General features: G+C 50.3%; 4 protein-coding genes and 1 pseudogene across 7 annotated transcripts; 4 read left to right on the top strand and 1 right to left on the bottom strand.

The window, feature by feature from the left end:
- Positions 1–573: 573 nt before the first annotated feature.
- Positions 574–16,591, bottom strand: LOC121461126 (DNA dC->dU-editing enzyme APOBEC-3-like). Of its 3 annotated transcripts, none has more exons than XM_041671927.1 (8): positions 16,315–16,444; positions 13,291–13,447; positions 11,900–12,179; positions 11,646–11,760; positions 3,111–3,276; positions 2,052–2,310; positions 1,687–1,799; positions 574–1,318 (listed from the first exon to the last, which is right to left on the bottom strand). In XM_041671927.1, exons 1-8 carry the CDS (start codon positions 16,398–16,400, stop codon positions 1,253–1,255), a joined length of 1,242 nt encoding a protein of 413 aa, XP_041527861.1. In that variant the 5' UTR covers positions 16,401–16,444; the 3' UTR covers positions 574–1,252. The 3 variants fall into 3 exon arrangements, with proteins under 3 accessions (XP_041527861.1, XP_041527862.1, XP_041527863.1); XM_041671928.1 differs by having other exon boundaries at positions 3,111–3,273; XM_041671929.1 differs by lacking the exon at positions 13,291–13,447 and having other exon boundaries at positions 16,315–16,591.
- A 21,448-nt stretch (positions 16,592–38,039) lies between these two features.
- On the top strand, positions 38,040–39,530 carry LOC121461463 (annotated as a pseudogene).
- A 29,403-nt stretch (positions 39,531–68,933) lies between these two features.
- Positions 68,934–78,988, top strand: Cbx6 (chromobox 6). Its single transcript, XM_041672331.1, has 5 exons — positions 68,934–69,134; positions 69,312–69,355; positions 69,503–69,568; positions 69,690–69,756; positions 73,943–78,988. The coding sequence occupies exons 1-5, from the start codon at positions 69,066–69,068 to the stop codon at positions 74,936–74,938; spliced, it is 1,242 nt and encodes a 413-aa protein (XP_041528265.1). The 5' UTR covers positions 68,934–69,065; the 3' UTR covers positions 74,939–78,988.
- Positions 78,989–100,154: 21,166 nt separating this feature from the next.
- On the top strand, positions 100,155–117,680 carry Nptxr (neuronal pentraxin receptor; the record flags this gene model as incomplete). Its single annotated transcript, XM_041672548.1, has 5 exons — positions 100,155–101,021; positions 109,693–109,912; positions 111,424–111,671; positions 113,488–113,667; positions 114,013–117,680. Coding segments are annotated over 5 exons (1,740 nt in total), but the record flags the coding sequence as incomplete, so codon positions are not given.
- Positions 117,681–124,674: 6,994 nt separating this feature from the next.
- Dnal4 (dynein axonemal light chain 4) lies at positions 124,675–139,449 on the top strand. Of its 2 annotated transcripts, XM_041672190.1 has the most exons (4): positions 124,876–124,990; positions 134,664–134,871; positions 136,146–136,229; positions 137,352–139,449. In XM_041672190.1, the coding sequence occupies exons 2-4, from the start codon at positions 134,803–134,805 to the stop codon at positions 137,514–137,516; spliced, it is 318 nt and encodes a 105-aa protein (XP_041528124.1). In that variant the 5' UTR covers positions 124,876–124,990; positions 134,664–134,802; the 3' UTR covers positions 137,517–139,449. The 2 variants fall into 2 exon arrangements, with proteins under 2 accessions (XP_041528122.1, XP_041528124.1); XM_041672188.1 differs by lacking the exon at positions 136,146–136,229 and having other exon boundaries at positions 124,675–124,990; positions 137,352–137,490.
- Positions 139,450–141,149: the final 1,700 nt, after the last annotated feature.

Genomic DNA, 141,149 nt, shown 5'->3' with positions numbered 1-141,149 from the left:
GGTCTGATTTGGTTTGATTGGAATTATTTGTGTCGGCATGATGGAGAGGTTCGGCTTAAGACAAAATACCTAGCACTCAGGAATTTGGATTTTAAAACTATTTGTTCTAGCCAGGTAGTGGTGCCACACACCTTTAATCCTAGCACCCAGGGGGCTTAAACTGTCTGTCTCTCTCTCTCTCTTTTTAAATTTATTTATTAAGTATACAGTGTTCTGCCTGCATGTAGGTGTTCATGCCAGAAGAGGGCACCAGATCTCATTACAGATGGTTGTGAGCCACCATGTGGTTGCTGGGAACTGAACTCAGGACCTTTGAAAGGGCAGCCAGTGCTCTTAACCTCTGAGCCATCTCTCCTGCCCCTTAAACTGTGTCTCAAAACAAACAAACAAACAAACAAAAACTCAACTGTTTCTTCTCTTGATTTTTTTTTTTTTTTTTTTTGGTTTTTCGAGACAGGGTTTCTCTGTGGTTTTGGAGCCTGTCCTGGAACTAGCTCTTGTAGACCAGGCTGGTCTCGAACTCACAGAGATCCGCCTGCTTCTGCCTCCCAAGTGCTGGGATTAAAGGCGTGCACCACCACCGCCTGGCTTTAAAAAATTTTTTAAGACAGGATTTCACTGTGTATCCAGGCTGACCTCAAACTTGTGGCAATCCTCTAGCCTCAGCCTCTCAAGTGTCGATTACAGAGATCACCCATCATGGCCAACTTAACTTTTCTTTCTTTTTCCTATTTATTTATTTATTTGTCTTTTTTGAGACAGGGTTTCCCCGTGTAGAAGTTCCTGATTGTTCTGGAGCTTGCTATGTAGCCCAGGCTGCCCTCCAACTTTCAGAGATCCTCCTGCCTTTGCCTCCCAGTTACTGGGATTAAGGGTGTGAGCCACCATGCCCAGTCCAATTTAAAATTTTCAATTACAAAATTAAGCACCTATCAATGAAAACTGAAGATAAAATGATAATATAAGAAAGGAAGGAAAGGTCTGGGATGGTGGGCAATCCCCAGAATGGTGGAGCATGCCTTAATCCTAGTACTCAGAAGGCAGAGGCAGGTGGATCTCCATGAGTTTCAGACAGGCCTGGTTTAGTAGTGAGTTCCAGAGTAGCAAACTACACAGTGAGACCCTGTCTCAAAAAACCAACCAAAACAAAACCAAAAACCAAAAACAGGAAGAGAACAAAGTCTTCTGGATCTGGTGTTGGGATGGAAGCCAAAAGACACGCTAGAGACTGTCTCGAATCTCTTCTTGCCATTCAGGACAATGGGGGTCCAAGTTGTAGATTTCCAAGGTCATTCATCAAGTCTTGCAGACCCCAGGACTGTTGAGAGAGAAATTAGGTTGTGCGAATGGGCTTGAAAAAGGGAGCAGAGTTGCCACAGGGACGTTCAAGGAAAGAACAGGGACAAAGAGGTGAGAAGAGCACCTGAGGGAGGCAGAGAAGCCAAGGACTGGGAGGCCCTGGTGGGAGAGAACAAAAGACGTCTAGAGAGGAGGATGTGGGGGCGGGGTGTGGACAGTAGGGGCTCCAAAACCCAGCTAAAGGAAAGAAAACCTGCAGTAAGCAGGGTGGCAGGAAGGCGCGTACTGCGGAAGGGGGTGGAGCCTGAAGCCGGAGGCGGTGTCTACAGTAGGAGGGGTCTAAAGTAAGAGGGCGGAGTCTGTAGCAAGGTGGATCTCTGATCTCACCTCCTTGATCCTCCAGAGCCGTCTCTGTATGCACCTGCTGTTTTTCTCCAGTTCCTTCCATGGCCTGAACGGCCCGTGGGGGTTTACAAAGTTTATCCAGCAGTCAGTAAATTCTGAGATGGAAAAGAGGGTAGCCAGCAAGGCCCTAGGCTTCCAGAGACCTTCCTCCATCCTCCTCCCACCTTCCCCTCCCAGGGTATTACTCTCCCCATAGAACCCGCCCTTCTGAGTGGAGGCAAATCTTTGGCCTCAGCAGAGCCAGCACCCTTCCTTCCTGCCCAGGGTCTCCCCCATCCTCCTGGGTATGACTAGTCCTCTTGGAGCTGGGAAACCTTTGCCCACTAGTGGCTGTGGTCCCTTCTTACGTGGGAGGTCCATGGTGTCCACCTGGATCCCTGATCGCCACAGAGAACACAACCCCTCCTGGTACTTCCTCCGCCAGTGGAAGTAGAGACGGGAGGCATAGATGCGCAGGACTAGGCCCGGGTGATCCCTTTTGAATGCAGCCAGTTCCTGGGCACAGTTCGGGCAGGGGCTCCATGTGAGGTAGCAGGTGATCCGCTCTTGATCCAGCTTCAAGGAACGCATCTCATCAATGAAGAGGATTTCTGCGTGTTTACCTTTCTGAGGGGAGTCCAGGCAGAGAGAAGGAAGAGTTGGAAGGCAGAAAGAATCCGGACATCATGTGGCTAGGGGCAAGCTTGGAGACCAGGGGCTCTTTCTTGTGAATATCCTAATGTCTTGCCTAGTGCGAGGAGAGCACGCACCCACTAACTCCACATTCCCAAAGCACCACAGCCTTTTCTAAACTTGACACGGATCTCAGAGGTGCCCAGAGAGAAGGGGTCAGCGAACAGTTGGTACTTTCAAGTTATGGTCCCCAGTGCTGTGACCTCACTTCAGGATACTGACTGGAGAGGTTTTCTTTTCTTCTTTTGATTTTTTTTTTTTTTTAAAAGACAGGGTCTCTCTGTAAAGCCCTGGCTATCCTGAAACTCACACAATATAGATAGAGCGGGGCTGGCCTTCAACTCACAGAGATCCACCCACCTCTGCCTCCCGAGCACTGGAATTAATGATGTGGGCCACTATGCAGGGCAAGAGCTTTTCAAAGATGTTTTAATAAGGACTCAGGCTGGGAGACAGCAGTGAAGAGGTCTCTGTGTGTTTCTTCAATGCAGTAAAAAGGCTAAGCTGGGAGGGTGCTCAAACACTGAGTGAGGGCACCTTGAAGGGCAGAAGTGTGAGCTATGCAAGGTTACAGCCTCGCAAGATCCAGGGCCAGCAAGAAAGACTGAGCCCCAGTGTGTGCAAAACAAAAAGAGAGGGAAGTGAAAGCTAGGACCCTCAAAGTGTGCATGATGTATTGGAGAGGGGAAGTCCCTGGCTGCCTCTCCGTCTGGCTCTGAGAACCCATGGGGCACCTTGTTTTGCAGGCAGCCTTTGAGTGGCCCTTGGTCACCGCACTGCTCCAGCTGGTAGCATAGATAGGTCTTCCTTCGGTAGTAGCGGTGCTGGACTGGTTGGACCCGGTGCCTGTTGTTAAATTGTAAGTAGAATGTGTCTTCTCTCAGCAGACTCTCTGGGCTTCTAGACAAGAAACGAACAAGGCAAGGTGTGAAAATATGAGCTCCGGGCTTAGCCAACTCAAGCCAACCCTGACCAAGGAGGAGGAAGGTGCAGGTGCACTGGGGAGTTCCCCCTCTCACCCTGTCCACTGCCCCACATTGCCCGTAGATGCCAGTTAGAAACGACGGTCACACCGAACCATTTCAGAAAATGCTTTACATGTATTTATCTGTTTTTAATTCTGGCTGTGTGTATGTGTGCCATTATTCATGAATAAATGTCATAGCACGTGTAGCGGTCAGAGGTTAGCTTGCAGGAACTGGTCCCCTCCCAGCGTGTGGCTCATCAGGTTGGCAGCACATTTACCCACTCAGACATCTTGCCAGCCCGAGACATCGTTTTGTTTTGTTTTTGAGACAGGGTTTCTCTATGTAGCCTTGGCTATCCTGAAACTTGCCCTACAGACCAGGCTGACCTCAGACTCAGAGATCTGCTTACCTCTGCTGGAATTAAAGGTATGTGCTACCACTGCCTGGCCTGAGACATTTTTTGACTCAAGGTCTGGCTCTTGCTGGCCATAAGTCCAAACTTGAGTTGACGTGGCTACATGACGTCACTGCCTGACTGCCAAAGTAGAACCTCCCCCCACAGAAGAGGCCCCACACTTCTTCCTACTGCCCTGCCTATGATCTAATGACTTATCCGCCTCTGCTTTTGATGTCTGCATCATCAATCTGTCACCTCCATCCCCACCTGCCTGGTTCTCCAGGAGAAAGTAACCCCATGTTCTCAGGGGGACCACATGCCTCGTGTGTGCAAAACTGCAAATACAAGTTAACGGATAACGGGTTTTTGCCCCTCTGCTTTGCCCCCTGCCCGGCCTAAGGTTAAGTTTATTGTGCAAGATCAATGAAACCTTTCTTTCATTTAAAAAGGATTTTAAGCTGGACAGTGGCGGCACACGCCTTTAATCCCCAGCACTTGGGAGGCAGAGGCAGGTGGATCTCTGTGAGTTCAAGGCCAGCCTGGTCTACAGAGCTAGTTCCAGGACAGCCAGGACTACACAGTGAAATCCTGCCTCAGAAAAACAAAAACAACAAAAAGATTTTAGTTTCCATCTTAGTTATGTGGGGGCGGGGTGGGGGTGGGGGTGCACATGTGTGCAGGTGCCCACAGAGGTCAGAAGAGTGTCCCACAGTCCTGAAACTGGGCTTAACGGCAATTATGAGCGACCTGGTGTGAGCGCCTCTGCAAGAGCACTTGGCACGCTTAACCAGAGCGCTCTCGCCAGTGCCCAAGCTTTGCTTATCTCGGCCAGATCTTGCTGGAAGGTAACATTCTGTGGCCCTCAGGCCCATGTGAAATCAAGTCCCTCGCTTCCCCAAGTGTGGGTGCGGGCATGGGCACAGGCACGCTCCAGCACACAGATAACGTTCAGGCGGCCATCCAATTAGCAACACACGGGAACGCTGAGGATTAGCAGCACATCAACAGCCAGGCGGAACTATCCTTCAGCGTAGTCCACAGCCTAAGCTTAGGAACCTAAACCAAGGATAAAGGGACCAAAAGGGCAGCCGGAACCCAGGGGAGGATGGGTGCTCTCTGATAGGGTCTTACAACATCCAAAGTCCTTTCTCCTCAAAATGACCCAAAACCTACTTATGCCCATCCATGCCTGTGCCCACCATGTTTTTTTTTTGAGATGGGGTTTCTCTGTGTAGCTTTAGAGTCTGTCCTGGAACTCGCTCTGTAGATCAGGCTGGCCTCGAATTCACAGAGATCACCACTGCCTGGCTAGATCTTTTGTTTTTAAACGCAAGGTCTTACTGTGTAGCTCTGGTAGACCTAAAACTCACCCTGTAGAGCAGGTTAGCCTGAGTTCATAGAGATCCACCCTATTGGTGCTAGGATTAAAGGTCTGTGCCAGGGACTGAAAGTTGGGGGAGGGGGGGCAGGTTGATCTCTGAGTTTAAGGCTAGCCTGGTTCCAGAGCTACACGAAGAGACTCTGTCTCAGAAAAACCAAACCAAGCCAACCAACCACCCACCACATCTGTGCCACCTCCCCTAGGGTTAGGCGGGTCCTTTGAAAACAATTCTATTTCGTCCTTATTTATGTGACTCTGTGTGCGCACACCGTCCCCATGTAGCAATTTAGCATCTGGTGACTATGTGGGGACTGGGGAATTTTGCCTCCAATTGTCCTTTTTGTTTCTCCAAACTTGGAGCCCTTGAGGAGCTGGGGGTTTTCCCAATGTACTCAAGGCATCTGTGTCTGGTGTGTGTGTGTGTGTGTGTGTGTGTGTGTGTGTGTACATGTGCCTTAGAGGGAAAGGCCACACACACACATGTGGGAGGGAACTAACTCTCCCAAGTTGGCCTCTGAGTTCACATGTGCCCCTTGCCACACATGCAACCCCTTATCCATACACAAACACAACACAAAAAGGGCTGAGGCTCTTTTATAGAATGGGAGAGAATCCTTGCCAGCCATACATCTAACAGGGAATTCATACATTGAAGATAAAGAGCTAAAAAAATAAAATAAAATAAACACCGAAACCCACTATCCAATTGGTAAATGAGAAATGAATCAAACAGACAGTTCTTAAAAGAAGTACAAAGGAAGCCGGGTGGCAGTGGCACACGCCTTTAATCCCAGCACTCGGGAGGCAGAGGCAAGGGGATCCCTGTGAGTTCGAGGCCAGCCTGATCTACAGAGCGAGTTCCAGAGCATTCAGGGCTACACAGAGAAACCCTGTCTTCAAAACAAAACAAAACAGAAGTACATGAGATCGACACATGATGAAAAAATGTTTAGCATCTTTGGCCAGGGGGAAATGCACTGCGGTGGTGAGACACTGGCCATGCGTGAGCGTGATGGTGAGACACTGGCCATGCTTGACTGCGGTGGTGAGACACTGGCCATGCGTGAGCGTGATGGTGAGACACTGGCCATGCGTGATCGTGATGGTGAGACACTGGCCATGCGTGATCGTGATGGTGAGACACTGGCCATGCGTGATCGTGATGGTGAGACACTGGCCATGCTTGACTGCGGTGGTGAGACACTGGCCATGCGTGATCGTGATGGTGAGACACTGGCCATGCGTGATCGTGATGGTGAGACACTGGCCATGCTTGACTGCGGTGGTGAGACACTGGCCATGTCTGAGCGTGATGGTGAGACACTGGCCATGCGTGATCGTGATGGTGAGACACTGGCATGCGTGATCGTGATGGTGAGACACTGGCCATGCGTGATCGTGATGGTGAGACACTGGCCATGCGTGATCGTGATGGTGAGACACTGGCCATGCTTGACTGCGGTGGTGAGACACTGGCCATGCGTGATCGTGATGGTGAGACACTGGCCATGCGTGATCGTGATGGTGAGACACTGGCCATGCGTGATCGTGATGGTGAGACACTGGCCATGCGTGATCGTGATGGTGAGACACTGGCCATGCTTGACTGCGGTGGTGAGACACTGGCCATGCGTGATCGTGATGGTGAGACACTGGCCATGCGTGATCGTGATGGTGAGACACTGGCCATGCTTGACTGTGGTGGTGAGACACTGGCCATGCGTGACTGCGGTGGTGAGACACTGGCCATGTGTGACTGCGGTGGTGAGACACTGGCCATGCAGGCAGGAGGACCTGGTTTGGATCCCAAGCACCCATGTAAAAAGCCAGCTATAGAGGTTTGGGCCTGTAATCCCAACACTGGCACGCTTAGTACAGGTTATCACTGGAGCCGGCCATCCATCCCGTGTGGCACTCGGTGAGAATACCCAGCATTCCTCTGACATTCCCAACATGCACACATACATGTGAACACATGCACACACCTCACACCACATAAGCTGTATTGAGTCTCATGCAGCAATACCTCATGCACTTGGGCGTCAGAGGCAGGAGGATTACAGCAAGCTATGGTCTACACAGCGAGCTTTAGGCCACCCAGGGCTCTGTGATGAGAGACCCTGTCTAATAAAAGTAAACAAAAACATTAAAAAAATAAGTAAGCGACCACAAATGTTGTTGAGGAACGGGTGTAGGGAAGAAGCCCCCGCACTGTGGCTGGGCACACGCTAGTGCACAGAGGTTCTGCAGACAGCCAAGCATTCACTATCACGCAACCCTCACACACCACTCCTCAGTGTACATGGGAAAGACTCCAAGTCACATGGCAGAGGCAACTGCACATCCGCGTTTATTCCGATACCCACAAAAGCCAAAATACGGGGCCAGCCTGGGTGTGTCCATCAGCAGAGGGATGGATGAAGAGAAGGGAGCCTGGTTACATGATGGGGTTCTCCTCAGCCACGACGGGGAAAGAATGTGTTTACTGGAGACCGTGTGTGCGTGTGTGCGCGCGTGTGCATGTGAGAAAGTAAAAGGGAGATTGTGGTGAGGAAGGGTCCAGTGGGAGAGGGAACAAGAACTCACTGGGGTGCATGTGTGTGAGAGCCAACTACGATATATATATTTGTGAAAAACCCACAATTAAACCCATTATTTTGTGCATTAGTTTTAAAATTATAAATTTACATTAATACATTGGAAACAAAGCTAAAAGCACAGAACTGGGGAAAGAGGGGGGGCTTCTGAAGAGGCAGGACCTGGAGTGGGAGGGAGGGAGGCAGATGAAACAGCTGGTACTGTTCCGCTCTCTGGGGCCATCTGTGGCCCTGGGAAAGTCCCTGGTTTGTGACTGGGTTCCTACAACACCTGCTCCTACCAGGGTCTCTAGGTGGGGTGACTCTCTTGTTTTTAATCTCCTTGGGCTCTGCCCATCAGTGTTCTCTGTTTTCAAGCCTCCCACATACCTGTCTTGGGGCATCCTGTGGGGTATCCTGGGCAGGTTGGTCCTAGTCCTGCTCTGGATCCTTGGGTCTGGGGCTCCACGTCCTACCAAGGAGGCTCTGTCTATGAGACCCTGATAGTGATCTACGGGCCCCACCCCGGAACAGGAGGGCCCAGAGCAGTTAGGTTGGCTCGGGCTCACTCTCCTTCCTGTTGTTCCTCTGACTTGGCAAAGCAGAGCCTAGGATGGAGACAGGTCTCCCCATGCAGTCTGAGCAGGGATCCAAAAGGAAAGAGGAAGTAAATGCCAGAAAGGGAGGTGGGTGCAGAGCTGGACCGCAAAGGGGGAAGGGCAGATGGCGCCTTCTTCACTCACTCCTAACTGGCACTTGGTGCACAGGATTTCCTCTCCAGCCTCAGAGAAGGTAACACTTCTGCCCTACCTGCTATCTCAGCAATACAGGAAGGGGGGTGGAGGGGTCGTGGCTCTGACATCTCAGAATAGGTCTCAAGCGCACAGAGAAACTGAGTCTCTAGAGGTCACACCGCAAATGAAGAACATGGCTGGACAATGGCCGGGTCTGCTTGGCTGTGTTCCCTCCTCCTCCAGCTGCTGCTTCTGTGGCCCTCATTGTTTTCAGGAAGCAGCAGAAGTAGGGGTTGGGGAAGAGGTGGCTCCCACCTAGGGCCTGCCAGGTCTAAGCTACAAGGACATGGACTTCAAGTTCACATTCCTGAAGCTGCCAGTCTGCTTTGGCAAGTCTCAACCAAGGATCCTCAGATTAGAGAACACAAAGAACATTCTGTAAAAGCTGTCACCTCAGGGCCTGGCTCTCACAAGACCCAGAGTCCCCAGCAGGTCTTTCCCTCACAGTTACCCTCTGTACCTCGTCCCCACTCTCAGCCTCCATCCTGCCCTGGCTCCACTCCTGACGTTAACAGAGGCTCAGGCAAGAGTTTAGAGACACCTCTTCCCTCCCCGCAACTTGTCCCAATGTCCGAGGAATATTCCGGGATGAGCCGGGTCCTTTTAGGAAGAGATCACATCTGTATCCTGGCAGCTTATCCAAGTCAGAGTGCTGAGGCACGTCCCACATCAAGAAGTGGAACCCTGGCTTCTCCCTCGAGAATATTCTCACGTCTCCAGACTTAAGAGGCACTGTGAGGGACAGAAAACACCAACTCTATGAGCCACGGGCAGAGAGGAGATTGCTGCCAAGGGAGCCATGCCGGGCTCAGGCAGCTATCAGACATTTGGGGGCAGCTCGCAAGGAAAAGCCTAAGCATCTCCCAACACAAGAAGCAGTCTTGCTCATGAGGGACAATGTTGGTGACTGGGACACTGGAGCTTGGGGCCACATCAGGGCCCCTATGATGTACCTCTCCCCTTGAGGAAGATTTGGAAGGCAGACATGCTGACCCAGCCAGAAGACCCCTGGATGCTGCCTTCAAATGTCATACCAACAGCCCAGAGGAAGATGGGACTCTGGCCATCACACAGTGAGCAAGTCTGTATGCCTGGAGTCATCCGGGTCTAGCAGAGCTCCCGCTTCTCGTGGTGTTATGAAATGGCCTACCAAGGGCTATGGTCCCTGGCCAATCCGCCAGCATGCTGCCTGAGCTCCCCTGAAACACCTGCCTCCTGGTCTCACTTCCCATCCTGCCTGGTGCCAGATGTGCAACCCCTGGCTGTCCCTCTTGAACTCACAGAGATCCTCCTGCCTCTGCCTCCCGAGGGCCGGGATTAAAGACATGCGCCACCACCACCTGGCTCAGCCTTCTACTCTTTTTTTTTTTAAATTTATTTATTTATTAAGGATTTCTGCCTCCTCCCCGCCACCGCCTCCCATTTCCCTTCCCCTCCACCGATCAAGTCCCTCTCCCTCATCAGCTCGAAGAGCAATCAGGGTTCCCTGACCTGTGGGAAGTCCAAGGACCGCCCACCTCCATCCAGGTTTAGTAAGGTGAGCATCCAAACTGCCTAGGCTCCCCCAAAGCCAGTACGTGCAGTAGGATCAAAAACCCATTGCCATTGTTCTTGAGTTCTCAGTAGTCCTCATTGTCCACTATGTTCAGCTAGTCCGGATTTATCCCATGCTTTTTCAGACCCCTATTTAATTGTATTATTTTATATTATTTTGAGTGTGTGCACATGTGTGTGTATGATGTAGGTGCATATCTTCCATGGCCTAAGTCTGGAGGTCAGAGGGCAACGATAGCATTGTTTCTCTCCTTCCTCCTTTATGTGGGTTCCAGGGATCAAATTCATGTCTCAAGGCTCGCATGCCGAGCACCTAGACCCACCAAGCCATCTTATCAGCCTGCTCCTACTCTTACCCGTCTTGTGTCTCCACCCTCCTCTCCCCAGCCTCTTATGGAAGTATATATCCCACCATTCCTTTTAGTTCAGGCCCCAGTCACTGAGGCTCACTGGCACCCCACCCAGAACTCCATGGCGGGGGTGGGGGGCTCCAGGATATAGAGGGTGTTGGGGCGTGGCCAGGGATTCTCCAGCATGCTGACAACCAAGCAAGGACACAAAGAAGCCTCCTACCGCCCAGGGTGGGGTAGTAGTGGTGCACACTAATCCCAGCACTCTGGAGGCAGGGGTAGGTGGACCAGCCTGGCTCTATAGCTACTGAGAAACCCTGTCTTGAAAAACAAACAACAACAACAACAAAAGGAACCCAAAGAACCCAAGTTTAAGGTCCTAAGCCCGACTCCGAGTACAACCATTTAGGCAGGTCTTAATCCAGGCCTTATGGGAAGAGGGAATTTGGACAGAGGGATACTAGGAAAGAAGGACCACATAGCACACAGTGACCCAACAAGAAGGGACCATCTATAAGGCAGTGAGAGCCTCAGAAAAGCTGCCTGTCAGCCTCTTGGACCTGGAGAGGGCACAGGCTGGCTTAGCAGTTTGTGGGTGACTGCACGGCAGCCTCTTCCTTCCTCTGAGCACTCAAAGCTGCTTTTTTTTTTAATTTTTAATTTTTTTTTTTTTGTTTTTTGAAATAGGGTTTCTCTACATAGCTCTGGCTGTCCCAGAATTCACTCTGTAGATCAGGCTGGCCTTTAAGTAAGTCACAGAGATCCGCCTGCTTCTGCCTCCCAAATGCTGGGATTAAAAACATGGGCCACGACTGCTCAGTGGCTGCCTTTAAAAAAACAAAACAAAAAAAACCCCCATATTTTCTATGTGCATTGGTGCTTTGCCTGAATGCATGTCTGTGTGAGGGGGCAGGATTCCCCTGGAACTGGAGTTACAGTTGGAGCTGCCATGTGCGTGGTGGGAATTGAACCCGGGTCCTCTGGAAGAGTAGCCAATGTTCTTAACTGCTGAGCCATCTCTTCATCACCTCACAGCTGCCTTGTTGGAATTTCTCTGCCTTCCAATCTCCATGCTTATACTCACACCAATTCACTTCCGTTTAGCAACTGGATTCAATCACGATGTCATGATGGGAGACACCAGGTTAAGGAGTGGGAAGGGCCTTGTGGGTAAAGATGCCCCAGAGAAAGAGGAGGTTTGGGAGGAGGAAGAAGAAGAGAGAAGGCCAGGCACGAGAAAGCCCCTCACCTGAGAATTTCACAAAGGTTTTTTTCATGGGACCGAAAATGTGTTTTAAGTTTCTTCCAAGGCCTGAATGACTTGCCATCATTGTCCACAAATTTGTCCCAACACTTTTCAAATTCTGAGATAGAAGAGGAGAGAAAGCAGTCAGGGGACATCAGGACTTTCCACAGTCCCTCCAGGCCGCCTCTCCGACTGATCCCCCTTCACCGTAGGTCACGCCCCCAGGCACTCCCGCAGCCCTGATGCCCGCCCCTCACCTGGAAAGTCCATGGCAGCCATCTGGGCTCCTGCCTGATGCAGCCGGCGAAGCTTGTCCTGGTAGTTCGGGTGCCAAAAATAGTAGAGGCGGGAGCTGAAGATGGCCAGGCTCAGGTTGCGGTGAGTGTCCAGGAACCTGGCCACCTGCTCCGCACAGTCGTCACAGGGGCTCCAAGAGGTATACCAGGTGATCTTGTACTTTTCATCGGGAGGCAACACTTCCAGTACGTGGGTGTGGAACCAGTACAGGAAGCATTCTTCAGCATGGAGGCCGCCATTCTGGGAAAGAAAGGGGAATCCATGATGGGAGGGGAGGAGCAAGTTGCGTGCAGGCAAATAATCCTGGCACTTGCCTGGTTCTGTGTCTCCGCCCCTTCCCCATCCTTCTTCCTTAATTTCGCATCCCTCACCATTCTTGGCTTAACTATCAACCTCACATCCATTCTACATCTCCCTGGCTTCTCTCAGTAGCACTCTGAGCCTTGCTGGTGGCCATGCCATTGGGGGCAACTAGATATCATCTGCCGAATCTGCTTGGGAGGGCATGGGCTAAGATGGTCCCTTAACCGGGCAAGGGTAGCTCCCGAGTCTTGAAATGTGGCTCATGCATCTGAGTTAACATTTACAGCATCTGCACAACACACACGTCATTTTGTCCCCTCTAAAATATCTATCTATCTGTCTGTCTGTCTATCTATTGGTTTTTCGAGACAGGGTTTCTCTGTATAGCCATGGCTGTCCTGAAACTAGCTCTGTAGACCAGGCTGGCCTTGAACTCAGAAATCCAGCTGCCTCTGAGGCCTCTGGAGTGTTGGGATTAAAGGTGTGCACTGCCGTGCCCGGCCATATTCTCAATGGACTGAGTTCCTGCCTCTTCTAAGAAGAGTCTGAACAATCTATTTAGGTATTTTTGTGTGTGTGTGTGTGTGTGTGTGTGTGTGTGTGTATGTGTGTGTTTTCCTGTGTGTTGGAACACACGTGTGCCACAGCATGTACATGAGGTGGCTAAAAATTGACACTAGATCTTTTTCTTGCTTCCTCTCCACATTGAGGCAGGTCCCCCACTGTACCCAGAGCTTGCTCTGGAGCGTCCTTGGCTCTGCCTCCCATTGGTTAGAATTTTAGCCGCCTTCTCTGTCTGCCTGGCTATCACAGGCTTTTGTGGCACCCCTCTGCAGCCTCTTGGCTTTTATTTATTTACTATTTATTGATTTGTTTGTTAAGACAAGATCTCACATATCCCAGGCTGGACTCAAACTCTATATAACCAAGGATACGCTTGAGCTTCTGGTCTTCCTGTCTTCATTTCCTGAGTGCTAGGATCACAGGTGTGAGCCACTATGCCTGGTTTTTCTGTGCTGCCAAGGATCAAACCCAGGACTCCATGTACCTCTTTTCTAAAGACCCCTTGGCAAAGGGGGACAGGTACACCACGCTCCATCCTATTCACTTCATAGCACAAGAAGGTGTTCTTCCGGCCGTTGGCATAGACTAGGTTCTTAAAGTGGAAGTAGTATGTTCCTTGATATAACATCTCTATCGGGTTTCTGCAGGCACAAGAGAGAAAAACAGAAATTTCAGAGTGTGCCTTGGAGTGACTCCAAGCAGAACAAGGCCCCTGGAGTTCTGAGACACCGCCTGCCCTTGACCTTTGACAAGCTCTAGAGTCTTTCCAAGCCGGAAGATGGGGAGAAAAGAGAAAAAGCTGCAGCCAAAGTGGTACCCTCCTACCCACGTCCCAGTGCTGCTCCCTCCAGTGGAGCCCCTAGCTGAGACCACAGAAGGCCCCAAACTCTTCCACCCATGAGTAATAACTTTTAGCATTTCACCCCAGCTCCTTCCTGACTTGACACCTCTGCAGGGTAGGGGGGTTCTTAGAATCAAGGAAATGGTACCGGAGCAATAACTCAGTCAGAAAAGCGCTGGCACACAAGACCTGAATCTCAGAGCAAATGTAAAAGTCAAGCATAGGGGTGTGCATATCTAACCCCAGAGTTGGGGTGCCAAGACAGGAGCTCATTGGCCAGCCAGCCAGAATCTGCAGCTTGTTTCAGTGAAAGACCCTAGCTCATTAAAAAAGAAAAAAAGAAAAAAGGCAGAAAGCACCTGAGGAAAACAGGCGACATCAGCCTCTGGCTCCCAGATGTGAGCACACATATACAACCCCTCACACACACAGATCCACTGTTGGGGAAATTCCTAACTTCACACAGATAGTCTACTCTCAGCATTTCTTGGGTCTGCTGAACTCCTCAAATCCTTCCAGGACCCTGAGGGAGATGTTCCCACTTAATAGACAGAGAAAACCCAAACCTATTCCTATAGCCTTTGGGGATCAGGAACAGGGGGATTATTCCAAGATTGAATCCTGCTTATTCTTTTTGTTTTTTGGTTTTTCGAGACAGGGTTTCTCTGTAGCTTTGGTGCCTGTCCCGAAACTAGCTCTTGTAGACCAGGCTGGCCGCTGGGATTAAAGGCGTGCGCCACCACCGCCCGGCGAGTCCTGCTTATTCTATATAGTGAGTGGCAGGCTAGCCAGGGCTTCATAGTAAAATCCTGTCTGAAAAAACAGACCAAAGCAGTCAAACTGCCACCACCACAAATTCCCATAACACAGTAACAACCAATCAACCAACAAACAAACAACAAAACCGAGGAGACAGAACTCCCCTACCATAGAGCTGGGAGGACAGAGCTAGGTCCGGTTAGGCCAGCTGATCCATTCTGTCATTAGGACAGAGGAGGGCATCAGGTAGGATCCTAGTCAGCAGCCTGTGTAATAAAGGCCCAGAAGACGCAGACTTCGAGGGTCTTATCTCTGTTGCTGGGAGGAGAGGTGGACTTCCAGGCCACACAAGGGCCAAGGCTAGTAACAGATAGGTGCCTGCCAGACAGTTGCAGGCGGATCTCTGTGAGTTCGAGACCAGCCTGGTCTACAAGAGCTAGTTCCAGGACAGGAACCAAAGCCACAGAGAAACCCTGTCTCGAAAAGCAAAACAACAACAACAAAAACCCAGGTAAGTGCTTATACCTGGCTTCGGGAGATCTAAGCCTGTAGAACACACTGGCTGGCAAGGGGCTTTCTGGTGAAGATTTAAAGACAAGCTTTTCTGTGCTGTGCCTTGCTGAGTCCCCTCCTGGGAGTCACTCTAGACAGGTCTATCCGTCACTAGACAGAATAAAGCTGTTCAGGGAAAGGTGACGTTTTAAAGACACAAGAAAAAGAAAAAAAAAAATAAAACCAGTATGGGCCAGGGAGATAGATGATTCAGCAGATAAAAGTACTAGCCTTAAAAGCCTGCACCCCTAACACACACACACACACACACACACACACACACACACACGGTTGTTTGGGGTGCCAGAGGGCCAGTGGTCTCTGGCTGCTGACCGCTCACTCCCACTCTGCTTTCTTGGCAATACACTGGGCCGTCCTCCTTCTTACACATGAGTTGTTCAAAGAATTCTTGAATCGAGATCAAAAGCGCCAGGAGAGGGGGTAGAAACCAGTGACAGTGTGGGAATAGGCAGGGTGGGGGCATAACTTTCATATATATATATATATATATATATATGAAAGCTATATATATATATAGTTTTAAAATACGCTCATGGCGCTTGACATTGCATATGTGTACATGCGTGTATGTGTTGTGTGTTGATGTGTGATGCTGAGCTGCCTGGAGGTTCAGAGATGGCCTTGGATCCCCTGAAGTTGGAAATCATGGTTGTGAGCCATACCATGTTTGCTGGGAATTGGACTTGGGTCCTCTGTAGAAGCGGCAAATGTTCTTAACTGCTGAGCCATCTCTACAGCCATCTCCCGCCCCTATTTTTTTTTTCTCAAATGTTATCTGAATGGTGTGGTTGAGAGCGGTCACAGTGACCATCCAGGCAGTGGGGGTGTTGGGAGACTTCTCACTCTTTCTTTCCCGGGGGGGACGGGGGAGGGCTACTTCTGAAAAGGTGATTCGCATAGTCTCAGAGAGTGGTCCCCTCTTCTCCCAGCGTCCCCCGAGGTTGGGTTAGAACAGCATGGACGTCCTAGGACATCCATCGAAAGTGCTCCAAACGTGATCGTCCAAGGTCTGCTTCCATGATTTGTCTTTAAATTCTGACGCCCAGCCTAGCCCAGGATCAGCAGGAAGACCTACAGGCGAGCAGCCCCAGTTTTAACAGGAAGAAATATGGACGGTGTGGAGAGGGGTGCAGAGGGGCCAGTGTAGAAGCAGCTATGAGGCAACTTAAGTGGCTTAGATCAAGGACCCTCGAGGGGAGTGGGAGCTACAGCGGATCGTGGAAGGGGGGCGGGGCGCAGGACTGGGGACCTGGGGGAGAGGCCCAGCACATAGTACAATGGGGGCCACCAGGAAGAAACTGCAGTGGAAATTTGGAGTAGCGGGGCCAGCCGTACCTGATCGGTGAATAGGGTCTGCGATAGCGGCATCCCAGGCAGGTTGGTCCCATCCCAGCTCTGGGCCCCACGCGCTGGGGTTGCATTTCCTGTGTACAGGCCCTGACTTTGGGAGACCCCAGAAGTGCGAGTGACCTCCTGGGCCATGTGAGTGAAGGCCCCACCCTCTTCCTGCTTCAGCTCCCGGAATGGGAGGGCTCTGGGCGATCGAGCCCAGCAGGCTCCTGCCTACCTTCCCCCCCCTACCCTCTTGCCCCCGGGCATGGCGGAGACCTGTTTCTCGGTACAGCGGCCCGAGGGGATCGCAAAGAGAAAGAGAAAGTAACTGATGGCAGAGGGAGGCGGGTGCCGAGTGCTTTGAGGAGCAGGACAGATGCCTCTAGGGTAGCCCCAGGCTTTTCCGTCCAACAGACCCAATCCAGGCTGTGCCAGAGTTTGCAGCAGTAACTGAAGCCAAACCAAGGGTTTGACTCTCCGGGTGCGGAGGAGGCGTGGATTCTGGGTGGGGACTCCTGGGTTTTCTTCTCTCGATTCAGGACGGGAGGGAACAGTCAAGCTTTGGGTTTCTAGTTGTGGGCTTGGATTTTGACATTCTTCATCTCTAATTTCCCAGCCGCTCCAGGTGAAGAGCCAGCCTGGGACCGACGGGAGCACAAGCTCAGATGGGTCATTGGTGGCTCAGGATCAGACATTAGCGTTCGTGATCCAAACTCGTTTCCTGTTTGTCCCTGCAGATAAGAGAGACCGATGCTAAAGAGGAGCGGTCGATCTTGCTGTCCCCATCGACCTGGCTCTCAAGGGTGCCAGTGCGGACCAAAAAAAGCTCGTGCACGCTGCTGGTTGTTGAAGTCCATCCAGAGTTCTGTGGAGGAATGAATACACACGGGGTCAAGTCATCTACGTGCCCTTGGATACCCGTCTGTGCCGGAGAATCCCGGCTCCCCGCAGAGACTCCGGGCTCAGTAGCCCGCTGTTCTGGAATGAGAATGTGTCACAGCGCCCCCACCTGGCGGCCGTCTGTTCTACCTTTGTGCAGAGCGGATTGACTGGTTGAATTTGGGATGAGGGATGAGGTGTTTTTCTATTACCGTGGAAAACAAATGAACACAATAGAATAGCCTTGATGGGAAATACTACTTCAATCAGAAGTAGACACATTTAAAAAGAAAATATAACAAAAAGGAACCCAGAAAACGCACCAAGCCCAGCTTCCAAGGAGTTAGAAGACAGAATGCTAAAAACTCCAGGTTTGCAGCCAAGGAATGAACTCTGTCCCTTTATTACTGTGTGATCTTAGGTGATTTATTTAACATTCCCTAGTCTAATATTCCCCATCTATGAATGGACATTTAAAAACAAAACAAAACAGCCAGGCAGTGGTGGCTCATGCCTTTAATTCCAGCACTTGGGAGGCATGGGCAACTGGATCCCTGAGTTCGAAGCCAGCCTAGTCTACAGAGTGAGTTCCAGGACAGCTAGAACTACACAGAGAAACCCTTTCTTGAACACTCCTCCCCAACCCTACTTTATGGGGCTACTAGCAAGAAAATATGGTTTATGAAAGAAACTTAATGGGTACCCAAACTGTTACAACAACAGCCAAAAGAATGATACCACCATTCACACTGCATTTATAACATAGTGTTTGTACAAACTTAGCAGGGGGTTTGCTTACACAAGTCTGTGGTTATCTTAACACATCTCTCGACACAGCTGGGGTCTTGTCTTCATTTTTAACCAACTGTTCCCCTGGTGATGGAGTACACAGGGGAAAGGCCAAGCAATGGAAGGAGCTAGGTAGGTGGACTACTGCTCAGACTTACTCTGGGCCCTTCAGTGTGGTCCCCACATGATTAGGGAGGGTCAGGGAGGGCAAGGGTATTCTTTAAAACAAGTCAAAGTCATGGGTTGGGGAAGGCCAGGTTCCAGGAAACAGAGCAGGTCAGCTCCTACAGTGGGCGAATAGAAACTTATTTTTAACAATACAGCATAATGGCTCCTGCCTTCAAATGGAGCCAGGCGGGTTCCTCAGAATCTCACCCAACTTGTGTTTCTGTGTCTTAGGGTTTCGATTGCTGTGACGAAACAACTTGGGGAGGAAGCCCGGATAGGAACTCAAACACAGCAGGAACCTGGAGGCAGGAGTTGGTATAGATGCCATGGAGAGACTCAATTTACTGGCTTGTCCCTTCTGATTTGCTCAACCTGCTTTCTTTTCTCTCTCTCTCTTTTTGTTTGTTTGTTTGTTTATTTGTTTTGTTTTTCGAGACAGGGTTTCTCTGTGGAACAGTCCTGCAATTCACTCTGTAGACCAGACTGGCCTCGATCCCACAAAGATCTGCCTACCTCTGCCTTCTGAGTGCTGGGATTAAAGGTGTGAACCACCACTGTCTGGACTCAGCCTGCTTTCTTACAGAATCCAGGACCACCAGCCCAGCCATGGCACGCCATGACTGGATCTTACAGAGGCATTCTCTCAGTGAGGGTCCCTCCTCTCAGGTAGCTCTAGGTATGTTAAACTTGCTAGTACTCTGTGACTGGCTTGTTTCAATATCCTCAGAGTCCATCCACACTGAAGAAAGTCTCTAATTTCCTTTCTTTCCTTTTTTCCTTCTTTTGCTTGTTTTTGAGACACAGTCACTGTGCCACCCTGGCTAGTCTAAAACTCAGAGACCTAACAGCCTCTTTCACCACATGGCTGGGGTTAATGGTGTATGCCATCATACTTCCCGCTCCCCCCCCTCCCCCCCGGCCTTCTCTGTTTTTTGTTTTTGATTTTTTGAGACAGGGTTTCTCTGTGTAGCCCTGGCTGTCCCGGTATTCTACACCCTGTAGATCAGGTTGGCCTCAAACCCACTTTGATCCACTTGCCTATGGCTTCTTAGTGCTTGAATTAAGGTGTGCACCACCACCACCCAGCCCAGTTTTATTTTTTAATGTCAAATACAGGCTGAGGCTGGAGCTGAGTTTTAGAACACTGTGTAGCACGCAGTGAGCCCTAATTTCACCCCCCAGCACAGAAAGGCAGCACTTAGGAGTGGAGGCAAGAGATCAAGAGTTAAAGGTCACTGTGGGTTGCTTTTGGAATGTGAGGACCATTGATTAATAGTGCACTGTGTGCTTGAGACACATTCTGCCTCTCCATCCATCCACTGATAGACATTTCATCTCCGCGTTTGCTCTGTCGTGACTAATGCAGTCATAAACACCAACAGACAAATCTCCCTTTGAAACCTTTCAGTTCTTTGGGGTGTATACTCAGCAGTGGAATCGAGGGTCATACGGTCATTTTATCTATTTATTTATTTAGGTTTTTCTTTTCTTTCTTTTTTTTTTGTTTTTGTTTTTGTTTTTTGTTTTTTTTTTCGAGACAGGGTTTCTCTGTAGCTTTGGAGCCTGTCCTAGAACTTGGTCTGTAGCCCAGGCTGGCATCAAACTCACAGAGATCCACCGGCCTCTGCCTCGTGGAGTGCTGGGATTAAAGGCGTGCGCCATCACCACCCAGCTGGTCATTTTATTTATTTTTTTAAATTGATATTTATTGAGCTCTACATTTTTCTCTGCTCCCCTCCCTGCCTCTACCCCCCCATCAACCCTCCCCCAAGGTCCCCATGCTCCCAATTTACTCAGGAGATCTTGTCTTTTTATACTTCCTACTTCCCATGTAGATTAGATCTATGTAAGTCTCTCTTAGTGTCCTCATTGTTGTCTAAATTCTCTGGGATTGTGATTTGTAGGCTGGCTTTCTTTGCTTTATGTTTAAAAACCACCTATGAAGCCAGGCGGTGGTGGCGCACGCCTTTAATCCCAGCACTCGGGAGGCAGAGGCAGGCGGATCTCTGTGAGTTCGAGACCAGCCTGGTCTACAAGAGCTAGTTCCAGGATAGGCTCCAAAACCACAGAGAAACCCTATCTCAAAAAACCAAAAAAAAAAAAAAAAAACCCACCTATGAGTGACTACATGTGATAAATGTCTTTCTGTGTCTGGGTTACCTCACTCAAAATAATGTTTTCTAGCTCCATCCATTTTCCTGCAAAATTCAAGCTGTCATTATTTTTTTTTTCTGTTGTGTAGTACTCCATTGTGTAAATGTACCACATTTGCCTTATCCATTCTTCAGTTGAGGGGCATTTAGCATGTTTTCAGGTTCTGGCTATGACAAAAAAAAGCTGCTATGAACATAGTTGAGCACATGTCCTTGTGGCACAATTGAGCATCCTTTGGATATATACCCAAAAGTGGTATTACTGGGTCTTGAGGAAGGTTGTTTCCTAATTTTCTGAGTAATTGCCACACTGACATCCAAAGGGGTTGTACCAGCTTGCACTCCCACCAGCAATGCAGAAGTGTTCCCTTTTCCCCACAACCTCTCCAGCTTAAGTTGTCATCAGTGTTTTTGAACTTGGTCATTCTTTTTTTTTTTAAACATTTATTTACTTTATTATGTATACAATATTCTGTCTGTGTGTATACCTGCAGGCCAGAAGAGGGCACCAGACCTCATTACAGATGGTTGTGAACCACCATGTGGTTGCTGGGAATTGAACTCAGGACCTTTGGAAGAGCAGTAAGTGCTCTTAACCACTGAGCCATCTCTCCAGCCCAGAACTTGATCATTCTTACAGGTGTAAGATGGGATCTCAGAGTTGTTTTGATTTGCATTTCTCTGATGTCTAAGGATGTTGAACATTTCCTTAAGTGTCTTTCAGCCATTTTAGATTCCTCTGTTGAGAGTTCTCTATTTAGGTCTGTCCATTTTCTTTTTATTGGATTATGTGTTCTTTTGGTGTCCAATTTCTTGAGTTGTTTGTATATTTTGGAGATCAGACCTCTGTCTGATGTGGGGTTAGTGAAGATCTTTTCCCCATCTGTAGGCTGTTGTTTGTCTTGTTGATTGTGTCCTTTGCTTTACAGAAGCTTTTCAGTTTCAGGAGGTCCCATTTATTAATTGTTTCTCTCAGTGTCTGTGCTGCTGGTTATATTTAGGAAGTGGTTCCCAGTGCCAATGTGTTCAAGTGTACTTCCCACTTTCTCTTCTATGAGGTTCAGTGTGGCTGGCTTTATGTTGAGGTCTTTGATACATTTGGACTTGAGTTTTGTGCATGGTGATAGATATGGGTCTATTTTCATTGTTCTATATGTTTATATCCAGTTATGCCAGCACCACTTGTTAAATATGCTTTTTTTTTCCATTTGATATTTTTTGCTTCTTTATCAAAGATCAGGTGTTCGAAGATGTGTGGATTGACATCCGGGTCTTCTATTCGGTTCCATTGGTCCTCCTGTCTGTTCTTGTACCAATACCAGGCTGTTTTCAGTACTGTAGCCCCAGGCTGGTCTTGAGTTCATTACATAGCTGAAGATGACCTTGAACTCCCATACCTCTGCCTTCATCCCTGAAGTGCTGGGGTTAGAGACTTGTGCCACCAAGGTTGCTTTTTGTGGTGCTGGGGATCAAACCCAGGACTTTGTGTCTGCTAGGCAAGCACTTTACTGAATGAACCACACATCCTCAGCTCTGTTTGTAACTTGGGGCCGGAGTAGTGAGGGGAGGGCACTGCCACACTGTCTTCTACTAACAGCAGGCGTCTGTTACCACTGAGTAGATATCTTCCTGGTGGCTCGAGCCTGTCCCTCACCTATCTGTTTGATTGCTCTGTTCACACTTTCTTCTTCTTCTTCTTCTTCTTCTTCTTCTTCTTCTTCTTCTTCTTCTTCCTCTTCCTCTTCCTCTTCTTCTTCTTCTCCTCCTCCTCCTCCTCCTCCTCCTCCTCCTCCTCCTCCTCTTCTTCCTCCTCCTCCTTCTAGGAAAGGGTCTCACTGTGCAGTGCTGGCTAGTTTGAAACTCACTAGGTGGACCGGAATGGCTTCAAACTCACTGAGCTCTACCTGCTTCTGCCTCTGGAATGCTGGGCTTAAAAGGCTTGTGGTACCAGACCCAGCTTGTTTTTTATTTTCCAAGACATTCTCTTAAGCACTGCCTTGGTTTTATTCCATAGTCTGATATATTGGTGCCCATGAAGGTCAAAGTCATCAGCTGGAGTTACAGGCAGTTGTGAGTGGCCCAACATGGGTCCTGGGAACCAACTTCAAGTTCTTTGCAAAAGCATTATGAGCTCTTAACTGCTGAGCCATCTCTCCCCTCCCTTTGTTAAATCAATGAGCTCTAGATGTGCAGAGTCCAGTAGAGTTTTGTCTTTAACATACAAATGACTCATGGGAGCTGAGTGCTGGTCTGGGTAAAAGCGAGAATGTTCCAGGGGCTACAGAGATGGCTCAGTGGTTAGCATCATATGTCACTCTTGCAGAGAACCCAAGTTCAGTTCTAAACACCCACCCATGTTAGGCAGCTCACAACTGCCTGTAGCTATAGCTCAGAAGGACCCAACCTCCCTGTCTCCCATGGCACCCACATTCATATTCACATAGAGACAAATGCACACACATAATCATGAGTAATAAAAATAAATATTAAAAGAAAGAGCTGGGTGGTGGTGGCACACACCTTTAATTCCAGCACTCGGGAGGCAGAGACAGGTAGATATCTTTGAGTTCAAGGCCAGCCTGGTCTACAGAGTGATTTCCAGGACAGCCAGAGCTGCATAGAGAAACCCTGTCTCAAAATAAACAAAGACCATAGAAGACTGCTGTGCTGGCTGTGAGCCCAGCATGCACTTACCGGACCCCAGTAGCTATTTGCCCCTAGGTACCTGAGTCCTGATTATCATTCTCCCCAGAAGCACAGTGTACGGTGCACAGCTACACTGTAACTCGGTGCTGTTAGACCAAATACAGCAACCGCTGTGAAATTCTTCCTCTATGGAGTGTGGTTTTATAGCACTGTGGAGCTCTTGAGGCAAACCTAGCTGTTATCTCCCTAGGTAATGTCAGAGCTTGATACATGCTGGGCGTGAAGGTTGGAGATGGATGGTAAACACAAGGCGTGCAAAGTGCAAAGACAAAATGGAACCTACAGGTGTGAGCATCAGGCCTCAAGGCCACACAGAGACCCACGTATAAGAATGTGATGTTGGAACTGGGTGGCGGTGGTTAGCATCATATATCACTTTGATTCCAGCACTCGAGAGGCAGAGACAGGCAGATCTCTGAGTCAGAGGCCAGCCTGGTCTACAGAGTGAGTTCCCAGACAGGCTACAAGGAGAAACCCTGTCTTGGGGGGCAGAGGTGGAAGAATTCAGCTTCTGCTCAGGCCTCCTCGATCAGATACTGATAGACATCTCTTGGGACATTCTCTGTGAATCACAACTAGCACACTTTTGGGAGAGGGACGTCTTACCTGGAAGGTGAGTTTGCATGGAAGAGGTGTCCACCCTACTTCCCAACCCCTTCCCTGCCTCTTGCCTGGGGGTCAGAGAGCCTGGCTGCAGGCTCTTGCTGAGAACCTCCCTTCACCCTAAGAGACTGCAAAAAAAGAGGGTCCCTTCTCTCAGCGGGCTCTGAGTCCCTCCAGAAACCCTGCCAAGCTGTTTCTCTCTGGTGCTGGGGTCTGAACTTTCCTTGGAGCCCCCTGCACCATGCTGTTGCCTCTCTGTCTGTCAATAAGTCTTCTAATAAACTTCTCAGTCCCCAGTGATCTGTCACAGTGTCTCTTGACCACCAGCCCTATTCAAAACCTAATAGCATGCATTGTTTTTGCCTCTGATTTTACCAGTGTCCTGCTGGAGCCTTTTTCAAGGGGCTAAGGATGCTTGCCTAGCTAAGGGTCAAAGATGCTCAAGGACCAGTCAGGGCACATTCTAGCAGTGATAGGCCAGACTGCTGCTTCATACCAACGACAGTCACCAGCATGCTAGAGCATAGCTGCTGCTGCTTCTCCTTCACCCCCTCCAACAGGCTGGGATAATAGTTCTTGCTGCCCACCCTGAATGGAAACTACTGGAAGGGGTGTTCTGCCAGGCCAACTGGTCATACTACAGAGCTAACACTAGGGGGCAGAAGAGCAGCTCCATGCACCCCAACTCCATTTGGATGGAGAGCTCACGGTATCAAGGGCATCCAAAAAGGCTTCCAGGCTATGTACATGGTCTACTTCTGTGGTTATTTAGAGCCTTTTTACTTTCTCTTAGTAACATTTAAAAATATGTTTATTTTATTTTGTGTATGTGGGGTTTTTTTGCCTGCATGTACAGATATGTATACCAAATGTATGCTTGGTGCCATGGATCCCCCTAGAATTGGAGTTACAGCCATGTGGTGCTGGAAATTGAACCCAGGTCCTCTAAAGGAGCAGCCAGTGCTCTTAATCATTCAACCATCTCTCTAGCCCCAAAATCCTTTTAGTCAGTGTTTACGTTTTCTTTCTTTTTCTTCTTTCTCTTTCTTTTCTTCTTTCTTTCTTTCTTTCTTTCTTTCTTTCTTTCTTTCTTTTCTCTGTTCCCTCTGTGTTGTAGGAGGCCAATTGTTTGATCCCAGCTGCCCAGACCAGAAATAATCACTCAGAAACTATATTAATTAAATCACTTTTAGTCTTTTAGCTCTAGCTTCTTATTGGCTAGCTCTTACATATTAATTTAACCCATTTCAATTAACCTGTGTATCTCCACGTTGCCACATGACTGTGGCTTACTGGCAAGGTTCCATCCAGCATCTGTCTCTGGTGGGACTACATGGCGGCTCTGTGACTCCGCCTACTCTCTCTCTCTCTCTCTCTCTCTCTCTCTCTCTCTCTCTATATATATATATATATATATGTGTGTGTGTGTGTGTGTGTGTCTTCCAGTCTGGCTATATTCCGTTAAGGCATATCCTCAAAGTAGCTTCTTTATTAACCAATAAAAGCAACACATATACAGAAGGACTTCCCACACCATCTCTGCCTCCCAAGTACTGGGATTGAATGCATGCACCACCCACCACCTCACTTCTTAGTAACATTTTTTATTTCTTGGTGTGTCTCATACCAATTTGCTATACATACATATTCTTTGAATTGTCTCACTGTATAGCACTGGCTGACCTGGAACTTGTTATATAGACTAGGAAAGTCTCATGGGTAGAACTCACATAAATCCACCTGCCTCTGTTTTCTGAGGGCTGGAATTAAAGGCATGCGCCACCATACCCAGCATACCCAGCTTGCAACGTAGATTTCCATGTACTATTTATTTCTCTGTGTACCCCTGGCTGTCCTGGAACTTGTTCCATAGACCAGGCTGGCCTCGAACTCACAGAGATCCACTTGCCTCTGCCTTCCAAGTGCTGGGATTAAAGGTGTATGCTACCACTGCCTGACTCTCAATGTCCTATTTTTAGGGACGGAGAGCAATCTGTTACAGGAGTCACACTGACTACTTATTTACTTGTGTACATCTGTGAGTGCATGCGTGGTGTGGTGTGTAACACGCATGTGGAGGTCAGAGGGCTGCTTTCAGGGCTGCTTTCAGTTCTTTCCTTCTGTGGATTCTGAATCTCCATCCAGCTGGTTCACCAGGCTTAGCAGCAGATGCTTTTGTCTGTGGAGCCATTTTGCTGGTTTTTTTTTGTTTGTTTGTTTTTTGTTTTTTGAGATAGGGTTTCATATAGCCCAAGCTGCCCTCAAATTCACTGTGGAGTAGAAGATGGCCTCAAACTCTTGATCCTCTGGCTTCCACCTCCCAAGTGCTGGTATGCTGGTACTTAGGCATGTGTCTTTACTCTTGACAATAGTAAATACTTCTCTAATACTCAGCGTGTGTGGGCCAAGCACTCTTCATATTTAGCTCTAAACCCCTCACAGCCAGCACTGAAGGAGTTCTGCTAACGCTGGCCTGGAGCAGCCTTTCTTTGGGCCATCAGTCAGCTCCCAAATCGTGACACGGAGACTTCATATTAGTTATGACTGCTCAGCCTTATCTTATGCTTGTCCCACTAGCTCTTATAAATTAGTTAATCCTGTTTCTCTTCATCTACATTTTTGCCTTGAGGCTTTTTGCCTTTTTTTCCTTCTTTCTTTCTTTTTGTTTTGTTCATTGCTGTTTTACCAGAAGTTACTGACAGGTGTGAGCTGCCATGTGGGGCTGGGAATTGAACCTGGGTCCTTTGGAAGAGCAATCTGTGCTCTTAGCCACTGAGCCATCTCTCCAGCCCTGGCTTTTTGCCTTTCTTTCCTTCTGTTTTTCTCACTTTTCCTGCTTCTTCCGTGTGACTGGCTGGCGGCTGCCTAACTGGCTGGCCACCGCAGGTGTCTCCTTCTCTTCCTCTCTTCTATCTTTTCTCTCATTCCTCAAGCCTAGATTTCTCCTCCTTATTCTCTCTGCCCACCAGCCCCACCCATCTTTCTACTGCCTAGCTATTCAGCTCTTTATTAGACAAATAAATGTATATATGCTGGGTAGATGATTCCATATGCTTCTGTGAAAGGTGGCACACACCTGTAATTCCAGCTCAGGCTGAGGCAGGGGGACCTCAAATTCAGAGTCAGCCTGAGTTACGTGTTCAGCTTTTTATCGGTGCCTTAGGCAGGCGAGGTAAAACAAATGCAACCCATCTTTATTGAGTTACACAAACACAGCATAAACCAATGTAGCACATCTTTGCCTAGTTAAAGTAATTTCCGCGACACTCTCACTTACACAATAGAACAGAATCACAGAGAGCTATGTGACTCACCAAACATCAGGGCCTACACCTATCACCGCCTTATCCTATTTGGTGATGCTATTCATGTTTACACGGGTCCGGGGTGCCGACTTGAACTAGTTCTCTGAACAGGTTCCATGTACGACATAGCAAGGCCATCCTTCCCCAGCTGCCCCAGAGGAGGAAGTCCATTTCGTCTCCAGCCCATAGTCCCATGAGTTTGTGAAGTTAAGCTGGCCACACTCAGTTTATATGATACTGGAGATCAAACCCAGGGCCTCGTGAACGCTAGGCAAGTGTTCTACCAATTTAGCCATACCCCCAGCGATCTTGCAATGGGTTCAGGTAGTGAAGCAAATGACGGCTTAGGTAAGCAGATCTGATTATTAGAAGCTGCCACTAACAAAACCCACTACACAGTAATGTGTAATGGGAGAGGGGTTGTGGGGAGGAGGTAATTTGCAAATGCACGGGGACATAGTGAGGAGATGGGAACGAGAGTACATAAAACAGACAAACCAGACAATGGCTTTTGCTGTGGTGTTTTTTCTTGTTTGTTTGTTCTTTGATTTTTTTGGTTTGTTTGTTTTTCGAGACGGGGTTTCTCTGTGTAACAGCCCTAGCTGTCCTGGAACAAGCTCTTGTAGACCAGGCTGACCTCGAATGCACAGAGATCCACCTGCCTCTGCCTCTCAAGTGCTGGGATTAAAGGTGTGCGCCACCACTGCCCGGCTTGCTGTAGTGTTTTAAGGCAGCTCAGGCTAACTTTGAATTTGAGGTCCTCCTGCCTCAACCTCAAACTGGAATTACAGGTGTCTGTCACCTTGCACAAAAGCATATGTATCTACCTAACATCTATACATTGATCTATCATTTATATATTATCTTTCATCCATTCATTCAGCTATACATCACCAATCACCATCTAGTTATCACCTATCTATAATAAACTATTTCTTGATCATCCATCTATCATCCACTTTATCTACTACCTATCATTAATTGATCTACAAGGATTTCAGCTTTCAGGATCATTCCGATGCTGACCACAGGCCTCCCAGCCGCTTCGCTTGTCCTGGATATTACCCGCCTCGCCATGTGGGAGTTCTGGGATGCATTCCTGGGAAACAACCTAGCTTGCTTGTTCTTTCTGTACAAGACGCACAGGATACGTGGGACCTTGTTTCTTCCTCCCATCCCACAGCTCCGAAGACTGGAAACACCCTCGAGATTGTAGGTTTGCTTTGTCTGCTCTACTCCGCCCAGGCCACCCCCTGATTTTCCGTTGGTTGCGCTGATGGGTCAACTCCCTCTCCGAGGTCAATCTAGCTTAGGATGCGGCCACTGCACCCTTCCTGCAGCTGCGCAGTCTCCAGCTGGGACGCCGGGGCGGGTCCTCTTGCCGCCCCGCCTCCGATGCTTCTCCAGCTGCCGCCTGCAGGGGGCGCCCGGGCATGGGGCACTGCATTCCCAGCCACCACCTTCGCCGGTCTGACAATTCTTGGACTCAGTTGTGCAGACTCAGACTTGGGGAGGCGCTATGCACCGCAGAGCTCTGAACAGCACCTGAATCTTGGCGTTTTAAACCACTTAGATCATTTGGCCAGCGATATCTCTAGTGTTAAAAGACTGCGATTGGATGGTTTTGCAAGCTACGAATCTATACCAAAACCGAGAATTTCCTTATACCTAGTGCGTGATTGATAAGGAGCAAAGGCAAGGCTGGCTCGAGAAAGGGGAGCGTCTAGATCCCGCGCGGGAACGATTGGAAGGGCCCGGGCTCGGGATGCGAGATTACAGGTGCAGGCAGAGAGAGAGAGAGAGAGAGAGAGAGAGAGAGAGAGAGAGAGAGAGATGTTACGTCATGCTGTAAGAAACCGAGCACGCTTAGATTTTAGGGGCTGGACTCTAGGAAACCCTTTCCTATTTATGCTTAGTATTCATTCCTGGGGCGGGGCGGGGAGTTCCATCCCGCTACTGCACTCAGGAAGGATGCTGTCTAGTGGGCTAGCAACACCTAGGGATGCCGATTGCTCTAGCTCTTAAAGCTTCTGCATGGAAGTAACGTCACCTACCCTCACATCTAATTGGTCAAAGTAAGTCACACGACCAGAGCGAACCTTAAAGATGGAAAATCTGACTCCATCCTGTACTCAAAAGAGGGAGTGGAGGGAGGGGTTCCTACGAGCAATCCTGAGCCGGTGCCTCTTTCAGCCTCCAGGTGCAGTCAAATTCTGAATGTTTGCCCTAATACATAAGGCAAGGAAAAGAGAGGGGATTCGCTGCTGTGCGTGTCTAGATCACTGTTACATCCTGAGCCTGGTAGAAGTTAGCATCAGGGTCTTAGCTCAGGCACAAAAAATCATTCGCCAAGTATCAGCTATCACCAGCCTCCCCCTAGCCAATGAAAATCTTCAGCTAAGAATGGAGGGGAAAGGGGGCTGGTCAGGTGACACAGGCCTTTAATCTGGGCACTAGGGGATCTTTGTGAGTTCGAGGCCAACCCACCATAGTGACTGAGGTCAGTCAGGGTTAAGTGAGACCCTGCCTCACAAAACAACAACGGAGGGAGGGGAACTAGAGAACAGAGCATCCAGGTCTAGAAATTCAGGAAGATTCCCCCCCCCCACACACACACACAAAGATTTGGTTGCTTTTACATCTGCCTCTACTTCTCCCCATCTCACACACTCAAACATATCTAAACATGTCATAGACCTGAAAAAGCAGAAAAAAACAGAGTCTTACTACGTAGCTCTGCTTGGTCTTGAACTCCAGAGATCTGCCTGTCTTCTGCTCCTTTCCCTCAGTGCTGAGCCACTATGCAAAAATAAAATCTTAAAGGCTAGCACTTAGAAGAGACACCTTGTCGAGAAAGGAATGAGGGAGATTCTGGTTGACAGAGGACTGCTCTCAGGTTACCACCCTGTTTTGCTTTTGAGTACGCCTGGTTGCCCTGTGTTACCTTGTATCTCTGATTTACAGAAGTGGGAAACAGTGTTACTAGAGAGTTCTTTAAATGTAACAATGAAACCACAGCCTAAGGCTCAGCGAGAGGGCTCAAAAGATAAAGGTGCTTGCGGCCAAGCTGGAGGGGTCAGCACCAGTCTCTCATACTCCCAGGATTAGACTGATTTCCGTGTGTCCCCTGACCTCTCTGTATGCCCAAGGGTGCATGCAGACACATACGACAATGGCATAAAATAAAAAGGGCTAATGAGAAAATGGCCCCACACAGGCCCAGAAGGGGACTGCAAACATAATGAACAAACAGTCCTCCAGGGTGAGTATAAGACTGGAAACGAGTGCTCTAACACAAGCAGGTCCTTCAGTAATGATTTTACGTATGCGGCCATCAGTCAGCATTGCAAGTTCAAGGAGGGCTCGCTGACCGTTTCATTTGCCGGACCAGCAATCCTTTCTCCCCTAGGCGTGAATATATGACTATTGAAGCCTTGAGGCATGACAGTCTGAAGCCTCGAAGACATTTTCTATTTAAGGGCTGGAGAGGTTAGCTGGTAAAGAGCTTGTCTTGCAAGCCTGAAGACCTGAGTTTGGATCCCCAGAGCCCGCATAAAATCCAGGGGTGGGAATTCCAGGAATTGGCAAGATGGGAGTTAGGGACGGAGAAGCATGGGGGCCAGCGGGCCTGTTCTTTGTGGTGAAGTTCCTGGCCCGCGAGCTTGTCTCAAGACAAAGGTAGGAGGCTCTGGAGGACCAACACTCAAGTTTGTCCTCTGCCTTCTACACACACACACAGACATAATGACACACATTAAAACAAACAAACAAACAAAAACCAACTTATTTCCCCAGAATAAGCATGGAAATAATGCCTTCTTCTTTGTTTTGTATTTTTGTGTTTTGTTTGGTTTGGTTTGGGTTTTTCTGAGACAGAGTTTCTCTGTGTAGCCCCGGCTATCTTGGAACTTGCTCAATAGACCAGGCTGGCCTTGAACTCACAGACATCCATCTGCCTCTGCCTCTCAAGTGCTGGGATTAAAGCATGCTCCATGAAGCAATGCCTGACCTGGATAAGGCCTTTTAAAACAGGACTGGTTAGTCTCTCTGGGAATGTGACCCAGTTAATAGTATTCTTGCCTAGCATGCAGGAAGCAGGGCTTGGTCCCTAGCACTGAATTAAACTTTGGTGATGAGGAAGGCTCAGCAGCTGCTCAGCTCCCTAAACAGTCCCAGCTGGCAGCACCAGCGCCCACCAGTATCCTGGACTCCTGCCAACACTCTGGAACACCAACTATGTCGGGGCCTGCACTCGATGTCAAGGAGGGTACCACCCCTGTGAGAGACGATGCTGGCTAGGAGATGAACTCTCTGATCTGCTCTAACCTGGGGGAGAACGATGGCAAAGCAGTGGCCATCCTGCACTATCCCGAAGTTGTCCTGCATGGGGCTGAAGCTGGCGGGTTTCACACTAGCTCCCCTGGTTCACCATCTCAAACAGCTTCCACCCCTGCTACCAACAGCCACCCTTCAGCCTGCACCCATCCCTCACCTTTTGGCCTTAATAGCCAGGATCTTGAGATGAACAACAGGGCTGGGGGCGGGGAGGCAAGCCCCTGCAAAACTGGGACTTTGGAGCCCAGGGAGGAGGGGAAGGACCAGGCTCTCCTGCTGCCTCCTCAGAGGCCTGCTGTCATTGACTCTGATGAGAAGGTGCTGGTGTTTCCTGTGGTAGAATTGCGGCCTGTGGCTGGGGCAGGGTGAGTCTGAACTCCTTCCGACTGCTGAGGCCAAGTGTTCCCAAAGGAAACAAGTGTGGTGACAAACGCCTGTAAGCCTGGCACTGGGGAAGCAGAGGCAGGCGGAGCTTTAAGTTCGAGGCTAGCCAGGTCTACAGAGTGAAAGTGAGTTCCAGGCCAGCCAGGGCTATTCAGGAAAACCCTGTCTCAAAGGGGGGGGGGGGGGGGGGCATGGTGGCGCATGCTTTTAATCCCTGAACTCCCTGAGCTTTGGAGGCTGAGGTAGGCCTGTGAGTTTGGGGCCAGCCAGCATGGACTACAGAGTGAGTTCCAGGATAAAAAGAGAAATCTTAAGCATGTTAATTTATCTTGTTTTTAAAGGTGCGCGGTGACAGAAGACAGAGCCCTCCCTCCATCCTTTGATATCACTGTCCTCTCAGCAAATGCACACAGTCATAGCCTCCCCAAGATGTTAGCCGATTAATCAGCCGCCAAGATAAGAAGGAAGACTGTGCTGGGAACCAGCCAGGACAGGGACAGTGCTCCGTGATCAGGTGGGGCTGTTGAACGCGGCTCTGTGTCCCATTGGGAGGGCACAGAATAGGAAACGGTTGGCGCACACACGAGCAAATGCGTGCAGCGTTTGAGCAAGCGGCCGACGTTGCTCATGCGCAGAGCAGCCCTTGGCACACAGATGCTCCCGCATGAAGAATGGTGCCTGGCTTGCCATCTTGTTTTTCCTGCCAAAGTTATGATAAGAGGTTTTTTACTTATAGGTGATTTACTTTGTGAGTCACGGGCCAGAAATGGAGCTTTGGGATCGGAGCCAGCATGAAAGCGGCGTGAGCAGGAAGACGGGCTCTGCTCTAGGAACAAAGGCCTGTGTTCCTCCCGTGGCTTTATTTACAGAAAGAAGTTAATGGGCACCAGTGACATCTCTGGACCTTGATTCTGGTCAAAGGAAGCAAGCAGCCGTTAAAAAAAAAAAAATTGGACAGTGTCTAAAGTTTAACGTGGGCTTCAGCAGGCTGCGTAGAAAAGCAGGTAGGGGCAGGTCAGTGTGTGTTCAGTCAGGGGTGACGGGAACCCAGCTCCAAGGGGATCAGATGATAACTGGAACTAATGAGGGCCTCTGGGATGTCAGGCTCTGGCTCCTGCAAGCTGCGGGTCCTTGGCTCTGCCCTTGGTGTGCTGGCCTCTTTTCAGACCAGCTTCTTACTGGAAGAAACCGGTTGCAGCAGCAGTGGGTGACAAGCCTTCCCACACCATCCCAGACCAAGGAAGAGGAGCTGCACCCCAGAATTCCCAGGGGAGAAAAAACACGAGTTTGATATTGATTGGACCAGTATAGGTCATGTGCCCACTTGTGACCCAATTACAGTGTCGCTGAGAGTGGCATTCATTAGTGTCCACAGTTGTCTGAGGGAGGGAGGGAGGGAGGGAAGGAGGGAGGGAGGAAGGAAGGGAGGGAGGGAGGAAGGGAGGAAGGAAGGGAGGGAGAGAGGGAGGGAGGAAGGGAGGGAGGGAGGAAGGGAGGGAGGGAGGGAGGGAGGGAGGAAGGGAGGGAGGAAGGGAGGGAGGAAGGGAGGAAGGGAGGGAGAGAGGGAGAGAGGGAGAGAGGGAGGAAGGGAGGGAGGGAGGGAGGAAGGGAGGAAGGGAGGGAGAGAGGGAGAGAGGGAGAGAGGGAGGAAGGGAGGGAGGGAGGGAGGAAGGGAGGGAGGAAGGGAGGGAGGAAGGGAGGGAGGGAGGGAGGAAGGGAGGGAGGGAGGAAGGGAGGGAGGGAGGGAAGGAGGAAGGAAGGAAGGGAGGAAGGGAGGGAGGAAGGGAGGGAGGGAGGGAGGGAGGGAGGAAGGAAGGAAGGGAGGGAGAGAGGGAGGGAGGAAGGGAGGGAGGGAGGGGAGGGAGGCCTATGAGTACAAAGCAATTATTAATTTCTGAAATGATGTTTTAGGGACTGGAAACATGATGGCTCAGTGGTTAAGAGCACATACTGCATTTGCAGAGGCCATGAGTTCGGTTCCCAGCACCCACAAGCAATCAGCTCACACATTAAGCCCACCAGACAGGAGTAAAAGACCACCAATCCAAATGTCCAAATTGGAGCAAACTTTTCTGTTGTGCACAGCAGAACAAAGTAGGCCTGGAGGCCATCTCCCTAGTGCAGGTTTTAGAGAGTGGCCTTGTAATGGGGAAGATAAGGTTTTTCTAGCTCAGAAGTAGGGGGTTCCCAAATGGGAGTTTGGTAGACAAATAAGTGGGGTTACAGAAGCCGATCATTAGGATAACAAGTTGGTTGTAATGCCCTCCTGAGTGGGACACGTGGCTCCGTTTTCTGGAACAGAATCATTTGTAGTTAGGGTTCTAGGTGGGGCATAGCTTAATCCTTGACAGTCAGAGATTTAGCCTGGCGGTGGGGACACACATCTTTAATCCCAGCACTCAGGAGGCAGAGGCAGGCCAGCCTGCTCTACAGAGCCAGTTCCAGGACAGCCAGGACAACACAGAGAAGCCCTGTCTCGAAAAGCAAGCAAACAAACAAAAACCCAAAGACAAAAAAACAGAGATTTAATCATAAATAGGAACAAAGCTAGTTTAACTTTGCTAATAGATGGCTTCCAGGCTCAAGATAGAGCCAGGCTGGTTCATCAACAACCACCTGTAACTCCAGTTCTAGCAGATCTGATGCCCCCTTCTGGCCTCCGTGGGCACTGCACTCATGTGGCAATAGTACCCTCCCCCCCCACATAAACACTCAATTGTTGTTTTTTTTTTAATGTGATGCTTTACTTTTTCCCTCCTATCCTTCTCTTGTTTTCTTTTGACAGTCTCTTTGTGTAGTCCAGGCTGGACTACAGCTTCTGATCCTCCTGCCTCAACTTCCCAAATGCTGGGATTATAGGTTTGTGTCATCATACCTCATCAGCTTCATCTTTTGTTCTGAGACGCGCAGGGTCTCACTTGTACAGTTCTGGTAGACGTGTAACTTGCTATGTAGACCAGGCTAGCCTCAAACTCACAAAGATCTGCTTTCCAAACGCTGGAGTTAATGGTGTACACCATCTCATCTTTTAATTTAGAAACATTACTGGGCCAGGTGGTGGTGGTGGCGCATGCCTTAAAGACCAGTACTGGGGAGGCAGAGGCAGGTGGCTCTCTGTGAGTCTGAGTCCAGGCTGGTCTATAGAGTGAGTTCCAGGACTGCCAAGGTTACACAGAGAAACCCTCTCTCAATAAACAAAACAAACAAATGAATGAATGAATGGGTAAGTGTGATATAAAAAAAACTAGAAATGGATGATCTGTGTGTGAGTGAAGTGCCCGAGAAATGATTGGTGGTGGAGCTGTGCTGAGGGGAAGCTTCGAGGATCTCACAGCTAAGATGACCCTTGCAGATGCACACTCCCCAAGACGATGCATGCTCTCCCGAGATGCATGCTTTCCCAAGACGCACACATCTAAGCCATCCCTACAGATTTCTGTCTCCTCATTCAACCATCCTTCCTCTGTTCTCTGCACTGCTCAGCAAGCATCCAGCTGTAAGCACTCTCCAGGTGTCACCTGACGGTCATTTTGCCTGACCCCTGCACCAGTCGGATGTCCAGCACTCACAGGGGTTTCCTCACGGAGCCATCTCCTCTGTCTGTCTATCTATCCAACTCTGTGTCAAGGTCTCTCTCTTCGAGTCTTTCAGTCTATCTGCCCCTCAGTCACTTTTCATTGCATGCAGAGGGATTCTGTTCCTGCCCCCGATTGTGCCCTCAACCTCAGGTCTCAGTGATCTTCTAGGTGTCCCTCTGTTGAGCATCTCCTCAAGAAGGAATCTGGAGCAGCTTGTGTGGGGTAGCTTGCCACTACTGCTCCAATCAGCGTGGAAGCATGCATTGCCCACCAGCGTGGGAAGCCTGTGGTTAAACCAAGGGATGTTGGCTCAGTAAATGCTTTTATTGGTCCATGACCTTTGAAGGCATCCTCTGAGTGCACGCTGGCTGCACCTCTGATCCCAATCGAAGGCTGGGTGGCTGCCAGGTTGATTCATCCATGGCCTGGAGGAAGCTGCTCTCTCTCGGCCCTCCTAGCACTGCACCTGAGCCGTTTCTTGTTCCTGCCAGACCTGTCACGTCTTTATTGGCCTCCCTAACGACTTCTGTTGTTGGAAGTCATCCATCACGTTTGCTGCCTGGAACCTAACCATGAATGGGGCTCTGAGACAGGGGAGAACCCTGGGCCCTGCTGGGGTTAGAGTCCACCCTCTTTCCCCTCCCCCACCCTGGCCCTATAGCTTCTGGTTCCATACCCCAATTAAAAATAGATCCTGACTGTGTGATCCTCTTTCTGACATTTTGACTTCTGACCAAGACATTTGTCAGTCCGAGGTCCATCTTCCTCTGTCACAGAAAGCAAATGCCCACTGAGATGCAGGGACGTAATGATGACTTTGTGACCTTAGAGACGAGAAAGACTTGGGTTTGAACCTCAGATGCACCAAACAGCAACAGGCTCTCACTCACTGGTTCATGTCCATGAGCTCCTCCCTCCCCTCCCCTCCCTTCCTCTTCCTCCCTCCTGTCTTCCTTCTTTCCTTTCTCCTTCCTCCCTTCCTTCCTCTCTCCTTGATGTGGGATTCCTTTCTGTATGCTGTGATTAATATTAATGAATAAAGAAACTGCTTTGAACCTATAGCAGGGCAGAACAGAGGTAGGTAGGAAAAACAAAATTAGCCAATAAGAAGCTGAAACTAATAGGCCAAGCAGTAATTTAATTAATACAGTTTCTGTGTGATTATATTGGGTCTGGGAAGCTGAGAACAACAAGCGGCCTCCTACAACAGATTGGCGTTCCAACGTGTGCTAGCTAAATCCACATAAAACCTGAGAGAGCTTGGAAAAGAATTCTAGACTCTAAAAACACAAAGTTTGGCTGTATTTTCAGCTGGTGGTGTGCAGCAGCTCTCTTAAGAGAGGTTTTTCCTGATTCGGCGGTAGCAGAAAAAAAGCCATGCAGTTTTGAAACAGTGGCTTTCTGGGGCGCGCTGCCAGCACAAACTCTGGCTCTTTCAGGAGGCTGGGCATTTAAATGGGGTTTGTGGGCGGGCGGCATGCTGCAAGTTATTTGGTGGCAGCATGGGTCAACTGGTTATCAGAGTTGAGGTGGTGAGGATGGCTCCCACCCGCAGTCTCAGAGGCAGTGAATGGACTTCTGCCATGTTGGACTGGGCAGAGCAAGCAGGAAAGGCCGTATTTGCCCTAGCAATGGTGCCACTTAGGTTCTTAAGAAGTGCTTAGCATAATTTAATATTGCCGGGCGGTGGTGGCGCACGCCTTTAATCCCAGCACTCGGGAGGCAGAGGCAGGTGGATCTCTGTGAGTTCGAGGCCAGCCTGGTCTACAGAGCTAGTTCCAGGATAGGCTCCAAAGCCACAGAGAAACCCTGTCTCGAAAAAACTAAAAAAAAAAAAAAAAAAAAAAAAAAAAAAAGAAGAAGTGCTTAGCATTTTAAGAAGCCATCCTGGGCCAGGTGGTGGTGGTGCACACCTTTAATCCCAGCACTTGGGAGGCAGAGGAAGGCAGATCTTTGTGAGTTTGAGGCCAGCCTGGTCTACAAGAGCTAGTTCCAGGATAGGCTCCAAAGCTACAGAGAAACCTGCCTCAAATAAATAAATAAATAAATACAAAAAACCCCCAAACAAACAAAAAAGAAGATTACAGATATGCAATAAGGACAGATTCAGGCATAAAAGACCTCCAAATGAGACACAGTGTATTTAAAAATGTGCGTAGGCTTGAGAGAGAGAAGTAAAGGAGTAAAGAGACAATAAAAGTAATATAAAAAGAGTACATACAGTCATAGGTTAAAGGGGTAAAGATAATAAAATAAATATTAAACTTGTAGAAAAAGTAATAGAGTAAGAAAAATAAGCCACATAAAGATGGAATATACACAGAGAGTCTGGGTTATGTATATTATTGTGTTTTCTTTGAATTTTTTGACTGTGCAGGAGCTAAGTACAGAGAGACATTTAATTGTATGGGCTACTAAGCTAAACCAACATATCTCTTGTCTTCGAAATTTGGGCTTTAGGATATGTTGCTTTGGAAAAGAGTTTCTTCTTTTATTTCCACAAAAGAAGAGAACCTGTGGATTAATTCCAGGCTAATGTGGCTTGATGGACCAAGAAGCCCCGAAAAGTTGCTGTGAACACCCTCAAAAATACTTTGCCCAACAAAAAGCAGAAAGCATTTTGGAAAAAACTATGCCAATATTCCAAAATATTGTTTATAAATGTTTGTTTACATTTAAAGGGGGTATGCTATAGAGATGTTCATTGGTATGGCTGTTGGTTTATTGATAAAAATTAAAGGTCAATTTTGTTATATGTATATTTCTGCTCTTGATTAAGGTTTTGTGTTTGTGCAGCTTATTTAAAAATGTATAATTAAGGTCTCACAATGGAGGTAAAACCACCGCCTGGTCACCCCCAGCCTCACTCTGGTTATTGCTGCTGCCGCCAGGAGGAAAAGGGTCATGATCCAAAGAAACAAGAGCAGTTGAGGAAACTGTTTATTGGTGGTCTGAGCTTTGAAACCACAGATGATAGCTTAAGAGAACATTTTGAGAAATGGGGCACACTTACAGACTGTGTGGTAATGAGAGATCCCCAAGCAAAACGTTCCAGGGGTCTTGGTTTCGTGACCTACTCTTGTGTTGAAGAGGAGGATGCTGCAATGTGTGCTTAGCCACACAAGGTTGATGGGCGGGTGATGGAACCAAAGAGAGCCATTTCCAGAGAGGATTCTGTAAAGCCTGGTCCCATTTAACGGTGAAGAAAATCTTCGTTGGCGGTGTTAAAGAGGATACAGAAAAGTATAACCTGAGAGACTACTTTGAAAAGTATGGCAAGAATGAAGCCATAGAAGTTGTGGAAGCCAGGCAGAATGGGAAAAAGAAAGAATTTGCTTTTATAACTTTTGATAATCATGACACAGTTGGTAAAATTGTTGTTCAGAAAACCACACTAGGCCAGGCGGTGGTGGCGCACGCCTTTAATCCCAGCACTCGGGAGGCAGAGGCAGGCGGATCTCTGTGAGTTCGAGACCAGCCTGGTCTACAAGAGCTAGTTCCAGGACAGGCTCCAAAACCACAGAGAAACCCTGTCTCGAAAAACCAAAAAAAAAAAAAAAGAAAAAAAAGAAAACCACACTATTAGCTGGGTGGGGTGGCGCATGCCTTTAATCCCAGCACTCGGGAGGCAGAGAGGCAAGCGGATCTCTGGGAGTTCGAGGCCAGTCTGGTTTACAAGAACTAGTTCCGGGACAGGCACCAAAGCTACAGAGAAACCCTGTCTCAAAAAACAAACAACAAAAAGAAGAAAACCACACTATTAATGGGCATAATTGTGAAGTGAAAAAGGCCCTTTCTAAACAAGAGATGCAGTCTGTTGGATCACAGAGGTGGATCTAGCAATTTTTTGGGTCATGGAGGGAACTTTGGAGGTGGTGGAGGTAATTTTGATTGTGGTAGAAACTTTGGTGGAAGAGTAGGCTATGGTGGTGGAGGTGGTGGCAGCAGAGGTAGTTATGGAGGTGGTGATGGTGGGTATAATGGATTCGGAGGTGATGGTGGCAACTGTGGTGGTGGTCCTGGTTATATCAGCAAAGGAGGCTATGGTGGTGGTGGACCAGGCTGTGGAAACCAAGGTGGTGGATATGGTGGAGGAGGAGGAGGAGGATATGACGGTTACAATGAAGGAGGAAATTTTGCTGGAGGTAACTATGGTGGTGGGAACTATAATGACTCTGGAAATTATAGTGGACAACAGCAATCAAATTATGGACCCATGAAAGGGGGGCAGTTTTGGTGGAAGAAGCTCAGGCAGTCCCTATGGTGGTGGCTATGGATCAGGTGGTGGAAGTGGTGGATGTGGTAGCAGACAGTTTTAAAAAAAAAAAAAACAGCCGGGCGGTGGTGGCGCACGCCTTTAATCCCAGCACTCGGGAGGCAGAGGCAGGTGGATCTCTGTGAGTTCGAGGCCAGCCTGGTCTACAAGAGCTAGTTCCAGGACAGGAACCAAAAGCGACGGAGAAACCCTGTCTCGAAAAATAAAAAAAAAAAAAAAAAAACAGAAAAAGTGCTACAGTTCTTAGCAGGAGAGAGAGCGGGGAGTTGCCAGGAATCTGCAGGTTACTTTGAGACAGTCGTCCTAAATGCATTAGAGGAATTGTAGAAATCTGCCACAGAAGGAGCGATGATCTACAGTCAGAAAAGTTACCGCAGCTTAAACAGGAGGCCCCTCTAGTCCAGGACAGCCACAGCCACCATCTGCAGAAGGTGCAGCTACTGATTAATGTGATGCAGACAATTAGATGTGCATACCTGAGGACTTGCATCTGTTGCAGCTTTGTCTTTTTCTTTTCGTTACATCAGGTATATTGCCCTGTAAATTGTGGTAGTGGTACCAGGAATAAAAAATTAAGAAATTTTTAACGTTTCGATATTTGTGTAGTTCAGTTTTTCTACATTTTAGTACAGAAACTTTAACGAAAATACAGTTTTGAAGGTGTTTCCTTGTGAGTTAACAAGTAAAGAAGATCATTGCTAATTACTATTTTGTATGAATTTTGCTAAAGTTAACTGTAAAGAAACACCCACTGACTAGCAATTTCAGGGGAATCTATTCTCCCCATTTCCAAAGCCATGATGAACATGTTGACCACGATGACATGTGGAGAGAATAGATATTTGTATGTTTGCAATGTGTGTTTTAGATCATTAGGACTGGGCAATAAAAATAGCATATTTGTGATTCAATCGCATTAAGATTACTTTCAAATGCAAAAGATCTCAAAAGTTCCTATTTGGTTCTGTGCATTTTCTCTCAAAATGTAATGGTTTTAGTATGTTAGATTTATTAAGTCCTAGCCGTGCTAAGAACATCTCCATTCCTCGTTTACCTTGATCATATTGAAAACTGCTGCCCACAGTTTGGGGTATAAAGTGTTTATACTGCCCTCTACTAAAGGGTGGTGAATGGACTTCATCTCCCAGTTCAACAGTTCTAATACAGGATCACTAAGTCTGCTGTGTCTGAGCAAACTGCTGGGTACCTGGTTTCTCCTGCTTTTCAAGTTTTGAACCCCAAAGCACACGGATCTAGTCACTCTCCTTGGTTTACTTTCTACCACACACAATTTTTCAGAACCGAGGAATAAAAATCTCTTGTTTGAACCCCTAACTGGCATGCTTTCCTGTTCATACCCTATACATGTTGCTGGGTAATGAAGCCAAGGACAGTTAAGGCATCCTTGTCCAAAACAAAGCAGCAGAAAATGTAGCACAGTTGCTTAGTGTGAGCCACCTTACTTCCCAAAGATCTTGAGTTCAAATCTGGAGAGTCCTGAATGCTTAAATCCCCAAAGAGCACATGGTTATTCTTTGTATATATTTCATCCCAAAACATGTTAGTGTTTGTTCAGAGACCCTGGCTGAGAAGAGTTCTAGATACTAAGGTTGTTTGGAAAATGTCTACTGTTGCGCCAGCTAGTGCTTAACTTCATCCAAGCCCTGAGTAAGTGCTCTGCTGCTGTCTTTGGCAGTTGAACGTGGAATTCAAAATTTTACTTGGTTTTTGAAGTACAAGCAAAACAAGCAATAAAAAGGGGAATGGGGCGGGCTGGTGTTCAGATACGCTCTCTGTGCTCTAATTCTGCGCCTCTGTGTATTATTAATATCTGGATGCATGCAATGCTAGCACGGAGCTTTGGTCTTCACAAATCCTGCAGTTTTTCCAGAAAACACTCACAAACCAATAGATGTAGCAGACAACATTCCAGTTGTTAATGGGCCTATGTGAATAAGTCGTGGAGAAAATAGGCTCATGTTAGAAAATGGTTACATCTTTCATAACAAAGTGTGGTTATATAAATGGGCACTGTCGTCAATGTTCAGAGTTTAAACCTGGGTACCTGGTCAAAATGCTTAGGAAATATTAAAACTGAGCTAAATTGTCTCGAGTCCTTTTATTCGTATAACGAAGATGGAAAGGATCGGGGAGCCACCTCACATTTCCTGGTTTTGTTTGTGAAATTGTTGACGCAACCTTGGCAGTATCCTTTAATGTCACAAGGTCGATTGTATTGTTAACCAACTTTTTATATTCCGGAACAAGTATAGTAGTGAAACATTTTAAGTAAGTTGATGTTTACAACCTGTAATCAGGTACAATCTGAGTGTGACCCGTTTATAAGTTGTGCAAGGTTAGCCTTTGTGAACAGTGTGGAAAAGTAAGCCACGAGAGCGACGTAACCAGCTTTACAGGACTTAAGTTGTGCTTTTTAAGCACTGGATCAAGGGAAACCCACTAAGACAGGACTTCAGCAGCCTTTGTGTTTGGACAAGTCAGCATAAGTAAAGAATGAGAAGGCAGCAGCAAGAACTTCAGCTACAGAGAAGTGAGGCATGAGATACTCTGGTGGTAGTGAGCAGCTTTCCAAAAGCTGCTTAAATCTGCTTATTGCAGCTGAAATGTCGAAGAAAGTAGCAGGAAGTAACCGCAAGGAGCAGATCCTTTTGGAACATCAATGAGATAGTTGCCACAGTCACTAGGTCTAGCATTTAGACCTGCACGGAAGGACAATAAGCATTAGGTAAGGCTTGAATTTGAATTCTTTCACTAATTAAAGAGTTCATTTTTGGCCAGGTAGTGGTGGCGCATGCCTTTAATCCCAGCACTCGGGAGGCAGAGGCAGGTGGATCTCTGTGAGTTCGAGGCCAGCCTGGTCTACAAGAACTAGTTCCAGGACAGGTTCCAAAGCCACAGAGAAACCCTGTCTCAAAAATAAAAAGAGTACATTTTTGTAATATATATATATATTACAAAATATATATATTATTAAGAAATATAGGTTAGGGCTGGAGAGATGGCTCAGAGGTTAAAAGAACTGACTGCTGTTCTGGAGGTCCTGAGTTTAATTCCCAGCAACCATATGATGGCTCACACCCATCTATAATGAGATTTGGTGCCCAGAACACTATATACATAATAAATTTTTTAAAAAGAAGTATAGGTTAGCAGATAGTCATCTATAATAGTCAAGCTTGTAGTCATGTTAGATTTTCTAGATGTACAGAGGTATATTTCAGGTGGATAGGGATTCTTCAAATCTTTCAAAGACCTTCATAATATGTCATTTAAGATGTTTAAGAACTTAAGACTTACTTTTCATTACAGTGAGACACATCTGCTCCTTGCAGTGGCAATCTACTTCAAGAGGAAGATGGGCATCCAAGAGGCTCATTATGGAGTTTGTTAGCCATTTGGGCAAGAAATCGCTCTTGCCTGGACTGCTTGATGTTATGCTGTGTGAGCTGGACATGCAGAGAAATGACTGCTGAACTTGCCTAAAGGTGAGACAGTCCTTTGGGGTTCCTGCTTCATGAAAGAGTCTGCCAGACATTCTGCAGGACACAGAAGAAAGTGACTGACAAATTGCCAATATAGGCAGAACTGTCTTTGAAATTTGCTGCTTCATAGAAAAATCTGCCAAATACTATGGACCTATAGGTTAAAGATGGATGCCCCAATGTTACAGAAGAACTTTGGGTGACAAATTGCCAATATAGGCAGAACTGTCTTTGAAATTTGCTGCTTCATAGAAAAATCTGCCAAATACTATGGACCTATAGGTTAAAGATGGATGCCCCAATGTTACAGAAGAACTTTGGGTGACTGTCCAGGCAGTGAGACGTCTCTGTCAATTCTAGAGTTTTAGAAGTTGCTTACAATGCACCTCCTGTTTATTTAGGTAATATTATATTCTTGTGGAGTCTTTGATGGAGTTGCAGAACATATAATTGTAGTTACAGTTTTCCTTAGTTATGATCAAATATAAAGTAGATATAAATGTTGTAACTGTAATTCTTGCTTGATACCTATTTTGTTATATGCAATTTTACTATGTTAAAAGTTAAAACCTTCCTTTCTATTTAAACAGAAAAGGGGAGGTGATGTGAGAGTCCCCTCTGTGTGCTGTGATTGCCATTAATGAATAGAGAAACTGCTTTGGACCTATAGCAGGGAAGAACAGAGGTAGGTGGGGAAAACTAAACTGAATGCTGGTAGGAAGAAGGCAGAGTCAGAGAGAAGCCATGGAGCCCCACTGGAGACAGATGCTGGAACTTTACCCGGTAAAGCCACAAACTTGTGGTGATACTCATTTTTTTTTTTTTTTTGGTTTTTCGAGACAGGGTTTCTCTGTAGCTTTGGAGCCTGTCCTGGAACTCCCTTTGTAGACCAGGCTGGCCTCGAACTCACAGAGATCCGCCTGCTTCTGCCTCCCTAGTGCTGGGATTAAAGGCGTGCGCCACCACCACCCGGCTGTGATACTCAAATTAATAGAAATGGGTTAAATTAAGATGTAAGAGCTAGCCAATAAGAAGCTAGAACTAATAGCTCAAGCAGTGATTTAATTAATACAGTTTCTGTGTGGTTATTTCGGGTCTGGGAAGCCGAGAACAACAAGCGGTCTCCTACAACACCTCCCTCCTTCTTCCTTCCTTCTTTGAAACAGGGGCCATGTATCCCAAGCTAGTTTCAAACTTGTGTATCCACAAGTGACCATGAATTCCTGACCTTCTTGCCTTTATCTCTGAAGTGCAGGGGTAACAGGCATGCACCCCATGCCTGTCTTGGACCTGATTCTTTTGCCCACAGAAGGTAGAAGGAGGGTATTTTGTTCCTTGGAACTAGACTTACAGGCAGTGCTGAGCCACCATGTGGGTGCTGAGAACTGAGCCTGGATCTTCTGCAAGAGCAGCAAGTGCTCTTAATCCACAAGTCATCTCTCCAACCTTCATTGAACATGATTCTTGACTGAGACATCTGTAATAAATCTTCCATAAGGATTAAGTAAAAAATACTACGAGCAAATTTTTGAAATGTCATAGACTGTGCCAGGCAGTTTTTCTACCTTTTCTACAGGCAGCAGCGAAGTTAAACCTTATTCTGAGGATTTAGTGGAGAGTCTTTGTCTTATGCACAATATCCTGTCCACACAGCTAACAAACACTCATTGAAACCCCTGTGTATCCCCTGTGTATATGATGGCAGCTAACACTCGCAGAATCTCTGGTGTATTCACAGGCAAGGCACTAAAGGAATCTCACATGAGCCCTGATGCCCATATATTTGAGATCCTGGGTCTCCACCCCCTTCCATGGCTTCTATTAACCTACCCAGAATGGGAATTGTATGGTGAAACCAAGAGCTTCCTAAATCATCAGAGGACTTGACAACTGTAAAATTTTGCAAATGGAGGCCAAAAGAAAAGCCCCACTTTTTTTTTTCCAAGAAAGGCCTAAGCAGTTTTCTCAAGGATGCAGACTGCTCTTTCTTCCCTTTCTTAAGATTTGTTTATTATATAACAATAATTATATAATATATAAATGTAATAAATTTATAAGTATATAATATATTAATATAAAATTATTATATATACAGTGTTCTGCCTTCATATATGCCTGCAGGCAAAAAGAGGACACCAGATCTTATTATGGATGGCTGTGAGCCAGTATGTACTTGCTTGGGAATTGAACTCAGGACCTCTGGAAGAGCAGCTAGTGCTCTTAACCACTAAGCCATCTCCCCAGCCCCACAGCCTAACTTTTCCTACTCTCTTGCTTCCTCCATGTCTGTCTGTCCCTTACTATCTTTTTCTTCCTTCACCAAGCCTAAATTCCTCCTCCTATTTATTCTCCCTGCCCAGAATTCCCACCTACACCTCCTCCCTCTCTATCAGCCATTTAGCATTTTATTAGACCAATCAGGTGCCTTAGGCAGGGTAGGTAAAACAGCAACACATCTTTACATAGTTAAATAAATGCTACACATCTTCAGATAGTTAAACAAATATTCTGCAACAGTCCAATGCATGTGCAGGTGTCCCAGACTTCATTACAACAAACAACATATTTTTCTTATTCCTTATATAATTAAACATTTTACACATTACAGGTGAAAAACAAATTATCTCCAAGGACCCACATACAGTTAAACATTTATCTTTTATATTTCTTATAGTCAGGAGCCATTTGGCCATAACCATTTACGTATGCAGTAATTTTTATAATTGCCAGAAAAACAAGTTACTTGTTTCACTTTTCATATTTTAAAGTCCAATCCAATTATCTTAACTAGCCATCCAATTCTTTGTTTTTTAGTTACCTGAAGTCAATTGTTTAAAGCTTTGTTCTAGCTATGATGCACACTGAAACCTGTGGACATTCTGGAGCTGAAGCCCTCAGGACCTTGCTTATCTGCGATTCATCCATTAGTGCCTGGCATTCTGGTGGGCTGATCTCCTGAAGTCATTGCCACCTGCTGCTCCTCTGACATGGTCACAGGCACAGAAGAGGGCATCAGATCCCTTGGAATTAGAGTTAAAGGCAGGCATGAGCCACCAGATATGAGTGTTGAGAGCTGAACTGGGTCCTCTGAAAAGTAGTAAGTGCCCTTCACCACTGAACTGTCTCTCTAGACCCCATAAATTCAATTTTTACAATTTAAAATATTTGAGGACGAGCGGTGGTGGCGCACACCTTTAATCCCAGCACTCAAGAGGCAGAGAGAGGCCAATATCTGTGAGTTTGAGACCAACCTGGTCTATATATTGATTCAATACAGCCAGATTACTTAGAAACCCTGCCTCAATAAAATAAAGTATTTGATTAAATATTTGAATTTTTAAAGTTAAAAAGTAAATAAATAAATAAATAAAAGAGGAATATTTGACTATTATGTAGGCTTTGGAAACATACAATTCTTAAAGTTCCACGACTTAAATAGCTTATGAGTGTGTGGCTTTTAAAACCAAACAATGGTGGCACACACCTTTAATCCCAGCACTCAGGAGGCAGAGTCAGGCGGATCATTGTGAGTTCAAGGACAGCCTGGTCTATAAGAGCTACTTCCAGGACAGGCTCCAAAGCTATAGAGGAAACCCTGTCTTGAACAACCTAAATAAATATATAAATAAATATATAGATAAATAGATAGATAGATAGATAGATATTTAAAAAAAAATAAAACCTAACAGTTAAGCAGAGTTGCCCCAGGCCTTTCGGAGAGCCCCAAGGCTGCAGCCTGTGTGAGTCATCACCCAGCTGGAGTGGGCTTCCACTGATGCAGTTGGATTTGTGTCTTCCTTACTCCTTTCAGTAACCCCTCACCTGCCAGTAATTCCAATAAACACTTTGTTTCACTCAAACAAACAGAAGTAATTCCCTGGGAGGAATGACAAAGAGGCTAAAGATCTGAGACTGAAATCAAGTCAAAGGGGAGGCTGAGCTCAGTGGGGAGTTGCTGTCCCAATGCTCTGGGCTCCAGAAGGGGAGCCAAGTGGTCAGAGTTCAAGGCCTGAGCTCTGTACCCTGCATTTCCGAAACAACAACAAAACAAAAGTCAAAGAAGAAAGTAAATGACAGCTGACAATTTGTGCCCAAGGGACAATCTGTGGGTCTGGAATAAATGAAAAAAAAAATACGAAAGATTTGTACTGTTGATCAGAGTGGGCCCATTTGTAGTTCTGACTTGGGAGGCTGAGGCAAGAGGATCTTCTGAGCCCAGGAATTCAAGACCAGTTTGGAAGCTGGGCGGTGGTGGCGCACGCCTTTAATCCCAGCACTCGGGAGGCAGAGGCAGGCGGATCTCTGTGAGTTCGAGACCAGCCTGGTCTACAAGAGCTAGTTCCAGGACAGGCTCCAAAACCACAGAGAAACCCTGTCTCAAAAAACCAAAAAAAAAAAAAAAAAAAAAAAAGACCAGTTTGGGCAACGTGGAGAAACTCCATCTTATCAGCAGCATTAAAGATTCACTAAGGATGTCCGAGCTAGACAGAAAGTGGGTTATCACAGACTGCTGGGATCAGGACATAAAGTCAAGCAAAGATGCTCCTTTTCCTGGGCAGTGATGACGCATGTCTTTAATCCCAGCACTTACTTAGAAGGCAGAGGTAAGCGGATTTCTGTGAGTTCAAGGCCAGCCTGGTCTACAGAGCAAGTTCCAGGACAGCTAGGACTGTTACACAGAGAAACCCTGTCTCAAAAAAACAAAACAAAACAAAAAAAGAAAGATGTTCCTTTTGGACTAAGATGCATTACTTAATAAGTGCCAAAAAAAAAAAAAAAAAATAGAGAGCCAGTGTTTTGCAAACCCCATGAAATCATGGGTCTAATTCATGACCATCAGAGGATGATAACCTGTGAAGTGTGAGTCTGGTAAGAGGAGACTCACACGGAATCAAAGAGGAGGAGGAGAAAGAGAGGCAGAGGAAGGGAGAACATAGTTTATGGTCTTTGGATCTCAATTGTGTCTGAGCTTGGTGACAAACACCTGTAATTTCAGTACTCAAAAAGCTGAGGCATAAAGATGGAGTGTTGTCGGCCAACCAGGGCTATATGGTGAGAATCGGTCTAAAAAAAAAATTAAGGTAGATCCTGAAAAGATAGCTCAGGGATTTCCTGCTGTTTTTGCAGAAGACCAGAGTTCGGTTCCCAGCTCTCACATGGCAGCTCACAACTACTTGTAACTCCAGTTCCAGGGGATCCAATGCCCTCCTCTGGCCTCTGCAGACAGCAGGCATGCATGCGGTGTGCAGACATACGCGCATCAAAGTACTTCTACAAAAAACCAAATTAAATATCTCCACAGTTTAGGGTTTCTGTGTTTATGTATTTTATGTAACAGTGTTTGATCTGCACATGTGTCTGCACACCAGAAGAGGGCATCAGATCCCACTAGAGATGGTTGTGGGCCACCATGTGGCTGCTGGAATTTCAACTCAGGACCTCTGGAAGAGCAGAGGAATCAGTGCTTTCAACCACTGAGCCATCTCTCCAGCCCCTATCTAAACAACCTTTAAAAACAAAAAAACAAATAACAGGAGTTGAACACATTGCCTAGGCACGGCAATCCCCCAGGGAGCACCTTTTAGAGAACTGAAAAAGGAAGAAACAAGAGACAGGTGGATTTCTGTGTGTTCAAGGCTAGCCAAGGCTACACAGTAAGACCTTGTCTCAGACCAGCGAAAATAAACAACCAAACAAAAAATTCACAAAAACAGGAATAGAAGGAAACTTTTTAAAGAAGGTCAAGGACATTCGGGTAAAAGCCACAGCTACCATTTTACTCAGTGGTAAAAAATCAAGTCTTCACTCCGTGAAATGGTCAAGACCCATGAATAGGGACAGCCTTTTAATTCTATAGCTCAACAGTTCACAGACATTCTTGCGGGAGCAATCAGGCTACAGAGAAATAAAACAGGCTCAGATGGGAAAGAAGGAAGGGATCTATCATCCCCAACACTCCAGATCTCAGACTCCACAAGACACTCACTACAGCTAATACGCAGCTTCAACAGAGCAGCAAGGTGGAAGATGGACATGCTGGGGAGGGAGATGGATGACTGAGCAGGGTGCTTACTGGGCTGGTGTTGGGATCTGGGGTTGGAACCTCAGTATCCGAGAAAGAGCCAGACCCAGAGGCATGAGTCTGTTACCCAGTCCTGGGGATCTGGTAGAAACGGGGACAGGATCCCCAGAGCTGGCCAATTGCCAGGTAATGTGTCAGCATGACACAGGGTCAGTGAGAGACCTTGTCTCAAAAAGGAGGATGGAAATTGATAGGGGAAAATGCCTGATGTTAGCCCATATCTGCCACATGCGTGCCGGCTTGCACATCTACACACATGTACACAATGCAATAAAATAATCAATAATAAATAAATGTATAAATAATCAATAATAAATCAATGTATAAAAAAGAGCGATATGTAAAAATTAGCTACATTTTTTACTTACCAGCAAGAAACAATCTGAAAGCCAAAATAAGAAATAATCCCAGGGGCTGTAGCGATGACTCAGTGATTATGAGACCTAATCGCTGTTGCAGAGGACTTGTGGTGGCTCACAACCATCTGTAAGTTCAGGTCCAGGGGACCAGAAGTCTCTTTTAACCCCCACGGGCTCCTGTACACATGTAATCCTCATATACACTCAGGCATACACACATACACATTAAATCAAATAAATAAATATTCAAAAAGAAAAAGAAGCCTGGCATGGTGGAGCGTGCCTTTAATCCCAGCACTCAGGAGACAGAGGCAGTCAGTTGTAAAACTACGCCGGTTCGGTTCTGCAGTCTACTCGTTATGTACTACGGGAACTAGGCTGAAAATTTAAAAACATACAGAGATGAGACAGACAGACGGGGCCAAGGGGACATCCTTGAAGCAAGAATGCCAAGAATGCTCACTTTATTGCTCAGAGGCCCAGAGGCTGCTTATATAGGGCTCTGGCCACACCCCAGCTCTTGGGATCTTTGAGCTGCAGACTCATCAGAACCCACTCCCCTGCCATCAGGGTTTCTGCTCAGAGCAGCTGCGGGCTGAAACTCAGGGTCTGCAGGCCTGCAGACCCCAACCGAGAGTCTCTGAGTTCAAGGCCAGCCTGGTCTACAGAGCTAGTTCCAGGATAGCCAGGGCTACACAGAGAAACCCTGTCTCAAAAAAGAAAAAGAAAAACAACTCCATGTACAACAGCATATGTTTAAAAACCTGGAATAAAGTTGAGAAAGGAGATGGAATATTTGCGCCTGGAAATTATGAGACATTACTGAAATAAATTAAAGGAACATTAAAGAGATTAAAAAAACTCTGTGCTCATGGGCTGGAATATTTAATATTGTTGACATGGCAACATACCTTGGAGCAAGCTACAGATTTGTAGTCTCTATCAGAGCAAACTTCATAAAAATTAATGGGCCATAGGGAAGCCTGTCTTCACATCACCATGAAAGAGCCAGAAACTCCAGCTAGCTGGAACACTCTGAAGGGCTGGGAATGTGGCTCAGTATGCAGATCACCTGTCTAGCAGGCACCAGACCCCAGGTATCACCTCTAGCTTCACACAAACTGGGCACAATGATGCACACTTGTAATCGCCAAACTTAGGAGGTTGAGGCAGGAGGATCAGGAGTTTAAGGTCATTTGGGGCTACATGTAAAGGTTGAGGCTAGCCTGGGCTACGTACATGTAAAGGTTGAGGCTAGCCTGGGCTATATACATGAACAGGTTGAGGCTAGCCTGAGCTACATACATGTAAAGGTTGAGGCTAGCCTGGGCTACATACATGTAAAGGTTGAGGCTAGCCTGGGCTACATACATGTAAAGGTTGAGGCTAGCCTGGACCTCAAAAGAAGAAATGTAAAGGCTGTAGTCTCCACTTTCAAGGTGGATGACAGAGCTCCATGAACACACTGACTACACAGCGTGATGTTGGCATGAGGGTGGTGGAAGACAGTTCGTCATGGGAGCAGACAAGGGAAACCATAGCCCATTGCAACCCATGTGGAAAACGTTTAGTAAAATTCAGCATTTGAACAATGCCCAGCCAGGTTCTATGACACAGGCCTGGAGCCCCAGCTGCTCAGGAAGCTGAGGTGGGAGTTTGAGATCAGCGTGAGGTGAGATAGCGAGACCCTGTCCCAGTCCAGAAATAAATAAGGCTGGGGACAAAGCTCAGCTGGCAGAGCGCTTGCCCACCATGCCCCGGGTTCTAACCCCACCACCAAAAATCCATGTGTGTAACGCCTATGGTTCCAGTACCAGGAGGATCAGGAACTGAAGGCCATTCTTGGCTACCTAGTGAGTTCCAGACCAGCCTGGAATACAGGAGAACTTGATTCCCACCCCGTGTGAAGAAGTTGATGTGGTTTGTATATATCTGGAATTCCGGCCCTCCGGTGATGAGATGGGACAAGAGACTCCCCTGGAAACTCAAGGGCTGGCTTCTGGGGCTCAAACACAGTGCAAACAGGGAGACTGTATCAGTGCGTGAGGTGGACGGTTAGAGCTGACCCTGAGAGTCTCTCTCTCTCTCTCTCTCTCTTTCTCTCTCTCTCTCTCTCTCTCTCTCTCTCTCTCTCACACACACACACACACACACACACACACATAGCACACACACACACATGAAAAAGATAAACTATTAAAGTAAGCTGCAGGAGGGGGTGCTGGAGAGATGACTCAGCAGATAAGAGCTGGCTGTTTCCGAGGACCCTGGCTTGGTTCTCAGCACCCACATAGGGGCTCACGGCCTCTGCTACTCTAGCTCCTGGGGATCAGATGACCTCTTCTGATCTGATGGACAGCTGCTATGGAGACGGTGCACAGACCTATCTGTGCAAACAAAGACTCTTATACCAAAGATAAAAATAAGCAGATTTTTTTTTAAATGTTTATTTATTTATTATGTATACAATATTCTGTCTGTATGCCTGAAGGCCTGAAGAGGGTGCCAGACCTCTTTACAGATGGTTGTGAGCCACCATGTGGTTGCTGGGAATTGAACTCAGGACCTTTGGAAGAGCAGCCAGTGCTCTTAACCACTGAGCCATCTCTCCAGCCCAATAAGCAGATCTTTAAGAAGAAAGGTTGGCGTGTGCTTTAAGAAGAAAGATTGTCACTGGGAAGATATAAAAATTCTAAGTCAGAACGCCAGGTTCCTGTTACACATGGCATGCAAATCAGATGGGACCAATACCAAACTGCCCTGAAGTTAGAAAGTCAGTTAGAAAAATAGGTTCGGTTCTAGAGTTGTTTGCTATGAAGATTTTTTTGCTTGTTTGTTTGTTTTTAGAGACAGGGTTTCTCTGTGTAGCCTTGGCTGTTCTAGAGCTCACTCTGTAGACCAGGCTGGCCTATGAACCCAGAGATCCGCCTGTCTCTGCCTCCCGAGTGCTGGGATTAAAGGCGTGCACCACCATCCCTTTCCATTTTGTTTACTTTTACATTTTTCCTGTAGAGCCCAGTTTCCTTCCTTGTCCACAGGTGCGCTTGACTTGACCATTCACATCCCTGGCCCAAGGCTGCTCACATTCTCCTAGTCTGGGACTCTTCTCATTTCTTCCCCTGACGACAGGCCACATTTAATTCTCAGTAAGTTGCTTTGTTCACAAACTGGTTCTGCCAGTCTGCCAGCTTTGATTTGTCTTTTTAAAACATTAGCACTCGGCTAGGTTCTATGCTTGCTCCCCACTTGTTTCTGCTTTTCTCTTCCCTTCCTCTGTCCTGCATTCTTAGCATTTACCCAGCTGCTCTCTGTCCCGCTTCTCCTATTAAATGTGTGGCTCCCTGGCCAGGGGAGATGGCAAAGTTGGTGAAGGGCTCGCTGTGCAAGCAAGAGGACCTGAATTCATCGTTAGATGCTACAGAAAGGGCTGGGTGTGACGGCACGTGTTTGTAACCCTGGATCTGGGGATGAGGAGAAGAAGAGATCCTAGGATTCACTGGCCATCCAGCATAGACGGCTGGTGACATTCCAGGACAAGAGAGAGACTTGTTTTAAGTTTTTTTTTTTGTTTTTTTTTTGAGACAAGGTTTCTCTGTGTAGTCCTGGCTGTCCTAGAACTCACTCTGTAGACCAGGCTGGCTTTGAACGCACAGAAATCTGCCTGCCTCTGCCTCTGGGATTAAAAGTATATGCCACCACCACCTGGCTTATATATATTCTGTTTGTTGCTAATTTTTCCTGAAGTCGTAAGAAACATGGTGGCGTTTTCGTTTGTTTCTGTTCTGTTGTTTCTCTGTCCTACCTTTTGTTCTTCGCTGCTTTGGTTTCTGGAGATAAGTTCTCACCGTATATCCCATGCTGCCTGAAACTAGCACTTACAGCAATCCTCCTGCAGATTCAATCCAGCCTTTCGACATGACAGGAGATGACTTTTTGGTGAGAAAAATGACCGGATTTTGTAGTGTTTCTGGTGTAACTGAAAAAGAATGTGATGGCTGAAGTGACTTGGGGGAATGTTCTGGAAGTTCCGAGGAAGGGAAACTCACACTTCTGTAAGTCTCATTTCCTCAAGCCTCTCTGCCTGGGGGCTGCTCCCTCCCTTTCTTCAGGGAAGACAAATGAATTGACTGAACTCACAGAGCACTGCGGGGCCAGACCTGAGCTCATGGGTTGCTGCCGCATCATCCATGGCTCATGGAGTCTGTGTGTGTGTGTGTGTGTGTGTGTGTGTGTGTGTGTGTGTGCGCGTGTGTGTATGCACTCGTCTGCTGTGTCACACCAGAAGGTGGAACATGACCCAGGCCAGTTGCTTAGTCCCTCTGATCCAGTGATGAAAACAGGTGGACCTGTCAGGGTTCTCTAGAGTGATAGACTCCCAATATGTCTAAAGAGTTTGAACGTCCTGCTGTGAACAGTCCACGTGCTGAGCTCAACTCTGGGTTCAGGGAGAGACCCTGCCTCAGAAAATACAATGGAGATACAATGTGCCGGGCTCAGTTCAAATGCTCTTCGTGTATTAAGTGACTCAGCTTTAACAAACCATTGCTTCTCAAGGGCCACTCTTCGACTCTACCATCTTTCTATCCATCTATTCCGAGATGAATTAGGGCGACTTGCCCAGGGAGCTCCTCCATGACTGCCAAAGGAATAACAGAGAGCTGTATTTATTGACAGGAGAGAGGACAAGGTTTCTCTGTGTAGCCCTGATTGTCCTGGAACTTGTTCCGTAGACCAGACTGGCCTGGAACTCACAGAGATCCACCTGCCTCTGCCTCCCAAGTGCTGGGATTAAAGGTGTGCGCCACCACTGCCTAGCAACAACTTTTACTTTTAAAAAGATGTATTTGTGGGCTGGAAAGATGGTTCAGAGGTTAAGGACACTGGCAGCTCTTCCAGAGGTCCTGAGTTCAATTCCCAGTAAACATCATGGCTCACAACCATCTGTAATGAGATCTGGCACCCTCTTCTGGCCTTCAGACATACACGCAGACAGGACACTGTATACATAATAAATAAATAAATCTTTTAAAAATGTATTTGTTTTTATTTTATGTGTATTCATGTTTTGCCTGCATGTATGTCTGTGCACCACATGCGTGCCTGGTGTATAAGGAGTCAGAAGAGAGGACTGGGTCCCTAGGACTGGGGTTAAGGACAGTTGGGAGTCCCAGTGTGGGTGCAGGGAAGTCAATAGTGGTCCTCTGAAAGAGCAGTGAGTTCTCTAACCACTGAAGCTCCTATGGGTCCAATTTTTAACGGTTGTTGAGTCAGTGCCCTGGACTCTCAGGTAGCTCATGTTAGCCTCCGGGTCTCTGTGCAGCTAAAGATGTTGCTGATGCTGAGCCCCTGACCTTTCTGTCGCTATCTTTCCAGCCTGGGATTGCAGGCCTGTACCACCATGTCCAGTTTATGCAGAGCTGGGACTCAATCCCAGGTTGCATGCATACCAGCACTCGAGTGACTGAACCATGGTCTGAGCCCCTGGGTTTAGTCCTTCACACAAAGCATTGTAATTGGACTTCAAGTTCATGTATTTATTAGCTGAATACATTAGAGTTATAAGACCTACTTGACCGGGTGAGGAGACCTGTTGGCCTAGCACTTGGGGAACTGAACAAACACAGAATGGATGGTACCTGATGGAAGGCTTAAAGGAATTAACATTTATAAACTGGACCAAAATAATCAAAGCCTCCTAAAAGGTAATTACTTGGAAAAAAAATAGTGGTTATTGAAATCATCTAGGCCCATAATTATAATAATACTTTTTAACATACTGAATTAAAAACTAAGCTAAATGATAAAGTAGGTTTTTCCTGTGGTGTTTAACTTTAATAAATTGAATATTAATTTTTCAAACCTAAGTAAACTAAGGAGTAATTCTTTTCTGCACACCAAAGCGACTTGTAGGACATTGGGAAACTCCACATCAGGGGTCGAGGTGCTCATGGGGCTGGGGTTCCCATTGGTGTGCGGCTAAGAGGGCACAAATCTGGACTGCCTTGAACTCGCGGGAAATGAGCTTTCTGCTCCACACAGCTGACAGGCGCAGGTCACACAGGACCCAGGGACACTGTCCCCAGCCCAGTCAGGTTTAGGTTGTGGCTCCCAGTGTCCCACGCTGTGGGATACCCTGGGGACTGTGGCTGTGATACATTGGTGTCACCACAAGGCTCAGCTCACCAACACTGTGATGCTGTTCCCTTGGGCAAGAGGCCTGCCCCAGCCACCTGGGAACTTCTGAAGTGGAGGAAAGGCTCCCTGGAAGACTCCCTAGTTGGAGGAGGTGTAGGAAGGCAGCAGCACACAGCCCCAGAGACACTCTGGGACAGCCCCTACGGATGGGCATGGTGATACTTATTGGTGGTGGCTGGAGGGCCAGTGTCCCAAAGTAGGGACTACACACAGCACTGCTTCTAAACTGATGTCATGAGCAGCTGGGCATAGCCTCTCGTCCCATGGCTCTGGCCTCTTCAGTCACCTGAAGGCAACACATACCTAGAGTCCTTCCTGGGGACTTCCAGGCTCATCCCCAGGTCCAGTCTGAGCTTTCCCGCTCTTCTTGGGGCCGTGTGCTCGGGATGCACACCTCACAGTATTTACTACACTCTTTGGAATGAACTCTCAGCAGTTTCTTTTTAAAACGGTCCCTTGGCCAGTGAGATGCCTCCCAGCCTGACAACTTGTTCAGTTCCCAGCACCCCACATCGTAGAAGGAGAGAACGGATTCCCCCAAGTTGTCCTTTGCCCGTCATGCATGTGCATGCAAAGAAACAAAAGTAAACAAAGCAAAACTTCTGCAGAGGTAGCGATGTTGCCCAGTGGTTAGCACGTTTGCTGAGCACATATATGCAGCTGTGGGTTCTACCCCAGCACTGAAGACACAGGTATGGTGGCATGTGCTATAATCTTAGTACTCAGAAGGTGGAGACAGGAGGATTGGAAGTTCAAGGCTATCCTTAGAAGAACATAGAGTGAGATCAACCTAGGCTATATCACAACCAGCCAACCAACCAAACAGACAAACAGAAAGACCAACAGACAAACTATCCCAAAGCTATTGTCTCTGCAAGAACGGAACCTCCCCAGCTGATAGGCTTAGATGTTGTCACTCACCCAAAGGGGCCCTGGAGACCCCAGAGAATGAGAAAGGGAAACCGCAGTAGCAGGTTATACTCATCCAGCCAGGCGTCATGGCCCCATCTGGGAGCAGGACCATGGGGATGCTAGCCAGAGCTGGTAGTGAGCGCCATGGAGCAGCAGCCTCTCCAATCCCACGCTGGGCCCTGAACTGGAGACTGAGTATGGAATGCTCAGTGGATTTGTAGATGGAGTCCAAGATGTGCCTGTTCCAGGAATCCCCTGCAGCCTCCTGCAATCCCCAGCATCTCTCAGCAATCCCCTGAAACTCCCTGCAGCCCCCAGCAGCCCCCAACAGCTCTCAGCAGCCCCCTGCAGCCCCCAGCAGCTCCCTGCAACCCCCAGCAGCTCTCAGCAGCCCCCAGCAGCTCCCTGCAGCCCCCAGCAGCTCTCAGCAGCCCCCAGCAGCTCCCTGCAGCCCCCAGCAGCTCTCAGCAGCCCCCTGCAGCCCCCAGCAGCTCTCAGCAGCCCCCTGCAACTCCCTGCAGCCCCCAGCAGCTCCCTGCAGCCCCCAGCAGCTCTCAGCAGACCCCTGCAGCCCCCAACAGCTCCCTGCAGCCCCCAGCAGCTCCTTGCAGCCCCCGGCAGCTCCTCAGCAGCCCCCTGCAACCCCCAGCAGCTCTCAGCAGCCCCCATGTTCCAAGTACTGCTTGGCCTTAATCTGAAATGAGAAATACCTCTGAGGAACAGCGTCCCCCAAACACAGGAAAGCAGCTGCAGAGGAAACTTTGCCAGTGATATGGAGAGCGCGGACAGGACAAGTTCACACAGAGCTGGGAAAGAGCAGGCCAAAGCAAGCAGCTTCTCACCTGGCCCACGTACCCTGGAGATAGGGGTGACTGGCGGGGGTAAGGGGCCCACTGGAATCAAAAGCCTTCCTGGAGGCTTTGAGCTTCTATCTGCACCCCCACCCCTCCACTGCCCCACCCCACCCCACCTCTGTGCCGGCCTCTGGCTTCCTTCCAGGTTGCATGGAAGAGAGAAAGTATTCTTTAAACCATGGTGGTGGTGTGGGGTACAGAAGTTCCACCGTTGTCCTACCTGGCAGGCAGAAAGGAAGTCACTATGTACACACATGTACACAAACACATGCACACTCACACACAAGCACACATACATGTGCTCACACACATACATATGCACACTTTTGTGCACACTGCTTGCTATCCCAGCTTGTGATTTCTGCAGGAACCATCTACACTGTCACCCTGTCTCCCAGAATACACACCAAGGGGGCCATGCTACAAGGAGATGTGATAAGCAACCATTTCTGGCCACTTGGAACCTCACCAGCTGCTCAGGCTTGGCCTTGGAATGGAATTCACGGGGCCAGAGCCCTCTTGTACTGGGTTCTGTCCCAGAGCCTCGTCACGGCTCTCTAATAAGAAACAAGCTCTCCGCCAGGGCCTGGAAGGCTCTGGGACAGACCTTGCCTCTCTCCAGCTCCACACTCCTGGTCCACTCAGCACTGGCCCCACTGACTCATGGGTTGGCTGGCCTCAGGGCCTTTGTACTCATTCTCCCTCTGCCTGGGATGCTCTTTCCCAGGTCTCAGCAGCTACATCCTTTCTCTCTCATAGACTCAGCTCAGATGTGGCTTCTCCAAGGTCCCCTTAACCACCCAGGAAGAAGGTCACAAGCACATACCTTGTCCCCCTCAACACATGAACCCATCCAGTTCCTTTACAACATATGGCCTGCCTGCATTGCCTGCGCTTGCTTAGCATGCCCAGTCTCTTTCTGCCACTCCATAAGAATCTAAGCTACACAAGGGCTGAGATGGTCTGTGCCCACCATGTCCCTCGCTTTTAGAATTGTATCGGTGCCTGGAGACCCAGCGCCAAGCATTGTCTGAGGAACTGGGGCTCTGGGGTTCCTGCATCCAAGGAGCTCATGGTTTATAGGAGGTGACAAGCAACCAGGAAGAATTGCTGGTACCCTGTAAGGAACCAAAACAGGGAGAAGACTGGCCAGTTTCAATTCTGAGGGTCAGATATGGCTTCCTGCAGAGGGTGACCCCAGAGCTAAGTCCTGGGAGGGGTTCCACATGTGATCAGGAAGACCTTGAAGATCTTACCCAGAGGGAAGGGGGAGCTGCATAGACCTGACAATATGAGCTCTTGGAGTTTGAACAGCAAACACAGGGACCACTCAGTGATGCCCCAGGGAATGGGAAGGCCGGTTAGAGAACATTCTGGCTTGTTTCAGAGACGCTGGTGATTCCCCACAGATGATACTTCGGTTTCTTTAATACGAAGACTTTTAAATCAAGGAAGGACGCAGAACTACATTTCCAAAAGGCCCCTTTGTCTAAATTGGTGTTTCCCATGTCCCTTGCCCGATTATGACCATATTCAGGCCCATTGCCAAACAACTCTAGTGCCGGCTTTCTAAAAATAGCCAGCTTTCTTTAGCAGTACACGCGATCATGGCAAAAATCATGTGGAAGATGCGACTTGTTTCAGACTCTCTGTGAATCCCATTGGTCACCTGGACTCCCGTCTGTAGCTTCATTGGTGGAGTTACCTGTTAGGGCGGGGCATGTCAAATGAGGAGGAGCCAGAGGAATGAGGGAGAGAACACTGGATGTAGAAGGGATGGAGAATGTGAGTGTCGACCAACCCCACATTAGGGCAGAAGCTAATGCCCTCCAGAGTGACTCCTTCTGGGGAAAGAATTAGTAAATACTGTCTGAAAATCAGGGAGCATGTGGGCTGTGAAAAGGGTTAGCTGTGACATGTTTCTTCTGTCTCTAGAGTGGATTCAACACACTGACTGTCACTGTAAAAAAACATGGAAGTGTGCATGCTTTTGTTAGTTGCTTTTGCAGGCCACAATCCTTGAGAGAAAGAAACAATTTATTTTGGCTCACAATTTCGGAGGGTTTTACTCCATTGTGATGAGGAAGGCAAAACCATATAGCTTAAATTATGGTCATGGAGTGTGTGGTGAGGGCCGTCACTTTCATTTATTTATTTATTCATTCATTTATTTATTTATTTATTCAGCCACCACCTACCCATCTATCTATTTATGTTTATGTGTATGACTGTTTAACCTATATGTATATCTGAGTACCACATGTGTGTCTGATACCCACAGAGACCAGGAAAGGACAATGGATCCCTTGGAACTTGAGTTACAGATCCCTTGGCACTAGAATTGAATTTGGGTCCTTTGGAAGAGCAGCCAGTGCTCTAAAGCATGGAGCCACCTCTCCAGCCCCCAGGCTATAACTTTCAAAGACCTGCTCCTAGTGACTAGCTCCAAAAGTGAGGTTCTATATCCTAAGGGTTCCATGGTCTCAGAAAGTGGCATACTACCAGCTGGGGGGAACATGAACATGTGGGGAACATAGCAAATTGAGACCAGGTCAATACAGTGTGTGTGTGTGTGTGTGTGTGTGTGTGTGTGTGTGTGTGTGTGTGTGTTGAGACCTGAGTAGGCCTGGCAGTTAGATACACACACATCCAGCATCAGAGACCCGCCACGTGCCTGACTGAATTCCAGAGGCCTAGAAGGCAAATGCCGTACCCTTACAACAGTTCTATAAGACAGGAGAGACTCTCCATGGTACAGAGGAGATGCCAGCTCCAGGCTTCACAGCTGGGTGCCCCTTAGTCTCCCACCCATAAGGCATCTTTCCACTCTGCACTTCCAGAGCCCAGTGCAGAGAGAAGGGGGTTTACAGCAAGGGTTTGCTCGGCTCCTAAAACTCTCCTAGGTGACCCATGCACACAGCCAATGAACATGAGCTCACCACTTGCTGCGTTCAAAGTCCTGTGCTGATGAAGGGGACGCCAGGCAGGCAAAGTCCCTGCTCAGGAGCTTGGGGCCTGGTGAAGGAGTTAGAGTTAAATGTGGGAGGCAGTATGAAGGGCTAGGAAGGGAATATAGTAAAGAAAGGGAACAGAGACTGCCAGCAGATGTGAGATAGAATCTTCTGGAAGTTGGAGAGCCAGCTACTTTGAATAACAGTATAGAAGCAGAAATAAAAGAGTCCTCACTTCAGCAAGGTGGAGAGGGAGACCAGCCTCTTGGAAGTTGACCCCTGACCTCCCCAAGGGTGCGACGCACCCGTGTATCCACACACATACACACAGAACAATAATAATATTTCAAATAAACGAGAAGGAAAAAGTGGTAACACTTGAAAAAAAGACTATGAGAGTGAAGGCAGCAGGTGAGACTTTAGCTCCTAGAAATGTCAGATGCTGTGCCCATGGAGCCCCACCAGTATGGCTGCCTAAAGGGGAGCTGAACAAGACTGCACCAACAGACGTGAGAATGTGGTGATGGGCACTCACGTGGCCTTAACCACAGGCAAAGAACTGCAGGCAGCAAAGGAATGTCCAGTGGAGAAATAGTTTGCCCCAGGAAAGAGCACATGGTTATCCAATGTCAAATGGTCAATGTAATGGTCTGTCCTGTCCCTTTAAGAGACAAACCCTACCCACTCCCCCTCCATTGCCCCCCCCCATTTTCCCCCTTCTCCCCTTCCATAACCCACTAAATAAATATCCAACTTCACACTGCATGGCATGCCTATGCATCTTGGTCTCTCACCCACTATGGCTGCTGGCTGAGGCTCCTCATGGGACTGGCTGCCCCGCTGAGGTCTCTCACCTGCCTCACGGCTCCCTGCCAGGGGCTCCCTGCCTCGTGACCCACAGTGTTCTCAGACCTGCTGCCCACTGCCACCACTCGGGGACCTGCAACAGTTTTAGGGACTTGCTGCTCTCGGTCTCCCACCCACCATGCAGCTCCCTGCCTAGAACCCGCTTGCCCTCAGGTTTTGTTGGTTTTAAAGGATAGCCTCACCAAACAAATTTCAGTAAAATACAAATACAAGTTATTAAGATGTGTACCTGAAAGTTATAAAAGTGTGAGAACAAATACAAGCTATCAAAATTCTCTCTCATGCTGCCTTTTATAGTCTTAAAGATACTTTTCATTATGCAAAAAATATCTGTCAGAGTCATTCTGATATAAATATGCTACTGTTTAAATTTTCACAACCCCCCCCCAATTCTTGTAAGTTCCAGAGAGCCAAATTGGAGGATATACCTTAAACAGGTCAGATACACCCCTCTCAATTCCCTGGTCCTAAGATTTTTTTCCCTAAACTTAAATTTGTCCTCTGTTCTGCCAATGCCTTAAACAGGTATAAGAGACATCAGACATTTCCATACCACAAACACCAGACAGGAGCAAAGTGACCAGCTATGCCAAGATGTGACCAGCACCCTGCTTTCTCAGGTTCCCCCCCCAAGACAATGCCCACAAATAAGCAGGAAGAAGTCGAGAATCTGCTACCCCAATTTCTTTAATCTGTTGTGCCTAACCCCCTGCCTTTTTATTATAAAAAAGAGATGGGAATGTAATGGTCTGTTCAGTCCCTTTAAGAGACAAGTCCCCCCCCCCCCCCCCACCAAGGCAGGCAGATCTTCCTTCTGCTTCCAGCCTGAGCTCTCTTCCTTTCAGTCTCTCTCCAAAAGAGGTCGCTGCTGTCATGGTCTCTCCCCACCCCCGTTTCTCTTTCTCTCTCTCTGCCTCTCTGCTCTTCTTCCTTCTCCCCTTTCCCCATTCCCCTTCCATAACCCATTAAATAAATATCCAACCTCACTCTGCATGGTGTGCCTATCCATCTCAGTCTCTCACCTACCATGCGGCTCTGAGCCTAGGACCCACTAGCTCTCATGGCCCACAGGCTATTGGGGGCTCTCTGCCTGGGACCCGCTGCCTGCCACTAAACCACAACTGTCTGCCCTGAAAACATACAGATGGGTAACCTAAGCAGACCAAGCAAGTTGTATATGTATATTTAGGAATACACATGTGCGTGCATGTGCGTGCACATGAGCACGCACATGCACACACACAAACATTCACAAAATATTCAAGAATTTGAAAGGAAACAGGGAGGAGTTGGTGGGTGGGGTGAGAGAGAGGAAATGATGTAATTATATTATAATCTCAGAGCCATGCATCCATCTGAAGGCAATGTCCATGGTGTCTCACTCAGCCAATAGAGGGAAGAGCACATGCCAAGGGCCTGGGGTGAGTACCAGTTTGGCATCTGCAGAGCCCATCAAAATGCATGAGCTGAGGTGTTCTCCAGAACCCCTCCAGATGACCCAGTAGTTAAGAGCATCCATTGGCTGCTCTTCCAGAGGACCCAGGTTCAATTCCTAACATCCAAATGGCAGCTCACAACCATCTGTAGCTCCAATCCCAAAGGATCCAATACTCTCTTCTGGTCTCTGCATACAATAGGCATACAGGTGGTACACAGACATACATGCAGGTAAAACACCCATATACATAATTTTTTTTTTTTTTTGGTTTTGTGAGACAGGGTTTCCTGTGTCGCTTTGGAGCCTGTCCTGGAACTCATTAGATCAGACTGGCTTTGAACTCACAAGAGATCTGCCAGCCTCTGCATCCCAAGTGCTGGGATTAGAGGTATGTGCCACCATCGCCTGGCTAAAATAGAATAATTTTTAAAAAGATGCATAGTATGTCTCATTGCTGCATCAGAACATGAGGACCCTGCCCAGATGCCCTGGATCATTTTAAACCCTCCTCCCCCTCCAACCCCTCCCCACCTCATGCTTGTGCTTCGCTGTCCCCATTGCCTTCCTCCGAAGGCCACACCCAGCATAATAGAGCTCACAAAGACAGAAGCAGGAATTTAGCATTCCTCTGCTGCAGTCTAGAGCCAGTGATAACTGGTGGGCATAATACTGATGAATAATCCAGGGACAAGGCCGGTGGAGGATCGAGCTAGGGCTGCGCACTGCTTGAACATGGACTGGGGGAGCCACAGCACTGTGTAGCTAACACGCAGATCAGACAGATCAGAAGCACAGCACCTTCCAGTTTGCAGTGAGGGTGATAAGGACAGAGTAGCAGGCTCGACTGAGTTGGCCGACTGGGTCACAGCCCCAAGACCTCATTTTGAATGTAGGCTCCATGCCCTGCAGTTTCCAAAGCACAAGGCTCTGCTTTCTGTCACTAGGAGGGAACATCTTACTCAGTGGTGAACTTGCCATGGAACGAACCTTCCAGGGGACAGACCTTCCATGGGTCCTGGAGAGATATAGATTCTTTTTTCCCCTTCTTCTTGTTCTTTCTTTCTTTTTCCTCTCTCTCTCTCTCTCTCTCTCTCTCTCTCTCTCTCTCTCTCTCTTTGGTTTCTTGAGACAGGGTTTCTCTTTGTAGCTTTGGAGCCTGTCCTGGAACTCAACTCTGTAGCCCCAGGCTGGCCTCAAACTCACAGAGATCTGCCTGCCTCTGCTTCCCAAGTGCTGGGATTAAAGGCATGTGCTACCACTGCCCTGCTTTTTTTATTTTTTAAAAAAATTTATTTACTTGTATTTTATGTATGAGTGCTCTGCAGGCCAGAAGGGGGCACTAGATCCTATTACAGATGGTTTTGAGCCACTATGTGGTTGCTGAGAACTGAACTCAGGTCCTCTGGAAGAGCAATTAGTGCTCTTAACCACTGAGCCATCTCTCCAGCTCCCCTCTTTCTTAATTTTAAAAATATTTACTTGGTTATTTTTCTGTGTGCACATGTGCCGCGACTTTCATGTGGAGGTCAGAAGACACATTATGGAAGTCAGTTCTCTCCTTCCGCCATTGGGTCCTGGGGACCAAACTCCGGGTGTCAGACTTGGTGCCTAGCACTTCCTGTGCTGTGCTGGCCACAGTCCACCTGCTGAACCGTCTTGCAGGTCCTCAGATCGTCTTTCTTTCCGATTTTGACCTTGCTCAAAGTCATCAGGTCCGAGGGCATCTGCCATTCCAGACTGATGTGGTAATGCCAGACAAAGCCCCTCCCACCTTCCCTATCCCAGGTGCCCCTCCCACCTCCCGCATGGGGTCTCCACACATCTGTTCCCTCACTTGCCTAGCAGGCTTTAATTAAAGCACTTACATGTACCAAAGGCTGCGGACGCAGCATCAGTAGCTGGAGATCACAGAGGAATTGTCCCTGAAATACCTCATTGTAAGGAGCACCTACCCCCAGAGACCTTACTAGTTGTAACAGGAGCTATGTCCCAAATTGAGACCTACTTTTTGTTATTATTGTTATTATTTATATATTATTTTGTTATTATAATAACCCCGAGTCCCTGTCTTAGTCCCTGTTCTATTGCTGTGAAGAGACCTAGGCCTTGACACTATAATCAAGGCACCTTATTAAAGAAAGCATTTAGGGGGCTGGAGAGATGGCTCAGTGGTTAAGAGCATTGCCTGCTCTTCCAAAGGTCCTGAGTTCAATTCCCAGCAACCACATGGTGGCTCACAACCATCTGTAATGACGTCTGGTGCCCTCTTCTGTCCTGTAGACATACACACAGACAGAATATTGTATACATAATAAATAAAAAAATATTTAAAAAAAAAAAGAAAGCATTTAATACAGTTTCAGAGGGCGAGTCCCTGGTCACCATGGCAGGCAGGCAGGCATGGTGCTGGAGCAGTATTGAGAGCTTACATCTTACCCACAAGAAGGAGGCAGAGAGAGAAGAGCCTGGCACCAGCTTTTAAAACTTCAAAGCCTACGCCCACTAAGACACCTCCTCCTACAAGGCCACACCTTCTAATCCACCAACTAGAGACTGAGCTTTCAAATCTAAAAGTCTATGGAGGGCCATTCACATTCAAACCACTAGGGTCCCCTTTGCAAGGTGGCTGTGGTTTGTCCCGTCCAGAGGCGGAGTCTATTGTCCCATCCTTGAGTGCTTAACATAGTAGTGAACACAATACCAGCTTACTGTATCTACACCTACAGGTCAGCAAACCCGAGTGTGTATTCTGGTCTCCTAGACTGCCATCAAGGTGACAGCATTGCTGTGTTCTCATCGGAAGACTCAGGGCCCTAGGACAAGCCCCAGAGCTGTTGACATGTTTCACTGCCTGGGATTGTAGGATGGAAGGCCTCTGTTTCTAGAAGCCATGCCCCTTTCCTGGCACTGTCTCTCTCTGAAGTGTGGCAGTTTGCTTCTTCAAGGCCAACTGGATGACAGCTCTGTTGGCCAGATCTTTCCCTTTGGGCAATCCAGGGTTAACTAATTAGGGACCTTAAACACATCCGTAAAATCACTCTACTTGTCCCAGAGAACCCAACTGTACCACAATCCTAGCCCATTCCACAAGCTCTCTCCACACTTGAGGGGAAACGGTGGCACCGAATGTGTGCACCAGGAACCCTGAGCTCGCATCCTGCATTGACAGAAGTGTTTTGTGACTTCCACAGTTGGTCCTTCAGGGCTTCTGCAGGTGTGAGGGACTCTGAGCTAGTGCAGGGTTAGAATAATGAGAGCTCATCAGGAGACAAGAGACCAATCCTCAGCTTCAGCCTTTCTCCTTGTAACCACAGTGATGACCCTGGGCAAGACCAGGAAAGAAAAAACCTTCAGCTGAGACTGTCAGCAAACAGAAGGAGAGGGAATACATTCTGAACCCTCACAGCTACACTTACGGGCTTTGGGCTCCAGGTAACGGGTCTCAACCTGCGGGTTGTGAGCCCTTTGGGGGCACATATCAGAGTTACATGATGATTCATAACAGTAGCAAAATTACAGTTATGAAGCAGCAACAAAACAATTTTTTGGTTGGGGGTCACCACCACATGAGGAGCTGTGTTAGGTCGCAGCCTCAGGAAGGTTGAGAACCATGAAATAAGAGGATCAATCCTCTAAGGATTGTTCACACAGACTGGGAGAGCAGTTCTGTCTGTGTGGTACTGAATAAAACATCAGAAGCTGTTGTGAGAAGGGGAGGAGACATTGCCCCCAGAATGAGAAGACCTTTTCTAGGCATCCACAACCAAGGGGCAGGCTTAAGAGGGGTGGGGGAGCTATAAAGGCCGCATTTTTTAAAATGAATCAAGACTTAACAATTCTCAGAGCAGTCAATGACCAAAAGGTGTTAGAAACCACTGAAAATTAAGGTGGGGGCTGGGAAGATGGCTTAGTCTGTAAAGTACTGGCCATAGATTTGAATTCAGAACACCCACATAAAGAGCCAGGCAGAGCAGTACAGGCTGTAATCTCAGCACTGGGGAGGGGCAAACACTGAGGATTTCTGGGGTTTGTGGGCCAGTCCAACCAGTCACTGAGCTACAGTTTAGTTGAAAGACCCAGTCTCAAAAAATAAGGTGGAGAATGACCAAGAAAAACTCCTGATATCAATCTCTGGCTTCCACAAGCGTGTGCACCCATATGCTTGTACACAAACTCACAGAGAGAGACACAGACAGACACACACAAAGATACACACATATACACACACAAATACAAAGAAGAAAGAAGTGAAACAGAGAAACTAAGGTCTTGAGAGGGGACCATGGACTGTGTGAGAAAGGAGAGCTGTGATTAGATTAAGACCACACCGCAGGGAGAGTACCTTGGGTCAGCATAACCACGGGGTCCTTTTGAAGAAGCAGAAGGTGTTAAGGAGATGAGCAACAAAGCCACGTACCAAGGAGAGGTAGCAGCTTCTAGAAGCCAGCTGAGGCCTGGAACTGGCTGTCTCTTTAAGCTCCTCAGCCTTGACTTCAGCTCAGTGACATTGACTTGGGACTTCTGCCGTCTTAAGCTGATGAATTTGGGGCTGCTTGTCAGAGCGGCAACATGAGGCTCGTCCACCCCGGTGGTGGAACTCCTTGCATGTGTGGTAGGCACCTTTCTCACTGGGCTCGCCTGCTTTCTGCAGCTTCCACAAAGGCTGCTGAATGATCTAATATGGGGACTGATTGGATCTTCATTCTGTGGCCTCCTCAGCCTTCAGGATCGGACCGACACCCACACATTCAGCCTACCTGTTCATCCACACCACCCCAGAAGATTAGCTCGCTATTCAGGGAAAGGTCACTTTGGGCTTGCCGACGTGCCAGCACTTTCTCAGTGGCGTAAATATCTTGAGGGGGGCAGAAGGATTTTAGTTGATCTAATTTCTCTATATATCTATACTGGTGCAGAGACGAAAAGCTGAGATTTTCATATGGTGGATTTGCACGTTGAAATGGCAGTACAACAGGGACAAGCACACACGCCTCCTAATAAGCCAATCATGGAATCAAGAGACAATCCTGACCCTTACCATCCCCCACCCAGGCCAGCCCTAGACAGCAAGTGAATGGAGCAAAATCTGTGTTAATGTTCAATCAATATCATGAAGGGAGGAAAATAACTCCAGAACAGTGTATATAATACAACCCTACGCGTGTAAACATTTAAATATACCGAATGTATATTCCTGTACTCTACTGGTGGGTGATGTGTGTGTGTGCATATTCATGCAGGCCTGGGTTTAGGGGAAGAACGGGGCTAGAAGATCCTAATGGTTTTATGCAGATTATGGACGGTTGACTTTTCGCTTCCCTATCCGTATGTGTTTAACATTTCTGTTTTGCAAAGAACAAGACCATGAGCCTAATGGAAAATAAGATTAAATAATTTCAAAACAAACGGAATGGAAGGTTTCGCGAGGCAGATTTCGGCGAGCTAAGCCCTTGGGGGACAGCTCCAGATCTCGCTTGCGCCTCCCCAAGTTCAGTGGCGGAGTCATCCTCGCATCTGTGGACTGTAGGATAGTGGTGTGGCCTGCGGCCTGAGAAACGAAAACAAATTTGATCAAGAGGGCGGGTTCTGCTGAGTGACCCAAAGAAAGCCCGCTTTGGACTCAGTCGGGGATGCCGGGCGGTTCTCTTCCGAGACCGCTCCCTCTTTGCTTTACAAACATACCGCCCTCGAGGTCTGCTTGCAGGTGCTGCTCACAACCCTGGTCTCAGCAGACCTGGGTCACCTCCGCCTCCAAGCCCAGCCCCCCTTTCCTGCGGTGGCCTTTTTGTTTTAACTCATCTGAACCGGTTACAAAACCACACTCCCACGAATACATAAATAATGGATGGGGTGATGTATTAAAGAAATCCCCACAAGGTCTGGCAAAGCTGCAGCGAATGCATTTCTGCTGTATCATATTTAACTATTTGCAAACGTCTGCAGGAGGATGCACTGCGCCTGCAAACTCGGGGATTCATCGCACCTCTCGGTCGAGGGCCTGGCAATTCAGGCATGGGGAGTTAGAAGGAGGGTAGGAGGTGGCAGGGATCCTGGTCCTTCAGGATGAAGCAGGACAAAGTAAAAATGCACTGCACCTCTCCCGGTTTGGCACCAGCCACGCATCCATCGGTCTCCTGCCAGGACTGCGGCGGAGAGGATAGGCCCCTTTAAGAGCCAGCGCGCGCCCCCGCCCCGCGAGCGCTCATTTTCCCTAGCAACCGCCCCGGGGGAGGGGGAGGTCCTGGCAACAGAGCTCAGGGCCCGAGCGTCACGTGACGGCCCGCAGCTGGAACGCGAGCACGCGCCCCGCTGAGCGCCCGCCCGCCGGGGGCCTGAGCGCTGGGGCGCGTGCGCGAGCGGTGCAGCACCGGCCGCGGGAGCAGGGAGTATTATGGGCTGTGGGTGCCTCTGAGCAAGATGGAGCTGTCTGCAGTGGGCGAGCGGGTCTTCGCGGCCGAATCCATCATCAAACGCCGGATCCGCAAGGTGAGCCCTCGGCCCGGACTGCCCTGCGCTCCCCGCAGCGGTGTCGGAGCCCGCGGGCCCTCGGGGCGCAGCGGTCCCGCTTGCCGGGCTCCCTCGGCCACCCCCGCGCCGCCGCCTCCTCGGGTCCCTGCATCCTCCCCACCCCCACCCCCTATTTTTTTTCTTTCTGTTTTTCAGGGACGTATCGAGTACCTGGTGAAATGGAAGGGGTGGGCAATCAAGTGAGTATCGTGGGGTCGGTGGCGTGGAGACCGGGGAGGCGGCAGAAGGCACTCGGGCCTGGGGTGGGGGTGCGTGCTGGCGTCCTCGAGGTGTGCCTCTGCCCCTTGGGTTTTCATTTTGCTTTTTCTGCACGCGTGACTCGGCAGGTACAGCACTTGGGAACCAGAGGAGAACATTCTGGATTCGAGGCTCATCGCAGCCTTCGAGCAGAAGTGAGTTGGGGAAGCTGTCCGGCGCGGTGGGGCGCCGTGCAGGGAAGCGGGAAAAGCGGGCTGGGCCGGGGAGTGGGGCCCGGGAAGGGACTCATATTTTTTTGGCGTTTCTTGACTGCAGGGAAAGGGAACGTGAGCTGTATGGGCCCAAGAAGAGAGGACCCAAACCCAAAACTTTCCTCCTAAAGGTAACCTGGCCCAGCCCCAGCAGCCCCCTCTTGGGCCCCCAGCTAGGGCGCAGCACAGGGCCTGCAAGGGAGGGACAGCTCCGCCGCTGCCTAGGCGGCAGGCTTTTCCAGAGGGGCCCCAGCTGGGCAGAGGGTGGTTGTAAGCCCCTGACAAAATCCCTGGCAGCAGGCCGCAGCCAGAGGGGCCTGGGAGTGGGATAATCAGGGATAAACCAGGGATTGGGGGTAGGGGGTGGGCTCCAGGAAGTGGGTGGGTGAGGCAGGTCGGGGCATACTCGGGAGAGGAGGTGAACAGGAAAGCTCTTTCTGCTAAGCGAGACCCTTCATCTCCAGCCTTGAATACACTGACCTGTACTGTGTGTTCTAGCCTTGGAGCTAGTCGGTATAGGCTGTCTCCTGGTAAGCAAGCCTCCCACCTTCCTGCCCTGTCGCTGCTCACCTCTCTTAGAGCGTATTCTGTGCCTTCCCCTTATACTTGGGAGCCCAATTTGAATTTGATCTTAAATTACTTCAGCTTGAGTTTGATCATCCACCCTGGACTATCAGCTTTCCGGTCCTGAGCCTGTCGACCTGATATTTCTGATATTTCTGGAGGTTCCAGTGAGGATGGGGTGGGGCGTGGTGAAACAGCCTGTTTGCATTGGCGAGGCAGCAAAGAACTTCAGAGGAAGCCATCTTGGAGAGTTAGGGGTGTTTTGTTTTATTTTTTATGAGGGAAGAAGAGAGCCTGGGAAGAGGAAAACAAGACTGACGTTTTGTACACTTAAGGCTGCAGGTGGCCTCACAAGGCTACCGTAGTTTCCCTAAAGGACTAAGGATGCCCCAGGTTTTCTTCCTAACAAATTTGACACCAGAAGAATAGAAAGGGCTCCTTGGAGAAGAGACTGCAAGCTGCAGAATCTCGAAATCTCCAGTTTGTCCAGAGCACTGAATGCTCAGTGGGGGCGGGGTGGAGCAGCCCCCCCGCTGACTCGGCCAGCACCTCCATTCAACGGTCTGGGCCTTAGGGCTAGCCTTAGACCAAAAGTGGAAAAAATGGTTTCCATAATTCTATAGTTTTGTATCTCATTCCCCGCCACCAATCACGGTGCATCATCTTCAGGCAGTAACGCAGCAACCTTAACCCTGATGCTTGCGGGTAGGGAGGGGTGGGCGGAGCAGCTGGAAGACTGGTGGGCTGTGTTGACAGCCTCTCAGCGCAGCTGGCGCGCCCTCTAGTGGCCATGGCGGTAATGAGCTTCAGTATCGATTCTCAAAATACCTTTTTCTTTAAAGTTGTAGTTTCTGGGTTTCCTAGGGGCACAACAGTGCTGAGTTCTCTGATCGAGTATCTCCTTTAATATCCTCAACATTCCGGTGGAGTTGGGAGTGCTATCCTCACTTCACAGATGGAAATAAGTTTCAAGAGTGAAGTTGAACACACGGGAAACATGGCTGAGAGTCGCTAGTGCAGGGGGTGGAGCTGCCTATGGTAGCATCTTAATCCAGAATTTAGGAAACAGCAGGACATCGAGAGATGTTTGTGAAGGGATGTAGAGGTAGCTTGGGCTGGACCTGTTGCTTTGTGACTGGGAGGCAGTTCAGAAAAATGCACTCAGCGTTTTCAGCCAGGAGCTGTACTCAGCAACATGGGAGCCGTTTTGAGGGCGCTGGTACATCCCCATTTCACACCGGGAGAAGAAAACAGGCCAAGAATTTGTCCACTGCCACAGAGAGCTAGCAGCAGTGTCTAGATGGTATCTGTAGTACATCCCAAACCCTGGAACCACTTGTCCCAGTACGGTGACTGTGTTATCTGTACTCAGTTTTGAAATTCACTAGGCAGACCCAGGTCCTACTGTCAAAACAGTCTCAACCTGAGGAAGATACATATTTTGTTAAATATGTAAGGGTTGGCATATATGTTTGTGTACCATGTTTATGCCTGGTGCCCATGGAGGCCAGAAGAGGATCCTCAGACTCAACTGGAGTTACAGGCTCCTCCTAGGTCCTCCGAAAGAACCGCCATTGCTCTTAACCTCTGAGCCACCTCTCCAGCCCACGAATTGTGCCTTATGCAATATTGTGTAGGCCTTGTTAAATAAGAGGTGTTTATAGACAGTTTGAAACCATACATAAGGAAGAGCTGGTTTCTCGCAAGCCTGGCATCCACAGGATTCTTTCAATAGCTGTCCTACCCTAGCTTGTCCTGAGTACTGACTGCGTCCAGATGTGTGGCCAGCAGGTGCTCTAATGCTGACCACAGGAAGATTAGGATAGCATGCAGAAGGAGAATGAGGTTTGCAGACGGTCGTCTTAGGTACAGTTTGCACACATTCTGCTACTCCATGGAGCATGTCACCCACCGTTAGACCTCTGTAGCACCCAGCCAGTCAATGTGGGGGCTGGAGAGATGTCTCAGTAGCTAAGAGTGCCTTGCTCTATGCAAGGGGCAGACCCCCACATACCTGGAACTCCAGCTCCAGGGGAGAGCCAATGACCCTTTTGGCTAATGTGGGCATCTGTGTACATATGCATTAAAACAAAAACAAAAAACAAACAGGTCAGGGAGTCGAGGCTGCTGAGTGAGTGAAGGCCACACCCTTATTTCTGAAGAGATTATTAGAATTCTTAGACTCCCTTGGAGGTGTGACTGGGAAAGGGTGTAAGGGGCCCCTGTGGAACTCAATTGACTGGAGAGAGGAAGGAGCCTTGGGAGCCAGCGGTACCCACCTGTGTGCTGCCACCTAGTGTCAGTGAGTGTTGACAGGGAGGCCCCAACCTTGGTGCAGAGCTGATTATCCTTAAGGTGTATTCCCCCTTGAGGGTGTGAGCTACCTGCCAAGATATTAGTTCACCATAATCCAGGACAGCCCTGACGGGTGACAGTCTAAGCTTGTTGGGATATACAGGTTGTCTCTTTGTACTGATTAAGCACCCAGTGTGTGGGACCTGGACGTGGAGAGCTTCCCCAAACACAGATTCCTCCAGGGGACCCTGACAGATTAACCAAGGGAATGAATTCCCCCCCCCCCCCCCCCCGCTCCTAAAGTCTACCCGCTAGATTAAGGCAGTCACAGGGCTAGCAGGTGCTGTGCTTCGCTGGAGCAGTGTTCACCTCAGAGCTCTGTCCTTCCCTACTCTGTCCCCAGGCCGTGTCCCACCCTGGCCTCAGGAACTGCTGGGGTTTTCTCCATATCTGGATGGGGTCTGGTCTCTGCTGTCATCAGGCGGCCTGGGTCTCCAGAGACAACAGCAGCTCTTGGAGGGGGATGTCATTCCTAGACCTGAGCAGCTGGCCTTTATCCGTCTCAGTGAAGGAAGGGCTGGCCAGGGAGGAGTCCCTGTCTGTTGTCCATTCTGAGTCTTTTGGCAAGGGGTGGTTCGAGTGGAACCAGGGCTTGAAGGGCCTTTCAGGGTTGGGGTTCCCATGAGGTAGCCGCTGAGCTGCTGTTGAACCTGCGGCTTTTCAGAGCTCACTCTTGTCTCTGATCAGTTGTCTTGGTACTGGCTTGGGGGTATATAGGTTTTGGGATCCACTGGTGTGGGTAGGATGAGGGCAGAGAGGAGGGCCTGTGGGCTGGGACAAGGGCCTCTCTGGAGGTGATGGTCATCTATCGAGTTAGGGATGGGGCTGGGAGGATCTACTTCTGTCACGAAGAATTAGCCATTGGAAGAGCCCCAGGCTTGGTTGAGATCCTTCACAGAGGGTTCCCTCACAGGCTCCCCCCGACCCTGTCATGGTTGCTGAGTCAGCAAAGAGTGGCCTTTGGAAAAAACCCTCCCCGCCCCCCCCCATGCACACTTAGTGGTAGTAAAAAAGACCAAGCTCTAGACGTTATGACATTTTTTTTTTTAGTGAGTATCATGTGATCTATGCTAGCCTCAAACTTGTTGTATAGCTGAGCATAATCTTGAACTTTGATCTACTGCCTCCTCTTATGGAGTGCTGCAATTACAAGGGTGCCCTGCCATGACAGGTGACAGGTTTATGTTATGCTGTGGAATCTAGCGCCCTGTGCATGCTAGGCAAGCACTCTACCATCTGAGCCGCGCCCCCCTCCTACCTGTCGTAAGGGTCATAAGTCACTGATTGTTTTGAGTAGTCTCCTGAATATATGCTGACGGAACTCAGGGCTGTCTGGCTTAGGGATGTCCAGGGGTTGCTGTAAGTCTTGAAGTCCCACCCACGCCCCTCTGCCCACAGGCCCGGGCCCAGGCCGAGGCCCTCCGCATCAGTGATGTGCATTTTTCCGTCAAACCGAGCGCCAGCGCCTCCTCACCCAAGCTGCACTCCAGTGCTGCGGTGCACCGGCTAAAGAAAGACATCCGCCGCTGCCACCGCATGTCCCGCCGCCCCCTGCCACGACCAGATCCACAAGGGGGCAGCTCTGGCCTGCGCCCACCCATCTCTCCCTTTTCTGAGACCGTGCGCATCATCAACCGCAAGGTGAAGCCCCGGGAGCCCAAGCGGAACCGCATCATCCTGAATCTGAAGGTGATTGACAAGGGTCCGGGAGGAGGCAGCACTGCACAGGGTGCAGGGGCGCTTGCCCGCCCCAAAGTCCCATCGCGGAACCGGGTCATTGGGAAGAGCAAGAAGTTCAGCGAAAGCATGCTGCGCACCCAGATCCGCCACATGAAGTTTGGCTCCTTTGCGCTGTACAAGCCCCCGCCCGCCCCTCTGGCGCCCTCTACTGCGGGCAAAGCCGAAGTGGCCTCTGGTCCTGGGCTGCTCCTGGCCACCCCAGCAGCTGCCCCCTATGACGCACACAGCTCCAGCTCTTCCGGTTGCCCCTCACCCACACTGCAGTCCTCTGACCCAGACGATGCACCACCCAAGCTACTCCCTGAGACCATGAGCCGATCTGCTCCCGACTGGCGAGAGCCAGAGGTGCTTGATCTGTCCATCCCTCCTGAGGCGGCTGTCACGGGCCAGAGGGCCCCTCCTGATATCACTGCTGCTGCGGGCCAGGCCCTCCACACAGCCCTGGAGCCCACAGGTGCCTGCTCCTCCGAGCCCGAGGCTGGGGACTGGCGCCCCGAGATGTCGCCATGTTCCAATGTAGTCGTCACAGATGTCACCAGCAACCTCCTGACGGTGACCATCAAGGAATTCTGCAGCCCTGAGGATTTTGAGAAGGTGGCTGCTGGGGTGGCAGGTGCTGCAGGGGGTGGTGGTAGCACTGGGCCAAGCAAGTGAGGAGCTTCCCCGAGGAGGGAGGCTTGGGGGGGGGGGTTTCTTCCTGGAGTCATACTTGTGCTCCCACCCTGTCCCTGCCCTTAGACCCGTCTGCCTGTGCTTTGCTTGCCTCCAATGGCTCAGTGTTGACCCAGGGATGGGGCTGAGTAGTCCTGCACATGGGTAGGGCCCTGGTAGGGCACAGGAAGGAAGGAATGCTCCCTGGTGTCCCCAGCTCTGTCCCTGATTGTGCAGGTGGGGCCCAGTAGGTGGCTTCTGGGGAAGCCCAAGAACTTGGGGTTCACCTGCCCTACCCACACCCCACCCTGCCTCTCCTAGCTTGCTTCTTGCTCTGTGTGCAGTGTCTGGTCTCGGTGCTATCTCAGCGGCTTCAGGGCCCTTAGGAGATTCCACCTAGAGTGGGTACAGTTTCTTAGTGCCACCTGGGACTGAGTGAAGGATGAGGCCAAAATGGGCCCTCTCTCAACACCGCTGAGGGTGGCAGAAGCTGGGCCAGAGGTCTCCTTCCCTGCTTGCCTACATCAGGACCAGGCCCACACAGATCTTGTGCCCCAAACACCCTGTGTCTATCCAAAACCCCCTTTGAAGGTGGAGGGGCTGGCAGATGTGGCACCCTGCCGCAGCCTCTGGGCATCTTAAAGCCCCCTCCGTTTTCTACCAAAGGTGCTGTAAGAACCTGCTGTGGAGACTTCTGGCTGTGCATGCGTGTTTGCCCCTTGGCTTGTTCTTGCGTGGATCCTTGTGTGTGTTGGGTGCAGGGCTTCAGGCTTTCCCGCAACACCCTTTATGGTTCCTCAGAACAGGGTCTCTGAAAGCGTGGCCTCCCTTGCCTTAGCCAGGCCTGGCACAGTCCGGTCTGTGTGGTTTGTCGTGGAAGCCACAGGCCTCTCCTCCAATTCCAGGTTCCTGGGGGATATGGACCCCTCAGGCCTTTCTTGGGATGGTCAGCTTGGGAGGCGGACCTTCACACTGCAGACATAGCATGGGGACTGTGATGGGGAGGGCCCAGCTCCAGTCTCTTCTGTTGCAGATGATGGAGGAAGGAGATGCCCAGGGACCTCCCAGGGATCTTCGGTTTCTCCCACCCCTTTGGTTTGCTTTTAGCTGCTGAGCTTCCTGGCAGTCTAGCCTGTGGGAAGACTTTGGGTGCCTTGGGCAGCTTCGGTTGCCCTCTGCTGCTAGGGAACCGAGGCGTCCATGCCAATGGCAGAGACCAAAGCCCCAGTTTCAGGGCAGGTCAGAGGGGAGAGGGCGGGTGCCTGTCCCCAGGCAGCACTAGGGACACCACCGCTTGGGGTGCACTTGAGTGTGGAGTGGTATGTTCCTGTGTGTAGCCTGAGCTGGCTCCTGGTGTACACAGTCTCGGTCCATGCTCAAAGCGTGGTAAGAGGCAGAACTAGCTGACCCGAGGACGAGTATTCTGGTCTTAGGGGAAGACGTTCTTCCTTCCCACCCCTGCCAGGGTCTGCAGCACAGCCCCAGCCCTCCTGGCCCCAGGGTATGAAACAGGGGTCCTCACAGGGTTTGAGGGGGCCACAGTCCAGGTCCCAGCTTGTCCTGTGTTAACCCCATACCGTCCAAGTGCCAATTGGCTTTTTCCCCAAATAAGGGCTGGTATTTCACCTCTGTCCCCAGAGGCGATTTCCCCCTCCCCTTTCCCCAGGTGAGTCACCACCTGGGTGCCAGTTACAGGTGTTTGCAGAGACCATAGAAATGTGTTTTCCTGAGAGTCTGTGTCATTTGTGACCTTTTTTTGTAAAGAAGTTGTGTTTTCAGAGGTGATTTTATGACAGGAAAGTGAAAGAGTTAGTTTTGCAAAAAATGAAAAAAAAAGGAAAAAAATTTTTAAAAAGTTAAAAAAAAACAAAGAAAAGAAAAAATAGAAAAAAAATTATTGTGAGATTCCTAAGAGTGTGGGGCGAAGGGAGACCATAGTAACGCAGCGATTGCACAGGTGAGGTGATAGTGTTGGGGTAAGATGGAGGCCCGAGCTAGCTGGTGGGGCCCCCAGGGTTGAAGGCACCATGGCCATGCTGCCCTCCTCCTGGCAGCAGGCAGGGCATGTCTTCTTTGGTGACCTAGGAACAGACTTCCACTCCAGTTCTTGTTTGAAAGGAAGGGTGACAGCCAGTCCCCAGGGAACCAGCAGGAAGCTCAGGGGACAGGTAGGTGGCAGTTGTGGGACTTCTTGGGGACTAGATTCACTGTGCTGAATTTTCTCCAGCTTGCTGGGACACGTGGTTCCCAGTAGCTCCACAGTCTCCCTAAAGACCCAGAACCTTCGAGTTGCCCTGGTTGGGAAAGGGATACAGGCTGGGGAAGCCACTGATGGGGTCACCCCCTCTGTGCATGCTCTGAGCTCAGGCACAAGGCCTCAAGGTGCGTGGATGCGGGGAGGCGCAGGGTTGCTGGAGAGCAGGACCCCTCTTCCCTCTGCCAGACAGCCTGGAGTGAGGCCTAGAGCTCCCCACACACCCCTGCACAGCCTGCCCCACCTGCCTACTGCAGGCCCCTCCTCCCTTGCTGCTTTTTTGTTTTCCTGATTACCAAGTTGCAGTCTGGTTTGCTTTATTTTTGTACGTGAAATGACCCCCTCCCCTGATGGTCATGCCCTGTAAATGTTCTCTTCCCACCCACTTGTCAGGAAATGAGAGTAGGCGAGTCCCCAGGGTCTTGGGTTTTGAGATGGAAGGTTGGGCCCCATCCCTGTTTAACCGGTCGGTCCCTCTGTGAAAGGGCTGGGCAGTGCAGCAAGGCCTCCGCACAAGCACTCTGGGACCTCCAGCTGCCCACAGCCCCTAAAGGAGCAAAGTGAGCCTCCTTCCTCTGGTCGAGCCATTCTTGCTCCAGTGGGAGGGCTGGAATGGGAGGCGTTGTCTCTTTCAGAGGAGGCTAAGTCACTTGACTGGAGTAACGGAGGGCTTAGAGCCCAGGCCACCCTGGCCTTTGACGGGAAAGAAGGGGACTTCCTCACTAGAGAGTGGATCTGGCAGAAACCGGGTCAGTCAAGGATGTGGGCTTAGGCCAACCCTCAGGCCTCTGGGACCTGAGAGGCCACACCCCTTTCCCTTTTCTGGTTTGTTTGGCTTTTTTTTTTCCTTTGTTTTGTTTTGCACTTCAATGGAAGGTGGAACCCAGTCTGGTCAGCTCTTCCTTGGGTTCCTGTGCACTAAGGCTAAGGTGGCCTCTGGGGGGGGGGGGGGGGGGTTCTGTGGTTCAAAGAATCACTTTTTAAAGGAAAAGAGAGAATTTAAGGGTTTTAGTTTTCTGTCTGCTTCTTTTCTTAGTTCAGAAAGCCCAGAGTGGGGTTTCCACACCCCTTCTGACAGCCACCACCGAGAAGAGGCAGCTGGTTAGGTGGGGGCTCAGGACTCCACTGCCCAGCCTATAGGTAACCTCTGCCCTTAAGGACTCCACTCCCACTGTATGTAGAGCATCAGTCAGGTGATGGAGCCAGAGGGCTGGAGAGGCCAGGTGGAAGGAGTCAAATGCTGGGCATTTGTGCCAAGGGCTGAAGCAGGCATCTTTTCGTTGGTTTTAACTTAAAAACACAAAGGCCTAAAGAAATATGTATCTTATAATTTTGTTTTAATTTTTAAGAAGCTCATTTGATGAACTGCACGAATGGATTCTATATATAAATATATATAATATACGTACATAGCTCTATATTTGGGGACGGGCACTGTCTCTTTTCTCTTGCGTTTTAAGGATGACGTGTCTTTGCCTTTGTCTGTGGTTCAACCATCCAGCTCCCAGCTGGCTAAACTTTGCCTCCAGTGGTTCATGGCAGGAATATGGTAAAGCTGGCCAATGGACGAAGGGGTGGGGCCCCAGTCTGCCCTGCCCCTTGGGGAGGACTTCCGGTGGGGAAGGGTAGCTTCTTTTGGATGTGGTGTTCGGTAGATTCTGGGCCAGGGGAGGGCGGGCTCGTGCTGATCACTCTGTCTCGTTCGTTTCGTTCTGCTGCTCTTCAATATTGTATCGATGCCAGGAAAAGGGGGTGAGGCCTCTTTCACCCCCAAATAAATTGTCACATTCCGAAGCTGATCCCAGCCCCCTGGAAGGGGTGTGTCTGCCTCATTTCTTCTGGTTCCCATGGCACTTGATTTCTTTCTTTGATGAGGTCTCTAACCCACACTGGCCTCGTACTCGTGGCAACCCTCCTGCCTCAGTCTCCTAAATTGGGATTATAGGCACAGCAGATAAAGGCACTTGCCATGAAACTTAGCAACCTGAGTTCAACCCCCTTAGAACCTAAAAGGGGAAGGTGAGTAACCAACTTCGCAAAGTTGTTATCTCGTCTCCACACTCAAGACATGACATGCTTTTCCCTTACGTGTATTTGTGCACACACATATACATACTACGCATATAAATTGCACACACATAAATTAAGGGGCTGGAGATGGCTTAGAGGTTAAGAGCACATAATGCTCTTGCAGAGGACCCAAGTTCGATTCCCAGCACCCATGTAGGGTGACTTGCAATCGTCTGTAATTCCAACCTCAGGGGTATGAGCTGCCTCTGTCTCCAAGGGCACCTGCATTCAGTCACATGCACACATACATGCACATACATGTACCTTCTTTAAAAAACTGAATGATGGTAGAAAATCATCCATGAGGATAGTGTCGGGGCTGGTCAGTCCTCCTACTCCCCAGCCAGCATGAACTGTAGGCCCGCAGGGCACTTGGCTGGGAACACAGGTCTGCTGTGTTTGGAACTAGGGTTTTGACTGGTAGGCACGTGGTGAGAATGGAGGGCTGGGGACCAGCACCCACAGAAAGGAAGGGCCCCCTGGGGCTGTCATGTCATTCTAGAGCCTGAGGGAACACATGGCTGCCTTTGCTGCTGGTCCCCACATTTTGGCCCCATATGATCTGAGAGTGGGGTGTGGTCTTCCGCACTTCTCAGTGCCGTGAGCAGGCAGCAACCTCGGACGGACGGACTCCAGCACTGTCCTTAGTAAGCATGACCCTCCTGTGGGCTCCTCCTGTGGGCTCCATCCGGCAGCACGTTCCATGAACATCTGTTGGTCAGGTGTGGGCACAGTGTCACTCCTTCTCCTCCCACCCCAACCCAGTGTCCGATCTCCATGTCCAGTCTCTCCCATGCCTCCCCACCGAGCAGTCCTATGCTTCCTGCCCCGGTCCCTCTAGGAGCACCTTAGCCATGGGCTGCAGGTCTCTATTCTTGCCTGCATCCCCACAGGGGTCTGGAAACCTCTCTTCAAACTGCCATGGAGCTCAGTACCCTCTCCCTACCTCTTGTCACCCATTGACCAAGAGCCTAGCCATTCTACTTGACCCTCAGGCTCTGTCTTCGCTGCTCCTGACATTGACCTAGGGTCTCTCCTGTCCCCTCCGGGGATGCTTGTCTTCTCCCATCTGCTGGCAGCTCTGAGAGCTCACCTGGTGCCCCGCAGACCCACCTCATCAAGCTCTGGAACTAACAGGACGGTATGTTCTGGAACAGCTGAGAGGCAGACCTGGGCTGGCTGTGTCTCCGTTTTGGTACTGCCAGTAACCTTGACTTGGGGCCAGCAAGACCAAGAGGACTGGCCCAAGACTGGCCGTGGAGGTGAGGGCTGCGGAAAGCAGGGTGATCACAGGAGTGTTGGCAGGAAGTAAGGGAGGAGTCCAGCCATGCAGGTGGTGCTGGGCCTTCATGGCATTTGCTGGGTATCACTAACACCTGGTCACCATCTTGAGAACTGGCCTCACTGTTTCACTTCTGGGAAGCTCTCGACAGTGGAGTTTTTTTTTTTTTTTTTTTTTGAAACAGTGTCATGCAGCCCAGGTTAGTCTAGACTCACTAGGTACCTGAGGCTAGCCTTGAACTCCTGATCCTCCTGCTTCTGCTTCCCAATTGCAGGCATGCACCACTGTGCCTAGCAGTGGAACTCTGTTTAGAGCAGGCTGCCTTGAACTTGGAGACCCACCTGCCTCTGTCTCCTGAGTGCTGGGATTAAGGCATGTGCCACACTGCACCTTTAACCTCAGTACTTAGGCTCTTTTGTAACTCTTAGGAATTGCCTTAGCCTGAATCCTTTACGAGTGCCAAGACGTGGGAGTTGTATGCAGGGGCACATGAAGGGGCCAGTCAGTCCCTTTGCCTAAAAATTCACACCTCTCTAGACCCATCCATTTGCACTGAGTTCCAAGCTGTCCTGGATAGAGGCCATAAAGCTGCCTTTTGGGGGAAGGGCAATAGTCAGTAGCTCTTGTCTCTTAACGCGCGCCTTGCCCCTGCTCAGAGGCTATGGTTGTTTATTGTTGGAGGATTAATGACTCCCTCATCTCTTGGGGAGGAAGGTCTGGTAGATCCCGGCACCATGAGCCAGCCGAGAGCAAGCCTACTCTAGGGCCTGATTTCCCGCCTTGTGTGCAGCAGGCGGGCAGTGTCTAGCCAGTCCCCATTCTCATTCCTAAGTGCAGGGCCGCATCCCCAGGGTAAGTGAGGTCAGCATGTAGGTGAAACTCAGATTTGGGCTGGTGAGGAGTGGGAGTGGCCTGGGCTGAGAGTGACTGTTTGTTTGCAAGCCTGATTGGTTGATTCTGAGAAGCTGCAACATGGATGGTTTTTCAGTCTTTGTTGACACGTGTGAAGCAGGTGGTTAGAGAAACTACATAGAAATGTCATGTCCCATGGGGCCATGGTGGCGCACGCCTTTAATCCCAGCACTCAGGAGGCAGAGGCAGACGGATCTCTGAATTAAAGGCCAGCCTGGTCTACAGAGTGAGTTCTAGGACAGCCAGGGCTACACAGAGAAACCCTGCCTAAAAAAAAAAAAAAAAAAAAAAAAAAAAAAAAAAAAAGGTGCATCTCTTCTCCCAGTCCAGGTGAGGACCCTATGAAGCAATTCTTTATCCAGATGCTGGCTTCTGAAAAGACACACTTCAGAAGGTCCTTAGCCTGCAGAGGAATGGCCCACAGGCACCTGCTCTTCAATCGTGTGCCATAGAGGAAGTGACAGGAGAAAGGCTGAGTCCTGGCCTCCAGAGATCCCAGAAGAGTCCTTGTGTGTGACCAGTCACTGTAGGATGAGATGTGGATGACCTCTGTGGAGGTGATGAGGCCTGGCATGTGTGGGTGTGACCACAGTCACTGTAAGGTGGGAGATATGAGGCCTGGCCACCTAAGGCAACAGGACAAGAGGTAGCTAGAGCCCAGGATGTTTGGAATGTGTGGAATTTGGTGCTATCTTTAGAGCTCTCTAGAAGGAACCTATAGAAAAGATCACTAGGTACACAAGGTATCGGTGACAAGGTAGGTGTTGGTGCTGCTCACAGGCAGAGAACCTGAGCCTACAGAAACCACTAGGTGCATGAGGTGTAGGCGAAGAAGTAGGTGTTGGCAATGCTCACAGGCGAAGAACCCAGTGAGGAGGGGCCTGGGGAGATAACTTGGTGGGTAAAGCACTTGTTGCACAAGCAGAAGGACCTGAGTTCAAATTCCAGCACCTAGGCAGAAAGCCAGGTGTGGTTCTGTGCACCTGTGCTCCCAGGACAAAGGAGATGGAGCTAGGAGATCCACGGGGCTTGCCGGGCGGTCTGTCTAGGCCAATTGGTGAATCTGCAGGGCTTGCCGGGCAGTCTGTCTAGGTCAGTCTCTGAGCTGGAGATTCAGTGAGACCCTGTCTCAAACACTAAGGTGGACGGTGGTAGGCAAACACATTTAGCCTCTACGAGGGGCATTTGGAGGAGATGGGTAGTATGGTTTGGAACACCTTGATAGGGAATGAGGCAGAGGGCTCAGGGGGAGATTTATGAATGGATTTGAAGCTGAGCCAGTTTCTGATGGCCCGAGCACCACTGAGAGGACCTTGAAGCCGTTCCTGATGCTCCTCAGCTCCGAGATGACGTCAGCTATCTTGCGAAGACCGCCGGGGATTTAGGCGTTTAATTCTAAAGGCTATGGGGAAACTACTTCAAGGGTAGTGTCAGCCCCTTGTCCTCCTTGTCCCCTTCCCAAGCTCACGCTTTCCATCACTGTGAACAGCCGGGTGAAGTGAGGTGTATCAGACAAGGTGTATTGAGGGGCTCCCGAAATTTGTCCAGAGTGGTCTGGGGATGATGACTAGACCCCTCTGCAATCATACAAAATATCAGAGACACTAGGTAAGAAGTCACAGTCACCTTTTTAAATACTCAGGCTTCTGAGAAAGTTTTTAAGAAAATCCCTGGAGATCAAAGAAAATAAAACATGCAAGCAGCAGGCAGACGCGGTCCTGCGGGCACGCTGTGGGGTGGCAGTTGCGGGGACAGAACTGAGGCAAGATGTTGGCCCCTGAGGACCTCGGCAGCTGAGGAACCTGAACTGTGCCTCTGTGTAGGGATGGGGCCCTGGGATGGGGCCAGGAGAGATTTGGAACCAGGACACCTGAGCAGAACTGGGCCCAAGCCAGGGATCCGCAACCCTGTGCAGAGAGAGGCAGTACCGGGGGACTCAGCTCATTCCTGGCTCTGCCAGAAACACACAAAAAGAACCATCTCTGGAGAAATGGTAACTCCAAACCTTTCCTGGCACAAAGTTAAAGTGCGAATTCGTGTTTCTCACACAGTCCCAGAACTCTCAAATTGAGAAATTAATTTAAAAAACCAAACAAACCCAGGATGGGTGACGCCATAGAACAAGTGGAATAGCAGACGAAAGTCTCTCTGTGCTGTGCCCACTGCACAGGCCAAATGGGGTTCTCTCTGAGGAAAGCCCCCGCCCGGAGCTATGAGGTCACAAGCCTAAATGACAATACATGGCAAAGGCACAAAGACAGACACAAAGGACAGTGGGTAAAGGGTTTGGGACCTAGTACTTCTGTGTGCAGGGCAGGGCAGGGGGCTCCTGAGAGTCTGGGAAGTGCTCCATCACTGAGTCACAGCCCTGGCCCAGTTTTGACACAGGGTCTCACAAAGATGCCCAGACCAGCCTTGAACTCACTCCGTAATGCTGGTAGGCTTTGACGATGCTCCTCCCACCTCCCTGCCTGAATTTGAGACTATAGAGTCTACACTGCCATGCCTGGCTCCCAACATATTTTTAAGTATTCATTGAGAATTTCAAAAATTAGTATGTCTGTACCAAACAGAACATAAGGCAAATGCTGTGGGATAATCCTTCTGCACACTGTGAATATGTATTGTTCTCCTTGGTTAATAAAGAAGCTGCTTTGGCCCATAGTAAGACAGAATAAGGCCAGGCAGTAAAGTCAAACTGAAAATACAGAGAGGAGAGAGGTGGGGTGAGAGAGAGATGCAAGCCAGCCACCAGAGGAACAAGATGTGCTAGAGAACAGGTAAAGCCACAAAGTCATGTGGCAAAATACAGATTAATAGAAATGGATTAATTTAGTTGTAAGGGCTAGTTAATAATAGGCCTGTGCTAGAGACCAAATATTCTGTAATTGATATAAGCTTTTGTGTGTTTATTTGGGACTGGGCAGTTGGAAAAGAAAAGCTCCACCTTCGTTTAAAAGCAAATCTGTTGTAATAGGAGCGGCGGGGCTGTGTCCCCAGCACCCTGGCCGCCTGCTAGCTTATGCCCCGAAATAACAACACACAAATTGTATTCTTTTAAACACTGCCTGGCCCATTAGTTTTAACCTCTTAACCCATTTCTAATAATCTATGTAGCACCACGAGGTGTGCTTACCAGGAAGATTCTAGCCTACGTCCATCCTGGGTCAGAGTTCATTGCGTCTGCCCGGGAGAGGGGAGCATGGCGTCTACTCCAGAGAGCAGAGCTGTCGAGTCTGAGCTCACTTCCTCTTCCTCCCAGCATTCTGTTCTGTTTACTCCACCCACCTATGTTTTAACCTATGAGAGCCAAGCAGTTTCTTTATTATAATTAACCAATGACCTTCCTCCATCACAAATCTCCATAAAAATTTTAAGAATTGGCATCACAGATAATATTATTGGATTAAAAGTCAATAGAAGTCAGTACCCAGGGCACTGTGGTATGAAGAGAGCCCAGACATAAGTGTTCATTTATAAGGTAAAATTATTTGTTTACAATTGTTTATTTATTGTGTGCCATGGGTGCATGTGGAGGTCAGAGGACAACCTTTGGGAGTCAGTTCTCTCCTTCTGCCATGTGAGCCCTGGGGAACAAACAGGTCCTCAGACTTGCAAGACAAACACCTCTACTTCCTGAGCCACCGGTGAATCCTAGTCAAATGATTTCTTACCAAGGTGCCAAAACCAGTAAATGGCAAAAGAGCATTGTTTTCTCCTTTGAGACGGGCTGGCCTCAAACTTGCTGTGGAGCCAAAGATGACTGTGACCTCCTGCACCCACCACATCTGGTTTATGTGGTTCTGGGGATTGAACCCAAGGCTTCCTGCAAGGCAAGTGCTCTATCAGCTGAGCCACACCCCCAACCTTCTCAATGAATGAAACCGTGTGTTTGCAAAAGGATGAAATTGGATTTTTAAGAGGTAGACACATGGCACAGCAGGAAAGATTTTAGGGAGCTCCAGTGGTGCAGTCAGCTAGTGCAGTGTTTAGATGAAATATTTAAAATCCTGGGAGCTGGAGAAATGGCTCAGCTGTTAAGGGTACTGGCTGCTTTTGAAGAGGACCTAGGTTCGGTTCCTAGTACCCACACGGTGGATCACAACCATCCAGAACTCTAGTTCCAGGGGATATGACACCCTCTTCTGGCCTCTCAGAGCACTGCACACACATGGTTCACAGGCACACATGAAAGTAAAGCACTCTAACACATGGGCCTAAAAACTTAAAGTACTGTTGACAGTAAAATATCAACCCACATATGGGCAATAAAAGGGGGGGGGAACCAAATATCTGATAAAAAAATTAATACCCAGAACACACAGAAATGTCCTTTTTTAAAAATAATTCTTTTATTTTTATTTTATGTGCATTGGTGTTTTGCCCTCATGGATGTCTGTGTGAGGGTGTCGGATCCCCTGGAACTGGAGTTACAGATAATTGTGAGCTGCCATGTGGGTGCTGGGAACTGAACTCAGGACCTCTGGAAGAGCAGATAGTGCTCTTAACTTCTGAGCCATCCCTCCAGGCCCCCCCGCTCAAATTCTTAAAACTTAATGACAAAACAAAATAATAATAAAATCTTGAATCAAAACTGGTCAAAAGTCAAGGTATGGTAGAATACAGCTGTAATCTCAATATTCCAGAGACTGAAGCAGAAGACGGAGAGCTGCAGACCAGCCTGGGCTGTTTAGATATATTGTCTCCACAAAACAAACACAGATGAACAACAATATGGGCAAGGGACTTGAGCAGACAGTTCTCCAAAGAGTAAAAACTATGCAGAGGTCCATGAATCCCAGGATGGTCTGCACCGGGAGCCATTTAGGGAGATGCCAGGCACACCTGCAGCGAGGGATGGGCCCGTGGTGCAGTGGGTAGAGTGCTTTCCCAGTATAAATGACCCTGACATTGATCCCAGCACTCAGGATGGAGGCAGGAGGACCAGAAGTTTCAGATCTTCCTAGGTTACCTATCAAGTTCCAGGCCAAGCCTGGGCTACAGGACACTCTGTCGAAAAAAGAGTATGTGTGTGTGCGGGGGAACCTCACTGAGACAAGTCCCAGAAAGCAAAGCCCACATTTAGGCACTATGGGGCAGGAATATTAAATAGTGCAGTCACTTTAGAAAACACTATGAAGGATGCTTAAAAAGTTAAAACTAGCCCTGTGGTGGCGCACAGACCTTTAATCCCAGCACTGGAGAGGCAGAGGCAGGCAGATCTTTGGGAGTTGGAGGCCAACCTGGTCTACAGAGTGAGTTCCAGGACAGCAAGGGCTACACCATGAAACCCTGTCTCAAAAAACAAACAAAAACTTAAAACTAGAATTACCATAGGATCTGCAATCCCACTTCTGATTAACCTTAAAGCAAGATCTTCAAGAGGTAAGTGTTTCCGACAGAGAGTGGCACAAATAGCCACAAGGGGCCATCAGTGGGTGGATGAAAATGTAAAATGTGATGTTACCTGCTACAGTAGATGGCTGTTCAGCCTTGATAAGGACAATTCTAACAGGAGCTACAACAGGGATGAAACCTTGAGGACCGGTTGCTACGGAAAGCAGGCTGGTTACAGGGCAAAGTCTGTGTGGTTTCGCTTCTAATGAGATAACTTTTGTAGTGTGGGGCCTGGCGGTCTTCAGCAGGGAATGGAGGCAGTGTGAGAGCTCTGAAGGTGGTGGTGATAGGGCGTTATAAAAGCAGCCAAGTATGGTGTGTACGCTAGGATCCCAGCACTTGGGAGGTAGCAGCAGGGGGAAATCAGGAGTTCAAGGTCAGCCTTGGCTACTTAGAGAGTTCTAGGACAGCCTGAGCTACTAAGGCCTCTAAGGCCTTGTCTTAAAGAAAACAAACAAAATCAAACCGGGGGCCTGAGGAGGTGGCTTAGGCAGGAAAGTGGGTGGTGTTTGAGCTTGAGAATCTGTTTCCACCCTCAGCAGCTAGGTCAGAGCACAATGCAGTGACCCGGCACTTGCAACTTCAGCTCTGGGAGTTGGAGACAGGAGGATTCCTGGAGTTCACTAAGTCAGTGAGCTCCCAGCTCAGTGGGAGACCTGTCTCAAAAGAACTGGCAGAGAACACAGCTGGAGAGATGACTCAGAACCATCCTTCCTGCTCTTCCAGGACCTGAGGACCTGAGCTTGGTGTCCAGCACCCATATCAGGTGGCTCACACCACTTGTGACTCCAGAATACTCCTCTGGTCTCCACAGGTACCCACACACCTGTGACATACAAACACACACAGTGTTGGCAGAGGCTGCTTGTTTGTTTCCCGGCTGCCTAGATCCCAAATAATTACACAGAAACTGTATTAATTAAATCACTACTTGGCCAATAGCTTGGCCAACAGCTATTATCTTGTATTTTACCATGAGGCTCGTGGTTTACTGGTACTGGTGCACAGGTATCTTTCTTCTCCGGTGGATACATGGTGTCTCTTTGACTCCTCCTACTCTCTCTTTATATCTTTTTCAGCCTGGCTATATTCTGTTATGCCATTGGCCAAAAGCAGCTTCTTTATTAACTAATGACAATAAAACATATTTATAGTATACAGAGGGGAGCCCCACATCACACACATAAATAAAACAAACAAAATCTTTTCTAAAGGTTAAATAAGGTGAAGCGCCAGTGAGATGACGCAGAGGGGAGGCGCTTGCTGGGCAAACCTGACCTCTTCTGAACCGCGTGAAGGGGAAGGAGAGAAGCCGTCCCTCAAAGTTGCCTTCTGACCACGCCATGGCGCTCGTGGCCCATCATGCATATATCATACACACATACACAAAATGGGTGAAATATGGTATTTTAAAAATAAGGTATCTGACTGGACAGTGAAGGGACATACCTTTGGTCCCAGCCCTCGGGAAGCAGAGGCAGGAGGATCCCTGTGAGTTCGAGGCCAGCCTGGTAAAAAGAGTGAGTTCCAGGATGGCCAGAGCTGTTACACAGAGAAACCCTGTCTTGGAGAGGGGGCGAAGGTAACAAATCATGGAAGAAGATGCCAAGTGTCAACCTTTGGCCTCCACACATGCACACTCTCTAACATGTGTACACATACATAGGACACCAAATAGAAAACCCTCACAAAAGTCCTTCATACGGCTGAATCGCATTAGCGTAAGCAATATGGCCAATTTGTGTTGTGTATTTCCTACATTGGACCATTGGAAACAAAATCAATTCAAAAAGAGGACTGACAAGCACAGCTTCATCTATGCAGCCAGCCTGTCCCTGCTGTCCCTCACAGCCCTTGCTGCTTCCCCAGGTGTCTGTAATCTCGGTGGGGCAGTGAGATCTAAGGAGAGCCGAGACAAAGCCTGCCAGAAGGCAGTCACCCAGGAGGCCCACATCTGATTTGAGAGTTGAAGCTGGATAGGATCTGGTCCCCTCCTGTCCCTCAGCTGGAATGGAGCCTTCATTAGAGACACTTGGGACCAAAGTCTTTTCTGCCCTTTCTAAAGGCTTCGTGAGCTCAGAGAATGATAAAGGCCCGTGAGGGTCGGCAGTGGCCTTTATGAGTAAGTGGACCTGGGGTGCCATCTACAAACCAGAGGATCGGTGGAAGCAGGACAGGCTGGGTGGCAGGGGTTCTGTGTTCTGGGAAATAATGACATCCCCTGCCATGTCCTTTGGTCATCCTTGCTTTGTGGTCTAAGATGGAGCCATGAGCAACAGCCTTTGGGGGTGGACTTGGTGTCCCAGGCATTCTCTAGCACAGCAGAGGCTCCCGACTATTCTCAGGGAGCCAAGATGTACTCTGGAAAAGGCAAGCGAGCCTCTGTCTGATGGAGAGTCATAAGCTCCCTTGGAGACCTCTGTCGCACTCGGCTTGCCTTCTAGACAGTGGCCCCCCAGCAGGTGGCTTGCTGCTGTGAGTGCCTCTCGCTCATCACCGCCTGCTTTTTAAGCTTAGGGGCCATGAAGAGCTCTGTCCAAAACTCATGTGGCCTGGTGGGCAGCTGCTTGTCACCTCTCACCAGGCCTCTGTATTCCTTTACCTTGGAGGAGAACAGGTCGCCCTGGTAAGCTGGGTTGTCTGGGAGTGTGGGAAGGAGGTGGTAGCTAAAGAGGAGACATCTTCCAGGTCTGTGGTCAGATGTGGCAGCTCCTGGCATCTGGCTCAGTGTCCCAGCTGCTTGGGACCAGCTGACATTGCCCAACACCACCACAAACAGCTTGAAGACAGTAAAAAGACAGGCTGGAGTCTCTGCCCTCAATCAGGCCAGTTACCCAGTCTGGGCTTCGTGCTTCACCCAGAAAACAGGGACAGGACTTGCTCTCATTAAAGCTGGTGAGCATGTGAGGAGTGGGGTCTGTGAGGGACGGCTCACTATGAACTGCCCAGCACACAGCTCCTTTAATGCCCAGAGAAGTACCAGGCCCTGCCAAGCAGGTTTCTGAGAGATAGCCCCAAGCCTGGGCCCCAAGCAATCCTGCTAACATTCACACCATCTTGGTACAACAGCATCATTGGAGCCAGACTGCCCAGCTGTACGGAACCCATGGAACGCTGTTGTGGGTTGTTGTTTTGGTTGTTTGGTCTGTTTGTTTGCTCTTTACTCTTTGGGAGGCACACCACCCAGCCCCCAAATAAACACACGAAGACTTATTAATACTTATAAATGCCTGGCCTTAGCTTGGCTTATTTCTTGCCCACTTTTCTTAAATTAGATGATTCCATCTACCTTTTGCCTCTGTGTTTTTACCTTTTTCTATGTCTGTGTGTCTTTTTCTTTCGTTATCTGTGTCTTGATGTGTTGCTGGGTCCTGGCCCCCTTGCTTCCTCCTCTCCTTTTCTCGCCCCTCCTTGAGCCTGGATTTTTCCTCCCATTTAGTCTCTCTGCCTGCCAGTCCCACCTATCCCTCTCCTGCCTAACTATTGCCTGTTCAGCTCTTTATTAGACCAATCAGGTGTTTTCGGCAGGCAAAGTAACACAGCTTCACAGAGTTAAACAAATGCAACATAAAAGAATACAACACATCTGTGCACCACTAAACAAATATTTCACAGCATAAAGGAATGTAATACATCTTAAATTAATATTGCTTGTCCTTTGACTATGCAAACAGCCCAGCTCTTGCCCGTCCAGTGCCTTGGTTTCCCTGTCTATATAAAAAGGGGAAAGGGTCTGGAGAGATAGCTCGGTCTATAAAGTGCCTGCCTTGAAAGCATGTTGATCCCCACACTCACAAAAGGGCAGCCATGGTGACACATGACTGTAACCCCAGGGTTGACCTGGAGCAATGGCAGAGAGAGATAGGCCCTTGCAGATTATTGGTCAGCCAGCCTAGATGATTTCACAAGCTCCAAGGTCAGTGAGAGATCCTGCATCAAAAAATAAAAGTGGAGCAAGATGTCTCCGTGGGTTTGCATTTGTAGTCAACCCGAACTCCCTGAGTTCGATCCCCAGGGGGCTCCTGGCAGAAGAGAACCAACTCCTCCAGCTTGTCCTTTGTCTATGCAAACATGAACACACACAAATAAATAGGTGTAACTTATAAACTAATAAATAAAAGTGGAGAGTGATTGAGGAGACGCCGACAGATGACATTTGGCCTCCGCATAATACACATACCTGACGCGTGTACCACACACACTAACATATATACACCCCCATTCCCACATACAACCAAACAGGAAAGGATAGTGAGGGTCCATTCTTCACAGGGTTGCTGGGAGCCAGGCTCTGACTCTGCATTTGCGTCTTCCAGTAATCCCCAGGGTGTGGCCATTGAAGCTGAGAGAAAGAGAAAGGTGGAGCCACCTGCTCCGGCGACAGCGTTAGTAAGTTGTACAGCTGGGACTGAAGCCAAAACACTTGACTTCAGGGTCCTCGCTCTCAAATTCCCCATTTTACCTCAATCACTCCTTAGGTCCCACATTCAAAACAGCTCCTGACCACATGCGGCCTCCCGAGGCTTTCTGACTCAGCCCCTTTCCCTAGGAAACCCAAATGCTATTCCTGCCTCTGACTCATTCTTTGCCAGCCAGACAGCAGTGTCTGTGACTGAGCAGACCCCTGTATGGAAATGTCACTCTGATCTATCTCTTCCTCCGCAACCTGCTGTCCCAGTCCAGACCTCGCTGTACCCACTTCAAAGTGTGGACTTGCACAGGGTCAGGGCAAAATGTGTTTACTTCTTATCCCTTGACCTCACGTGACCCCAGAGCTAGGGTGTCGTGCATGAGGTGGGAGGCTAGAGACCTGGGGTCTTCTTAGGGACAGTTGATGCCACTGTTTCCCACCCCTCTCACGTATAGCATCCTAGGAAGAACCGAGTGCATGGCAGGTGTCGCAGGTGTGGATGCGAATTTGGAAGTGAGGAAGTTGGGGCCAGAGCTCAGGATCTGCCCCATGTCTGAAACATCCCATGAAGCAGGGATGGGAGCTCTTATGGGCTCAACCTAGACTCCCAGTGTTTAGGGGTCGGTAAGGAACATGTTTTTCAGGCCCCTGGATGAACCTTGGAAAATGTGGCTGATTTGAGGGCTATTTTTTTTTTTTAAGATTGGAGGCTGGAGAGATAACTGAGTGGTTAAGAGGTTTACTGCTCTTGCAGAGGACCTGGGTTCAGTTCCCAGCACCTACAGTGTGACTCAGAAAGGTCTATACCTTCCATTGTGGAGGCTCTGATGCCCTCTTCTGGTCTCCAAGGATACTGCATGCTTGTACTTCACATACATTCACAAAGGCGCACATGTATACATACATAAAGACATTAAAAACTTTTAAATGTTTATTATAGCTGTGTGTATGTGTCATGTGTGGGTCACTGAAGGCTTGTGCATGCCATGGCATGCATGTGGAGGTCAGAGGTCAGCTTTGTGGCATCAGGTTCCCTTCTTCCACTGTGAGCTCTGGGAACCCAGTTCAGGTCATCAGGCTTGTGTGGCAGGCACTTCTACCTGCTGAGCCACCTCTCCAGTGACAAGAGCTATTTTGAAGTATGATCTGAGCTAGATGCTCCAGAGGATTGGGGGACCAGGAAAGGGACACATGTTCCCATTGAAGGAACTAAAATTAGATGGACTGTGTACACACACACACACACACACACACCCAAGCCCCCTCTGGAGGCCAGTTGTGATGGGAATTCACTGTAAGCAGGCCGCAGCCAGAGGAAGTTTTGCCCAGCAGGGACTGCTGGCAGTATCCTCTCTGAAGACTCTACAGAAGCACCATAATGAGGAGCCAGCTTCTGGCACCTTCTGGGACATCTAAACTCTGGAGAACCAAGCCAGGTGGGACTCCCCATCCACCCTCCCCAAACCCAAACTCCTGTGCTTGAGAGTGCAGTGGCATCTGGTGAAGGAAGGGCAGATTGGGTTGCAGTCTTTCTGCTTGCTTTGTTTTGCTTTGTTTTTCAAGACAAGGTTTCTCTGTGTACCCCTGGCTGTTCTGGAACTCTCAAAGTAGACCATGCTGTAGAGCAGCCCTGAGCTCACACAAGACTCTCTCTCTCTCTCTCTCTCTCTCTCTCTCTCTCTCTCATCCACACTGTAGCCAAGGACGACTAACCTGATACTCTTGCCTCAACCTCCCACGTGGCTTACAGCCAGGCACCACCATGCCCCTCTTATTCTGCGCTGGAGACCAAACCCAGTCCTCATGCATGCTAAATGAGTGCTCTACCAAATGAGCTACTCGGCCTGCTTCAGCATCTGAAGATTCCGGTAAAGGAGCCTGGAGAGATGTCAGTTGGTAGCGTGCCTGCCACACAAGCCTGAAGGCCTGAGTTTGGATTATAAAAACCCAGGCACTTGCCACTAACCCCCATGCTGGGGGCAGGGGAGCGGTTGGGCAGAGACAGGCAGATCCCTGAAACTCATTGGCCAACAAGCCCAGCCAAATCTACGAGTTTCACAGTCTGCGAGAATCTGTCTCCAAAGAAGGTGGGGGAGAGTCAGAAGACACTTTACAGTTGACCTCTGGCCTCTCTGTGGATACATGGATGTACACACGCACCCCACACATGAGAGAGCCTAGTAAAACCCAGAGGTGACTGAACACATTAAGATGACATCAGAGGAGGGAAAGATGGGCGAACTGACTGGCTTAAAGGAGCAGCCGCTGGGCAAGAGTGAATCCTTTGCTGCCTGAAGTGAGCCCAACACAGCTCTTCCTGAATCTCCGTGGACACCCTTGTTTCGTCTTGTGTTTTAGAGAAAAGATCTCACTAATGTAGCTCTGGCTCTGCTGGAACTCACTATGTAGACCAGGCTGGCCTCGAACTCAAAGAGATCCACCTGCTTGTGTCTCCCAAGTGCTGGCATTGAAGGCGTGTACCACTATGCCAGGCTTCTAAGGATATTTTTAACAGGCCTTTCATCCATGTCCTCAGATTCGGCCCCAGGTACTGGATTCAGGAGGACCAGATAAGACACAGCATATTCCAGGAACTTGAGTTCCAGTGTGGGGATTTGAGCGAAAGCTCCTCAGATTAGCCATGGAGCAACCTGGAGCCCCTTGCATAAGCTCTCTGCACTTCGTTATCAATGTCCGCAACACTGGAATGGTGGTGGCCACACTGGGTCCCCTTGGGGTTTTGTGAGGCCCTAATGAAGCACCTCAGAGCAGTTCCTAGTCCGGCAGTGCCATCTCACAAGGGCGTCCCTCCTTGTCACATGCCTCCTCCTGTTAGTCCTGCAGAAGTCCCTTCCCTCCATGATGCTTCCTGTTTTCAAGTTTGGAGGGAATAGCATCTGGGTGCATCTGGCTAGTGGCTGAAGTTACGGTGGGGATAAGTGGAGTTTAGATAGGAGATACCCACGGCTGGAGTCACTTGACTTGCTAGCTCAGGGACAGAAGCAGGAAGGGCCTGGCTCACAGGGCTTCTCACTTGCCCTGCCCTCCTGTGCTGTCTTATTTTCCTGCCAGAGAGCTTCCCTAACCTGGCTCCCGCTTTCAGATTCGCCCTGGATACAGGAGAAACCAGATGGCGTTGGGAGCTGCTGCCAGGCACATATGAAGGGCCACGCAGGCAAAGTCCCGGGGCCCTCCCTTGCTGTCACCAAACCAGGACTGTTCAGACCCATTTCACAGACAAGAAGGAACGTCCCCAAAGCCCTAGGCTCTAAAGGCAGCATCTGAAGAACCCCAGGGTCCCCCCCCCCAAATTCCCTTTGAGTGGAAAGGAGATGTACCTGGAGCTGCCCAGGGACAAAAGACCCACATGTGGGAAACCAGCTCCTGGACCTCAAAAGTACATGCAGGGCTCAGTGGGTAAAGATCCTGCCATGAAGGAGGATGGTCTGAATTCAATCCCTGAGACCCACTGGCAGGGAGAGAGCCGATTCCTGCATCTTGTTCTCTGCCCCCCACATATGTTTACACTTCTGTCTCCCTCACCCTGAAATAATTTAAACAAATTAAATGTCCACATAAAGCATAGATTAGTGCAAGAGATGCTGCAGTGGGGCCACTAGCAGGAAGAGAGGGGCTCGGGATGAAGGAAGAGGCTCTTTCTCAGGACATCCACGTAGGACGGGGGGAGGGGGACAGGTGGTAGAGAGAGATAAAGAATGACAACTCCTTAACTCAAACGCCAGCGTGGGCACCCATTGGCCATGGGGCCCCAGGACAAACCCTGAGCCTGAGTTCAGCTTCCCCAGGTGTGGAATAACCACTGGATAGCATGTACCTGCAGTCTGGCCTTGGATGAGACCCCACGAGGCAAGACTCAGGAGGAGGAAGAGCCAGTGTCTTGGGGCTGCCGGGAACCCAGCCTGTCCCTCAGAGCAACAGATGGTAATCTTGCTGGCCTTGGTCCCACTGGCCTGTACTCTGCACAACTTGAATGGCCCTGCCAGCAGGATACACTCTTCCTCCTGCATTGGGGCTCCTCCAGAGCCTGCAGGAACAGATGTCCCCTTTCTGCCCAAGCCTGTGGCTTGGTTAGCTTTCTAGATGCTTCCAGGAAGCAGAGAATCTGGGTGGAGATCTCTTGGCTTCCTCGGGAGGCATGCTGGCACCCCCACTGGCTTCTATCCGCCTCTCTATTGATTGGCTCTCCTCATTCCAGCACCCACTACAAATGTACAAACATTTGTTGGCCCCAGCAGGGTCTTGCTTCCCTCTGAAGAGGCTGGATTGTGTGGAGCCAAATTTATAAATGAGTTCTGGACTCAAGTCTTACAGTGGGCAAGAGAGCACCAAGGAAAGTAACACTGAGCATCTAATCCATGCTTAGGAACACACAAGGAAGCAGGGAACTTTTACCAGTCACCTTCTGAATGTCAGGCATTGTCTTGTGCCCTGGAAATTCAAAGCAGTGTGGTAAGAAATGGAGCCTGGAAGCTGGAAGATTGCTCAGTGGTTTGAGGTGCTTGCTACCAAGCCTGACCTGAGTTCAATATCCAGTACCCACATGGTAGAGGAAAAAGAGAACCAATTCCTGAAAATTGTTCTCTGATCTCTGTACATGTATGTGTGCAGGCATAAACACATGAGATAGATGATAGATGGATATATAATAGATAGATAGATGATAGATAGATATAAATAGATAGAGATAGATGATTGATAGATGATAGATAGAGATAGATGATAGAGATAGATAGATAGATAGATAGATAGATAGATAGATAGATAGAATAAAACAGTAAACAGTAAAGAGAAAAGAAATGGTGCCTGCACCTACCCCTGGGGGAGAAGTCTATGCAATGTCTTTTACTCCTCATCCATCCTGTCTGTAGGTATCACTGACTCCACAGCTCTGATGAGGGAGATGAGATTGCCGAGCAGAGACCAGACAATGCACGGTCCTTTCAATGGAAAGGCGACCTCTTTCCCCATGTCCTGGGAGGAAGGGGCTGATTTGTTCACAGACACACCCTCTGAGGGAACATTGGCTCCAGTCACTGGGAGTGTGAGCACCCCGTGTAGCCGTGCTGGAGATAGGAGATGAGGCTGTGAGAGCTGGTCCCAGCCTGTGTGCAGGAAGAAGGTACCATGACGGTGCTGCAAGGGAGGGCACCCGGGGCTGAAGGGACAGCACCCAGGGCGCAAGGGAGGGCACCCAGAGCTGAAGGGAGGGTACCCGGGGCTGAAGGGAGGGCACCCAGAGCTGAAGGGAGGGTACCTGGGGCTGCAAGGGAGGGCACCCGGGGCTGAAGGGAAGGCAGCTGGGGCTGAAGGAAGGGCACCAAGATGGACCGTGACAGACCACTCCCTGCCAACATGGAGGGAGCATGGCAGAATGGCTTGGCTTTGGGGACCGAGGGGGTGCCACATTCATGGTTTGTCCAGGGCTGAGAGATTCCCGGGGTTTCAGGACACTCACCCCTAAAACTGGGGAAAAGCTCAGGCCATCTGGTGAGAGTCAGTGGCAGCCCTAAGCCCCACATTCAAATCCTGCCTCTGCTCTGTGCCTGCTGTGGAGACAACCGGTAACCTATCTAGCAACTGTTCATGTTTAAAATTTATTTATTGGAGGGGGCGCTTGTGTGGAGGTCAGAGACAACTTCCCAGAGTCCATTCTCTCCTTTTATCACATGGGTCCCAGGGATTGAACCCAGACTGCCAGGCTTGGCAGCAAGCACCTGTACCTGCTACGCCAGCCCTGTATCCTGTGTTTTAAAAGCCATGGAATTACATTTCTTGCACTCATTCCATCCTTTCCATGCCCACTCCTTTTAAATTAACCATAGTGTGATAATAAAAATAATTGAGCAGAACTTTTATTTGTCTATTTACTTTATTGTATTTGTGGCATAGGTGTGTGTAAGTGTTCATGCATGTTCAGGTGCACATGTATGTGTATGCTCACATGTGCAGAGACCAGAAGTCAGCATTGGTTTCTTCTCATTTGCTCTCCATCTTTGAGATGGGATATCTCACTGCTCCCACCATTTTGGCTAGGCTAGCCAGCGAGCCCTTAGAGCTGCCCAGACCCCTATGGCAGACAGGTGCTACCACACCCAGATTTCTGTCCTTAGATGGGGGTCTCACTATGTAGCTCTAGCTGGCCTGAGACTCACTGCGTAGACCAGGTTGGTGTGGCAGTCACAGAGATTCCCCTGTCTCTGCTTCTCAAGTGCTAGGATTAAAGGTGTGTACTACCACATCCAGAAAAAAAAAATCCTAAAAAATGTTATTTTAAAAAAAATTGTTATTTAAAAAAATTTGTTATTTATAACAAAATTTCCTTATCCTAGGGATGGAATGAAAATGAAGAAATAAAAGCCAAGGCTTTCTGGGGTGTATTCCAGTATAGAGCTCTTGCCTAACACGCACAGGGCCTGCATTCTGTGTCCAGCACCAGAAGAAGAGAAAACAAAAGAGATGTAAGACTTGTGATGGAAAATGGGGGTGCTATGACAGAAGGTTCCCCGAGAACACCCCTGACCATCCCTGCGGGAATTCATTGTTAGGAGAAAGGAAGTATGTCCCCAGAAGAGACAGGTCCAGCCTCAGCTCCTTGCCCATTGCATTTAGGGGAGCTACGAAGGCAAGTACTCTCTAAGAAGCAACTGAGCTTGGGGAAGGGGGCTTGTGCTGAGTGCCCCGGCTAGAGAGGAATGGAGGCGGTGACATTGCAGGCTGGGCTTCCATGGACCAGTGCAGAGATGGGAGGCATTGTGGTGCCTGGGGCATTTGCAGTTTGAGATTGTTGCAGGCAGCTGGCACAAGGATGGAGAGCCAAGTTATGCTCAGAGTAGCAACTCTGTCTGCCTCTCTCTCTCTCTCTCTCTCTCTCTCTCTCTCACACACACACACACACACACACACACACACACTAAGCTCTCATGAAGCTCACGATGACCTGGTACCACACCTTGGCGTTACCTGGTACTGGGGCTTCATGCCTGCTAGCCAAGCCCTCTGCCAGCTGAACTACATCCCCAGCCCATTCAGGAGGGTTTTTTTTTTTTTTTTGTATATTCTCACAATTCCTTTTATAGAGGGGCAACACAGAGGATGTCAAGAATGGTGAAAGGCCTGGGCTTCATCTCACCTGCAAACTGGCAAGCTAGGGCCAGCTGTGATGGTGCTCATCTCTGTGAGTTTGAGGCCAACCTGGTCTATGTAGAAAGTTCCAAGTTAGTGAGGGCTACATAGGAGGACCTTGTCTCAAAAACAAAAGAGCAAAATAAATGTGACTCCTACCATTGCCTTAATAGTCATGCTAAGCCATTAACAGACCAGATTAAACAAGATTCAACACCAGCCCCTGTACTCATCTGTTTGACTGTCTCCAAACTCTTGGGGTGGCTAATGACACCCAGTCACAGGTGACTGTGCCTCTCTTCGTAGTGGCTTCCTCTAGGCCTCTCCTGGCTTTCCTTCCATCTGGAAGAACATTTTCCCCTGGGGCTATTGCCTACCTGTCTGTCTTCATGGACACATTAGATTCGCTGGGGTGTTGTCTTCTGCCTCCCGTAAGGCTGAAGGGGGCCCAAACTGTTGCCCTCAGAGATCTGAGGCTAGCTCTCCAGTTGAAGGAGCTTCCTCTAAGCCATCCTGCTTGGGCTGATTTTTAGGTTACTAACTTGCATGCACTCATACCCGGCTCTGGAGGTTCGGCATTGGCTGGGTTCCCGTGCTTCTTACCACTCAGGTCTGGACAACAATCCCTGACTCTAGGAGGTGGGTGAGCAGAGGGGACATAATCCGCATTAGCGTGGAGGGGAGGGAGTTAGAACACATGCCCATGGACCACCCACGGGGTGCCAGAAGTCAGGGAGGGACCCCCAGGTTCATGAAGGCTAATGCCTCCTCAGGAACATCCTGGTTCCCTCCCAGTCATGCCCACACTGGCATTTGTGGGGCAGAGACTTTGAGATGGCCTTCCCATCAGGTCAAGACTTGGCTCAGGTCTTAGTGAGCAATTCCCACCAGCCCCAGGCTGCAACAGAAACGATCATGGCCTCCCAGAGTTCTTTCAGCCCAGAAATCCACCCCAGACAGAGCCAGCCTGCAGAAGGATGGCACTGGGACTGGACTGGAAAGGGTGGCAAGGTTTTTAAAATATTTAGTTGCGAAGTTAATTTTCAACAGAGTATATATAGACATTTTAGACACGATCAAATAAAACCTACACGCACACACAGCCCACTCCTGCCTGGTCTTAGCGCCCACCAGCTTGCTTTCCACCTGCCATGCTGATGGAGGCTGCAGCGAATTAGGGGCTTCTTTTCTGGGAACCTTGAATCTTGCAGGCCCAAGGACTCAGATGGGGGTGCTTCTGATAGTTCCTGCCATCCCAGAGATGAAGAAAAGTGAACCCTCTTCTGCTAGGAAGTTTGAAGGTGGCAGGTGACACAAATCGCCTCGCTTCCTTACCCCAGGGCTGTCTCTTTTCTCCCCCAACTTTCACCCTTCTAGTTTTGACCAGGTAGACGTGGCTGGCCTCAAATGCTGCTCCAAATGACCCACTAGCTGTGTGACCTTGGGTTGCCACCTGGGCTCCAGGGTCTCAGTTTCCTCTTTGTATCAAGAGCTTGTTCACTCTGCGGCTGAACTACAACGGAGCCTGCATCATGCCGAGCCCAGAGCCCTCAGTTTCCTCATTCGTCTGATGAGAATGTTCACGCTGAGTGTTAACTGCAACCGAGTCTGCAGAGCCCAGAGCTCCGCAGGGGCTCAAATGTCCGCATTCTGGGGGACCCAGAGAAGACCAGAGCCCAGACAAGCAGGGTCGCCCTGGAACCCAGCCGCCAGCTGCCGCACAGCCACCCAGTCACCACCCTCCGTGTGAAATGAAGTCCTGGGCGTGGCGCACACACCCCGGCTCCCGGCACGGAACGGGTGCGGGGCTGGGCCTCGGCCGGCCCCGGGGGAGCGAGTGGGGCGGGGCCGCCGCGCCCGCCTTCTCCTCCTCCCGCCGCGCGGGCTCAGAGCGGCGGCAGCAGCGGCCGCGGCGACGTCTCCGGCTCCCGCTCCGGCTCCCACGCTCCCGGGCCCCGCGCCCCGACCCCGCCGCCGCTCCTGCCGGGGGCCTCGCGCGCCCCCTCCGCGCTTCACGCTGAAGTTCCTGGCCGTGCTGCTGGCCGCGGGCATGCTGGCGTTCCTCGGTGCCGTCATCTGCATCATCGCCAGCGTGCCCCTGGCGGCCAGCCCCGCTCGCGCGCTGCCCGGCGGCACCGACAACGCCTCGGCCGCCGGCGCCCCGGGCCCGCACCGCAGCCTGAGCGCCCTGCACGGCGCTGGCGGCTCGGCCGGGCCCTCGGCATTGCCCGGGGAGCCTGCTGCCAGCGTCTTCCCGCCGCCACCCGGGCCGCTGCTCAGCCGCTTCCTCTGCACGCCGCTAGCCGCTGCCTGCCCGTCGGGGGCCGAACAGGGGGACGCGGCGGGCGAGCGCGCGGAGCTGCTGCTACTGCAGAGCACGGCGGAGCAGCTGCGCCAGACGGCGCTGCAGCAGGAGGCGCGCATCCGCGCAGATCGGGACACCATCCGCGAGCTCACCGGCAAGCTGGGCCGCTGCGAGAGCGGCCTGCCGCGCGGCCTCCAGGACGCCGAGCCGCGCCGCGACACCATGGCCGACGGCGCCTGGGACTCACCAGCGTTGCTCCTGGAGCTGGAGGACGCGGTGCGCGCGCTGCGGGACCGCATCGAGCGCATCGAGGTGAGCAGCGCGCCGTCGGGGCCACGGGGTGTGGGAGGCGCTGCCCTGCCAGCGACGCGCGGGTCCCGGATCCCCAGGGCAGTCACCCGGAGCACGCTCCTGGCTGGCACCACGGGAGAGTCCTGGTTCGGATCCCAGGTGGGAGCCTGACATGGTGACCGAGACACGCGAGTGGGAGAACGTGTCCACTTGTAGTGGAAATTGATTGAGAGGCAGGTGTGGCATGTTTGGCACATAGGAGGCTCTCCTTAGATGTCCTTGTACAGGAACTCGGAGCAGCACCCGCCCCACACTCACTACCGTTAGGAAGTATGCCCCTCATGCCCAAGAGTGCCCTATTAACACCAACCTACGCTCTTGCACCACCTCCCACCCTCCGGCCACGCCCAGCTTTATATACCTGAAGCTCTGGACTCCTGGGGAGTCAGCGGATGACTCTCCAATAGGGACCAACTTAGCTCCCTCCTCCTGCTTTTCCAGGTCAGATACAGGAAGCCTGGGCAGTAGGGACCCTACTCTTGAGTTGTGTGTGATGCTAAGCCCATTGGTTGATTATACTTATGGTCCCCTTTCTCCCTGTTACAAATTCCCAGCCTGGGGATGTAGAGGTGAAACAAACAGATTGGGCAGTCCAAACAGCCAGGAAGTCTTGGCCATTCCCAGACATGGACTGATTCCCAGACACAATAGGCAGTTAGATCGGGGACAAATGCATATGGCTCCATGCTCACTCTGGGGGTGCAAGAGGAGAAACCTGTGGGAAAGTTGTAGGCCCTATTCCAGAAGACCACCAGGAAGTCAGCTGCTCACACCCCCACTTCAAGGCGTCTGGACCACAGCCTCCCCACATCATCCCCAAGGCTTCTACTCCCCTTGTGGAAGTGAGAAAATCCAGCTCAAACCTCCTGAGCTGAGTGGCAGAGGGGGAGGCCAGCCAGGCCAGCACCTTCTTCCCTGCCCAGGGGTGAAGTTCCAAAAATCAAGAGTAGGAAAAAGACTAAGTCTGCAGGGAAGGGCAGCCTCAGTCTCCTTACCTGTACAATGGGCATCGTGACATCTATATCCCACCAAAGACTCCAAGTCCAAAGACACAAACATAATTGGGAGCAGACTCTCCCCTTACAAAGATTGTCCTAATGTGAAAATCATTTGTTTGGTTTTTTTTCCCTTCTGCCCCAGCCCGGGCATCACAGATGGCACAGGTGGCTCCTCCCACGTCTGTGACTGGTGGAGCTGGGATGACCCTGGCCCTGCTCCCTGGCATCTGCCTCTTGGCAAGGTGGGCTTCCCTATGGTGGGCCTGCTGAGGCAGAGGGATCCTGGCGCCTGGGATTTGGCAGCGGGTCAGCCTCCCAGGCTTGGGGAGCCCCGGCTTCCCCACATTCTCCTTCCTGTGTTTGCTGACTGCAGCGGACATGGGTCTGGTTTCCGAGCCTGGCAGCAGCTAGAGTCAGTCTCCTGGGGTCCACGCTGCCACTCTCCGTGGGGACTCATGCATCCCTAGGCCACTGACATCCGGATTTACAGGGTCTGCCGTCACCAAGGGTAGTCCTCCCGAATCCACTCTAGCTAATGTCCCCCAGAGGTCATGACCTGAAGGGGCTTTCCAATCTCTGCCTACTGACTCCTTTTAGACCCATGACTCCTTCCCTTTCTGGCTCCCCACCCCCTCTCACTGGACCACGGCATCTGTCTGCTTCAAGACTCTCCTTGGCTCTCCTCTCACGTCCCCTGGGTGGTTGAGCCACACCCAGGGGCTCCCAGTGCTCACTCCACAGGATCCACAGATCCTGCCTGCATCTGTGTATCCACTCCCAGCAGCCTCTTGACTGGTCCCTTGCCTCCAGGCACATCTGGGAGTGTTCCTACCTTGGGGTTCCTCCGTGGGGAGCACACTTCTCAGCCTGAAGCCACCTGCTTGAATCTCATCTGGCTTCTCAGCTTTCTCTTGGGTCACCCCCCCCGCCCCCCCCCCACAAGCACCAGCTCTGGACTCCTTCCTCCCAGAGGCTTTCCCTGGCCACACCATGACCATCCCCCTCTCCCATCACCACCCACCTCTGCACCTTTGGGTCACCCCTGCACCTTCCAGCCAGACCTGACTCCAATAGGTGGAGACATCAGACTGACCTCCTCCTCTTATCCACCTCAGGTGGGGGCCAGCCGAGCCTGAGGACTTTAGAAAGAGCATTGGTTTGATGGTTTGTTTTAGTTTTTCTTGTTCACTGGGAAAAGCCCACATGTTTGGGGAGAAATTTCTCAGTCTGACGGTTCTCTTCCCCTTTCGCAGCTCCCTGATACTACTCCAGCAGCAGGTATCCTCACAGGCCAGGGCAGAGTTCCCATTTCCCCATCATCCCTAGCCTCTGTGCCTGGGGAGGAGCACAAGTTGCCTCTGATTTTCTCCCTTCTGCAAGCTGTGGCAAGGTTGTTTGCTTCCTCTTTAGTTTGTTGAATGGAGCCTTTAGCTGAAGTCCCTGGGGTGCCATTCCCAGATCAGAGGATGTGGCCTTCTCCTGACTATGGCCAAAAACCACCTTTCAATGGAGCTGGTCCACTTAGGCGGCATCCGGCCATGCCGGTGTGTCCCAGAGTTCCACTTTTGTGCTAACATATGTGTAGGGTGAAGGTTCAGGATTGGTTTAGGCAGAATTTCCTTGTCATACGCCCCATCCTCTACTGCCCTGTCCCCATTCTGGAGCAGAGCCATGATGAGGAGCATCCTGAGGAGAGAGAGTCCCAGCGGGTGCTGGGTTCAGGGAAGCCACGCTTTCTGATATACTAACAGTGATCGTCCGTATTACTAAGCACTTACTCTGCTTCCGGAACTTCATATCAACCCATTTAACCCTCCCTCCACTCTATGGAGGAGACCTTATGCCTCTTTCCCAAACAAACCAGACTCAGAGTTTAAAACACTGGCCCTAGGTCGCCCAGCATGAGAGCCTGGATCTGCCCTCTCAGTATCTAGCTCCAGGGTCCTGTCTGGTTCTTCATGGACCCTACACTCAGGAATCAGACAGTGAGAGAATACCAGGGAGGGCAGTGCTCACCTTCGGTGTGATGGTGCTGGACAAGTCTCAGAGGTTGACCCTGCCAGTGTGGAGGTTCCCCTGGACTGCCAGGAGCAGCTGGCCCCTGTTAGGTATGTATTATACATTGACTCTTTCAGCCTCTGTGACGTGAAATAGGCCATGTACATTTCTGTCCTGGGGGGAGGGGACCCGAAGGCTCAGAGTCTGAGGGATGCAACCCGGCAGACCTCTGCCCCTTGCCCCTGTCAGGGTTTCCATTTGCAAAGAGTCTGTAGGGAGGGCCTGGGATGGCGTTCCATCGGTAGAACGCTTGCCAAGCATGCGCAGAGCCCTGGGTGCAATGCCTAGCACAAACTAAGTGGGGCTTACGGTACAGGTACACCTGTAATCCTAACCTTACGGTACACACCTGAAATCCTAACTTTTAGAAACAAAAGGATGAGACTTTGAAAGTCACCCTCAGCTACATGGAGAGTTCAAGGCCAGCCTGGCTACATGCAACTCCATCTCAAAACACCTAACACGCCTACAGCAGACCAGATGTTTCCTAGATACCCTACCAGCTCTAAATGGCCCCAGATGGGCCAATTATATGGGACTTACTGCTTGGAATGCTCTTTTCAGACCTCAGTTTTCATGTCTGTAAAATGGGTGAGCTGGGCTGTGACAAGCCCTTCACTGAGCCTGTAAGTGGTAGACCTTCATCCTAGCAAGAAGCCTGGCTTTGTAAACCCTGGATCTGCTACCATCATGCTGTAACCTCAGACCCTCCTGTGTCTGATCCTCAATGATACCATCTGTTCAATGGGAAGGGACACCCCAAGTCCTTTGAAGAAGTCTCTTGTCCTCCCAGAAAGAGAGGCCCTTTTTTATTTCTGTGGCTTACCATACATCCATGGTCTGTCAGGGTTCACACCTCATTTGTAAAGGGTCCAAATTCCGAGTGAACAGGTCTGGTCAGGATATGTGGGCACTCCCAAGATAATAATTGCAGCCTTCTCAGGTCCTGAAGGCTCCCTTGGGACTCCCAAAGTCACTGGGGTCCCCCCATTCTGACTATGGTCACTATTAATGAGGTTTGTGTGTGTGTGTTCTTGGTTTTTTGAGACAGGGTTTCTTGTGTAGCCCTGGCTGTCCTAGAACTCACAGTTGGAGATCCACCTGCCGTGGCCTCCCCGTGCTGGGGTTAATGGTGTGTGCTACCATACCCGACCCAGTAATGAGTTTTGCTTGTATTTGAACCTTGCACGGCTTTGTGCCAGTGCCATTACGTCAGGTGCCTGCGGCGGTGGCCACTTGTCACTGTTTGGAGGCACCATCACACGCTAGCCTGTTCAAGGATGGACCTTCGAGTTCTGTTTAATTCTAGCTTGAAGCTGCTGCAAACACTCTGTGGTCTCTTCGGGTGGCCGTCAGCCCTCCTTTCTGCTGGCCCTGTCCCCGGCAGTGGGCTGCCTGGGTGCCGGCAGGGACGTATATTTAGCATATGTAGGTACTGTGACACATTTTCCCAAAGTGGCTGTAAGCAGCTCCACACCCACCCGGGAGCAAGCCTCGCCTCCAGGCTTGGTCAACTGCAAGCTTCCCTGAGCTGGTGGGTGTAAAGGACTCAGGACTCTCATGGTTTAGATGTGTATGTTTCTGCTAATCCATGGCATCAGGCACTGCGCCACCCCAGAAATCTTTGCCCATGGTGGGATGAGGTCAATGGTTAGGCTGCTCACAAAGGAATGAACTTAACAGGGCGACCCCAGGATGGTTTGAGTGTCTTATCTCTGTTGAACTCCGAGGACAACTGGTGAGTGTATGCGTCCTCCATAGCTCTACCTAAGGGGAATAGGATCAGAGAGGGCAAGGCACTTGTCCAAGGCCCACAGCATGGTGGAGCTGAGCGAAGACTATTGCCGGGATTTCTAAGTAAAATGATCTGGGATAGGGAGTCCCTGTCTTTGCGGAGGACACCAGGGGAGGCTCAGCATGATCAGGACCGTGCACGGCTGTCTCCACTGGCTTTTTGATCAAGTCACCCAGCTCCATTTTTCCCTCAGTAAAGATAATAGTAACAGTAACAACTGCTTGCGGGCCACACGGGACACGCCACCTTAGGTCCCGCCTTACATCTGATCGCTTGCACCCCAAATGCAGGAAGTATTAACATACAGTCTGACTTTCATAGATGACCACCACGAGGGTCAGAGTGGTCAGGCAGCTTGCTCGAGGCCACAGATCCCGTACGTGAGGAATCCAACAGCTGTGCAAACCGCTCGGCTAAGAGTTGGTGACAGTCAGTCAGGCACGGCGTTGCCAGGGCACACCGTGGCTGAACAAGTGAATGAGGGCTCAGAAGCGATGACAGCACTTGGAACCCCAATCTCTTCTCAGAGCATCTTGGCTTGGGCTTGAGGGAAGCTGCCATCTGGGAGAGCAGGAGCTCTCTCGGGCGAGGGTGGGGAGGGCCGGGAAGAGTATTCCTGGCAGAAGGAACAGCAGGTGCTGGAGTCTCAGGGTGAGATGGATTTAGGGTGTTGGGGCACGGGCACCTCATGCTGAATCAACCATCTCACCCTTGCCTTCTGCCTGAGCCGCCTCCTCCCGCAGGCGCCTGACGTCTGGCGGTGCTGACTGCTGACCGTCCTGTGCCTAGTTTTCTCTCAATGTAATAATTTGACAAATGATTTCAGGGTTGGGTATGGAAAATGTGGATCCTTTCAAAGCATTTATTTACTTATTTTTGAGATGTGTTCTCAGGTAGCCCAGGCTGGCCTTGAACTCATTGTGTAGCCAAGGATAACCTTAAACTTCTCACCCTCCTGATTTCATCTCCTGAGGGCTGGGGTCCCAGGGTGTTCACCCTCACACGGTTTGTGCAGTGCTGGGGGCCTCTGCCAACTGAGCTGAGTCTCCAGCCCCTTTAAGACGTAGTGAGGTAGTGTTGGTGGCAGTGACCATAGCCAGCACTCCACCCAGCTCCCAGGCCTGCTCGGAGATAATACTGCCCTTGTACCAACAAACAACATTTTTTTTTTTGAGACAGGGTTTCTCTGTAGCTTTGGAGTCTGTTGTAGACCATGCTGGCCTCGAACTCACAGAGATCCACCTGCCTCTGCCTCCCGAGTGTTGGGATTAAAGGCGTGTGCCGCCACCACCACCTGGCAAGGCGCAGCATCTTTTGATAACCAGCTCCTCAGCTGATGGAGTAGGGGGGGGGGTGAGCTGGCAGGACTCACAAGATATTGGCACAGCTGAGTGGAGGGTTCTGCACCACTGTTCCCAGAACCAGCCTGAGCAGGCAGGGGTGGGCTGCAAGGACCCTGATGTCAGGCCTTTCCTCTACTCCTGTCACAGAGGAAGTAGCCATTTGCATGAAGCCAAGGCTTCTTTCCCAGTTCTTTCGACACCTCAGCCGTGTCTCACTAGCAGGATTATCCTGTGGGGCCCTCTATGAGCCTGACTTTCTCATGTCCACTGAGACCATTCCTAGCAGCCAGGGCAATGTTACATACCCACTTTGCAGAAGAACAAACTGAGACTCAGATGTGAGGGTTGGTACCAGGAGTGGGCACAGGATTGCTGTGTGACATTAGGCAGGTAGCCCACCCTCTCTGAGCCTCAACACCCTGGTCTCTAACTTGGAGCAACTGAGAAGTGTTTGTCTCATGTCTGGTATTAGCAATGCTGCTGCCCTTGGCATTCCCTGTTGAGTACTAAGGAGCCTCCCACCCCACCTCCATCCCCATTAGCTCATAATGGCTGGGCTGGGCCTAGAACCCTGAGATTTGGCTCTAGGCCCAGATAGAATAAAGTTTACCACAGACTCTCAGCATCCCACCTGGAGTCCGGCCCTCTCTTCCTGCCCTATCAGGCACTGAGTGGGGGATAGTGTGACATCATCTCCGCTTGTCCCCCTACCATCTCAGGCTGGGGCCCACTTGGCACGAGGCCCGGAGCCCACGCCGCACAGCCTGCGCCTGTGGCAGATGGAAGCAGGGTGGGGGCGTCATGTTTCTCTGATTCACATGCTGGGGTGGGAGAGATGCTGCCTCCTAGCCTCTGAGCCCCCTCCTCCCTGGCCTCCTGGTGCCACCATACAGGAGCTTCGACAGAGGACAGTTTGTACGCTTACCCCAGCCACCTGTGTGTCCCCCTCTAAGGAAACAGCAAACCCTGCAGTGTCCTGGTCACTCGGGAGGGGAAGGAGGAGGGAGGGAGGACACCACCCAGCTAGAGATAGGACAGTGTCTCTCAGCATCCCTTGAGCACCTTCAAGGCACTGGCCCTGCTCCTGAGGACAACTTAGGGACCCTTTCAGCCTAGGTGACCCAGCCCTGGCCTTGGTGGTCATTAAGAGTCATTGAACATGCCTCTTAGCCTTTCCTGTGATAGGGCACAGGTGTGTTCCCTGTGTGGATGTGCTCTGTGGCACAGGAGCTGCTGTGGTCACCAGTGGTGTGACCTCCAGGCTGAGGAGGTGCAGGGCCCCACCCTCACCACAGCCGCTGTCCCTCAGGAACAGAGTAGTAGGATGATGGTCCCCACGTGAGGACTGTGGTCAGGACTGTGGTACACAGAGAGAGAGGCCTGTAGCCTGGCTGGGGTGGGTGTCAGCCACAGGGTTTGGGGTGCAGTGGGACACAAGCCACACCCATCCTGTGGATCTGTCACAGCAGGGAAGCTCGGTGGGAGTCACCTATGTGGCCATAGTCACAGGGAGCCTGCATTCAGGCTCAAACAACTCTCCATCCTGCTCACCACCAGCTGCAGGCTCCTGTCAGCATCATGTCATGAATCCCCCTGGGGAGCCCTGCACCCTCCGTGTCCTGTCTGTTCCCAGCTCTGACGCGTGGCTCCCAATCTGGTCATTGGTCAGTCGCGAATGAGGACCTGGTATACCCCACAAGCACCCACTGTGTGCGTGAGCGCCTACTGTGTGCACCAGAGAGTGAATGTCCTTTTCGGTCCAAACCTGTGGCCTGGCCTGCCTGCCTCAATTCTGCCCACCAGGGTGTGAGACAGGACAAAGAGGGACCGTGCACACTGTCCTCATCCTGCGGTTGGATAGTGTCAGAGCCTGCCTTGGGATACCCTGAGCGAGATGGACTTTGGTGCCAGCTCTGTTTATTGGCATTGGCCACATAATCCTCCCCAGGACAGTTCCAAGATGACAGTACAATTGTCTCGTGAGGAAATAAGTCCAGAACAGGCAATAGGTTTTCCTTCATCATACAGGCAGTTAGTTCCCAAGCTGGGTTTGAGTCCTTAACTGTCACTTGAGTCTGGGATTCTTACCACAATTCCAAGATGATGATACCAGAGTCTCATCCAGAGGACCAGGCTGCAGGCATGTCCTGGAAGGTCACAAATGCCCTCCCTCCACTGCGTCCCAGCCCTTGCAGGGGGATTCGTGTCATAGGTCCCAACCACAGGGGGCTCTAGAAGCTTCCAGTGTGGTCCTTTTCCGCTATGAAACTGTGCTTGTTTGAGTTCACTCCTGCTGCCTACGGGCTCTGTGCGTAGGCTGCCCGCCTTTGCCTCACTCTCTCAGCTTTGCTCACTGGAAGCCAGGCTCACCTGTGGTGGCCGGCAGAGTGGTGGCATCTCCGTGTGACTTCACCATCCTTTCTTTTCCTCTGGAGCAGCAGGAGCTCCCAGCCCGTGGGAACCTCTCCTCGGCATCGGCCCCAGCCGTGCCCAACTCCCTGCACTCCAAGATGGACGAGCTAGAAGGGCAGCTGCTGGCAAAGGTGCTGGCACTGGAGAAGGAACGCGCTGCCCTCAGTCACGGCAGCCACCAGCAGCGACAGGAGGTGGAGAAAGAGCTGGATGCCCTGCAGGGCCGCGTGGCAGAGCTGGAGCATGGTAGGTCCTAGAGTGCGGATAACTGAGCTGCGGAGCCCTGGTTTCTGGCCATGACTTCCAGAGGCTGTGGAGCGGGAGAGAAAGGGCCTGCTTGGGGGATCGTTGTCACTCTCAAAGCCACTGCTAACAGATGATTGTTATCTTCTGGTTCTGCTGGGTCCAGGAGCTGGCTGTTCAGTGACACGCTGGCTAACTTAATCGCCACAACTGCAGGGTTTTTCACAGGTAATGACGGTGAGTTTGAGAGAGGTCAAGGGACTTGTCAAAGGTCACACAGCCAGGGAGCAGGTGTCTAGACCCATGACTGGATCCTTTAGACTCCTGACCATGTGTTTAGCCGTCCACAATTCACACCTTTTGCTAATCTGCCAGCCTTCTGGCATTCATTTAACCCCCAGGCCTGGTGCTGCCGGGGGTCCAAGAATTGTAACAGACAGTGTGTAGGTGCCAGTTACCAGGACTCCTGGATTCCAAGGCTGTCACAGACTCGCTCTGTGACCTTTCAAGGTCATTTTCTTTCCTCAGGCCTCAAGGTTTTCACTTGAGAGATGGAGAGTGAGATTAGGGATGTATGAGCTCCCATGGCCCTTGTGAGGGGAAGTTGGGGAGACAGGGGAAGCTGGGGGTGGCACACGTGTCTTCCTGGAAGAGGGGTCTTAAGTCAAGTGGCCATGCTGGGTTCAGGTGTAGGGGAACAGTGGGCCTGGGGGGGGGGGCTCCAGGGAGGCACCCAGTTGAGTACTTGAACTGTGGCAGTAGCCTCTGTCCCTACTCAATCCAGCTCCTACCACCCACATACCAACACCCTGAGGACCAGGGGAAGTGCCTCCTTCTAACTTCTAAAGTCCTGGTGGCTCCCCTCCCCACTCCTCCTACCCAGCCCCCAGCCACACATCACCTCCCGTCCTGGGGCTCTATGCCTATTTCTCTCTATACTGAGTTGAGTCTTTGACTCTTTGTTCAAATCCCAGCCCTGCCGCTTTCTTTCTGTGTGACCTTGAGAAAATGACCTCTGTGTGCCAAGGTATACCTGAAAAATGAGGGCTGTGGCAGTGCCTGCCTTGAGCGCTTGTGAGGAAGTGACGTGCGGAAGGCACTTAGACTCTGCCTGTCACAGAGCACCACATAATGCTTAAGTTAGCAACAACTCTAAATAGCCATTATTATAGCTGGTATTTGATAAGCCTACCATGGGCCCACCAACCCTCACTGTGGAATGAAGAACGTGTCATTAGCCCATTTCACTGAAGAAATGGAGGCCAGAGGAGCTTGCATTTATCTCGTTGAGACTCATAGGTCAGAAAGTAGTAAAGGCGAGATTTGAACTCAGGACATCTGAAGTCCAGAGCCCCTAGGCCTAGTTTAGTCACACCTCTCAGCCCAGAGGCAAAAGTAGAGGAGTTGGGATCCCTTGGCACTCCCACCCCAGTGCGCACACCTGCGCCCTAGTGGCCTGGAGCCATCATTCATTGTCGTTGCGCAGTGTCCAGACCTTGCCCTGTCCCTTCCAGGGTCCTCGGCCTACAGTCCCCCAGATGCCTTCAAGGTCAGCATTCCCATCCGCAACAACTACATGTATGCCCGCATTCGCAAGGCGCTCCCGGAACTCTACGCCTTCACTGCCTGCATGTGGCTACGCTCCCGGTCGGGTGGCACCGGCCAGGGCACCCCTTTCTCCTACTCGGTGCCTGGGCAAGCCAATGAGATCGTGCTGCTAGAGGCCGGCCCTGAGCCAATGGAACTGCTGATCAATGACAAGGTGGGCGGAGTCTAGGGCATGGGCGGGGCTTAGGGCTCAGGGGCTGGGGACGGGTGGGCTCTGCTTCCCAAAAAAATTTCCCCCCACTACCTCGGTGCTAAATGTGGGTTGACACTTTCCTTCTCCTGTTCACCATACTCAGCACACATTAAATACCTACTGTGTGCCAAATTCGGTTCTGGCAATACAGACAATCCAGCTGCGGGCGGGGCTGACTAACGAAGGGGAAACAGGCTGACTTCCAGGTCATGTGGCTAGAGCCCAGCTTACAGGCATCTGCACCCCGAGCCCTGTGCATTCTCCTGAATAGAGAGAGAGAGGAAACGAACTATTAAAGGGCTTGTCTGGCGAGAGGCGGGGGCTGCTGGTGATCCCCAAAGCATATACCACAGGTCACACTCGCCTGGCATCAGCCCACAAGCTATACATCTGGAAGGTCCACTGAGCGTCCAGGAGACTGGATATAGTGACCCAGGAGGTCATTGTGTTGCCTTGAGGTCCTGAGATCGCAGGGGTGACCAGACTCCACTTGAGAGGGCTGTCCTGACCCCTTCATCTTGGCCTGCCTCTACCACTTGGTACCACTTGGTAGAGGGCAGCACTAGGCTCCGGAGATGGAGAATTCAGCACCTTGGACAGGGCACAGAGCAGTCCTCTTTCTTCCTGGCTGCGGCTCTTCCCTCCTCTAGCCTGTTTCTTTATTCTGCTGGAAGCGCTAGATTTGCAGTCCCATAGCCGAGTCCATGTCTTTCCATGGGACTTTTGTCTTGGCCCACAGTATGGGGTATACAGTCGGCCTTGGGAAGTCAGGACAGCAGGAGCAGCGCTAGCTGTGAGGGCCCCAGTGTGAGGTGGCTGATCACATTACATCCACAGTCCGGAAGCAGAGGAAGATGAATGGGGTTCTCTGCTGGCTTCTTCCCTTTTATTCAGTCTGGGAACTGCGGCCCAGCAGCCACATTTGGCCTTCCTCCTACCAGATCCCTCTAGAAACACTCCCTCATGAGCGGTAATGCCCAGAGGCGCGTCTCCTGGGTGATTCCAAATCCAGCCAAGCTGAGAGTGGAGGTGAACAGTCATGGGCAATGTTGTCCCTGAAGCCCGGCTGTCCCGTGCAGGCACGCTTTGTTCAAGGCCATGCCCAGATCCACCCTCAGAGTCTGGAATGGGGCCTGGCACCCAGCAGGCACCAGAGACTGCCTTATGAAGTCGTGATAACGGAGCTTTTGTGAGACAAAGCCACAGATAAGTGGCGTTCACCTCACAGACCAGCACCAAGCCATCAACAGAGGCTTCCAAAGCACCATGAGCAAGAGACCCAGGCTGCTTCTAGGCTCATGATTGAACCATGTCTGCCTTGGGGGCAGGAAGAGGCAGCAACTGTGTATGCTGTCTTCCACTTTATAGATGAGGCATTGGAAGAAAAGAACAGCCTCCTCGAGGTCACATAGGGGCTGGTGGCAGATCCAGGGCCAGACACTGGGACCCAGCCTCTGAGTCCAAGGCTCATTCTGGCATAATGGGCCCCACTGTGTGCTAGGCACTGATTTAGGTGTATAAGGGAAATGGGTTTGTGGACACTGTCCCTACCATGTGTGACCTCGAGGCCCTGAAAACCACAAAGATAGTCCCTGTGACCTGAAGGAAACTGCTTAGCGGTGTCATTGGAAGAGGGGGAGCTGGGACAAGAAAGACAATGGGTAGAACCCAAGTCAAGCCTTGGGTTCTGTCCCTAGAGCAAAGCTGAGGCTAGCTGCAGAGCCATGCCACTTCTCCAGCCTTGGGCCTCTCACCTGGGTTTGCATCCTGTATCCAGGTGGCCCAGCTTCCTCTGAGCCTGAAGGACAGCAATTGGCACCATATCTGTATTGCCTGGACTACCAGGGATGGCCTGTGGTCTGCATACCAGGATGGTGAACTGCGGGGCTCTGGTGAGAACCTGGCAGCCTGGCACCCCATCAAGCCACATGGTATCCTTATCCTGGGCCAAGAACAGGTAAGGCTCAGGTGGCGTGCACCCCCAAGTCTCTATGCACCCACTCTGGGGCCCCTGCCAAGGAAACGAGAGGAACTGAAGCAGAAGCTAGCATCTTGTCTGACCCACCAGTTTGCAGATGGATAGCAGATAGCTAAAGAAACAGGCGGAGCTGAAACCTGGGAGGAGGCTGGAACCTTGGAGTGGTGCTAGGGAAGGGCATGAACCTTGGGAGTGAGGCTGGAGCCTTGGGAGGTGGCTTCCTTGGGAACCTAGCTTTGGCAGGTACGGGCCAGGTTGGATTGCCTCTGCCCTTCTTCTCTCATCCCATGTCTCTCTCCTTTCTTTGTTTCTCTCTTGGCCCAGGATACCTTGGGGGGCCGATTTGATGCCACCCAGGCCTTCGTTGGTGACATTGCACAGTTCAACCTGTGGGACCATGCCCTGACACCTGCCCAGGTCCTAGGCATGGCCAACTGCACTGGACCACTGATGGGCAATGTCCTCCCCTGGGAGGATAAGCTGGTGGAGGCCTTTGGAGGTGCGAAGAAGGCCTCCTTTGATGTCTGCAAGGGGAGGGCCAAGGCATGAGGGGCCTCCTTGCTCAGGGCCCCTCCCTTCCTGTCACTTTGGGGACCTCCTCAGCCTGTCCATGTGCTGGCCTTCCCTCCTACCACATTCCTGGCCATACCTTCCTCTTCCCATCACTTCCCACACCTCCCAAATGCCCTGCCCTGGATGGATGACCCCTCAGCCACCTGGGTAGGGACCAGTATCTCAAGTCATTTGATCTAGCCCAGGGGAGTCGAGGCAGTACCACCTCCTGGCAATGTTTTGGCTCTGTCTCTCCGCTTACACCCTCAGCCTCCCACCAGTAACATCAGACCCCACTAATTCCAACATTCCCTGAGGGGTTATGGGTAGGGGTGGCCTTTGACCCTCTCAACTCACGCTTCAGGCCTACACCAGGCCATAGAAGAGATGCCAAGATGTATGAGATCAGACCCTCCTCGTCTGTCTTCCTCAGTTGCCCACCCACAGGGGCTATGGGATCATCGCCTCCACAGCCCCCTCCCCCGCCCTCTTTGCATCCGTTCCTTTGTGTGTTGTGGTTTGAATGTTGGTTTCATGTCAGTTCAAACCCCACCTCAATTTCCAGGATGTTCTCTTCCCAGCTCCCACCTAACAGCCAGGGACCAAGACCTTGGAGGCCAAAGGGCTGTAATTACTCCCTGTACCTCCTGGCAACTTTGCCTACCAGCATGGTTGACCACCCCACCCCCATGCCTATGACAGGACCTGGGTCACTCTAGCCTAGCCTGAGAGCATCCAAAGCAGAGGCACTGTAACCCAGGAGACATTTTCCTGCCAGAGCCCAATGGCTTAGCCACCATATGAACTCCTTCTGCCTGGCCCTGGAAAGACCGGCGGATACTGAGAGGGCGGACCTTGCTGCTGACTTGCTGTGTGACCTTCTGTAAGAACCTACCCTTTCTGGTCCTGGCTTTTCTCCTTTGTGAGCTGAGGCCATAATGTTGGTCGCATCTGAGAAGGCTGCATTTAGAACATGCGGTGAGCCGTGATACCTGGTGGACAGAGCAGGCAAAGACAGCACTGAAGGCCCAGTGGCTTTAGCACAGAAGGTTCTGGACCTAGATAGCAGATGGGATCAAGCTAGGCTGGGGTTAGGATCACAGCGGGCTCAAAGGGTCAGGATCAAGGATAAGGTTCAAGGCAGACCAGACACACATAAGCATTAGCTCCCATTGGCTCCTTCATCCTTGCTCTTCTGAGAGCGTCTCAGCTAGTGGCTTCCTGGTCTCTGTCTATAAGCGAGTCCTTCTCAGCTCCCCCAGGAGCCCAGAAGAATGTCAGTGCTGAGAAAGGCCACCAAATGTGAGCTCCTGCTTGTGAAAGATGCGGAAGAACAGAGAGGGCAATGAACTTGTCCACGATCATACGGCCCAGGACTTCTGAATCCTCCTCAGTGTTCCTCACTGTGTACCATACTGCCTGTCCTTAAGGGTCTTTGAGCCCAGCTTATTCCTGTGCAGGGAGGCATTTGAGAGGACACCAAATGCTTTTCAGAAGGTCACTGGGACATCTCAATGCGCCAGCCATCCAGCCTCAGGAGGTGAGGGAAAGAGCCAGGACAGACAGATGCCTGAGGATACAGTGCCCTCCTGGTCTTCTCCCAGGCACTGAAGCAGTAGCAGGCTGACTGAATCGGTGGGCACTGGTGCCCCCCACCTCTGCCTCTGCCAACTTTTGTCCCTGTCTGTGCTCCCCATGGCCATTCAGCCTGAGATATGACTCAGGAGTGGGAGGTTGCAGTCTATGCCCGGGAAGTGTGTCCAAGACTTGCCTCTGGCCTGCAGATCTGTTTCCATTTTGAGAGCAACTACATGGCTCAGTACCTCCATCCCCATCCCCTGAAGATAGTTGCAGCTGCTTCACCCAGACCTGCTGAGATCCCCGTTGCCCAGTAACAGCCAATGACATCAGCCCCAGTGCTGGGTCAAGTGTCTGTCGTTCAAGTTGTTGCTGGGTGACAGCTGGATTCAGAACTTAGACCTCAGGGACTCTGAGCCTCATCTGGCTTTTGCTATTGTTCTAGAAGAGGTAGCTTTAAGGGGGCCTTGGGAGGACAGAGTCTTAGGAAGAATGTGACAGAAACTGCCGGGTCATTTGAGCCCACCAGACACACCATCCTGATCCTTTCTGCTTTGTCACAGTGGCAATGAGAAATGACACCTCAGCCACATTCCCGTGCTGGGTTGCCCTGGTTCAACTCCAACCACCCCCCCCCACGCCAGGAGAAAGAAATGGAGGCATTAGGGCATGTCTCTGAGTGTGGATCACTAGGGAAAGGGCCGGCTCTCTATTTCCAGAGCCCCCACCTGCCCTCGCCTATTGTGTTAGAAACATTCCCTGAGCATGTAGACCCCTGTTTTGATGCCTTCTGCTGCTCCCGACAAGACAGCTATGACCCTGAACTGCCCCTGGGTCTGATGAAGATGGAGCTGGGCTTGTTAGGTAGCCTTAGACACTGGAAATCCAATCGGGCACTGTGTCTGCACTATCTGGTTTGTCCTCAAAGCACAGTTATGAGGTAAGGCTGGTCTTAGCCCATGATGCAGGAGAGAAGGGCGCACTCTGAGGGTAAAGTAACTTGCCCAGACTCGGCCAACTGGTAACAGTGCAGTTTCTATTTGGAGGCAGGTTGTGTGCTCAGAGGACAGTGCCACCTCCTTTAGGGTACAGGAGCAGCAGAGATGGGGTGTGAAGGGTCTCTCACGCTCAGGCCTCAGCCTCTACCTGGGCTGCAGTTTGCAGGGTGGGAAAGGAGGAAGGCAGGGCGAAGGTGGCTCCTCCTCAGCCTCCTGTTCTGGACAAGGCCTGTACCAGGTGCTCTAAGCTGATCCCTGCCAGCTTCCCCACCTCTGAGGCATGTAGTGCCATTTCCCACGACCTAAGACATCATCTCGCTATGGTTAAACATGATTGGGGACCACAAACAGGGGCTGAAGATCTGTCGGAAGGAACTCAACCCTTGGCTTGCAGATGGGGAAGCCAAATCCTGGCTGGGGAGCTCACATGACCCTTGACCCCTCTGACTGAGCTTCATTTTCTCCATTTTCCCCCAAACTGGGTCCCACCTACCCATAAGTCCCAGCACCCTTGACCTGAAAAAATTGGAGAAGTGTCTCCTCCCAGGTAAGGGCCTCCTCTCCTCACCCTTTCACTCCAGCTATCTGCCACCCCCAGGCCCCGCCTCCCAGTCTATCCCCTGCCCCTGCTGGGTGGGGAACCAGCTCCTTCCCAGACTGAGCAGCTAGCATGTGAAGTTGTCGTCAGACACTGAGATGAGTGCCCTCCACTGCCCTCTCTCCTCACTCTGCTCTATTTTGTATATAAATGACATGAGATATTTTGTGTGTGTGAGTGTGTGTATGTGATTTGTGTCATGGTTTTGTTACCATTTTTGTTTTTGTAAATTTGAACGTTCTAAATAAACATGTGGTTTACTCGGAGGAGGCTCTTCTGTAATGTGGGAGTTGGGGGTACCCTGACCCCCCAACAGAGCAACAGCTGCCCCAAAGCCTCACCCATCTGTATCTGCCCCACACCTGGCCTGGCTAGTTCGGCTGAGCTAGGCTCAGACATGCAATTTCCCAGGATTTCTAAGAAAGGCTGCATAGAAGCGAGTCCCACGTGGAAAGTGCCCCAGTTCTAAGTCGGCTTTGGCCTCATTCCCAACACCCCTTCCCCACCTGTGCCCCAGTTCCAGAATCCGGGTCCCTGGTGTTGCTTAGGACCCAATCTTCCTAAGTCACATGCCCAGACCCCAGAGATCTGCATCTCTTTGGGGGCCGTGGGAGGTGGTACAAGAAGGAAAAGACTATGGTGTCACAGCCCCTCTGCTTCCCCCTTGCCCCTTTCCTTCCCTCCCCAGGTTTTGTCTAGGCTTGACTGGTGCCTCTGATCTCTAGATTGGACTCAGACTAGCACTAGGTAGGATCCAGACCATCTTAGGTGGAACTTACCAGCATGGCATTATTCCCTGATGAACTTGACCTCAAGTGGTGACCTTTAGAAAATCAGGGTAGAGGGACAGGGTTGACAGAGCTTCCCAAACTCCCAAGAGTGCATTTAGCCTTGGCAGACACACCTCACACGGGAAAACCACGTTTGGCACTGCTGAGGCCTCTGAGCATCTCTGAGATTCCAGGTTTGTATTTAAAATACAATCCCGGGGAGCTGTAGACAGATACACCTGAAGACTGAGCTGCCGGCCAACGCGCCTTGTTTATCCCATCTTACACCACTTTCCTTGTGGACACCCTCTCTCCCTTTGTCCCACTGAGCTGGCAATGTCCTGCCCACCCGGGAAAATCCCCTTCCACCTGTTCCACACCTGCTCAGACAAATGTAGCAGGCAAACCTGGGGCCCTGTGAACATTAACCACACAAATCCACAGCCAGAAATGGCCCAGGAACACCCATTCATCCCCTCCTGCCTCTGCTCGAGGTCTCGCTTTCCCAAACAGCAATATTATATCCTTTCTGTCCTCAGCCTACAACCCTTCTCCCCAGCCCTGCATGCCGGAGGGATCGAATGATGGGCCAGTCTTCCCTGGGTACCATCCCCAGGCCTGACGATGAACTGTGTCAGCCTTGTTCTCAGCTCCCTCCTGCCACTCCAAATGAACTATGTCTGCTTCTCTCAAGATCTGGATCCATCATCTGACCTTCCCAAGAACCTGCCTCCTGGATTACCAACTCCTTCCTCGTCATTGGCTCTGTCATTCCTGTGGGCGTGCAGGTGACCAAGTGTCTCCTCCCTTAAATAGGCCTTGTTTGGGCTTTTAGTTGCTGAGGTTTCCAATCCGTGGTCAGCTGGCTTCGTCATTTCTGGGTGGTGGCTGAAGCAGAGCATCATGGTAGAAAGGTGTAGAGGAACAAAGTTGCTCCCCCTTGGGGGCCAGGAAGCACACCAATACATCATTCAGAAAAACATCCCCACGGCTAACTCCTCCAAACAGGTCCCACCCCCAATAGTCCTAAATGCAGTGAATGGTGGAGTCAGAGTCCTCCGAGCCAATCACCTCTCAAGAGCATCATCCGCGAGAGATCACCCATGAATCTCTCAGGAGGATACTTCAGACACCCACAACATCCGCTTGAGCCAATACCCTCTTTGGGTCATTCCTTGTGTTTCTGTTCCTTCTGTTACCAAACTTCCTGGAAAAGCAGGCATGTCACTGGAGTGCCTGCCTAGCGTTTGCAAAGCCCCGGGTTCCGTCCCCAACTATAAACCAAGGGTGGTATTAGATCTGCAGGCCCTGGAGGAGCAGGGAGCTGGCCTTGGCTCTAGGAGTATCATCTGTGGGACCCAGGTATGCAGCAGGTGTTGGGCGGCACTAGCCCCAGCTGTCTGCTCCCACTCAACAGAGCTGGTTCAGCCAGCTTAGCTAGTCCAAGGTCAAGGGGCTCGCTGTCAGCCTCAGAGCTGCAGTGAGGGGCAGTGTCCCCTCTTCTGAGAAGCCTAGGACAAGGACTTGACCTCTGACCTCCCATTTCTCACCTGTAGGACAGAACACCTGCCATGCTGCCGAAAAGGAGCAGAAGGCAAAGCTGGAGACAGGGAGGGTTTAGAGGTGTCTGTCTCGGCACAGTCTCCAGGATGCCGTGCATAGGTTGTGCTGCTGAAGGTGATGTTTTAGCCTCTCTCTCTCTCTCTCTCTCTCTCTCTCTCTCTCTCTCTCTCTCTCTCTGTGTGTGTGTGTGTGTGTGTGTGTGTGTGTGTTATGTTTTAGACAGGGTCTCTCTATGTAGCCCTAGCTGTCCTGGAACTCACTTTGTAGATCAGGTTAGCTTCAAACTCACAGAGATCCACCTGCCTCTGCCTCCCAAGTGTTGGGATTAAAAGCGTGTGCCACCACTGCCTGACTTGTGTTCCTTTTTAAGAATCGGTTTCACTGTGTAATTCTGGCTGAAACTCTCTGTGATTAAAGGCATATTCCTTGGGGCTCAGCTGCCACAGTATATTTAGCCTGCAGTCCAGACTTCCTCCATCTTCCCACCCCTACAACTTCTCAGGCCTCACTCAGTGTCTCCCTTTGCTCATCACAATCTGGACATGCTGGGCATCCCGCTGGTCCCCAACATGTGCCAGACAGGAAATGCACACATGCATCTCTTTGGGTCTGAACTGCTCCTTCTCCTCGTTTCCCCACAGACTCACCTTAGCTTGCCACTTAAATCTCATTTGTTACACAACACTCACAGAAATCTTGCTGACCACTGGGCTGATTGGTTACTTGGCCATTCTGTCTTTGGCCTGCCATTTCATGTATCAGATCTAGGAACTTTCCACTCAGCCTGGAGCTAAATGTGCACCTGCTCAGGGGTCCTCTTTCCTGGTGGCCTCGTCATGTACCTCTCTTTGTAAACACCTTATTGTGGGCCACCCAGAGTGCCCTACTGAATGTGCATCTCCACCAGAGCAAAGAAGCTGGATTTACCTTTTTCGCTATTATATATACACCTCACTTGGAGCAGACGAGGTGCTTACTAACACACATTAACTGGACACTAGCAACTGATAAACGCCGAGTGCTCGCTCTGTGCCAAGCGCTCACTGCTCTCAGCACTTGGCGTATACTAGCTTATTCTACCCAACAAGGTAGAATTCTAGACGGGACACACCCTTTAGTCAACCTCTGACACTGGAATTAACCACCTGAGATAATCCACTTCCAAAAAGATAGGGTTTGTTTTGCCTCGCGGAAGTCCTAGTCCATGGATTGGCTCCACTGTTTCAAACCCAGGGTGGCACATGATGGCAGGAGTGTGTGAGAAATAAAACCACTCACCTCATGGCCAGGCTGTTTTAGAACTCACTTTGTAGACCAGGCTGGCCTGGAACTTGCAGAGATCCACCTGTCTCTGCCTTCTGAGTGCTGGGATTAAAGGTGTGCACCCCCATGCCCAGCATGTTGTTTTTTACAACTGATTGGGAAAAGGAAGGGAAACAGCCTCCCCTGAGACCTAAAAGGAATGCAGCCCTAGGGACACCTTGGTTTTAACCCCGTGAGAACCATTTCGGACCTCCAGAGCTAGCGATGATAGATTTGTGCTCTCAAGTCCCCAAACTCGTCGTAATTTGTTACAGTGGCAGCAGAAAAGTAATTAATATACTAATTCATAATATGCTCAGACAAAAAGCCAGTCTCAAAGACTCCAGAAACTCATACTGAGAATGAAAGTAGAGCTATAAATGATTACAAATGCTTGTAAACGATGCGTTACACTTTTTGATTTCTTTTTTTATATTTGAGTCAGGGTCTTACTTTGTAGCTGCTGATGGGTTTTCTGTACCCTGATAACAGGAGGTTTCTCTGCCAGTGCAGTAAATCAGATCAAGTCAAATTTTAAAAAGTATAAGAATAGGTTTAGTTGAGTAAAGTAACTCCCAGGTGAGTTCTCCAGTCCCAGAGATCAAGACTGGAGAAGCCACAAGCCTGAACTAAAAGCAGGGAGATTATATAGCCTGTAGGTGAGGGGTGGTGACGTGTCTGCCACAAGCTAGGTGTGTGCCCAAGTGTGGTCAAACACTGGAATACTTAGGCAGGGGCGTGGGCTGCTGGCGCTGACAGGGGAGGAAAGTAAAAGATAAGAACAATCAGGAGCTAGGACAAGGATGAAGGAAACTGTGGGCGTGGCTAAGAGCCTCTCAGACAGTCCTAAAAGAGCCCTTCTCAACGGAGCTCATATCAGGAGCGCTGCTTCCTGGAAGGACATTTTCAGGGTACACATCGCCCACTTACAACCCCAGGAAGTACTGGAACTACAACCCCAGGAAGTACTGGAAGTCTGCTCAATGTGGAAGCAGTGAGAGAGCATCGATGTGTGATTGTTGTCAGTGTGACTAAATACAGGCAGAAGCAGTTTAAGGAAGGAAGTGCAGCCCAGCACTGTGGCCCACATCGTCTTTAATCCCAGCACTCGGGAGGCAGAGACACAGAAAAACCCTGTCTCACTGGGCAGTGGGTGTTGTATTTGGAGCGGCGGGCCTGCGTCCCCGGCACCCTGCCGACCGCACGGCTAGCTTTACCCGAAATAATTATACGGAAACTGTATTCTTTTAAACACTGCTTGGCCCATTTCTATCTAGCCTCTTCTAGGCTAGCTCTCACACCTGGACTAGCCCATTTCTAATAATCTGCTGTAGCCCACAAGCTGGCTTACCAGGAATGATCTTAACCTGCGTCTGCCTGGAGTGGGAGAATCATGGTGACTCCTGACTCAGCTTCTTTCTCCCAGCCTTCTGTTCTGTTTACTCCTCCCACCTATGTTTTAACCTATGAGGGCCAAGCAGTTTCTTTATTGCTTAACCAATGAAATCAACAGATTGATATATGACACTCCCACATCAAGTGGGGGTGCAAGTTTTTAATCCCAGCATTAGGGAGACAGAGACAGGAGGATCTCTGCAAGTTCGAGGTCAGCCTGGTCTACAGAGCTAGTTCCAGGAAAACCAGGGCTGTTACATAGAGAAATCCTGTCTCACCCCGCCCCCCCCCAAAAAAAAAGAGAAAAAGGAAAAAAGAAAAGAAAAACCCTGACTCCAAAAGAAAGGAAGGGAGGGAGGGAGGGAGGGAGGGAGGGAGGAAGGAGTGTCTCTTCTAGCTCATCATCTGGAAGTATAGTCCATTATGATAGGGAAAACATGGTTCCCTTACATCTTGGTGGCTCCTATAGCGGAGAGGAGAACCGGAAGCAGGGCAGGGCTATAACCCTCAGGCCTGCTCCCCAGCTGCCTGCCAGCTAGGTCTGATATCCCAAAATTCTACAACCAAACAGTGCTACCATCTGGAGATCAAGGGCAAAAGCCACAAGCCTACGGGGGCATTTCACATCCAAACCGTAACAGCTTGTCAGAAGCACAGTTAAGTTAAGGAGCAAGGCAAGAGCCTAAGACAGAAGCCAAATTAATTGGAGACCTGGGGGACACAAGAGTGTGAGGTGCCCTGGTAGCCAGTGGCTCTCACTGTTAATGTGCACAGGGCACACTAAGCAATGCTCCTGCCTCTCCCCATTCCATTGCAGGAGACCCTGGAGCCTGCATTGCAAAGCGATCTTCTGTGGTGGATTGTGTGAGGATTCTTGTGGTTGGTGCGGCCAGCAGGGAAGATGGGTCCCTGTGAAACAGAGACTAAGAAAGTCTACCGGTTTCCGCTTCTCAGAAGGTCACTGCTAACCACAAGAGAGGAAATTTCCGCGGCATTGTGGGAGTGGAAGCCAGATTGCGGTGGGCAGAAGAATGAAAGGGAGGTGAGAGAGAGAAGATGGCAAACACAGACCCCTTTTGGGAGACGTTTGTATGGGAGACAGAAAGAGCATCCTCCCCCTCAAAGGCTGCCCGTCGTCTCAAGAGAAAGTTGGAAAAGAGAATGAAGGAAATTTGGAGGCTGAGTAAGACTTTCCACAGACCCTCAGAACTTTTCAGGAAGACAAGCTGGGGCTGGCACGAGCAGCAGAATCCACGCTGTCAAGTCTCAAAACAGTCCTGGTGTGTCTGCTCTCAGCCTACACAGTCAGGCTAGGGTTAGTGCAGCGTTCCAGATCAAAACTTGCTATCGCCTTCCTGGAAGCTTCCCACCAATGACGGTGCTCCATGTTAACCTCACACCAGGGGGCGGTTATGTATCAAACCCCTCCGTCTACTACCCTACTTCCCTCTGTGTCTTCACCCCTACCCACACTACATTGGCTCTGCACCCAGGCCTTCTAGAGCCACTGCCTATTCCCAGGCAACTTATTGTCCCACTCTCATGAGCCTTCTGGTCATCTTGAGCTCTGCCCACTTAGGTGCCACACTTAGAAGGGCCAGTATCCTGCCCTCCATCTATGCTATAGAAGCGTGTGGAATAGAAGATTCTATATCCATTTCTTCTCATGGTTCTCTTCCTGCTGGACTGTGGCTTCTCCGGAATCAGCACCTTCTAGCCAGGGCTGAGCCTCCTATAAATGACCGGAGACCGGCCAGTGGAGCTTCACTAATGAGGACGTTAAAGTGTAGAGTAAATGTTTAAATTATGGGGTATCCCGCTGACCCTTTGATCCATTCTTCTTCCTCGTCACCTTCCTCTCATCCAGCTGCACTAACACTTTTTGGTCATTTCCTCCCTAGAAGAATCAGAAGCAGGTTTGTCACAGCTGCATCTGATGGTACAGACCCTAGGGCAAGATGACTCTGGAGGGTGTGCCCAAGGGAAGGAAAGAGGACCTGGGATCCTTCTTCGGGGCTATTCCTTGATTCTCTCCTTCCGTTTCTCAAGTTCTACTATCAGTTCAGACAGGATTACGGATGCTGTTACCTGAAACTACTTTGTTGAGCCTCAATGAGACAGTTCCTGAAAAGCATTATATAAATTCTGGTTGTTATCAGGTTCTTGAGGTCCTTGTAAAATAGAAGATCAGCGTCACGACACCAACAAACTGCATTTGTCATTTCCAATGACGAAAACTCACAGGGCAATATAGCTTTGCGAAACCCGTTTCTTTCCAAGGATAGCTCCGGCATACTTAAGACGACTATAAGCGAGGCCCCGCCTCCCCGGCCTCTAAGCCACGCCCCTCGAGTGAGCGCCGGTCTCCTAGGGCCCTCCGGAGTTAATTGGCACTTCTCTACACCAATAATAAGTGAAATTACTGTCAACGTCCGGCGAGGGGATGGGACTTCCGTGCTGGTTGCTAAGACACTCTTGTTCGCTCCTTGACAACCCTGGCGGGGGTGCGCTGGCAGCGGCCTCGGCTCCGGCCCCCGCGGGAGCAGGTGAGGCCGCCGGAGTGCGACGGGCAGCGCGGTGGGGAGGGCTGGCCCGGAGGGATGGAGGGAGGACGCGCCGGACGGACGAGGCCTGGCCCAGCGCGAGGCCCTGCCTTGATCCCCAGCCTGTGGTTCCCGGCCCAGGACCTCCCCTTGTCCCACGTAGAGGATCGCGGAGCTCGACAGTGACATTGTGCCCTCCCACCCTCACTGTGCAGGCCGCTTCTGCTCACCCACCCTGGGCCCTGTCTAGCTCCGTGCCCTCGTATCCTTCCTGTTCTGGCTCCCGTAGCGCCTTGTCCTCGCGCCACCCCGCTGCTGGCTGGTGGTCACAAGCTCCTTGTCCTAGACCACTTGGTTTGGAGATTTGGCGACGTCCTGGGACTCTGGGCTGACTATTGCCCGTTGGTGGGCGGGACTCAGTTTCCCCATCTATGAAAGAGACCTTAGGTTGAATCGTCGCAAAGGCCTTTTGGACTCGGACTTCCTGGGATGATGTTCTTGGACTCAAGTGTCAACTCCCCGGAGGATGTTTTCTCCCCTTTTGTGTAATGCAAAGAACTTGGCAAACCGAAGTTGGATTCTCACTTGTACGAATCCTGGCAAGTTACCTGAGATCACTCTGGGCGCCAGTCGATAGATCTGTAATCTAAAGCTGTTATTCCAAAGCCCATCTCCTTTGTACAAAGGGCCCAGTCAGTGCAGATTCAGTACTTGCTAGCTTTCTTTTCTTCTGTGTTCCTGTGTGTACACATTCATGTGAAGGCCAGGGGTGAACATTTGGTGTCTTACTCAGTCACTCTCCACCTTATATAATTTTTTTCTTTCTTTTTGTTTGTTTGTTTTCGGGATTGGGTTTCTCTGTGTAACAGCCCTGGCTGTTCTGGAACTCACTCTGTAGACCAGGCTGGCCTTGAACTCACAGAGATCTGCCTGCCTGCAGTGCTGGAATTAAAGGTGTGAACCACAGCCACCCGCCTCTCTCCACCTTATTTTTTTAAGGCAGGGTCTCTCATTGATACTCACTATTGGGCTAGACAGCTAATGGTCTCTAAGGATCCTTCCAGTTGCCTCTCCAATGCTGGGATCATAGGCACGGTTGCCACACACAGCTTTTACACAGTGCTGGGAAGAGAACCCAGGCATTCCTGTAGCAAGCGTTTTACAAACGGACCCATCTTCCCAGCCCCCGTTTCCTTCCTTTGTCTCTTACTATCTCACACTTTCCCTCCTGGGAGGAACCCAGAGATTTCCTGGGGAACCACTGAGTATCCACGGTCTGCAAATGAACTTCACATATGCTCTCCAGCTTTGATCTCTGTCCTGCACATTGTGGCTGGGGATTCTTGGCAGGGGCGGAGAAAACTGGAAGAGGTTGATATGGCGATGTGAGAGTTGGACTCATCGCTTCCCTTTCCCAACCATCCTTGATTCCGTCAGCTCGTACTCCTGATCAGATGTCTCCATTTGCATTTTGCCAGCTGCTAAAATCAAGCTGGTCTGCTTCTCTGCCTGTCCATCTGGTCTACCTGGCTTTCTCCATGCTCTGCCAGGCCTGCTCAACTTAGTTGAACTGAGTTATCAAATTGTCTTGATTCTGTCTCCATGGGGATTTCACATCCTTTCTGTTCCCGAGGCTGCCATCCTGGTCTAGGTCTTTAATACCTGTCATAGAGGTTATCGCTGTAGCTTCCTAACTGCTGCCCCTAACAACCCAAGTCACCACTGTGCTACCAGCCTCCAGGAAAGCTCCACAAAGCTAGTCACTACAGTGGTGCATCCTGCAGTCCTAGTGTTTGGGAGGCCTCAGCAGTTCAAGGTCATCTTCGGTTGCTCAGTGAGTTCAAAGCCAGCCTGTGTTACGTGAAAGCCCATCTCAAAAAACAAAACCCACACTTTTTATGCCTGGGTTTTAGGGCCCTCTGCACTTCCACAGCCCAGACCAGCCCTTTTGTTCCCTTCTCAACTGTGCTCTGTCACCAGTCCCAGGAAACCTTGAACTTTCTCTTGAAACCTGTGCATTGCCTCTCTGCCTGGAGAGCCGCCCCATGCCTGCTTGGCCGGATTCTCTCTCACCAGTGCTAATGTCTGTGCTCCCCTTCACTCTGAGCTCCTCTGTGCTCCCCTTCACTCTGAGCTACTCTCAATGCCCTCCCTTCCCCCTCCCAGTTCTCTTCCTCCTCTTTCATGTCTTTCTGCCGTGGATCATAACTCCTGGGTCAGTTTTCACATGTGCTGGAAACCCATGATGGCCGTGCTGCTTCTTGCTTAGTTGTGGAGGTGTCGAAAAGCATAGTCTTGAAGTCGTGTGTACTTGGGGTGGGACCCGGCCCTCACCTCTCAGCTGGGTGGAAAGTCACTCTGCTTTGCTCAGGCCATATGCTCATTGGTAACAGGGGGAATAGTACCTGTCTGACAGGGTTTTTTTTGGGTGGGGTATGAATTTTTGAGAGCCTGTATGTAGAATTTCTCTCTTGGTCTCTGGCTGAAGATGAGTATTAAGTAAATATATGTTTTTAAAATGTTGTGCGGGTGTATACAGGTTCATGTTTTGGAGTGCCTGTTTGTACATGTATATGGAGGCCAGAGATGGATGACGTGTATTTTTCTCAATCACTCTCCACCTGGATTGCAGGCACACAGCAGAGCATCCAGCCACCTCTGGGTGTGTGCACTTGTGAGTGAGGGGAAAGAGGGTGTGCGCATGCACCCCCAGTGTGGTGTGGAAGTCAAAGGACAATTTTTGGGAGCTGTGTCTCTTTCCACTCGGGTTCCGAGGATTTCACTCAGGTTGCCAGGACTGATTAGCAAGCACCTTTACCCATGGAGCATCCCTGCATCGCTGCCAGCTTTTCCTGTAGGTGCTGGGGCTCTGAACGCAAGTCCTCAAGCTGCTGCAGCAGACCACGCTGAGCCGTCCCAGCTCCAGTGTTGAGTATTATTGGATGGCTGTGAAAGGACCTCTCCCCTCCCATAGGGGGGGAAACATAATTTAATTCCATTTTGGTTATTTTTTGGACTTGTGCCGTGTGCCCGACACACTAGACTGCTCATTCTGGGACAGCAAAGGAGACTGAAGTCCCTGAGCTCAGGGCCTCTGGACTCACGACACATGGTGGAGTCGTGATCACTTGTAAGGTGTAAAGGCTGATTAGCAATTGTCAGTGGTTTCCTAGGAGATAAACCAGAGCTGCCTGTAATTCGAGCCTGTGATAATGTCACTTTTAATTCCTTACACTCAAATCTGTTGTGCTGAGTGCGGAAGAAGTGGGGAGGGAGCCTACGTAACCCGTGCTGTGGGCAGCTGTCTTCATGCTGTGGCTACCATGATTATGACTTTTCATTACTTGTCTCTTAACAAAAATGTTTGGGATTGCCTCTAAAATTGGGTATGTCCATGGGGGTGTACTATGTGAGTCACTGTCATTTAGCACGAGGTATTGGACAAAGAAAATGTTGAGTCGCCTAGCTCAACAAGTCAACAGATGTCTCTCTTAATTCCACCTCTCCCCCTCTCCATGATCAAAGCATAAAGAAGTTTTCGCTGGACTTCAGTGTAATTGAGAATAAGCAAAGACCTTTTAAAGCAAATGAGACAGCTTCTGTACGCGTACTCCTCTTTTTAAGGACTGCAGTTATCCCAGCTGTCAACCCATCTCTTGTGTAGAGCAGATGATGGCCTACTGCCTGCCTACCTCCATCCCTCACCCCTTCCTTCCTTCCTTCCTTCCTTCCTTCCTTCCTTCCTTTTTTTCTTAAGTGAACATTTCTTAAGACAAGGTCTCATGCTAGCCAGTGGTGGTGGCAGTGGCAGCACACACCTTTAATCCTAGAAGGTAGAGGCGGAGGCAGGTGGATCTCTATGAGTTTAAGGCCAGCCTAGTCTACAGAGTGAGTTCCAGGACAGCCAATGTTACTCAGAAAAACCCTGTCTTGGATAAAACCAAGGGGTTGGGGGCAGGGAAAGACAAGGTCTCACTCTGTTGCCTTGTTTGATCTGAAACCCATTGTGCAGGCCAGACTGGCTTCTAAGTGCTGGGATTACAGGCATGTGCCACTACACCCAGCAAGATGATGGATTTCTGATGCCCTTACAGTCAAATTGGAGAATGGCAGCCCTGGGTTTGTTTTCACTCTGGCCTGACCTGGGTAACCCAGGCCTTTAGGGAACCCTATCTCACTGCTCGTGTCCCTGAACCCTTCTCCTCCTCATCTTGTCAGCTTTGTTGTTTGTTTCCAGAGGCAGAGAGTCAACATGTCAAAAACAGGGATGTGATGACCAAGGTACACAGTGCATGTCCCATGTCCCTGGTGTGGCTGTGTGGGAGGCACAGAGAAACCACAGGTTTACCAAACAGAGCTACTGTAGGTATTTCTTGTGCAAGCATAAACCTGATTGCCTACAATTTAAAGCATATGTTGTTTTTAATGTGTCAGATTTTCTCACTATCAATGGTCAAATTAATAATCTGCATAAAGAGATAAATAAAATCTCAAGTGACCTTTGAATAGCCGTCCTGGTTAAAATGACTTTCCCCTTTCTTTGGTCCTCTGTTAGCTGGTCTTACAATTCTCTTATACTTGCCATACTAGAAGAGCAATGCAGGCAAGGCGTTCAACCTTGGCCTCTAGTACAGACACAATTTTCTCCTTAAAACCTAAAAGAGGAGGAGATGTGGGAAGCACAGAGGTCTTTGTGCTCACAAATGAGCATAAGGGGAAACTGGGATTTTAAACACACAGGGTTGCTTCTTCAAAGAAAGGGATGCAAACCTAGTATCCCACCCAAAAGGCTGGGAGCAGATGTGGCTAATAGCCTGGGGACCTTCACGCTATCTGTGTGGCTGAGACCACACTGCATCCTCCCCAAGACGCTTATCATGAGCTTGTCTTTCTGGAAGACATCCCATGTGCTTTGCAGAGAGTTTTGATGTAGTCATGTCTTAAGCTTTGTTGTACACATTGGATTGAGTTAAATTATGACCAGGAAAATCTCACTGTCTGTGCTGTCCTCAAATATACCTAAAATATACCACTTCAGGTCAGACTCGAGAAGTTTGAATCAACACCCGGTACTTAGTTATATTGAACCTAAGTACTTTCTTACCTCCTGCAGATCATTACTCTGCTGGCCGGGGTGCTTGCAGAGACCCCCAAATGGGTAGAGGCAGGAGGCAGGCACAGATAGGTGACTGAGCTGATGCCAATATTGAAATTATTTCTTCCAAGGAATAAAGCATGATAAAGTCGAGAGGATGGATCTGGACTCAGATCCTGGCTCTGCAAATGCTGGCTGTTCACTCTTGGGCCAGCCACCAAGCCTTCCTGAGCACTAGGTGCCTGATTCTCCCCCTCCCCTAAGAGCTAGAAGCCAGTTCACTGGGGAGCTCCTTTAGTGTTGAGATGAAGCAGTGAATGTGAAGGTGAAGCTAGAATGTAGTCACGCCCCCACCACCATTGGCCAACCCAGGTTTTGCTGATGTCCTCGTGACTCTCTTCCTCCAGTGCTGAAGTCGAGGCTGACCCGCAGTGCGACTGGGGAAATGATAGTGTGTGACCCAGATGCTTAAATACATGATTGGCTCCTATGAAGAAAGATAGCAAAGTTCCTCTTCCTGACACTCCAGAAACCGGTGCTGATCCTTACTGTGAGGTAGAGCCTGCTCAGCCCACTTCCAGATTCAAAGTTGAGGCTTAGGGGCAGGAGTAGTAGCCAGGATCAGAACAGATGTGAATTCAGACCCACCCGAAGAGTGTCTTTGGAAAGACCATGACACACTCCAAAAGGGTCCTGCAGTCTCTTGGTTATGTAGTGGGTTATAAGCCTAAGGGCCAAGGATGTTCCAAGTATTAAGTGTCAGCACATAAGCACATGCACACAGGTACATATATACATGTGTGCTCATTCACGCGCACACACGCACAACCTCCCCCCCATGCATACATAGGCATGCACATACACAGTTGGTAGATGCTTTTGACTTTACTTCCCAGAGACCATGTATTTTCCCCAAACCTCCCCCACACTCTAACCCTCTTAAAGATTCTCCTCAAATACTTAAGAAACAAAGTAACAAAAAAAAAAAAAGAAAGAAACAAAGAAACAAAGTACCAAACGGTGACTTGTTCTCCTTTCACAGCGAGCAAGACCTTCCAGACAGGCACACTGGCTTTGAAAAGGCAATGGGGCAGCCCTGTGTGTACCTCTTGAATGGGGCTATGAAGAGCACTAAAGGAATCCTAGAGGGAGAGCCAGTTCATGCTGGGCCAGGTGCTGACCGTGGCACACTTACATTTTTAAAAAGTGTGGTTTGGTCGGAGGAGCCTCTCTCAGGCACATGCTCATTCCCATGGGAGATTGGTAAAGTTATTAGAGCCCCAGTTGTGCTATTTTAGGTAGCACACATTTAGCAGGGTGCGCTAATCATGGCTGAATGAGTGCAGCTGCACCAGAATGATACGGGGTCATAAAACTGCCTTCCCTTTCTGTGTGGAAGCCGCCGTCTACAACACTTGCTCTTCCACTGTAAGTCTTCCCTGTTTGGGACTGCTGGGAGAACAGGAGGGGATCAGGAACGCTCGTGTGTTCGTGGACCATGGTCCAGAGTATACGTGGTTGAATAACGCTGGCTGGGTCCTGGCCGGAGGGACCGCACTCCTAAAGAACAGAACATCGGGAAGTACAGGGCACTGGGGGTCATACCACTCAAACAATGCTGTGTTAGTCTGCCAAGAATGAGGAAGCCATCTTCAAGAAGCCCAGGCCTGGCTGTGGCCCCTTATTCATGGCTCCAAAGCCGAGGAAGTAGGCAGAAGTCTGTTGTAATGTAGAAAAGCAGTGTGCGAGAGAAATGTCATGCAACAGAGATCAGGTGGAGGGGTTTTTCATTGGGGGAAAGTGAGTGGGAAATGAGGGAGGGGAAAGGGGAGACTGGCCTCTGGGGACAGGAGTGGCAGAAGAAAGAGAAAGAGACAGGCAGACAGAGAAAGGGGGGAGATGAGAGGTGGGCAGGGCCCTTTTAAAGGGGAACGTGGTGAATGTGCACAGGAGGTGCTCTTAGTGGCTACAGCTGAGGATGTATACCCCAAGGTCAGGCCAGCTCAGATGCCTGAATACTAAGAAATGTTACCTACCCCCCCCCACCCCCCCCCACCCCCGCATCTAGACCTCAGTATTTCATTGATTTGTTGACTTATGTATCCATTTTGCAGCTTTAGGGACAGAACTCAAGACCTTGCACCTGCTAAGCATGTGCTTTTTCCCTTAGTCGCCCCTGCAAGCACCTGTCTGACTTGGCGTCCTCCACTCCATGCGCGGCTCCCTGGAACTATCCTAGGCCTTTCTCCCTCTTCATTCCTGAAGAGCAACTCTGGTAGCCTATGAAGTTCTGTGACCTCCCACAGATTCTGTTTTGAGGCCAATATAGATATGATTGCCTTGAGGTTGGTGTGCATCATGGGTTCTGTGTTCCCTCCTGTCCCCTCCTGGCAGCCTTTCTTAGCTCTGAAGATGAATCAACTTGAGTTGAAACACTTAAGTGGAAGATGCTGGAGCAGCTGCTTCCACACTTTAAGTCGTTCCCACTTGGGATTCTCGGAGGTAAACAAAGTGGAAAGCCCTGGCACCCCCTGCCATACCGCCTTGGTGAAGGTAGCTGAGGAGGCAATAGCATGGTGTTACTAAAGCTAAGAACACAGGATGGGCTGGGCGACAGGCTTTTGCACTAGTGAGCAGAGATGAATGGCCCTTTGGATTTTGAGGAACAAGAAACCTGACCGGAAAGTGCAGTGAGACTGTGCTTGGTAAACAGCCAGCACATATGTAGAGACAAACAAAACCCGCTGAAACCCAAGTTGTACAAATGCCCAGACTTAGAAGATAAGTGGAGCCATCTGTCCTCTGGGGAATCAGAAAACACCAGTTTCGTGGAGTGGTGGAGTCCGTGCCAAGCTTTGAGCCTTGCCTGAGGATGCCCACCAATGGTGTGGCCCTGGGGGTGGCTGCAGCATCAGGGAGGGTGTGATCTAGGAGCACAATGCAGCCTGGAAAGAGTATCCAGAAAGCTCAGTGCTCAGCCAGGCCAGATGGCAGTCACCCTCGGATGATGGGAGGGGAGGTGCCACACTTGTGGTCAAGTGTGCAGCAAGGGCCCATGTGTGTGCATGAAGTGAGGGAGTGGCTCTAGGGCAATGCTGTAGCCAGTGGCTCTCCTCTCTGCTGAGCTGAGTGACCTCAGGCCAGAGGTTGCAGCTCTTCTGCCACCACACCCGGGCTCTAACTTCTGCATAAAGTTCTGCATAAAGACTAAGTGCAGGGAATGGGGGCTGGTGCATGGCAGTTAATCCGTATCACCTCCTTTACCACCCGTTGGCCAGGTGCCCTATTCCCAGCTATTTGTAGACTGAAACAGGAGGATCATTTGAGACCAGAAACTCCAAGCAGGCTTGGAAAACCACTGTCTCATAATCTACATACCTCTTGGTTACTATGCTGACCATCTTGGGGTTCAGTGGCCATGCAGTGAAATTGAGTTTATTATAAATTTAAGAAATGTGGCTGAACCAGGCAGTGGTAGCACACCTTTAATCCCAGCACTCAGGAGGCAGAGGCGGACAGATCTCTGTGAGTTCAAGGCCAGCTTGGTCTACAGAACTAGTTCCTGGACAGCCAGAGTGCTTACACAGAGAAACCCTGTCTTGAAAAACAAAACAAAAAAAAAAGGAACAACAACAAAAAAAAATTCTGCTGTGATGTGTGACCTCATTTGTCAGTGTAAATTGCAGAAAGATTGTCATCACAGTGATTTATACTCATGCATGTCAGGGCCTCTGAGAGAAAGCCCTTTGATTTCATTCTTGGGTGCATGAAACTGGGGTAAAGAAGCATCGTGACTTCTGCAGGGCTGGTGGTCATTTAGGGTATAGTCCATCTGTTTGTGAAAAGCTCTGCCTGTCATTAGTTGCCTAGATCTGGTGGGAAGGGGCTTGTGTGTATTTAAGAGTCTAGAAACCCTGTCTCAAAAAAACCCTGTCTCATTGAGTCCCCTGTGAGCCAGAGGAAGGAGAGACAGCCACTGACCAGGTGACACCCACATGCCTGGCTCTGTGTGCTGGTCCACATGCCTTGTTTCATTGAGCTCCCTGCCACGGATGTGGCTCCAGTCACTCATGAGAACTCCTGAACCAGTGCCTGGACCTCCCAGCTCCTGGACCAGCTAGACAGGATCTGGTGGCTCTGGGGAGAGTAGGCAGGGACTATCAAGGCACCCAGTGTGCCACGAAAGCTACCACGCAACATTGTTCCTATTCTGCAGAGCAGGGTCCTGCAGAAGGGATCCCTCCCTTGGTGACAGGCCCAAATTGTCAGTGGTCACCTGTGCATTTGGCTTCCTTAGTACCAGACAGACTGTCATGGCACTCAGAAACTGTCCTTGCTAATTGGTAGCTGTCGGCTCCATCCCTGGCCTGGCCCACAATCAGTATCTGTCTTGACAATGACAGTGTGTTCTTGCAGCATCTCTGGTTGACTCACCCTCCGTCTGCAGACTTGCTGGCCATTTGGGAAAGGAGGCAGAGGCGTTGAGATGGGGAGGTGTCATATTGTCACTGAGACATTTCTAATTTGTGATGTGTGGTTTTGAAGCCAACTCTTCCCTCCTGCTTTTCCTGTTCTTTGCAGCACCCCTTGGGGAAAGACATTTTCTGCTCCTGCTAAGTTGGCAAGGCCTGCTTCCCCAGCCTCCTGAGCAGCGTGACTGCTGGGCCCAGCGCCTCCTGAACGTCCCACCCTCTCCTCCTGAGGGCACACTGGGAGAATCATGGGAGAGACAGAAGGGAAGAAAGAGGAGGCTGACTATAAGCGGCTGCAGACTTTCCCCCTGGTCAGGGTAAGCCTGGGGAGGGAAGAAAGTGGCCACTAGACCCCACAGTCTGCAAGGGGGTGGAGCTTGCAGTCTGCAGGAAGAAGGCTCTGCTGGCTCCAACCCAGACATCCTACAGTCACAGTGATTCATTCTTTCATCCATTCATTCATTCACCAAGTTAGTTCAGGCCACCTGCTGTCTGCCAAGCATGGTCTAGACACTGTGGAGATGATGGCAAACAAGGCCATGACGGACCAGCCTGTGCAAAAGGACACAGCAGCAAGCTTTAAGTGCTGCAGAGAAGAGCTGCTACCGAGGCCCGCTCCTGCAAGAAATCAGTTCAGTGACCCTCATCAAGTTAGGTGGCAGGCCTTGCAGGAACCCGAGGAAAGACCTGCCCCTCAGAGAAGCAGGAGGCACAGGAGACTTAGTGGGACAAGTTTGGCACCATCAACTTGGCTGGCTTGAGCCCCTGAGGAGTGGCAGATGGGGGGTCAGAGCGAGGGTGGGGCTAGTCTGTGCAGGCCTGGCTGGCAGCTGTGAGAGACACCTGGTGAGGAATGTGGATTCTGTCCAGAGGTTCAGAGAGCAGTGAGGGGCAGAAGTGACATTGTCTGTGTCCTTAGCTAATCACTCTCACTGTAGTTAGGAGAGCCAACCCAGAGGGAGTGCTGAGCCTGCCCTGGCGGTGATAGGAGTGGAGGCCAAGCTGCTCACTAGGGGTGGGATCTGGGTGGGCCAGAGTCAAGAAAAAGTCCTTGTTCCCAAGAAGAGCAGGTTTGAGGGGAAACTGGGAGATGTTTGAGAAAACCAAGTGCGGTTCACCGGGCGGTGGGACCTGGGAGTCTAGAGCCCCAGGAGGGCGAGAAAATATGGAGCCCTCTCTCCCTTTTGGAAGGCACAGCTGTTGGAAGGACTTGGCTGGAGAGGGAGAGGATGAAGACAGGCCCGAACGTCCATATGGGAGGAGGAGGAACCTGGCTAACTGCCTGAGAAAAGAACCAAGGAGTGGCCCGGCTCTGAAGGAGAGCCCACTTCTCATGCTGGGCTCCTCCCACACATGTTCCTTGGTGGGAACATGGACCCTTGCAGAGGGGCAGGGGCCCCAGACCACGCAGCCATACAACACACGCGCTCCACCCCAGCTGTAGGCCCCAGTCAGGGATAAACCACTACCCAGGACTGGGCAAGGGAAGCCACCTAGTGTCTGTGCCTTAAGCTTAAGACCGAGAGGCTGGCCAGAAAGGCCAGGTCGCGGGCTAAGCCTCTCTCTGTTTGTCACCCTGCCCTGTCTCTAGCACTCGGACATGCCAGAGGAGATGCGAGTGGAGACCATGGAGCTTTGTGTCACAGCCTGTGAGAAATTCTCCAACAACAACGAGGTATTGCCATCAGTGCAGGCGGCCCTCGTGCCTCTGGTGACCCTGTGTGTGATAGAGGGGCTCCAGAGCCCTGTAGCCAGCTCCAGAGTCCTGCCAGGACAAAGCTAGAGCCTTGCTTGGAAGTGGTCACTGTTCTGGAAGGCCAGTGAGAGAAGAGGTCGGTTCTAGCCAGGGTACCAAGGGCCACACCAGCCCCAAAGGGAGGGAAGCCAGCAGGGTCTCATACCACCTCTGTCCCCAGACTCAAGTGGGTTATTGGCTAGGGCATCTTTCTGGGCTCCATCCCAGCCATGAGCAGAGGTCTGCCAGGCATTCATCCATGAATTCATCCATCCATTCCGAAAGGGTGGAGTCCCAGCTCAGCCACAGGTGTTGCTGTGGGTCTTGGGAATATGGCCCCAGGTATCAGCCCAGCAGTGCCATTCATGAGGCTGTGGTGTGCAAGGAAGCAGTGGTATGGCCATATCCCGTCTGCACCCTTCCCTCGCTGTGTTCTCAAGACAAGCCATTTCTCAGCTCTGAACACAGAGCCCTAGTCTGTAGGCTAGGGGTGGTGGTGCCTCTTTCCTGAGCCACTGAGGTGATGGGGACATGGTGCTCAGTGTTCCTAAACCTCTTCATGCTGAAGGAAGCTTTGGAAAGAGCCTCCATGGGCAGTGGAATGCCATTGCTATGACTGGGGTCTTCCTGGGACCTGCCACACTTGCTGATCACAGCGTTCCTCAGGGCACCCCTCAGGGCACCCCTCAGGGCCCATGTTGTACCCTCACACTTTGTTTTTTTCCTCTGGTCTCTACAACAGCCCTGTGCCCTGTTTTACGGGTTCACAGCTGAGGATCTTGGTGCTGGTCTGGAACCCAGAGTGATACAGCCAGCCCTCAGCCCAGGCTTCCTCAAGCCTCCATTTCTTCCTGCTGTCCCCAGTTCCTTCCTGATGAGGTGTCCAGGTGCTGTTCCCATGTCATAGCCCTGCAGGAGGTGCTGCCCAGAGCCATCTGTGCTGATGCTGTAGGCGGGGGCAGCAGCCATTTTCTGCGTAGAGCTCAGAGCCAGGCTTCTCCTTCCTGGTGTGGGAACTGGCTTGTACCTATCACTGCCGCTGACTGGCACCTTTCCTTCCAGAGCGCTGCAAAGATGATCAAGGAGACAATGGACAAGAAGTTCGGCTCCTCCTGGCATGTGGTGATCGGCGAGGGCTTTGGGTTCGAGATCACCCATGAGGTGAAGAACCTCCTGTACCTGTACTTCGGGGGAACCCTGGCTGTGTGTGTGTGGAAGTGCTCCTGACAGCACCCACAGCTCTCCTGCCTCTCCTCTGGGCTGGGGAGCAGCCCTAGGCAGAGCCTGGCTCCTGCAAGGAGAGTACAGAGTTTTCTTTTGCCCTTGTGTACCAGTTTCCTGAGCCACATCCAGGTGTGAATTTTGTGACATCTCCACTCCCAGGCTCTCCATTGTCTCCCTCTGAGTCCTGACCTGTGGACAGGCTTCTCTGTGTGCATGAGGGGTGGGATTGTGTGACGGGTGAAGAGGGTGAGGTCATGGGATTTTTCTCCTTGGAATGGACTGGTCCCACCCTCCATCCCAGGAGCCCAAAGCCCTTCTGCCCCCAGGACTGCTGGGAAGTATCTCCTCTCATGAGACACAGGACACTTCTCTCCTTGTCATTGGGGAAGAGATTCCCTCTCCCTTCCCCAGCCTAACCCGGAGCTGAACAAACCACCATTTCTTACTGGACCAGCAGTTCATAGCCCTGGCTTTGGCATGAGGATCACACAGTCTTCCTGTCCCCTTCTCTCTCCCAGCCCGGGCCACACATCCATAGCACCTCCATCATATCAGCCGCATGGCTGAGAGCTGGGCCGTGGTGCAGAGCGAGTTCTCAAGCTGTTGCTGAACTCCGGTGAGACACCTGGGCCAGGAGTGCGCTCACCGCGAGGCCCCCTTAGCAGGGAACCTGGCCTGCCAGGACTTCATCAGGGACCGCATGCTCTTTGTACTTCTTACCTTGCTGGCTTTTCTAGATTCTTTTTGAGTGTGGGGAGAAGGGTTTTAGTAGAAGGGTGAACCATATTTTACACAGCGGTCTTATTTATATAAACGTCTTGGTTTTTACAATTAAAATGACTAAAAGCTAAACTTAGTCTATGTTGTACTGAAGTATCCTGGAAGAAGGGCTCTGGGCTGCGTGTTCAGTTGTAACAGATTTCTATTAGATCCCCTGGACAGTGGTGCAACAAAGACCAGTGCTCCTGGGGGGGGGGGGGAATGCTTGTGTGTGTATGTGCACATGTGTGCACACATGAGCAGGCCTGGAGAAGCGGCACCAAAGTCATCTGGGCAGATGTGAGGAGCAGGAACTAGCCCTCCTGGATTAGGTGGGAGAGTTCCTTGACCCCATTGGGGTTGCTGCCAGAGAGATGGGCAACCCTGTGCGTGGGACTGGAAGGGGTGACCAGGTGCGGTGGTGCAGGAGGCATTGAAGGGGCTCCAGCCTGGAATAGCTGTGGCTGATTGGTACCTGCTTTGCATCTGTTCTCCCCTTAATCTGCCTCACGGGGGTGCTGGCAAATGAGGCCAGTTTAGCAGTAGCCAAGGTAGCGTAGTGGCTGGGATTATGGGTTCCAGGGTCCCCAGATCTGGTTCCTCTGTTATGTTCTAGGCCACCGCAGTTTTGTCTGTAGAGTGGGCATGACACTTGCCTGCAGAGGATGTGTGGCCACTGACAGGCAAGTAGATGATAGGGCACCATAGCAGGGTACTTTCCTGGACAGTCCTCCTCGACTCCTTTTTCCTCCTCACAGTGTGTGGAAAGATAATTAGTTTAAGGGTAAAAGCTAAAGAGATGTTGTCATGGCTATTAATCAAGTGTCCCTCCCTGCTTCCCGCACCTGAAATCATAGTTTACTACTTAATGAGCCCTCTGATGTTAGCTTTAATTCTCGACACCACCTGGAACCACCTGGGAAGCGCCTCAGTGAGGGACTGTCGCCATTGGGATGACCTGTGGCCTGTCTGTGGGAGGCATCTCAAGTTAACTGATGCAGAAAGACCCAGCCCACTATGGGTGGCACCAATCCTAGGAAAGGGGCCCTGAACTGTGTAAAGAGTGAAGAATCTGAGCAAAGCTCAAGCAAGCGAGCCTGTCTGCTCTTGACTGGATGTGGTGTGATTGATGCTTCAACCTCCCCACAGTGACTATAACCTGGAAGTCAGACCCAAAATAAACCCTTTCTTGATGTTTTTCTGTCGGCTTAGTGGCTGCGAATGAATTTACTGATATTTTCATTATTGTCTGCTGCCCCACGGCCACTCAGGCTGTGGTCTGTAGTCCCGGTTCTGGCTGTCCTGGAACTCTGTAGACCAGGCTCACAGATCCACCTGCCTCTGCCTTCAGAGTGCTGGGATTAAAGGCCTGTGCCACCACCGCCCAGTTCAGGTCTATTTCTAAAAGCCTGTTTTGGCCAGCTGACCATGCCCTCCTCTGATAGAGCTCTTGGCCATGAATCTCCAGGATAGGTGCCCAGAGGTTCTTTTCTTGTTCCCAGGAACTCTGCTTTCCTGTGTTCTGAGGTCCATGCTGTCCATGGTCACCCAGGCCTTCCCCTCAGGGTGGCTGCCAGCTAAGAGGAGAGTGCATTACCACACAGAGCACAGTGTCTTTGCTGGCCAGTGGCCAAGCAGGTGAGACATAGCCCTGGGAACTAAGACTGGCTCACTGAGATCGTTTGCCAGCAAGAGAAGGTGGGGCTTATGGAAGCAGCAGCTCACCACCTAGGAGAAGATGAAGGGAAGCTGGGACCGGCTGCCTGAAGAGGATGAAGGGAAGCTGGGACCGGCTGTCTGAATAGAATGAAGGGAAGCTGGGACCGGCTGCCTGAAGAGGATGAAGAGAAGCTGGGACTGGCTGCCTGAAGAAGATGAAGAGAAGCTAGGACCGGCTGCCTGGAGAGGATGAAGGGAAGCTGGGACTGGCTGCCTGAAGAAGATGAAGAGAAGCTGGGACCGGCTGCCTGGAGAGGTTGCAGCCTAGGGCCTTAGCATTTCTTCCTCTGTGAAAGTCCCCCACCTGACAGCCCTGGGCTTCCTCGCTTGCATAACATGTCATGTAATCCTCAGCAGACCTTGGAGGAATCGCCATCATTTACAAGTGGAGAAACTAAGACTCGGAGAATGAATAGCCCAAGGTCTCGCCAGGAAGCAACTCCAGGCAGGATCAGGCCTAGGCTGCCAGGCTTTTGTCCTCTTGGTGCCTGCTTCCTCCTGGGCTCCACATCCCAACTATGGTCTTGGCACACCTATTGTCTAGCTTCTTCCCCCTTAGAGAAGGCATATCTACTGGCGTTATGGCTCTCCGCTGCCATCTGTCGTACAGGGAACACCTTGGTCCCCTCCTGCACCAGCATGAGTCCATGTCTTCAAGGGGAGTAGACAGCCTTCTCACACACAGTTGGAAACCAAGTACCAAGATGTCACCAGGAGGAGCGATGACTCAGAGCCCAGAGAATGGCATCCGAGTGCCCCCTGAGCACCACAAAGACCAAGAACCACAGGCTCCAAGGAGAGTGGAGGATGCTAAAGGACTGCCCTAATGAGGTAGAGGGTAAGGACTTGGCCTTGGCAACCAGGGCAGGTGGGCAGCTGGAGGGGCACAGCCTTTGAAGCTCATGGGACCTACAGAGAATCTTCTAGTGAATATTGCATGTTGCCTTGGAAAGGGGGAGAGAAACCCCAGGACCTCACTTAACCTACTTCCTGCTTTTCAGAGGCCACCCTACAGCCAGGCAGGAAGTTTCCCCCCCAGTGGTGGAGTGCTGGTCCAAACCAGGAGAGTCCTGTTGCCCTATCCCAGCAGGCAAGCCTGACTGCGCTGCAAGGCTGTCACAGGCTGCTGGTGGCTTGGGACCCTAGATCCCTCCCCCA

This window comes from Microtus oregoni, unplaced genomic scaffold (assembly GCF_018167655.1).
Source record: "Microtus oregoni isolate MIOR12 unplaced genomic scaffold, Mior012 000022F_ref0000154, whole genome shotgun sequence".
Taxonomy (NCBI): Eukaryota; Metazoa; Chordata; class Mammalia; order Rodentia; family Cricetidae; genus Microtus; species Microtus oregoni.
Note: the sequence above shows the minus strand (reverse complement) of the source record. Positions and strands in the feature narration are given on the sequence as shown.

Excerpts from the sequence above, each read along its gene's own strand:
- LOC121461126 (XM_041671927.1), bottom strand. The coding sequence starts at position 16,400 with ATGCAACCCCAGCGCGTGGGGCCCAGAGCTGGGATGGGACCAACCTGC. Across the intron at positions 12,180-13,290 it reads AAGGGGTCTTTAGAAAAGAG|AATGGCGGCCTCCATGCTGA; the intron begins GTACATGGAGTC and ends TTTCTTTCCCAG. Across the intron at positions 1,800-2,051 it reads GGACACCATGGACCTCCCAC|AATTTACTGACTGCTGGATA; the intron begins GTAAGAAGGGAC and ends TTTCCATCTCAG.
- Cbx6 (XM_041672331.1), top strand. The coding sequence starts at position 69,066 with ATGGAGCTGTCTGCAGTGGGCGAGCGGGTCTTCGCGGCCGAATCCATC. Across the intron at positions 69,135-69,311 it reads TCAAACGCCGGATCCGCAAG|GGACGTATCGAGTACCTGGT; the intron begins GTGAGCCCTCGG and ends TCTGTTTTTCAG. Across the intron at positions 69,356-69,502 it reads TGGAAGGGGTGGGCAATCAA|GTACAGCACTTGGGAACCAG; the intron begins GTGAGTATCGTG and ends GTGACTCGGCAG.
- Dnal4 (XM_041672188.1), top strand. The coding sequence starts at position 124,888 with ATGGGACTTCCGTGCTGGTTGCTAAGACACTCTTGTTCGCTCCTTGAC. Across the intron at positions 124,991-134,663 it reads TCCGGCCCCCGCGGGAGCAG|CACCCCTTGGGGAAAGACAT; the intron begins GTGAGGCCGCCG and ends TGTTCTTTGCAG.